We start from the raw sequence: 131,640 nt of genomic DNA on the forward strand, positions 1-131,640 counted from the left end.
GGTGTGAGCAGTCCAGATCCAATTGCCCTTCCTGTGGATTTAGTGTTGGCTGAAAAGGCCGTTTAGGCTTGACAGCAGGAGCGCTCTCCAGCGGTACATGCCTCTTGCGGGCTCTCGATAATTGTTAAGGGGTTGAGCATACCTTTCTTCTTTGTGAATTTTTTTTCATAGTTTTCTCCCTGTTTTTAAAAAATTATTATATATGTACTGTATTTTTTTCCCCTATCGTTCTTCCAAGTTATTGTGGTCATACTAATATGAGCTGCTTCTCCTTCCATTTTCTTCCTGCCCTCTTTATGGTCTCTTTAGCCCCCTTTGAAAAGAATGTTTTGTGCAAAAATAGCAAAAATAAAATCCTACTTCCTGATGGACACTCTTAAGTGTCTCCATTGTTTAGGAAAACAATGTTTAGGAAAAAGGCACCAAACTCAATCCAGTTCCATCTGCAAAAATTTCACCAAGGAAAACAGTCTGGACTCAAGGTATTTCTGTGGGAGAGGTCACTACATTAACTCAGTCTCTGAAAACACCTCTTTTGCCAATCTCCAGCTGCAAAACTCGAGCTAAATCCACTATCATGGAACCTTGTCAGCTCAGTATTGATCTACAACACTCCACAGCAGAACCACTGCCATCATATCTTCAGTCTCCCCATACCTCAGAACCAACACAATCCTGTCAACACACTGGCCTCTTTGGCATCAAAATCCACACTCCTGAGAAATCCACACCCCTGAGAAACTCAAGAAGCCTCCTGGCAAGAAGCAGCATTCCAAAAAGGTGAAGACCTCGTGTCAATGAGGAAAACAATTCTCCTCCATGGTAGCCCAACCCCTGATTCCCCAACCATCCTCCGCTCAAAAAGGTGACCTGCCGTGTTTGTGATTAGTATCAGAGAAAGTAGACCTTTCCTATTCACCTGCTCCCCAACTTGGAATCATCTCATTCATCCATCACCCTCTGAACCTACACCACACCCAGCATCTAAAAACCAAAAAAGCTGAAACACTAAAAGGCATCACTGCCCAAACATTTCTACTCACCCTTCTTCACCGCGTATCCACTCCTTTCTCTTACTGGCGCTTAGCTATGGGTGCAAGTTTTTATCCACCCCCTTACCGGACCTTTATGTTGGCCCTAAAGGACTCTGCGCATCACCCTACCACCTCCAGAAGCACATCTTCCCCATCTCTGTATGTCCACGTGGCGGGGACAACAGGGAACAGCTTAGCAAATACGGCATGGGACCTTTTGCAGAATCTGACGGAGACTGCCCTTTGTAACACACAGTCTTTCACTTCTTTCTACATCTGAGAAAAGACTCTTTCATTCCTTCATACAGGTCTACCTTTCCTGTGTCAGGGCACACCAAAAGACTAGTTCCCCAGCATCACAATTCTTCAGAAATGAGACACTTAAGACCAGCACCCAAAGGTCAAGACTTTAGCAGTGCAATGGTCTCTGCCGGTTTTGAACCAAATGAGGAAGCTGCCATTTGAGCCTCCCCAAATCTTCACTTCCTCACTTTTAAAACCATCTTCCTAGTAGCCATCCCATCAGCCAGACATGCAAGCAAGTTAGTGGCTCTGTGTTGTGACCCTCCTTTCCTCCATTTCTTCAAGGATAAAGTGGTCCTCAAGATAGATCTCTCTCCTTCCTACCAATGGTTGTATCAGATGTCCACATTAACCAACCACCAGGGTTGCGTACTTTCTTCCCCTCTCCTTGGGCTGACCTAGAGGTCCATATGTAGTACCTCAGATGTTTGTAGGGCCCTCACGTTCTATATCTCCAGGACAAAATCTTTTTGTAAAATCAATAGGTTGTTTGACCAAGGCCACTGCCAGGGCTACCACATGTCCTCTCAGAGAATTCCAAGCAGCTGGTCCAGACCATCACACTAGCCTCCCAGCTGGCAAAGAAGCCCCCAGTTGACTCCCTGAAGGGGCATTTGACCAAAGCCTTGTCTGCCTCCACTCCTTTCTTAAGAGGAGTGCAAATGACAGAAATCTGTAAAACTGCAGCATTGCCAAACATTATAGATGTCTGGGCTTCTCATGATCCCTTCTTTGATTGAGCTGTGATTTCTTGTTTGGTTTGACATCCCGTCAGCCAGGAAGACAGCTTGGCAATCAACCCTTGGTGTGAATCACAGAGACCATGAAGGACGGGTTACTTAACTGTAACAGTAGTTCTTTGAGTGATCATCTGTGAATTCAGAGTTCCAAGTTACCTGCCTCCTGTCTGCCACACCTTCATGGCCTTTAGTGGCAGACATTGGAACTGGCACATACAGTAATTGTTAAGGGGCTGTGCATGTGCTACAGTGACTGGGTTGGGCTAACAATTTTTGTTTACTCTCTGGAGGATTCCAGGTGGCATCTGTGCAGACACAGGACAACCCACTGGTGTGAATTCGGAGATGATCAAAGAATGAGTTAGGAATAAGTAACCTGTCCCTCTTCTTCAGTGGAGATTTTAAAAACTAAGAGGTTGCTGTCTGCCAAAGATGCTCTAGTTGATTATTTTCTCCATCAACAATAGGTGGGACAACATGACCCTTGAGCTGCCTTCCAACTCTATGGTTCTGAATCCATGCTGCTGCATTTGAGAGCCCTCCTGCATATTCTGCTGAATGGGGCTCAGGAACTCTGCACCAAGTCTTGGTCTAATCCAGTGGTTCTTAACCTTGGGTTACCCAGGTGTTTTTGAACTGCAACTCCCAGAAACTCCAGCCAGCACAGCTAGTGGTGAAGGCTTCTGGGAGTTGCAGTCCAAAAACACCAGAGTAACCCACGGTTAAGAATCAGTGGTCTAATCAACCACTTGATGCTCTTGCGCAATGCTCTTTCACTGAAATCAAAGAATCAAAGTTGAATCAAATTGTTGAATCAAAATTATATTGACCCAGATGGCCTCACGTAAATCCCCTGGGGACATTCCCTATTGCTGAGTTTGTTTTCCAAGATCGTATCTATTATGTTTATGACTGCTTATTATGATATGAAGAAATATCCCATGCAAACACATCATTGGCAGACTCTTTCCTGATGTTTTTATTTCAGTGTCCTAAAGTTCCCTCTGAGATGCTTCTTCCTGGTCTGGTCCAAAATTGTGCTTGTGCAACCGATAAAAGCCTAGTACATTCCTTTTCTATTATTTCAGCAAAGTAAACACTAGGAAGGTAAAGCCTGGGTGGGTTCTGTAAATAGGGTGGCAACTGAGGAGGAGGGAAGATTTGACCTGAATCAAATTAATATGTTTATCTCAGGGGAAACCTAAGCTATTGCTTCCGACAGCTGGGACATGTACAAAACCACCTTACACCAACTCAGACGACGGGCCCTTCTAACCTGGGGTAGTCAACTGTGGCTCTCCAAGGTTTCATGCAGAATTTGTTTTTCACTCTACCTGGGAATCACTGGTCTTTGGTAGTCTCCTTTCTAAGTACTAACAAGGCCTGGCCCTTGCTAGCTTCCAAACTGAGATCAGATCATGTGGTAACACACCTGTGATTACTTCATGCAGGCCAATTTGGAAGAGCAGCTAGGCCTCTCATTCTTGGAAACCACATTCATCCTATAATTAGTCTAACACATTACCCAGAGCCCTGTACACTGCTCTTGGTTTCTTCTATGTTACTGCAAATCAGGATTCCCTGGATGAGCAATGATGCTGAAGTGCCACTGAAGCTTCAACCACACTAATACAGTGCTTTTTACAAACAGGGATCTACCAGCGATGTCCCAAATTAACAGGACTGGGGAATGCAATTATGTTTCACCAAATTACAGTATCTCCTTTTTTTTTTTCCCCACTTTGTCTTTAGGACAAAAAAGGCTGGGTGTAATCAGGTTCTTCTCCAGCTGAAGGGTGGGAATAAGGGTCAGAAGTGTTTTATTTCTTGGCATTTCAACTTCAACTGTTTCAAATGGATCCAACATACTTAACTCAGGTAAGATTTTATAACTGCGGACCTTCACATCAGGAGTAAACAGGTCGCTCCTTACATCAGGGCCGGTCCAAAGCGCTCCCGATTCGTCATTGGTCTCGGGGGCGTGCTCCACACCGCGCAAACAGTGCCACAGCAGGGGTGCCTCGCCCAGTCCCCCTCGCGCGGCTGTTGATTGAAAGAGGGACTGGGGCAAATTACCCTCCTTCCCCCACGCTGGTTGCGTGGGTAGACCACCACCATCCATTCTAGTGGCTCGAGTCTTTCACCACCAGTCTTAGCAATGGGATGGTCCGGGAGTAAACCCTGCTGGTTTGCAAGTTTGGGAATTCTCCTGTCAGTTTCAGAAAGTCATCTAGCTCTACCTCACCTCCTGCTTGTACAGCTTGGTCTCTCGTCTCTCTCTGTCTCTCGCCCGTTACAACACTAAAATTTTGCGCCCTCACTCCCTATTTTATATCGTCCTCCCACACAATCAAATCTAGCTCCTCCCTTTTATCTTCTGCCAGGCAAACCTCCAACATTTCCTTTCTTCTCCCTCCTCTTTATCTCTACCAGGATCCCCTCTACGCAGCCATGGTCCTCCTCAATGACCTGCATCAGTGAGGACGACACACTGCTGGTTCCTCCTTCACACTAGGGAAAATGACGTAGAGCCTCTTTCAAATTCTCAGCATAATAATGGCTCATCTTTCCTACCTGGAAGGATGGGACTGGTGGCATGTTCCATTATTTTTTTCCAGCCATCAATACAAGAATCAACTACTGTTCTGGAAGAAAGAGGAATATTTTCTTTACTTTATTTCTTATATTGATGGAAAGCATGATCATAAAAGAAACCAAAGGCTTGATTTTTGCTGCACAAGAACCAGCACTCCAAACCAATGTGATGAAAGCTAAGATCCAAGGAATTAGTGCTAACTGCAAATGTCGAATCTGCCAAGAAAAAGATGAAACTGCATCACACTTCATCTGCAAATCTCCAAAGACTGCAGAAACAGTTTACAAAATTAGACATATGAGTGGCAAAATTAGTGCACTGGTCATTATGCAAAAATATAACTTGCCAGCCTTCAAAAACCCATGGGAACATCAGATAGAGAAGGTGTCAGAAAATGAGGAAGTCAAGATCTTTTGGGTTTTCCAGATCCAAACTGATAAGGTACCTAACACACTATACAGTACATAGTAGTAACAGAACAAAGAAATGTCTGGATCATTGACACTGTGATTCTGGGGGATTGCCATAGGTGAAAATAAAGAATTGGAAAAACTAACAAAAAACAAAGACATAGCTATCAAAACATCTTGCTTGAGGATGGAACATTTCAGTGATCCCTGTAGTCATCCGGGCTTTGGGAACAATATCAAGAAATTTCACACAGTACTATAAGCAGTTGCAATCTCAGAAATCACACCTACAAAAACAGCAATTTTAGGAACAGCACATACTCTGTCGATATTTAACAGATGCTTAGTTTTTTGGTTAAAACGTATGGAGTTGCCTGGTGGCCGAAGTTCCTTCCATGGAAAGCAGCTCCAGGTGTACTAATACTCTCCATACAATGGAGGGGAAGCTTGGTTGTGTTGTGTGAAGCAGTGTTCTCTTTCTTTTTTCCTTATCTCCTAAGATGAGAAAAAGGCCATCTCACACCATGTAAGAAGAAATAAGGGCCTAGGAATGACTCTGTCAACACAGAGACTCTGCTGTCCCCATTCACATGAGCCACAAACCAACTCTCTGCTGCTGGGAAGGGAGAAATTACACCACTTTTCTCACACTATTGACAATTTTACAAAGCTCTACCATGGCAGCCTTTTTGTTGAATGGTGTTTGCTTCTGTATACAACTACAAGAATTTTATACTTTAGATTTTTTTAAAAAAATTGTTGCATTTTCAAAAGACTGAACAGTGCTCTACTGTACCAAATAAACATTTACCGTATTTTTCGATTTATAAGATCACCCAATGTATAAGACGACACACCCCCTTTTCTAACCCCAAATTAGAAAATTTGATCCCTGCTTTTCCCTTCCTCTTGCTAAGCCACGGACCTTAGCAAAAAGAAGGGAAAAGCAGGGATCAAAGGGCTCCCTTTGACCGCCACTTTTCCTTGCCTTTTGCGAAGCCATGGGGCTTAGCAAAAAGGAAGGGAAGACTCCCTTTGAGTAAAGCAGCCATGGAAGGGCTTCAGGATCAAAGGGCTGCGATCGTGCAGCCCTTTCATCACTGCTTTACCTGAAGGGAGCCTTCCCTTCCTTTTTGCTAAGGCGCGAGGCTTTGCAAAAGGCAGGGAAAAGTGGCTGCCTTCCATATATAAAACGACCTTCATTTTTTTGTCTAATTATTTAAGGGAAAGGTGTCATTTTATACATGGAAAAATATAGTATATAGTTTTATGAGTCCCTCTGGGGGCGATTTTGGCTAAAGGATGCACAAAAATAAGCTATAACATCATGTGTTCTTTCCATTGTCTTTTCCCAAAATGAAAAGCTTCACACACTGTAGCCTTTCTTTGTAGTAAAAGTACTCCAGTCCCCTTTATTGGTTTGCATTATCAAGCAAAACTTTACTTTTGAGACCAATGCTGAGCATTTTTAATCCCAACTACAATAAATCAGGTGCTTTCTTTGCCTGATCAGTGGCTCCTTTACAGATTTCTCTCTCACACACTTAATTTTGACATATTCTCATTAAACAATAACAGACATAATCATCACTACGAAGAAAGATGTGTGGTTTTTTTTTTTTTTAAAGATTTGGCACTTTTCTCAAAAAGTGAAAATAATTTGAATCAGAAATATAATGCAAACTTTATACAAGATCTTGAACAGATGAGCAAACTTAATCTCAAGAGAACAGTTTTAGAAAAACTATCTTTTTAGCCTGACAATAATCACTTCAGCTTGGCAACAACCAGGGGCTAAAATCCGGTTGCTTAGGTAGTAAGTCACAACTACAGAAAGCCACTGAATGACTGGGGGTTTGGTGAATCAGCTTCTCTGTAAGTTCCAGGGATTTGATGGGCTTACTCTGGTTGTGATACCACATTCAGTTACAGCATTTCAGCTACTATCTTCATCAATACTGCTATTATAACTTGAAAGGCCTGGTATGAAATATAATTTCATGTCCTTCTTGTGCCTAGAATTCACGTTTTGACATTCCCTTTTAAATGGCAGAAATGGCAGCAGGAATATGTTGCATTTTCACACACTATACCAAGCTCTATAAAAGGGTGTTGGCTTGTTTCTTTCATTACCTTTGTTTTCCAAATGAGGATCTTGGTTCACATTAACAAATAAATGCCAGCTAATTTCAGCTCCAAACCTACCTCACTCATTTACCTAGAAATTAATTCAGAGCATGTCAGGATGCAATGGCCAGGCTCAACCCCATCCATGGGAAGATGGGGACAATCTCGTTGTTGTCAAATCCCCATGGGGGAACACTCTGAACGCTGGCTAGGCAACACTGGACAGCTCTGAAAAGAGGCTCTGCACAGCAGAATAACTTGGCTATTAATTTTGTTAATATCCACAGCACATCCATAAGAAGTGCCAAAGATCTGCTGATACAACATTAATAACTTCTCTTCCTTTGTCTGATGACACACTTTTGTCTGATAGGCTTGTCAACAGCCTGGCTGCCACCTCCTGGTCCAAGACAGCGAGCGAATCCTGTATCCCAACGGGGTCCACCACTACTGCTGGACATTGAAGATCTTGGTCAACAAGGAACTGTTTGATAGGGATTTCTGCTGTATCTCTGCAGCCCGGGCCAGCTGCTGCTTCAGACGTTTCTTCCCTTTGCTGGTCTGGATTTCATCCTCAGTACGACGCTGGACAAAGCCCCAGCTCTTTTCTTCCTGTTCTCCCTGATGGCTCCTCTGTGAGAAGCGCTTGCTCTTCTCCACATTCTGCAGGTAGAAATTAGTCTCACGTTTGGCCTGCGAAACTTCAGCACGCATGCGCTGCTGCCGGACTTGCCGTTCATAAGCAAGACGTTCACTCAGGTGAGTCCATTTGAAACGGTGCAAGTACTGGGGCAAAAGCAAAGAAAAAAACTTAATTCTTATTGAGATGCCATCATGGAACTCCTTATTATCTGTTATGCAGTAAGAGGTGAGCAACTTGTGTCCCTCCAGATGTGGTTGGATTGGAATGCCCAACATTTCTCACCATTTGGGGTGACTGATGGGGAACAACTGCAGGTTCACAAGCTGCCAGCTCCTAAAAGATATGAAATCAGAGGTAGCCAATTTATGGATTTTCAAAGGCCACTGTGCTTTCCACCCATTCACCCATGGGTCTGACATTCTCACAGCTGGTCAGACTACAATAAAATTTTGCAGTACGAAGAAGTGAACTCTCCACTCCTTGCAACTTACAGTGGTGCCTCGCTTAACGAGTGCACCATTTAACGAAGAATCCGCATAGCGACCCGTTTTTTGCGGTCGCTAATGCCGCCGGGTGCAGAAAATGGCCGCCCACACCCTTTTTGTGCCCTGCCCTCGCTTACCGAGGGCGCGAAAATGGCGGCACTATGGAGAAACGGTGAGTTTAAGAGCCATAGGAACACATTAAACTAAGTTTAATGCGTTTCTATGGCATTTTCCGTTCCGTATAGTGATGTTTCCCCATAGCAACGGTTAATTCGGAACGGATTAACCTCGCTATGCGGGGCACCACTGTAATTTCAAACGCCTGCTGTGAGGAAACAACGTATACCTCTAGGAAAAGCAATCTTCTCCTCTCTCAGCAACCTTTTGGATAAGAAACAGGAAGGAAGAACAAGGAGGCTTAAGCCACTGTTGGATTTAAACCTCAACACCACCACTGGCCTCTAATACAGTGGTTCCCAACCTGGTGTAACCCAGATGTTCCTGGACTGCAACTCCCAGAAGCCATCACCACTAGCTGTGCTAGCCAGGGTTTCTGGGAGTTGCAGTCCAAGATCACCTGGGTTTCCCAAGATTGGGGACCACAGGTCTAATACAATAGTTCCCAACCTTGGGTTCCCAGATGTTATTGGACTAAAACACCCAGTTGTCTTCACGACTAGTTGTGCTGGCAAGGATTTCTGGAAGTTGTAGTCTAAGAACATCTCGGGACCCAAGGTTGGGAAACATTGGTTTAATACAATGTCCATAAAGTGGGGTTATCAGCTTGGATTGTCCAGATGTTTTGGACTACAGCGTCCATAATCCATCACCATTGGCTAGCACTAAATCTAAAAGAAGATTGTACAGGGTCATAGTTCCATACACTTGTCCTAATGGAATAAGTTCTTGACAAAATTGAGATTCCTCAGCTTTTGCTCCACAGAGATGAAGCATACAGAGTTTGCCAAAATGAAGTCATCGAAACATGTGAGAAAAGACTGAGAAATTTACAGGCTTTCTCAAAAATAAGCCCAAGAGGCCAATTTGGCATCAATCTATTACTCTTCCAAAATGTACACGGTTTAATAATATGTATTATATTTAGTAATATTGCAATTTAAAAGAGATTATTTATTTTACTTGGAAGTGAAACATTGGAAATCTAGGTAAATCTAGACAGCTTGATTTGCTCATCAGAACAACCACAGGCCAAGTAGTGGCTGAAATCCTGTTGCAGAGCTCTGTGTGCACAACAATGATGTCATCAGTAGTGGCAAATCACCACTAATTAAAAATAAAATTCTACTAACTAAAAGTGATTCAGAGTGCATGCAACTTGTACACAAAGCAATAAAGTGGCATGCATCTTGAAATCACCGAAGGAAGCCTTTAATCAGTGGTGACTTGCCACTGATGCTGATGTCATCACTGTTGTGCACACGGAAGTGTCCAAAAGAATTACAGCCAGAGGTACTTTTAAGAGCTGTTCCTGACCAAGGGGCTGCCATTTGACCATCCCACTGTTCTTTGAGGGAATAGCCTCAACTGACCCACATTAGCACCACCATAGACATATACACATGTACACAGTATCAAGGGGCTGAGCAAACCCATATGGTTTACTAAATCAGTTGATCTCACATTTTATGAAGACAAAATGGAAGTAAAAGGGTGGCAGAGACCTACAGAGCTTTTTAAAAAATATTAATTTTAATAAGGTAACAATAAACAAAACACCACTAACATATCAACTTAAAAAGAAACACAAATATAACACACATTTTCAACTCTGTGCTCCCCACTGCCCTCCTGACTAATTTATGTATTTATTTTACTTTATGTTTCTCCAGAAATATAGCAATTCATATCCAGGGGTATAATCTTTCCCTTTCTCAAACACATGTACCTTCAGCCAGATGGCTGGTATAAAAAATGAAATAAATAAATAAATATGTACTAAGAATAAATTTTGTATTTCTTTAAAATTATTTATATTCAATATTAATTTTCTAAACTTGATTTCATAGATAAGTTTGCCAATTAATGGCCACATTCCATATTTCTTTATATCATTCCTCCATGTTGTTATTCTTCTTCAAATTCTTTGCAAATACCAACCTTGGCACAGTTACCATAATAATAATTCCCTTTCTTCCCCTTTTAGCTGATTAGTATTAACCATATTCAACAAAGCTATCACTGGAGACATTTGTACATCAATACCCATAACTTCCACAATCTCTTTAAAAATCATTGACGACTCCTTCCTCATTTCACAAGTCCACCATACGGTATATGTAAATATGTCCCAGAGACATAGAGAACTAAGTCAGAACTCGCCTAACCTGAGTGAGAGAATATTTGGTATCTTCAGAGGCCCAGATACAACCTTAACTCTCTATTTTTCCATGAGCCAGAAGGTGAATTTGGGGTTTAAGATACAAGAGCAATTACAGTAGTGCCCCGCTTGACGACGAAATCGCTTGACAATGAGTTTTTTGCGATCGCTACTGCGATTGCAAAATGATGGTTCCAATGGGGTTTTTTCGCATTACGTTGATTAGGAGCCTGCTTCGCAAACCATTTGTTCGCTAAACGATGATTTTTCTGGTTCAGCAAAATGACTTCCCTCCCTTTGCAAAATGGCTGCTTTCTGGACCCCTGCTTTGGAAGATAGCGATTTTAAACAGCTGATTGGCGGTTTTCTATGGGCGATCTTTGCTGGACAATGAGGTATTTCTCCACTGGAATGCATTAACCGGTTTTCAATGCATTCCAATGGTTTTTTTTTCACTTGGCAACGATTTCGCTTAACAGTGATTTTCCTGGAACGGATTACCACTGTCAAGCACGGCACCACTGTATATACACAGTGGATAACATGAAAATTGGAACGTCCTTATTTACTGGAACAGCTTCCAAAACATACACCTTACCTTCATATTCCAGAGATCATAGTGGAATTTGCTTTTCTTGCGCACACCCATGGGTGTGTTGTGCAAACTGGTAGCAACCAACTTTGCTACACGCTTATCCCGGAATTCAACCCAGCCTTCAGTGAAGTTTTTGGCATTACTTCCAGCCTTCTTCTTTTTCTTTCGTATATATCGTTCTGAGGAACACAAAAAGTGAAATGGATCATATGCTGTTCAGAACTAGGTTTCAAATATCAGCTCAGACCAATACCTATCCCTTAGGTCACTGACGTCACACTGGAACTTGGCTATTCTTCTATATGGAAAAGAGGTTTGTCAATTATTTAAAAAACATTTCTATCTGCGGCAAAATTTTAATCGGATATAATTACAGTGGTGTGAAGGAACTATATCAGGTTATGCATTTCTAGTAAAAGATCTGTACTATTATTTTGTTGTTATTATTGTTTCCATGTACATTAAATATAAATATTTTTAAAAGGGAAAAACATTAAATGGTATTAAACTTAATTTGAATTATTTAAAAGCTTCCTTTCCCCTTTTTAAGTTCTAAGGGCTCTCAGGAAGTATTTGGGAACCTCAGGATGGGGGGCGGGAGTTAATAGCCAAAAATCACTGCCAGACTGCCACCAATCAAATCATGACCACCAGAAGTGACCCAGCAGTTATATTTTATAATTAAGCCCCCCCCCAAAAAATCCCAAGCCTCCCAAATGCTTCCACAGGGCAAAATGGATCCTTGGAATCTAAAAAGGAATGGTAGAGACAGGAAGCTTTTAATTAATTGAAAATTAAATTTCATCAACAGAAGCTGATAACCTTATCCACTTCCACCACAAAAACTGACACCCATTGGGATCTTGCCCAATAAACTGTACCATAATTCAGTTGCAGCATCATGCACTAAGCAAGGCCCTGAGGTCAGTCTTCATCTAACTCACCCTAGCTTTCATCCAGCTCCCTTTACACATGACAGTTCAAAAGAGACTGCGCCCAACTCACTACAGTGGTGCATTGACTTACAAACTTAATCTGTTCTGGAAGATGGGTTGTAACTCAAAATGGTCATAAATCGAAGCACCATTTCCCATAGAAATGCATTGAAATGCAATTAATCCATTCAGGCCGAAGAAAAAAAATTCACCAAAAAACCCAACAATGCAAGACCCATTGGAAACGCAATTAATCCGTTCTGGCCAAAGGAAAACAAAAACAAAAAGCAAACAAACCATGCAAGACACATTGGAAATGAAAAAAAAAACCACAAAGCAAACAACCGCGGCAAGACCCATTGGAAATGGGGAAAAGAACAACAACAAAAAAAACCTGCAAGACCCATCACAGCATAGAAACATAACCCCAGCACCCAGCCCAACCCCATACAATCTCAGAAATCACACAATCACACCTACAAAAAACAGCAATATTAGGAACAGCATACATACTGTGTCGATATTTAACAGATACTTAGGTTTTTGGTTAAACTTGTATCTGTTGCATAACCATGGTGCCCCGCTAGACGCTTACCCCGGTAGACGATGAAATTGCTTCACGATGAGTATTTTGCGATTGCAAAATGGTGTTTAGATGGGGAAAATCCACTTGACGATGATCAGAAATTATTGTCAAGCGGGGCACCACTGTACCAGCCAATGTTTTTCTAATTTCAACTATGTCTGGTGTTTTTTAATCATCATCATAACCACAAAACCCACCCAGAACAGCCAGTTTTTAAAAAGCAGAAAACAGCCAGTTTTTAAAAAGCAGAAAGCAGCCTAGGCAGTCTGAAGCCTCCTCCAAACACACACACTCTAACCACTGGGGTGAAAGAATTACAAAGAAGCAGCCTTTTCACCATCAAGGGTTATCAATTTGCATTCCCTGTCTTTTTTCTGGTTGTACCTCAAAGCTCCGATCACAAGTAGAAGCAAATTTTGCAACCGGAGTTGGTCGTAACTTGAAATGGTCTTAAATTGGGACGGTTGTAAGTCGAGGCACCAGTGTATTTTGCTTTAAAATTTTTAACTCTGGCAACAGTTTTCCTAGCCCTACCTAATTCATGCAACACAGCTTCCCTCTCACCTTCTTACACATCCAAGCATACATGCCCAAACAGGCTCACCTTCAGGCTGCAGGAAAATACGTCCCACTTCACCATAGACACTCAGCAGGTTACGAACATGCCGGGGCCGGAAGCGGGGTGGGATGTGACCAAGGTAAATAATGCCAGGAACAACCTTTTTGCTGCCAGTTTCATGCGGTAGATCCAGCTGAGCATCACTTTCTACTTCCTTGGTTTCCAACCCAGCCTTTTCGGTGACATTGTGACCCAAATGCACCGCATCTTCCCCGTCTTTCTTCTCTGCCACAGTTCCCTCTCCTCCCTCTTGATCATCCATGACAAAATCTCCATGTGGGGGTGTCAGCTGATGCTGCTCTATACCTTTGCTAGACATCCACTCGGTTTTTTAACTACTAACATGAGATGCATGGAAGGCGAGCACAGTTGGAAGGCTATTTTCTTCCTGCAATACAAAAGACAAACTGTTAAAAAGAAGATTCAGGAAATCTAAAAGGGAAGCATTATACCCCAAACTTTTATTGCTTGCACACTAACTTCTCTAATGTGTTACTACAACCAATATTACTTGAGATTCACACTGAACCTTATTCCACAGCTGCAGGTGGCCTACTTGCACCAGTGATGTGACAAGCAATAGGAATCTGAAATATGGCTAGACAAGGCCATCTCTTGGTGGCATCCAGTCCACAGCCTACCCTCATGCTTGCTTCTCTCACACACCCCACCTCTTCTCCCACAAGTTCAATTCCTGCCATCCCTTTCTGCCTTGATTTGCCAGTCTCGGGCTTTGCTCGCTCAATGAAACGCACCGAAGGTCGCCATGATAACTATTCACAAGTGTTATGATAACACCTCCTGCAGATACATCCCACTTCCTATTTTAAGTCCATAATGAAGAAAAGGGCGCGGGGTTGCTGGACTGCAATGGACTTCCACCACCTTCCAATTGCTCCTGGACATCAGTTCTCATCCGTCTCAGTCAACAGGATCAAGGGTGGGGGGATGATGAGATTTGCAGTCCAACAGCACACAGAAACGCCCTGCAGTAACCACTGTAGGCACCCCATGGCTGAAATACCAGCCACTAATCCCTTCCACCTACCCAGCAACCCAACTCTTTCCCTTCCTTCCTTCTCTCCTCCTCTCTTTAACATTGTGTCACATGTTCTCGAAACCTGGAGAGTTTTCTAGGCTTCCCCCGATACTGTTCAGCCGGGAGTCTGAAGAAGGGGACCGGCATCGACGAAAGCCTTACACAGAAATCAGTCGGTCAGCTGCAACCTTGCCGCTGAGTCTGTTTAGATTACGCTTACCCGAAAAGGGATTTGAAACACATGGAAAGAAAGGCACTCCGTCGCGAAAACTTCGAGGAACTACAACCTCACGTACGGCTCTTGTCGCAAAAGGAGACGCGACTTCCTGCCCCCATAGAGTAAGGAAAACGGAAGAGAGGGGCGCCTGGCTGCAACTTCCGAAACGTAATTTCTAAGGCGCCGTCCGTCCATTCCCTTGCTCTATGGTGAAACCCTCCCGAGTGGAACATCGATATCCATACATGGAAATGATTACCAGATTTTTGTATACTGTACCTTGATTCAACCATCAGTCCAAATGGAGACTGCAGCCGAGAAATCAGAAGAAGACTGAGACTCGGAAGGGCAGCAATGGAAGAATTAATTAGCAAATATTGGCATCCCGTCCAGTCTTAACAAATGAATTAAGGATGATCATGTATTAACAGCTGGTAGCAGGGCATATTAATTATTCCTGCTAAATATTATGACTTGAATTTATATCAGAAGAATAGGGAAGAACAACTCAGTGGGTTAATTAGGACTGAGAAGGGTTGGGTACCCCTTAATTTTTATTCATTCATTAAAAGATTTTTACCCCACCATTCTTAAAGGACCCCAAGGGGGCTTACAACAATTAAAAGACAATATTTAAAAGCTAAAAACATTGAGTATGCAAATATTTTAAAAGTACTGTATTGAAAATGGTCAATAAAATCAATAGTAAAAACACATTTAAAAGCAACAGAGTACAACAATCCTATTTGCAACAGAGCGCAACAACCCCTCTCAGACAGCCAGTCAGTAAGGAAAAGCCTCACACCTTGCTTTTAATTCTCATCAGCCTTAGGAGGACTGGACAGCGTTAAGGGGTTGTGAGATTTGTAGTCCAAAAGATCAGAAGGCTAAAGATTCCCCATCTCTGAACTAAGGGAGGAAGCGAAATGGGTAAAACTGAACACCGCTGATCATCAGCTGCAATCTTGCATGCGAATGAGGCCCACTGAAGTTAAAGAACCACATCTATCATCCCCAATGAGGCCTCACCAGATACTTTTAACTGCTAGTGTGCCATGCAGAATTTATTCAACCATTAAAGGTGCTTTATCCAATATATGTGTATGGCTCTGGCCTGGCCTCCTGCCAGTCCTCTATAATGTCGTTGGTCTTTTGCCATGTATGATAGCAAACGATCCACTCCTAGAGGAAGCTGTCAGGTGTGTTTCTTCCTTAGCTCCTGAACCACCCCCTCCTATATAAGTAATTCTTGTGGAACCTAGGACTTAGGTTCCTTTGTAAGGATGTTAAAATTTGTGAGTCACCTTTTCATTGCATTTCTGAGGGTGTGACACCAAATTTTGTTAACCTGTCCAAGTTCTATATCCTGTTGTAAGGCATTCTCCCCTCCTCACAGAAACCAATGTTTAATTTTTGGGCATTTCTCCCCAAAGACGTATGTTCTTTTCAAGCCTTTTTACTCATATTTGTATTTTTATTTACTTCTCCTTTGACTAAAATGTGTTTCTGGGGATTGTTCAAATACACATATTTTTAGTTAAGCATTTTTTTCAAGGTATTGTGTGTGGTCAAAAGGCCATGTAATCCACAATGGCAAGAAGAGTTGCATTCTGTTGGAAGTCTTAATACCTCCTGAGATTCGCGCGGCTCCCTCGCTGGGCATTTTTAAGAAACAATTGAAAACACTGATGTATAGGCAGGCTTTCCCAACAGATAATCCCTGACGATTTTTCTTTTATATTCTTTGATTTCCATTTTTGTCTATTTGTAATGTTTTTAATAATTTTATTTTTGCTCTAATTGTAAGCCGCCTAGAGTGGTCTAGTATGACCAGATAGGCGGGATAGAAATAAAATAAATAAATAAATAAATAAAATTAATAATAACAATTGTGTGCTGTCAAGTCAATTCTGGCTTATGGTGACCCTTTCCAGGGTTTTCTAGGTACAGAATACACAGAAGTGGTTTCCCATTCCCGTCTTCTGGGGGGGGGGGTCCCTGGGACTGTGCAGCTTGTTGAAAGCCACTCAGGCTGGCTCTTTTCTCTGGAGGCATAGTGGGGAATTGAACTCTCAGACTCTGGTTCTTCAGCCAGATACCACACTGAGCTATCCAGCCTTTGGCCACTTTTATAGACTACAGCTCCTAGAATATCTCAGGCATTGGGATTCTGGAGTTTGCAATCTTGTAGCTGTAGAGCTGGAAAGAGCCCCCAAGGTTCTTTGAAATCCAACCACTGTCAAAATGGGACAGTTAAAACACCTTGACCATCCAGTCTCTGTTTAAGAAATCTCCAATGAGGAAATGTTCATCACCACCAGGTAATCTCTATGCCACTTGTCAAACAGTTTTTTCCTGTCAGTCCAAAAACTGACTTTCCTGAGCACTACCACAGGGCAGCCAACACCCAGCATGTACAGAAATCCAACATCTCCACCTCAGCATCATAATATTTGTCATCTGTCACTGCCACTTTTTACTGTGACAAAACAGGACCATTATTAAGCCTTAACTCCTTATTTCAAGTAACATTCCTGTTGTTTAATTATCAAATAGTTGAAGCTGACACACACAAGGCCCAAGCTTGGGTTCAAATCTGGTTCATTAAAGAAGAGAAGCCATGCAAATAATGGGGGCTAGAGGCCTGAAAGGAAGGTTTGAAAGCCTTGTTCTTCAATGCTAAGAGCCAGAAGATCTACAGAAAGCTTTTTTTAAAAAAAATATCTAAAAATATGAGTAAATGAGAGACAATCTTTGAAGCAGGATCATGAAACTACAGTGGTCCTCATTAACTGCAGCCCTGGTGTGATGCTTTTAGAACAGGCATGCCTATAAATAGCACCAGTCAAGGGGCTGTGTGACAGAAGTTTCAGAGTCAAATATATCTTTTACACACAGAGTGAGGTTTCTGAAGCAAAAATTTAACAACAAAACCGCTGCAGCATCAGACAATTAATTGGTTCTTGGCTAATCTCAGTGGTGTTTCTCTGTGTGCAGCACAATTAAATTTGCATTTTAATGAAATCATCCTAGTCAAAATGATTCTGCTTTGGAGATAGCCTACATCGCCCACAATAAGTGAAGTGTAACAAGTGAAAGAACTGTTGCATGCAAATGAGTCATGAGAGAGAGTCACAGCCCAATACGCATACAATACTTCCGAAGTCATCAAAACTAGCCCCTTGGCTCTTTAACGGAGAAGGAATAAGGGCAAAATTCAGTCAGAAGAAAGATGGGGAAAAAGGGTGGAAACCAAAGCAAATGGCAATATGAGATTTACAAGCCAAAGTGGAAAGGGAAATAGACCGAATGTAGTGTCTCTTATCATAAGAACATAGCAACAAGCACAAGACTAGCATTTGCCATCAGTGAAGACTTAGAGCCTGTCCACACACTGGCATATAATTATGATGTATGGTTCCCTGACAGCACTGTTTGGCATGGGGTAAAAAAGACCTCATCCGCCTGTGTTTCTACATAAAATCCTCTACCCCTTAAGAGCTGGCCTGTATCCTTCTGGTACAGGGCTTGGCCATGCAACCTTTTGGCAATGATTCATTGACACACAAAATAGCTCTTTGCTCTGCCCTTCCCGGAAAGGTACCAAGAGTTAAAATAGACTGTACTGAAGGTAAGGGCCTTTTAAGCACTGGCTGGATCGCACCAAATTTCACAGTGCAGATTGTCATGCAAAAACAGGTGGGACTGCGGTTCCTTTAATAGTTGAAGAGAGTATTTCCTCTATATTCCCTCAATGACAAATCGTAACACCTGAAACTCCCCATCCACAACTATTAAAAGCTCAGGGACTGTACAGGGTATTGCGTTTTACCTTTGTCCACCCTAAGCCATCATACACTAGGCTAGGGCAGGAACTTGAAGGAAAATTCCTGTGATTCACCTTTCTCTCACTAGGTGGTGCTAGATAACTAGATTACTTTTTAGTCCCGCCCTTTGCCATTTCTAAACACTGAAAGAAGACGGGCGGAATGTCCCCGCTGGGCTGCCTATTAATGATGCCACAGTACTTCAAAACTCAAGCAGGGACCAAAGCCACAGCAATTAAGAGGAAATTGAGGCAAAGAAATGCATAGTATGTGTGTTCTGGAACTACACATTAATGATGATTGCCTTGTTCTTGTTACGGCCTGAAAAAGGGTAGAAGAGAAGCTGCTGGGGCTGGAAATCCGTGGGGGCTCATTGTGGACAACAAACCCATTACTTTGAGGAGAGCAGGGATGATAAATTGTAGTTCAAAAGACTGGCTATGTCTGTGTAAGGTTGTTTCCCTGTGATGGCATACCTTTGCCTTTCATAGATATTTTAGACAGTAACTCTCACAATCCATTAGCACTCATGAAGGTGGATAAGGAGTTGTTGGCCAAACCATGGAGCGCCAAAGGTCCTCTTTGGAGCTGTTGCCAACCCTACCAACTAGAACTCGGGAAGCGTAAGCTACATTCTGCACAGCCAGTCAGCTGCTAAACCAGCTCCTCTTCTAAAAGAGATAAAGTGAGTGTATCTAGTTCATAAGTGGGGAGGGGGAATGCCTCCGCATGTGATGCGTTCTCTCAAGAAGTCCAGGAGTTCCTTGATTTTCTGCCATGTCCTATGCATAGGCAGAAGAAACGAATAAGGTGAGTCTGTGGGAGCCGTGATAACAAGCAAGGAGAGAGATACTGGGGATACTGGTAGCTAGTGCTGCTGGTGGGTTACACAGGTCTTACAAGCATATGTTCACCAGTGACTTAGGATTTGGTTTCCAGGGTGCATAGATCTTAGGTGGGGGGAGGGGTGTATGCCCTAGTGCCTTGTCTGTCAAAACAAAAAGACCCAAAGAGTAATGAAAGAAGCAAAAGCACACCCATCAGTCTTCCAGCTTTCAAACAGGCAAGTTCCCTCATGGCAGGGACGAGAAAGAGAGCTCAGATAAACGAGACTTTGGGGATGTATTGGCAACAAGAGACAAGGTGTAAATATAAGAGAAAAATGAGGAAGAAGGGTGGGAGTTGGCCAAGTGGAAGCCAATGTTATAACTTTTGAAAGACAGTTCAAATTTGCCGACAACAGCACAAGATGTAGAGAATGTGTGTTCTTATGAGTCTGTCAGAGACAAAATAAATTATTTTGGGGACTACAGCTCCCAGAATACACTTCTGCCATTCCCTTGCCACTGGCAGTGCTGGCTAAGACAGATGGGAATTGCGATTCAACATCATTCCCCACCCTGGCTTTATACTGCAGCATATCACTTGCAAAAAAAAAACCCGCTTGCAGAAAACAGACTGTTAAAATTCCTAAGTTGGAAAATAGTATTATTTCAGGATAGAGTCATGTCTTGTACCAACCAGAAAGGGAAAAGGCAGCAAGAGAGAAAACACGAGGACAGAACGAAACAGGTCAAAGGTATTTAACCCACATTAGTCAAAACTAACACTTGTCAGAGTCATGTATTTTGAAACAATCCAGTGTAACATTCAGTGCCATTCATACCAATTTCTGGACGTTTTGAGTGGGGATGCGATAGGTCAGCTTTCGAGTGCATTAGCATCACATCGCTTGTCATAGTAGTCATGACAATCTGAGAACAAGTATTAATACTCCGTGTTTATACAGCACTTTGCATATATTCTCCCAATAATCCTTACAATTACCTTGTAAAGTAGGTCACTGTTATTATCCCTATGGAGTCGAACAAACCACAGTGGCTTGCCAAAGGCCACCCAGTGCCTAGCTGCAGAGATATTTAAACTGGAGACACTCGCAGCTGCTATGTTACGGCAAGGTAGGGTTAAATGCGTTGCCAGCTGGGTGTAGTAAAAAATGAGTGAGGTCAAAAAGTAAGATCTAATGCTGATCCTTTCCAAAGAAGGGAGGGAAATGTTCTTTAGAAGGTGAGGAAGACGACAAAACAAAATGGCTCTGAATTTAGGCAGCCCTGGGTGAAACAGGTGAGCACCAGAACAGCTTAATATGCAATACAATTGCAGCAAGATGCCTCAGTTTCTAGATTCTTCTTGAATTTCAAGTGAAACAGATATTTATTTATTTGTTTGTTTGTTTGTTTATTTATTTGTTTGTTTATTTATTTATTTATTTATACCCCGCCTATCTGGTCATTTTGACCACTCTAGGCGGCTATCATACTGTGTTTCAGGGAACTCTGAGCTTTTTCAGTGAAATGATCTCTCCAATGGCGTACATATTCCCCTGAAATACAGCTCTCTTTTCTTCCCTACTCCTCTCCATTTTCCCCTGCAATGAGCACGTGCAGAAAAGGTCGGCTGTCTTTTTGAGAACCGTTTCAGCCCATGCGCAGCCATGGTTCATATATATTTATTTTATTTATTATTTAAATTTTCTATCCCACCTTTGTCCTTAAAAAGGACCCAAGGCGGCTTACATAATTAAAAAGACAATGTCTAAAAGCTAAAACAGTAAGTATACAAATATTTAAAAGTTTAAGAAAGAATTAAACTAGTATTATATTAAAAACACTAAGTAATGATAAAACACATTTAAAACAATAGTTTTAATAGAGCACAACAGTTTTGTCCTGTATCCTAGAATTCTCTGCAATCTAGAACATTTAAAGGCAAATATTCAGAAATATTTGTAAATGCTGAAAGTTTAGAACTTTAGTGCTAGGAGACAGATATAATTGCTTCTAACAGTGAAGGCGGGAAATTGGGATTATCTATTCCACATTTACTAGAGAACATTTGAGCGTCCAGATGTCACAGTTCTGACAGCAGACTGCCAAACTGCATTATCCAGGGAGAATGTGGATAAATCCATCAATCTTGCACTGCCTCAGTTTCCCTCTGTTTTAATAGGAAGATAATCATATTTACCAACTTCATTAATGCTTGAGTGGCTCACCCAAACATCTTTCAATGGAAGACAGGGCAGAGGATTATGATTACGCTGGAATTCTCCCTCCTACTGCTCTCTGAATAATCCCATGTGGTATCCTGGTGGGTTATGGCAGGAAATGGCCGTGTTTGTGGCCATGGGATTACATCTGGTGAACTAACAAAGACAGCCATGGTGGGAGAGATGGTGTGTCAGAGAAAATCATCTTAATGGCAGAAGCAAACCAATGGGAAAGCAGAGCACGGAAAATGCTCACTGCAAACAAGGCATCTCCACTGTCTTTGTATATATTTGAATGTACTTTGTATATATTTCTAAACGATGTGCATGGCTTTCATAACAATACTTCATATCACACGCGCCACAGTGATGCTAGCCAACAAGGGTTTTGTGCTTTCTTTCAATCTGTTCTGACATCAAGACCGTGTTGTTTCTGTGCGCCATCAAGTTGCCTATGATTTATGGTTACCCTACGAGTGCATGATCTCCAGAATATCCTGTCCTCAACAGCCTTGCTCAGCTATTGTAAACTCAAGGCTGTAGTTTCTTTTATGAAGCCAATCTATCTCATGTTTAGTCTTCCTCTTTTCCTGTTGTCTTCAACTTTTCCTGGCATTATTATTTTTCCAGTGAATCTTGCCTTCTCATGATGTACCCAAAGTATGACAGCCTCGGTTTCACCAGTGGGCAACACCTGTGAGCCCACATTTGTGCCCATCTCTGTTTCTTACTTTTGCATTCTAGTCACCTATAAGCATGTCTTGTTTTGGTGTTTGATCAATTTCCTCCTGGATGCTTGCATAACCTTGATTGATGGTTATGTTGATAGATTTTACCTAAAGTCTGACTGTTGATATTTGTTCAGACCTTGCATTGGTGTAGTTTTTTAACCACACATTTTAGCACTCCATCTCCATGTTGACTGGTAAAAGAATCTTCTAACCAATAGCTTCTAACTCTAACTGGGTAACCTTAGGCCAGTCATACTCTGTCAGCCTGGTCAACCTCTGAAGTTGTTGTGAAACTACAAAAGGAAGAAGAGCATTATGTACATCATTCTGAATTCATTAGGATATGCAGGTATATGTAGCTAATCACTCAGGAAGAGCTCCTGCAAAGGAACAGAAGTTCTACCTCTCTTATCTCTTCCTCGATCACAAAGGTACACACAGTATACTGGAGCTGAAGTCCAAATGTTCCTTTTAAACCCACCCCCCTTCTCTTCTCTTTAAGAAAACCACTTCTCTTTGGGAAATCTTTTTGGAAATTTATTTGAAGGACTGTACTTCCTTGCTGGAGCTGTTCTTCTGGGGCTTTTGAAGTTGTTGTTTGAGAACTAATTGAAAGTTTCCACCCAAGAGGCTCTCACCAGACATTAAGTTCAAATGGGAAGTACAGAAGCGCTAAACTCCACCTCCCCATAAAGGAATGCTAAAAAAATTAAACCATACATTCAGGAGAGACAAAAAGGGTTGAAAAATCACAGGAAAAATAACTGGACTAAGTGAGACAAGAGGGTTGTTGTATGGATGGTGAGGACAGGCCTGATAACGTTATTTCAGATGCCTGTGCATTAAGCAGAACAATGTTCCTTCTGAAACAACTTGAGCAGATGCAGTTGCAGAGGCTTCATCACAAGCCCAACATGCTCCAGGTCCCCAGTTAGGGATCTGCTGAGCCTTCATGTTGTGACATCCTGTGGTTGTCCGGAATCTACACAGTAAGTCCAATTTCCTAAATGCAACCCATGCCTCCCAAAGAGAGACAACTCACGGACTAAAGCCGTATTGACTGAATCAACCCAAGATGTCTCTGTAAGCTGGTGTTCATCACTTCAGTTGCTTCACATCAGCCTGACAGGCTCATCCAAGTACCCTGTAGTACGAGCTTGCCCTGATTATTCCAGATAAAGAAATGAGGTGAACTGGCCTCAGGGTGCAGATGTGATAACATTTTTTGTGGCTTCTGTAGCTGAAGGTATGTATGTTGGTTTGAAGGAGGGGAAGCAAAAAAAGGTGGGGGGAATAATAGATGCTGAAATAGGTCTATGATTGGGATGTGCTTGTATGGATCATTTCCTCTCCCCTCCTGGGCATCCTCATGAAGTCTAATTCCAGGCTCGCTCTCTCTCTCTCTCTCTCTCTCTCTCTCTCTCTCTCTCTTAATCCAAGCCCCCTGCCCTGGTATCAGTAAATGGCACAGCTGTCTTTCCCCCTGCTAATTCAGGCAAATCCCTTCCCAAACTCCCCAGTTGCTGGCAAAGACGAGCTTGCAACCCCGGTCATAGCAAATATTAATTATGTCGAACTGGGTAAACAGTTGGCCTTTTATTGTAATTAAGCAGGATGATTTAATTGGGAGTGGGGGAGAAGGTGCAGGCAGGGGAAAGAAGGACATTGAGACAAACCGGGGTGACCCAAGGTCTCTGGAGAGCCTGTCAGCAATGCAGGGGGGGGCATGCAGACTATGTTAAACATCTTGATAGTTTAAACTTTAAGTCAAAGCAGACCCTCTGAAGTCTGTGCAGCTTGACAGCTGACAAAAGCCGAAATGCAGCCCTGTTGACCAAAAGGGGAGATATGAGCTAGAACCTTCTAGAACAATAGCTTGTTCCACTCAGTTCAGTGTAGACATATCCTCTCATTCATTCATCTCATTTTTTTCATCTCTCAGTCTTACACTCTTATTTTTGGAAGAAACCAGGAGACAGCCTGTCTTTCATCTGTTTACCTGTAAAACCAATCTGTTTGGGATAAACCAAATGGTCAGAAATGGTTTTTGTGTGGGAAAAATGGAGTACTGTATCCCTGTTTAAGTCTCTTACACCACATACAGGCAATATTTAAAACACAGAGACATGCTCATGTGCACATGCACATGCATGAACAGAGAGAGGGGTGGGGGGAACAGGATTGCCGCATTAGCTTTATTCCATTGTCTAAGAATTGGGGGCCAAACCTAAGCCTGAAAGATGTGAGTGTTGGGGACAGGATTTTCTTCTCAGGTTTTGTGCTGCTACAAAAAGGGCTTGTTCACCAAGAGGATTTGTAAGTCATGGTCCTGGTGGTCCATTCCTTGCTTTGCTCTGAATGTCACAATGGGATCAGTGCTGTCACACTCACAAGGGGAGGGGCTGGGGAGAGACCTAGTGGGAACATATGCTTGGCCCCATCATGCCATTTGGAGCAACAGACACACAAACTCCTGCTGCCAGCCTGAAATGGGTGGTAGTGGGTACCCAGGCACGAAAGCCATCTTAACACACAAAAATCTACCACCACTCCTTCTCCAGCATTGCCTGCCTGGAGGATTCACCTTCCCAGGTACGTAACTCTCTCCACCAGGATTTCAGCCTCATTAGGCCAAATGGGTTTTCAACATGTATCTGAAGACCACATAGGAAATCAGAACACATCTGGTTGAGCCCAGAGAAAATAATTTTAAAAAGGATTTGCCAATCCCCTACAAGTATTCGGAGCAATCCATAAAGATTTCTGACACTTAGTCTTCACAGACTTACATAAATGGCCTTGTTTAAATGTGTCTTCTCATAACCTCAAAACTGGACCTTTGACACACAAAAGTCAAGTATCAGCAAGCTTGGTGGGAAACCAGAGTTTGAAGAAGCACAAAACAAGCTGAATGTGGGGATGGGTGGGATCTCTCAGTGTGGGGAGATCTAAAGGAATGACAACTCAGCATGGTCAGTGGGCATGGAGTGCTGCTGACTCACTGTTGGGTTGGGCGGCGTAGGGGAGAAAGGTGTTTGGAGAGCATTCAGGGGGGCAAGGCCTGAAGCATAGCCACATTTTGCAGGTGTCAAGTTTCTTGGTGTGATCAGTGGGGCTGCTGTACCATCTGCATAGACAGACATGGGGGCACATTCCATGCAGAACCAGTAAATAGACAAGTAAAGCTTACTCTGCCATGGAATTCACTGGGCAAACTTGGGCCTCTTTCAGCCTGATGACCTCACAGAGTTGTTGTAAACATAAGAGGCAGAGGAGAGCCTTGAGCTCACTCAAAGCAAGGTGGGATCAAAATGTAACTGTTGTTACGTGCAGTCAACTACTTTCCAGTCAACTACTTTCCAACATATGACAATCCTATGAATTAATAACCCCCAAAAGGTCTTTTCTCTTTGTTAGTCATGTTCAAGTCTGACAAACGCAAAACTGTGGAACTCTTTCTGTTTGATTCATCTCATGCCTGGTCTTCCTCTTTTCTTGCTGCCTTCAACTTCTCCCAGGTTTATTGTTGCTTTCTAATGAGTCTTATCTTGTGATGCATGCAAGTACAATAGTCTCAGTTTTGTAATTCTGAATATTAATTAGAGTTCAGGTTTGATTTGCTCTAGAACAGTGGTTCTTAACCTTGGGTTACTCAAGTGTTTTTGGACTGCAACTCCCAGAAGCCTTCACCACCAGCTGTGCTGGCTGGGGTTTCTGGGAGTTGCAGTTCAGAAACAACTGATTAACCCAAGGTTAAGAAGTACTGCTCTAGAACACATTTATTTGTCCTTCTTGCTGTCAGCTGTCTCTACAAAACTCCCCCCAACACTGTATTTCAAATGAATCTTTTTTCCCCTGCACCTCTCACTTCATTTTCTAAAAGTGCAGCTTCTTCACCAAAATATTGGTTGCTTTACTAAACTCCCTCAGCCATATTCTAATTTCTTAAACTATCAGTTCATGGTTTGCACCACAGTTTGCTCCTGGTCTTGTATATGTCAAAATAATAAGAGTTTCTCCATCTTTCGTTTACAATTATATAGTCTATTTGATTTCACACTGATCATTTGGTGATATCTACATATAGAGTTGTCTGTTTCATTGTTTATTTACATTAATTAATTCTTCTAACAGTCGACATTCCAATTTTATGCATTGTGTAGCTTTGGACTTTTCTTTCACATCTGTACACACCAGCAGCTGGACATACTTTTGAGGTTAGCCCTATTGTGCCATTCAAACAGTGCTGCTTGTACTGATTCTTAGCTCTTCCCCAATAGCTTATTGAGTGCCTTCTGACCTGGGGAGGCCTCATCTCCCAGCACTGTCATTTTGGAATGTCTCAACATAGGGGTTTTGAGGCATAAAGCTTTCTAAAGTGGTATACTGTTGACTCCTTCTGCACAATACTAACAAGAGTTAGCTTCAACATTCCTTCCCTCGTCTATGAAATATCCTCCGCCAGTGTCACCTTTTATTGCTGCTGCTGCCCAGTAGCTGGCTTTCAACAATTTCTCTGCCCACATCACCACTGAAATGATCAATTCTTTTCTCCTGTTGTGACAATTGCTAAAGAGGATGGATACATCTTAGTCAGATGTCTCAGCTTTGACCAGTCCTCTTGAGTCCAGACTTTTAATGAAGCCTAGACTCCTGTCAGATTCCCTGATACAGTAGCACTCCCTGTATCCACTAGAGCAGAGGTCCTCAACCCCTAGTCCACGGCCCAGTGCCGGTCCATGGCCTGGGCCAGACCGGGCCACAGAGACAGATCTCCCCCCCGCATGCACTCCTGCCCCCCGCACAGCCCCTTCGCACATGCACGAGTGCTCACATGTGCCCCCACCCCTTCACAAGTGCCCCCTGAATGCCCTTCATGCATCTGTATCTGCACAAGCACCCCCTGCTCCTTCAAGCAAACACAGGGGGGTGCCCCGCCTTCCCCAGCTGGTCCATGGAGTTTAAAAGGTTGGAGACCACTGCACTAGAGATTGGTTTTAAGCCTCTCATGGATACTGAAACCCGTGGATAATAATGCTATCTATAGCATAGTAAAAGGGGGGGAGGAACGGGGTGGGGGGGAAATCATATGCATTACCAGAACTGACCAGAGACTATGCTACTGTATGTATTCTTCATTAACAATTACAGTATTCATAACATGGCCTCTCTCCCTCTATTGGCCAGTTCTGGTTATACTTGCAAAAATTGTTTTTTCTGTATTTTTTCTTCTTCTAATATTTTGAATCAGGGTACAGTGGTGCCTCGCATAGCGAGGTTAATCCGTTCTGGATTAACCTTCGCTATAGCGAAACATCGCTGTGCGGGAATAAAAAAGCCATAGAAACGCATTGAACTTTGTTCAATGCGTTCCTGTGGCTTGAAAACTCACCGCTGTGCGAGGATCGTCCATAGCGCCGCCATTTCCGCGCCCTCGGTAAGCGAGGGCAGGGCGCGAAAATGTGGCGCGGACCTTCCGGCGGCCATTTTGGAACCGCCGATCAGCTGTTCTCCCCGGCTTCATTATGCGATATTCGCTAAGCGAATCGCTTAGTGAATATCGCAAAGCGAAAAATCGCCATAGGGGCCATCGCTGAGCAAATGCTCCAGCGATGGCCCAGAGCGCCTCGTTAAGCGATTTCATCGCTCAGCGAGGCGCTCGTTAAGCGAGGCACCACTTGTATACTGATCCCGAGGATAAGGGGATCTTACTGTGCATTCAAACTCCCTGAGGTGTACCTCCCAAGGAGGGTGGGTAGTACAGTATATACAACTGACAAAATTATAAGTAGTAACAAGTAAACTAAAACTGAGCAAATGACCAGGATTTGCCCACTATAGCATGTATATCCGCAGAAATAACAGGGCAAGGAATGAGATATAAATGGATAAATAGATAATTATAATTTTTTTAATACCAACCAAATTGTAGCTCTGGAACAGGTCCCAGACAGCTCCTGTTTTATGCAATGAATTAATGCAATTGCTTTTTTCCTCTTTCTCAGTCTCTGAATTAAACAGCATCGCAAACAGCGGGCATTTGCACCAACTAATTCACAAATTGGGAAAGTAAAGCAGTTGAGCTGGGCCAGGGGATCTCAAGAGAATCCCCCACAAGCCAAAAAATAAAAAGATAAAATCCTCACAACTAAGTTAAGAAACATTTTGGTTTTTGCTTAGAAAGTTTTTCATTTAGTGAAATGCCTCTTTCCTGTACCATGTTTTTGTAAAGCTGTTGTAAATAAACAAATCCATGCCCCCAAACAGACCCCAGCACGAGAAGATATTCCACAATTTTATTTAGCCCTCTCCCCAACAAACAGCACTTCTGTACGTAACTTTTTAGTGTTTGACCAGAAACATTTGCCCTTTATGTTGCTCACACTAAGTGCCATTCTTGTTTAACTCTGACGCTTGGTGCTTCATCCCCTTCTGTACCCAACACAAGGTCCACACTGTGTTTATGTTTAAAGCCATCCTGCCAAGGCCAACCCTACCATTAGACCGACTGAGGCAGCTACCTTGGGTAGCAGTTGTTAAGCACCATGAAAAGGCAATAACTTGTTAGTCTAAATAGGCTAAATAAAGTTGCAAGCTGCCTAGAGTGGTCGTATAGACCAGATGGGCGGGGTATAGACAGACAGACAGACAGACAGACAGACAGACAGACAGACAGACAGACAGACAGACAGATAGATAGATAGATAGATAGATAGATAGATAGATAGATAGATAGATAGATAGATACATAGATACATAGATACATAGATACATAGATACATAGATACATAGATAGATAGTCATATATCATTATTAAATTTTGCTGGCAGGAGACTGCATGGGAAGAAAAACATTTTTTAAAAACTGGCAGAAGGAAGCCTAATCAACATCAAGGCATGGGAAGAACAGCTTAATCTTCTCTTCCCCTCCCATGATTCTAAGCGAAATTTCTCCCCATTCAGCCCAGGAATAACAGTCCCATTGGCATCTAATTCAACTTTGTAAAACAGCACGTATGCTATGGAATGGAAAACTTCAGCTCTACAGATGTTTTGACCTACAATTCCCATCAGCCCCATCCAGTATGGCCAATGGTAGGAAACTGTGGAAGCAATCGTTCAAAAGAGTTCCCACTCCTGGTGTATATTGAGGACACTGTATAACTAATATTTGTTACAAATATCCTGCAAAATAGAGGTTCCTGCACCATATCGCAGCTGACACTCACCACCTTTTTCACTAGTTGGTGCTACGCCTATGCCTTTGACACCAATTAAAGGTGACAGGACGTCTCTCCGGGTCATGAAAACAAGAGTAGTAGGATAATGGTAGCTCTCATCAAACTCAATTTTGACAGGTGCCACGCCCCCTTTTGGGACCCTGGACCGGAAGGGGAGGGACTTCCGGCGCCTAGGCTGGACCCAGGCCCCTTCCGGCGGAAGGGGTGGTCCGAACGGTGACGTCAGGGGTTGTGGGGGTCCCCATGGGCCTATAGGGGTCTTTCCCTAGAGTCCGGGGTCCCCCGTGACCCTAGGGGTGCCTGAGGATTGGACCCCGAGGGGTTGTGCCACCCCACGACCCCGTAGGCCAATGGGGAGCGGTTGGAGGTCCTTGGCTAGAAAAGGGGTGGTCGTAGACCATGTCTCGGCTTGCCCCAGCCCCCTGCGTGACGTCAGGGATTTCGGGGGGGGGCCCGTGAGCCTATAGGAGCCTTTTCCTAGAGGCAGGGGTCCCCCGTGACCCTGGGGTGGCCTGAGGATTGGTCCCCGAGGTTGCGTGCCACCCCACGACCCCGTAGACCAATGGGGAGCGGTTGGAGGGCCTTGGCTGGAAAAGGGGTGGTCGTAGGACATGCCCCGGCTTGTCCCTAGGCCCTGCAAGGGTGGGAAAGCCCCGGGGAGTTTGCTGAGAGGCTATAAAAACGTGGTTCGGGGACACTTCTGCGCGCTCTGTCAGCTCTTTGCAAAGGTCCTGCGGTTTTGTAGACATGGCGGAGAAGGAGAACAAAGCTCCGGAGCCCGTCCATAAGCCTGCGGGAAAAACCAGGAGACGCCTGCAGCCCAAAGCTTATTACAACGGACCGGTGGGGTTCTCTAGCCCCTTGTGTCCATTAGGAAATCCGGCAAGCCTAAAGAATAGCCTACCCAAAGACCCAGAAAAGTTAACAAGAGAAGTCAAGCCTGCAGAAGACGTTTTTGTTTTTTCTGCAAAGGCGAACCCGAAGCAGAAAAACACAAGAAAACTGGCCTGTACCATGTTGTGGGGCGATGAGGAAGATGATGAACAAGGTATAAAAAGAGATTTACCGGTCCATGGCAATGGTCCTGAGCAGCAAGTGTTGGCACAGCCTCCTGATGAAGGTTTTGAGAGTGCTGAAGAAAATGCAAGCTTTCTGGTAAGAACAATTCTCTTTTTAAAAGATGGACATTTAAACCTCTGTTATAAGGGGGGGGGGAGGGGGGGGTTGTTTTAAAACCGGTAGTTATGGCTATGTTAGTGATGTGGCTTTAAGTTCTTTTAAAACTTACTGAAATTATGTTTCATTCCCAAACACAGGATAAGACATTTATCTTGGAAGATGGCCTTGAGTGTGATTGCTTTTATGGTCCCACGGCTCATCTGGAATCATCAGGGTTCATTGTTTCAAGAGAGAAACCATCCTAAATGAATATATAACCTTTAAAAAGCCTGTATTGTGTGTTTCTACCTTCTGTAAAAACTAAAATGCCTGTCCTATATTTTCTGTTATTTAGATGTATGCTTTTAATAAATATGCATTGTAAACCCTCATCGGGGTTAGTCAAATGATGTAACTATTGCATTCTTAGGATTTCAGGTATCAGAGAATGCAGATCTAATGCACTGTCATGTCCTTCTCTGCTTCAGGAGGGAAATTATTATTTCTCACAACATAATAACCAATAAGATATATACTGTATTGTGCTTTTCTGCAAACATTGAGATTTAGATGTATGCGTTACAATATGGACTTTACTGTATATCATAATACTCACTTTATTGTGTTCATAACATGTATTGTGTATTTATACAAGCACTGTGATTTTTAAAAAAAAAAAAAAAATGTATGCGTTACAGCATCCTTTTAATAAAGAGCATAAATCCGCCATACACTGTTCTTTTATTAATTTTCCCTTTCTGATTAGCTTTCTAATATCAAAATATCACATTTTTTGGATCTAAATACCCTCCTAAAAACTGAAATCTTTAAAAACAGGGGTCATCCTGCTGACCTGTAAAATAACAGGACCTCTGTGGCTTAGATAATCATAGTTCTGACGGCCTGCAAAATACAGACCCATCTGTTTGAGTAGATAAAAATAGTAACAATCTTAGGATGTGTAGACACTTCCCTTTGTCGTGTTCCCTTTCAAATTAGGTGCCAATGAGATAATGGGTAATCACTGTAAATCATGAAAAACAGCAGGGGTAGACTGCTGTTTCCCTCAGCTAACCACACAGAAACACAGGTCAGCTATTTACAGGCAGGGGTCACAGAATAAATTTATGCCACAAATGTAAAAATGCTTGAATTAAAAAGCAGATGATTTCATTAGAAGTATACAGAAATTCACCCTTAAATGGACTGTAAAGATCATGGATTTTCGCAAAATCTTATAACCAAGAATTAAAAGAAAAGAAAAAAATTATGATAAATGATAAACAAGTTGCCCCTTTTTAAAAATACATGTGAAACTAAATTTCAAAATACAGCATATGACTCCAAACGAACTCCCCGCCATATTAGGCGGTTGGATTGGCAAACAGACGTTATAGAACCTCAAAGTCACAGCAGCAACAGTTTATGTATTTGTATACATTTAGAATAGTATAAAACATTTTTATTTATCACAAGGAAGCAACTCAGTTTGGCTGTAAGGTGAAAAAATAAGTCATTTCTGTTTCCCAAATGAATATTTCAGACGCTTGAAGGCAGCTTTAGTAAGTAAGCTAGAAATAGTGAAGAGCAATAAGTTGAGCAGTATAAAAAACCCATGTTTTAGTAAATGTCTTTAATACCATTCAAAGTAAAAAAGTTTTCCACGTGTTTATACCCAAGGAAGATTCCTAGAATCTCTCTGTGTATGTGTGTGTGTGTGTGTGTGTGTGTGTGTGTGTGTGTGTGTGTGTGTGTGTGTGTGTGTGTGTGTGTGTGTGTGTGTGTGTGTGTGTGTGTGTTTTCAAAATTCTTTGAGATTATTATTTCTAAAAGCCCTGTGATTTAAGAATGTATGCGTTACAGCATCCTTTTAATAAAGAGCATAAATCCGCCATACACTGTTCTTTTATTAATTTACCCTTTCTGATTAGCGTTCTAATATCAAAAATATCACATTTTTTTTTTTGGATCTAAATGCCACTCCTAAACTGAACTCTGAAAGAATAGGGGTCATCCTGCTGATCTGTAAAAAATACAGGACCTCTGTGTCTTAGATAAAACATAGTCCTGACGGCCTGCAAAATACAGACCCCATCTGTTTTGAGTAGATTAACATAGTCACGTCCTCCTCAGTTAGCTGAATAGATAAGACAGCATGTGTATTCTCTTCCTTTCCTTTTCAAATGATGTGTCATTGAGATAATGGGTAATCACTGTAAATCATGAAAAACAGCAGGGGTAGACTGCTGTTTCCCTCAGCTAACCACACAGAAACACAGGTCAGCTATTTACAGGCAGGGGTCACAGAATAAATTTATGCCACAAATGTAAAAATGCTTGAATTAAAAAGCAGATGATTTCATTAGAAGTATACAGAAATTCACCCTTAAATGGACTGTAAAGATCATGGATTTTCGCAAAATTTTTATAACCAATAATTAAAAGAAAAGAAAAAAAAAAAGTTATGATAAATGATAAACAAGTTGCCCCTTTTTAAAAATACATGTGAAACTAAATTTCAAAATACAGCATTTGACTCCAAACGAACTCCCCGCCATATTAGGCGGTTGGATCGGCAAACAGACATTATAGAACCTCAAAGTCACAGCAGCAACAGTTTATGTATTTGTATACATTTTAGAATAGTATAAAACATTTTTATTTATCACAAGGAAGCAACTCAGTTTGGCTGTAAGGTGAAAAAATAAGTCATTTCTTTTTCCCAATGAAAATCTGTCAAGACATATTGAGGCTCCTAAAAATTTGTACAGCATCCTTTTAATAAAGAGCATAAATCCGCCATACACTGTTCTTTTATTAATTTACCCTTTCTGATTAGCGTTGTAATATCAAAGAATCACTTTTTTTTGGATCTAAATGCCACTCCTAAACTGAACTCTGAAAGAATAGGGGTCATCCTGCTGACCTGTAAAATAACAGGACATCTGTGGCTTAGATAAGCAAAGGCCTGGAGGCATCTGTTTGAGTAGATTAACATAGTCACATCCTTCAGCAGGTAGCTGAATAGATAAGACAGCATGTGTATTCTCTACCTTTCCTTTCAAATGGGTTGTTAATGAGGTGCCATTGTTTCACGGTAATTGTGTATCTTTCAATCCACATCATGATCGGCTGTTGTTTCCTGAAGCAGCATGAGTCGTGATCAGAAAAACTTTTGCTTCCCTTTCAAACGGTATATAAACTAGAGTTTTGAGCTGTCTTTTATCCGATCTTCTCTGTCCCTTGCCAAGACAAGCTAATAGGTGAGTAACTTTATACATCTATGAGATTTAATTCTTTTTAAAAATAGACCTGTCCTTTTTAAAATATGTATTCATTATGTGACTTTTTTTTTTTCCCTAGGCTTTCAGCATTAATAACTCAACACGCCGAGATGGGTAAGAGATTGTTCTTTTAAAAAAACTTATAGACATTGCGTAGAGTTTTAAATATATATTTTATTTACTGCATGGCAGAGAATATTTTTTTTTTGTATTGCAAGCAGCCAGCTGAATAAATAATACCATCTTGATGGCGGGGTCATAGCTTGTCTTAGAAAGGTATTTAAACTTCTTTCCTGCAGGAGACAGAAATATGAAGCATTTTATGATTTTATAGAATAGATATTTATAAGCTGTTATTAAATTTGAATTTAGGAACAATACTTACGGTTATGAATTTCAAATTCCCTTGTCGCTGAGTTACACATGTCATGATATGCCGTGATAGAAAATCCATTTCATTCTCTGCCAAAAGCCGTATCTTCTTCTGAAAAAATCTGATTATGTATGATGCAAAAGATAAAAATGTAAAAATTCTTCCATAATTAATTTTATCCTGAAAAACGTATTGTCCAGTTAAAAAAATTGCAGAATTAACATCTGACAGACTGCTTATCTGTATTTTCGCCAAAAATTCTTTTATGTCTCCTTCCAATTGTATTTGAATCAAAGAGTCTAGATTTTTTAATTGAAGACTCATTTCTGATTTAGCCTCTGTATTTTCAGATTCTCTGCAATTAATTTTGAGATAATTTAGAACCAGACAATACAGCTGTGATTCAATAGCATCCATCTTGCAGTTTTTAAAAACAGGGATGTCAAATGTTCATCAGGCATGCCCTAACATGTTTCTGTTCTCTACAGCCGGGAATTCCAAGGAAAATAGCCCAGCATCCGATGACTCCCTGGGTAAGCTCATTAACATATTGGGGGTTTAAGGAGGACTTTTTTACTTTTAAAATCCCTAATGATTTAGAAATACTGTTTCTTTTTCAGAGAAATATTTTCGCAACTCTGATGATAATGAATTTTTTACACAAAATCAAGCTGTGGTGCCATCGACTAGCTACAATATACCAAGGACAGACAGGGCCCTGTTTCATAGATATACCTTTAAGAGAAGTGCTAATCAGAGTAAGTGTAATTTTCATGGCAGACCCTTTTTTTACACAGCAGCGATTTTAACAGGGGAGGGAAGGGGAGGCAGCATGGGTGAGTTGTTAGAGAGAGAGAGAGAGACACAGAGAGAGAGAGAGCGCTGAAATGCAGCCTTTACAAGACCCATTATTTCTTTTCTAGGCCTCAATATGACGATCCCCCCCAAAAGATACAAGGAAGCTGAAAGACCGGTTCCTGGTAAATCAGCCAACATCCCAGCCTTGAAGGGGGGCAAAGCTGCCAGCGGGGGTAGGGGCAAAACCCCAGCGATCCCTCAGATGACGACAGATCCCAAGATACATGAAAGACCGGCCGGTATCAAATCCGCAAACCCACAGGTCTTGAAGGGACCCAAGCCGGTTGCTGACGGGAATGGTGGCCAAAATCCAGCGGCCCCTCAGATGGCAATGGATCCAAAGTATGGCGAAAGATCAGACGGCAGCAGACAGTGGAGTCCCCAGGCCAAGTCAACTAATGGAGATGGTAGCAAAAAGCTTGCAAATCCTCAAGCTGTGGAGGGTAGGAAAAAAGAGGGCTTGGTTGAAATTGATGGAAAGGCTTTAGCTGTATACACCTCTAAAGTTGAATGTTGGTTTAAAAATTTTATGATGATTTTCAATGTGGTTAATGCGGCCAGAGCAAGTCTAAACCAAATTATGGACGAGGTCCCTGATATAAATGCCATTTGTGATGCTATTAAAAAAATGGATCATTTTTCTTGTGCAATGTCCTTTAAAATTCAAACAGGCCTAGGCTATCCTGATGTTAAACAGACAAACAGGAAGTATACAATGAGAAGGGCTCACCCTGGCCGTCAGTCTAGGGGGAGAAAAAGAAGGAAACCAAGCACAGCTAAACTGTACTGGCACAATAGAGTTGTTAAATTGTTACAAGGGGCCAAGAAACTGCTTGCACGTAGGAAAAGGTTATCTTTGCCTTCTAGCTGCACACAGTCTCAAGAACAATCTCCAAACGCTACCCTGCAGACACCAGAGAACTCTGGGGCGATTGGGGTTAACAGCCGAGAGTCGCAGGAATACCCACCAGGGTGCTCTCTACCTTCCAGCTGGGCACTGTCTCAAGAGCCATCTCCAGACGCTGCCCTGCAGACACCAGAGAACTCTGGGGCGATTGGGGTTAACAGTCGAGAGTCGCAGGAATACCCACCAGGGTGCTCTTTACCTTCTAGCTGGGCCCTGTCTCAGGAGCAATCTCCAGACGCTGCCCTGCAGACACCTGAACATGAGGCAGAGAACCCTCCGGTGTATGCCGAAGTCACAAATAGGTGGGAGTGGGAAAATGAAAGATATAGCACCCTACACATAGCGCAAGAATTCCGGTTCGTAAATCTAGAACATGTGACCAGCTATGCACAAGCCGTTTCAGCATTACATTTAGCTGTTCAAGAGGTACTGGATCATGTTAATGAAAGCTTGGAGACGGGGGATTGTGTGCAGCTGAGATTTGAGGGCGGGAACATGCATAAGCCTCTGTTTTCAGTGAAAAAAGTTAAGGGGGCTCTAGACGCTGAAGAATTCCTCTCCAGCCTCGCCAATCTTTTGCAAAGTAATATGGATTTATGTCTTGAGGGGACTTTACGTTTGGTTGTGACCATTGCAAAGCCTCCTCGGGGGGGCGGCCGGCCTAGAGCCTTACGATCTATCCCCTATAGTGCAATTATAAATAAGAAAAGGAAACATTTATTCGATTTTACTGATGTAAACAGTAAACTGTGCTTTGGGGCAAGTTTGGTCCGTGTCATGTCTAAAAAGGTTATCCCAGACCCAGAAGCGGTAAATGGAGCTCTGCAATTGTATCAAGCTGTCCAATGGCCTGTAGACAAAGAGGTCTCTTTGTCTGACATCCCTCTTTTTGAGGATCACTTACAGGTCAATATACAGGTTGCCCACTATGGCGACAAAGGCTGGGGTTTATTTAAGCCACAAGGCCACAAATATGCAGAAACTTTTACATTACTACTTCATGGTGAGCACTTCTATGGAGTGGTCAATCCCAAAGGGCTCTTTGGAAGCAGAAATTATTGCCAATATTGCCACAAATTGTACTCTCATATACATGACTGTATTTTTTTCTGTAGACTCTGTCTAAGAAAAGAATGTGCTTCTAATGTGAACATCATAGAGAAGTGTAAATGCTGCAAAATGAAATGCAGGTCGATAGAATGCTTAAAATTACACACTAAGCTGGCTGCAGAGAAGAAGGTGCCCTGTACTTTTAGAAAATTTTGTGAGAACTGCAGACGTTATCAAAATGAACAGCATTTCACAACGGAATGTATAGGCCGGGTCTGTAATATCTGTTGGGCTCCTAGAGGAGAAGGGAAAGACCACTTCTGTTTCATGCGCCCTCTTAAAGAGCCAAAGTTCTCGACCCAATATATTTTTTATGATATAGAGGCAAGACAAGACACGGGGTTACACATCCCCAATTACTGTTATGCCCGAGCCTTTTGGGGTGAGACTGTGCGTCATTTTAAAAAAGATGCTGCTGTGAAAAGCAGTATGCCCGATTGGATAAAGGAGATCCTTGAACAGGATGCTGAGGAAGAGGGGGTGGAGGATAGTGAACAATATGATGAGGACGACGGTTCATGTAGCGAGACTGGCTCTGGGAAAACTAAGAAAAAAGCTGAGGAGAAAAAGACATGGCCTTATGGGAAATCCTGGGAGTTTAGGGGTGAGGCTTGCATAGAGGAATTCATTCGGACTTTCACAGAAGGGAGTGTTTTCGGGGGAACAACGTTCATAGCCCATAATTCAAAAGGTTATGACGGTTATTTCATTCTCAACCAGCTAGTCAAAGAAAAACTGGAGGTAGAACTTATTACTCAAGGGGGTAAACTCATAACAATATCCGTGCCGGCTCTTGATATAAAATTCCTGGACTCTCTATGCCATCTCCCCATGGCCCTGGCAAAATTACCCAAATGTCTAGGGCTCAATCAGGAGTCTAAAGGATACTTCCCTCATTACTTCAACACCCCTGAAAACGAACAGTATGAGGGCCCCTTGCCACCCCCCGAAGCTTATGGAGTGCAGCACATGATGCCTTCTGAGCAGAAGGCTTTCTTAAAATGGCATGAAGAGAATAAGACAAAAACCTTTAACCTGCAGCGTGAATTGGCTGCCTACTGCCAGCAGGATGTTAATATCCTGGAACAGGCCTGCACAAAGTATCGCCATGAAATTATGACCCTGACAAAGAAGAAGGTGAAAGTGTACGATGGGGGACATGATTGGTTTGCCATAGACCCTCTCCAATACCCCACCCTAGCGGGTGTGTGTCTTAGCATGTACAAGTTCAAATTTCTGCCGAAAAATAAAATAGCAATCCCGCACCCAGACAACTATCATAGCCAGTGCAAGCGCTTCTCATCTGCATCGATCCAGTGGTTGTCTTATATTGCACATAAAGAAAAAACCAGGGTTCAGCATGCTTTGAATGGTGGGGAATTTTGTATCGGTTCTCTTTATGTAGATGGTTATATGGTTGTTAATGGCAGGGGCATATGTTTAGAGTTCCTGGGGTGTTTTTTCCACGGCTGTGCCCTCTGTTACCATTCTGAGGATTGGAATCCTCTGTTAGGGAAAACCTATGGGGCTCTTTTCAATGCCACACAGGAAAGGACAGCCGTTTTGAGAAGCAAGGGCTTTGAAGTCAGATCAGTTTGGGAGCACGAATGGAAAGAGATGGTGAGAAACGACAACGATGTCAAAAATTACCTTGCTACAGCTGATTTTCCAGATCCCTTAGCACCTAGGGATGCTCTCTTTGGGGGTCGTACAAACGCGATCCGTTTGTACTACAGAGCTAAACCGGGAGAGCAAATTCTTTACTATGATTTTACCAGCCTTTACCCCTATGTCAACAAAACTAAAGAGTACCCTCTGGGGCACCCCAAAATCATATATGAGAATTTTGAGCCTGTGACTGCCTACTTTGGTATCGTAAAGGCAAAAATCTCACCACCTAGAGGCCTCTTTTTTCCAGTTTTGCCAGCCAGGATTGGTGGAAAACTTATGTTTGTGCTGTGTGCCGCCTGTGCAGAAAGCAGCCAGAGAACCCCTTGTGAACATACCGATGAGGAGAGAGCTTTGACGGGGACCTGGTGTACTATAGAACTGAATGTAGCCATAAATAAGGGGTACAAGGTTGTGAAAATCTTTGAGGTATGGCATTTTGAAAACAGATCGGATGAACTGTTTTCAGATTACATGAAGCTGCACCTTCGCCACAAACAGGAGGCATCAGGCTATCCCTCGTGGTGTGTCAGCGAGGCAGATAAAAACAAATATATTGCTGATTATGAACAGAAAGAGGGTATAACCCTACGTAAAGATAAAATTGCTGTAAACCCCGCAAAAAGACAGATTGCCAAGCTGTTTCTAAACTCTCTGTGGGGTAAGTTTGGTCAGAGAACGAATCTGCCTAACACTCAGGTGGTCAGAGATCCGGATGAATATTTCAACCTCTTATTTTCAGAGTCTTACAAAGTGTCCATGTTTGAATTTTTGGCGGATGATGCTGTCTGTGTGTCATGGAAACATGCGACTGACAGATTAACCACCAAGGGTAGGAAAAATGAATTCATAGCCTGCTTTACCACAGCTTATGCACGTCTTGAGCTTTACAACCTGCTTGACAAACTGCAGGATAGAGTTCTTTATCACGATACTGACTCTGTTATTTTTGTACAACGGGAGGGTGAATGGAAACCCTCCTTAGGGGACTACCTGGGGGACCTCACGAGTGAGGTTCCTGAAGGCATGCATATTACAGAATTTGTGTCCGGAGGACCAAAAACGTACGGGTATAAAATCTGTGACGGTAGTGCGTGCATGAAGGTCAAAGGGATCACACTGAATGTGACTAACTCTGAAAAAATTAATTTTGACAGTCTCAAGGATTTGGTTTTTACGTACGCTTCTGACAACCGAGATGGTTCGCTCCGTGAAATAGTGGTAGAGCAGCCAGGCATTGTCAGGGATAAGCGGCAGTGGTTGATTCATACAAAGCTTTTAAGGAAAACTCAAAAGGTGGTTTATGACAAAAGAGTGATTGTCGAAGACTTTAAAACCCTACCTTATGGCTACTGAACTAAATACGTTGTGGGTTCATCCTTTTTCAGCTATCCTAGCAGGACCCAGTGGTTGTGGAAAAACATTTTTTATTAAGAATATGCTTGACAACGCGCGCAATGTATTTTCTGACATGCCTGAAAATATTATCTGGTGTTATGGATGCTGGCAACCTGTATATAAGACTCTTCTCTGTAAATATCCCTGTATTCGTTTTGTAGAAGGCTTGCCGGAAAAGTTTGATGATGATGTTCTGTTACCCCCCACTAAAATAAACTTCTTGATTTTAGACGATTTGATGCAGTCTGCCTCTGATAATAAGGAAGTGGAAAAGTTATTTACACAATATGTGCATCACAGGAACGTAAGTGTTTTTTTAATTACTCAGAACATTTTTTCCCAGGGAAAATCTGCCCGATCCATTAGTCTGAACGCAAAGTTTTTAGTCCTCTTTAAAAACCCCAGGGATAAGCAGCAAATTGCCACACTAGCCCGTCAGATGTATCCGCGAAATGTACAGTTCTTCATGGAAGCTTTTGCAGATGCCACAACTCCTCCTCACGGTTATCTGTTGGTAGATTTAAACGCCAATACCCCTGAACCTTACAGACTGAGAACAGGCCTTTTCCCACCGGACTGGCCTGCTGTGTATACCTTGAAGAAATCTGCTACAGGCAACAAAAGACGGCTGCTTTGAAACCCTTTTCTTCATTGAAGCCGATTCAGCAGTCGGATAACATGTCTGAACGTATAAGGAGAAACCTGCCACTTTTGAAGCTCCTTATTAAGGCCCCCCTGCGGCAGAGAAAAGCCATTTTATGTGCTGCTTCGGATGATCTGGTCACTGCCATTTCAGAGATTGCTCTGAATACTTTAAAAGGAAAGATAGCTCTAACGCCTAATCAGGTACGTGTTTTAAAGAAGAAACGAACACTAATTAAAACCTTGAGTAACAAGAGGGTACCCCTACGGCGGAAAAAATACCTGGTGAAGCAGTCTGGAGGTTTCCTGGGACCCTTATTGGGTATCGCTGTCCCTCTAATAACCAGTCTTTTAACTAATAAGTAATGGATTATGCTGAAAAGATGTATCTGGTCCCCAGTGCTCAGCTACAAGAGCTGAGGGGTGTACCAGAAAACATCAGGGCCACCACGGTCAGACGCTTGGATTCTGAGATGAGAGAGATTCTCTTAAGGTCAGACTTGTCAGAGTATGAAAAAGCTAAGCTTTACAATGGCGTTCTACAGAGGTTTTTAACGCTGACCAGGCAGGAGGATATGGAAAAAACAATGCAACCGCCCCCACAGCCCGCCGCTCCTCCCCCCTCGTCACCGGTCCCTCAAGAGGCCCTACCCGAGGTTATTCAAGAGGTGTTAGACAGTCTGCCCAACCGTTACAAGAAAAATGCAGAGATTTTGCTAAGTAAATTAAGGCGACATCAAGACATCTCTTCATGGGATGACAAAGGGGCCTTCCGGTACCGGGGGGAGCTCTTACCTGGCTCTAATATTCTGGACCTGGTCAGAGGCATCACCCAGTCTACAACCCTTTCTGATAAGAGAAAACCCAAGGGGTGGGACGTTTTTCTTAAAGCTCTGGCCGAACTGAACATCCCCACATCTATCGCGGGAAATTCAGCCGTTAGAGAACAATTAGAAGCGCTGAAAACAGCACCGCCGTCTTCTTCCTCCCCGCCTGCCACATCCGCTGTTGTCCGACCCAAGAAACAGTTCAAGAGACCGGAATGGCTGCGCGTCAAGGAGCTTCCAACAACCCCTTGGAGACCCGTGGTCAAGAAGCCTGAATGGCTCACTTTATAAAATACATTAATAAAAACCATGACAGATAAAACATTTAACGTTTGTCTTTTATTTTATTTATGCACAGCTTACATTTTTTATGTTTTACACAGGGGTCCGCAGGCTTGAATATGATGAAACGGGTGGCATGCGGGGGGTGCTCTTTGAATTTTCCTGTTCTTGACAAACTCTACAACCATGCGGTCATTTTTGGTAGTATCATCCGAGTACAACTTTAAAATTTGATCAAACTTCAGGCCTTTTGTTCTGTTCTGTAAAAAGAACACACAGTGATAGCCGCAGGTCACTGCCGAAGGGTGTTGTAGCTGTCTCTTCTGGAATATTATTTCATTGCCCTGACGCCATAAAAAACCTGTAATTGTTTCAGGTATCCGCGGGTTGTCCGGGTCTATGCCGTATGAGTCAAAAAACTCTCCAGGACCATTAACTGGTAGATAGAGGGCCAGCCAGTGTTCCCCAGGCATCGTGTGGGGGTGTGTGTTCACCACTATTCCGGTAGGTCTTTTGGTAACAAGGGCCCTTGGTAAAAGGTCGCAGGGATAGACATCTAGAAAGGTCTTATCTCGTTGTAATACGCTTAATAGCTGCAGCGTGTTCATGTTCACATATAATCAAAGAGGACGTTTCTGCTATGGTTGATTTCAATCACGTTGTCAAATACCCCGTATAAGAGCATGTTAATAGTTGCCGCTAGGGGTTGGGCAAAGCGGATCTCTGCTCGAAGATTTCCAGTCTTGATCAGAGAATAATGTTCCGAGCAGCCATGATCCGGTGTCAGATCAAAGGCATATAGGGTGTATCCGTGTCCAAATTCGTTAGGGGTGATGAAAATGTCTTGGTCCTTCATGGCTTTTCCGGAGGTTTGTACCAACTGCATGTACTCTCGGACATAAAGGCCGTTTGCATAATCCGGCTGGAGGGGCTTTGCTGGAACTTGCACCCCATCAACGTACAAGGCGATAAAATTAACATTGAAATGTTGGAAATTGTAAGGGTTTTTGTCATAGGCTCCGCTGAAAGCATCATTGTCAACAAAAGTAATGACGAGCTGTTTCGGCAACTGTCCCAGAAAAAGGTTTTCTTGATTGCACACAAGGCTTCCTGCCGGTATACTGAACACTTTCATTCCCACGCGTTCAACGGGGTATTTTGCATTAGATGCAAGAAGGGCCTCTGCGTGTCCTATGCGAACCCCCGGGGACACTTTCACCCTTTTGACAAACAGAGAGGCGTTTAAAATATCCACTTTGTACCTCTCTCCATCATCACCACTCATCAGGCAGAACGTATCCTTGCTACGGGTAAGTTTGATTTTCACATCTACACCGTTCAGTAACATTTTCTCCTGAAAAAATAGCTCATTATGCAACGGCCCCATCAGATTCCATTTCTTGCTGTTCCCTGTGTGTTCTGCTCTCATTCTAAAGCCCCAGTTTCCAGTGTTGTTGGCTACGGTGGTTTGTTCCATGGCTGTATAACCATCTCTATAAAACCCGCCTGCCGCGAATTGGGTACTCATGCTGTCGGAGCCGTAATTCATAAGCAGCTCTATCATGGCCCTATAGGGGTAGCAGTTGTTACTCTGACTGATGAGCCGGTCCCCAAGGGTGACGTCCAGTTGGCTAAAGAGCGCTGCAATGGGATAATTTACAAAACCCACTTTAGCATCCGCGGCGATGTTTGTCCCATTTGCTTTTGTGATCTTACACACCACGTAGAGCAAGGTATTGTTTAAATCGAGATAATCTTCACTGTTGCCTGTTACATAAAATTCTATTTGACCGTTGGGGGTTATGGCCGCTAGAGGGGGGACTTCTATATACATACAGCTTTCCACGCTGGTTTGTGTAGGCGATAGTTGAAAAATATCCAATTCAGATTTGGCACACTCTTCGGAGGAGCTGTGAATGAAAGCCATTTTAAAAGATGTCTCCGCGGACGCGCTTCAGACCCCTAATCTTACGGCTTGCTTTCTTCTTCTTGCTCTCAAGCTTCTGACGTTTTTTGGGTGGTAATCCGCTGTTTAACCGTTTAGGAGGACCTAGGCGTAGATGACCCGCTTTTCGCTTAACTCCACCCCTTCTTTTCAGGTATGTGAGTCCTGAGCCTTCTTGGGGTCTCACTTTTTTCATAACATGACCCACGACGTCTCCGGCGATATTATGCACGGCGGTCTTAAGGTGCGGCTTAATGAACTCAAAGCCTCTCCTCAAGAGGGGAACAGCCTTTCGGAACAATCCACGAAAAATGCCGCCCAGCCCCGCCCCGTACATGTTTACAGATCCGTGAAAGCCAGGGATGCCCCGCCCTGCCTGGGCCTTATAGTACGCCCTATAAACATTGACATCTCCGTAGTCTTTCAGCACCACCATTTTAACGTTCTGCTGTTCTCTTTCTAAACACAACCCTTTCGGGGGCGAATATGCAACCGCACAACAACTTTCCCCAGAGTGAATGGCACGGGTTGGTTCTGGTCCGTCTTTATTTCAATGGTTATTGTGTTGATGTGATTCTTGCTCATCAGCACGTAATGCGGCTTGTCGTAAGTAATTGTAACACATTCGTAGGTTTCTCCCTTGACGGGGATGCAGCGTAACAGAGGTACAGAGTGGTCTCCCACGATTTGGTGCTCGATGATATCTGTATAGACGTACAAGGAGCTGAAACCGCCGTTAATGTCTGCAGCATGCGGTATTTTCCTGACAGCCACATACGGAGGGGCCCCCAAAATGTGGGCTAACTCCGTCCCCGCCGAGAATAAGTAATTTTCAGGGCCTGTGAATCTAACTTTGCCCATGACGGTGTCGTAGGTCAACCACGTTTCTTGTAGGTCTATAGCTTGTTTTATCGTATCATTCATGTTCTTCAGAAGATCAGGAATGTCCTTGTAATAGCCCCTGTGTAAATGAAAGGTCCATTTCTTTGGCCCCTCAAAAATTGAAAACGGTGTATTTTTAAGGAGTGTGTACCAACTCCGAGGATACTGTATCTCTGCTAGACCAACTTCCCAAACACCGATCAAATCTAAGGGTTTGGGCAACATTGTCGTATAACTGGCGTTTGTATTTTGAGGAAAAACCTTCTTACAGGCATTACTTGGGAGTGTGATGTAAAAACCATGATCCCCCATTTTGCTTCTCAGCGCCTAAACAACCTTAGAAATCTCTGAGGCAGACACCCAGCTGTTAAACTTGCTAGGCCAACCTAACCACTTCACTAAGTGGAGTTTTCTTCGACCACGGCCTTTTGTGTCCAAAATCTTTTCAATTCTGTACAGTCGATCTTCCCGGTCATTGATCTTCTGCAATTCTTCAGGATAGAAAGTACCGATTATGGCATCCCCATCATAATCCGTCAGATGGTATACAGGCCTCTCTTTACCTTTGACAACACGATCTACGATAAATATCTCGGTGGTGAAATTCTGCTCATACCCCTTATCAAATACGCCTTTGCTTTTAGAAACCCTCACAAGGTCCCCTTTTCTGAGTTTTGAAACTTCTTTTTTGGTTCCAACAGAGGGCTCATAGACTCTTTTCCAGACCAACAGGTCATTATGATGATTCACATCTACAGGCCTACATTTAATAGTTCTATGAATGCTATGATTGTAACTTTTAAGGATTTGCTGCAATACATCCACATACCTGTAGGTGTTTTTAGCCGTGAAATACCTCCACATTTTTGTTTTTAATGTTCTGTTAAACCTCTCAACAACCCCCGCTTTGACCTCATTATTGGTGACAAAATGCAGTATTCCATATTTCTTGAATAAACCGGTTACAGGTTTGTTTAGAAATTCACCGCCACGATCCGTCTGTATTTTGTCAGGTTTTCTCCCGTCTTGTTTGAAAACGGCTTCAAAGGCGCTGGCCACTTCTTTGCCTGTTTTACCTTTGAGCGCTTTTACCCAGCCGTACTTAGACAGAATGTCTATACAGACCAGAATATACTTGTAACCATTGTTGTGCCGGGCATATTGTTGCATATCAACCAAATCTGCCTGCCATTGAGCATCTACTTTGGAAACCACGGTCTTATTTCTTTTAAAATGAATTCTAGCAGGTCTATGCAACGTATAGGCATCCTGATCAGACAGCCATCGTGAAACATCTCCGAGCTTCAAGGTTTTGACCTGTTTTTTGGCCTCCCTAAAGAGAGGCTTGAGACCTCCAAAACTCCCCGCTGCTGAGGGTGTGTAATAGATATTGTGCAGTAATTTTTCCCGTGCATCCTGCTCAGCCATTAGCACTAATATGATCAATGTATGGTACAATAAATGCTCTTTATTAAAAACAAATCAGTATATTACAAAAATTATACATTTTTTGTTTTTGTTTTTATTCAATCACGCATGTTTGGACAACAGTAAAAATGACAATCGTATACTTGTTGTAGTGTTCGTTTAACAATGTCTAGATATTGTTCATCTGTCGACCTCAATAGTCTTTTTAAAAAGTTATATGACTCGTCAGAAGCTGTTAAGCTTTTAATAATCTTGTGTATGTAGATCAAGGTTCGATTTGTCATGCAGAGCTTCTTAGTTTGGAAAGCTGTAATGGTGATAACAAGGATAACTTTTTTATAGCAAAGTTTCGAACATATCTCGTTCAACATCTTGGAATAGTCAGCATCGTTCCAACCTATGCACGGGTGCGCTTGTTGCCCACACAGATCTTCCTGGCATCCATAGCACTTTTGAATCAGATGTTCAGACAAAGCGTCTTTTAGCATTGCGAAGAGACAGGCCCTTGTAAGGGCCTGCATGTCCTTGTGTTTTTTCAGAGAATAGCCTCCGGCTTGGAAGTACCGCATCTCCTAAAAAAAAAAAAAATTCAAAAAAGGGGTTTTTAGCACACGTAATAAACATCTATAGCGCTCCTCTATCAACACCTTACCCCAGGGGTTACCTACCTGCGTTTCAGAAGTTTTCTCATTATAACATGATGTTTTCCTAGGATGACACTGTCCGTCAGGTTCTTCAAGCCGTTTTAATGCTCCTGGAGGGCCGTTTTCACTGTCGGAATCTGAACTCATGTAACGCTTTCGGGGTTTGGAAAGGGTCATGCAGGCCGTGACCTTTTGCTCCTCTGGCTTATGGACGGGCTCCGGAGCTTTGTTCTCCTTCTCCGCCATGTCTACAAAACCGCAGGACCTTTGCAAAGAGCTGACAGAGCGCGCAGAAGTGTCCCCGAACCACGTTTTTATAGCCTCTCAGCAAACTCCCCGGGGCTTTCCCACCCTTGCAGGGCCTAGGGACAAGCCGGGGCATGTCCTACGACCACCCCTTTTCCAGCCAAGGCCCTCCAACCGCTCCCCATTGGTCTACGGGGTCGTGGGGTGGCACGCAACCTCGGGGACCAATCCTCAGGCCACCCCAGGGTCACGGGGGACCCCTGCCTCTAGGAAAAGGCTCCTATAGGCTCACGGTCCCCCCCCGAAATCCCTGACGTCACGCAGGGGGCTGGGGCAAGCCGAGACATGGTCTACGACCACCCCTTTTCTAGCCAAGGACCTCCAACCGCTCCCCATTGGCCTACGGGGTCGTGGGGTGGCACAACCCCTCGGGGTCCAATCCTCAGGCACCCCTAGGGTCACGGGGGACCCCGGACTCTAGGGAAAGACCCCTATAGGCCCATGGGGACCCCCACAACCCCTGACGTCACCGTTCGGACCACCCCTTCCGCCGGAAGGGGCCTGGGTCCAGCCTAGGCGCCGGAAGTCCCTCCCCTTCCGGTCCAGGGTCCCAAAAGGGGGCGTGGCACCTGTCAAAATTGAGTTTGATGAGAGCTACCATTATCCTACTACTAACAAGGGTTAATCTACGTGAGAGTTTAATCCCAGCCTCTGTTCATGGGGTTCAACACTAGAACAAATGATACAAGAGCAGATTCAAATGAAGAGTGCATTTCCCTTACTACTCCCAGAGAATAACAAGAGTGAGTCCACACACATCTTATAGATGGAAGGTGCGAAAGGCTTCCACATTAGAGGCAAAAGTTTCAGGCAGGCTTCATCCCCAGCATCTTTGCCACTCTCTATAAATTAAATGCTACAATGAAAATTTCTAAACAGGGAGCTGTCATTAAAGACACAAGAACAAGCCAAGTCATCTATTTTCTGAATCAGTTGACAACCCTCCTTGCAGACTCAACCAGACCAATACGGCTAATGGCCAGTGAGACTGGTGTTGCTATTTCTCCTGCTCCAGTTCATCACAGTGGATCCCTATCACCTTTTCTGTTTTTCCACCCATGAAACAGGCCAGCATGTTGGTTGGCCCCCCAACAGGCAACCTTCGTCATCTCGCAGCAGAGAGCAAAACTTAAAGGCCACAGGCAAGAGATGGCAAGGGAGGGGGGTGGGGGGGAAGAGAAAGAAAGAGAGCTAAAGAATAGGTTCTAAAGCCATCTGCCGCATCCTTCCTCAATCAGCTTCCCCTTGCCCAGGGCACCTGAAGCAAGAGCACTCAGAAAAAGAGAAAGAAAATCAGAGAAATGGATCAAAACAGTAATCACAGGGTCTAAGAAATGAGGGAGGGGAGAGGGAGTGATGGTGGAAGAGCTTCATGGTGCAGCAGTTAAACTGCTGTACTACAGCCAAAACTGTGCTTACAACCTGGGGTTCAGTCCCAGGCAGCTGGCTCAAGGTTCACTCAGCCTTCCATCCTTCTGAGGTGGGTAAAATGAATACCAGCTTTTTTAATTTTTGGAAGGTGTGAGGGCAGAAAAATACTTCCTTTCCCCTTTGTTTCAAAGCTGGAGGGGACTCTATGGACCATCAAGTCCAGTCCCTGTCAAGGAGGCACTGTGGGGAATTGAACTCCATACTTAAACTGCCTGAGCTATCCAGCAGTCCTATCCTTATCTAGCAGGATTATCTAAGGCCCAGAATCTAGTTTGGAACCTTCAGAAAGAACGAAAGTGGCAGCACTATGTCCTTGGAGAGGTGCAGGCAAACCCCCCCCCCCACGCACATACACAAATGCCTCAAAAGATGCATTGTGAAGGTTATTGGGGCTGTGCATACCATTACTGTATTTCATAGATGGCCACACAAAAACACAACTTTTACCACCTAAAGATTTGCTTACAGAGAGGAGCAAGCCCAGAGTGCCCTTGTTCTGGCGTGTCATTTATCTGTGCCTTTTGTGTGTCTTTCTTCCATAGCAAGATCTGGGCCATATCTGCATACCAGATTCAATGTCTGATATTTCCAGCTAAATGGAGCTTAAGGACAGTAAGAATCCTTGGTGTTTAGGGTAGAATAAACACCATCAGTATGCTGATGACACCCAGCTCTACATCTCCTTTTAACCAACTGCAGGTGATGCCGTTCTGTCCCTTCGTCGCTGCTTGGAGTCTGTACTGCAATGGATGCAGGAAAATGGGCTGAGGCTGAACCCGGACAAGACGGAAGTGAGATTCACAGCTTGGGGATACACCTGGACCCAGCGCTTACCATGGAAACTCAGGTGGTGTCAGTGGTCCGTTCCGCCTATTTTCATCTTTGGCAGATTGCCCAGCTGCGTCCCTATCTTGATGTTGGGGCGCTCAGCACTCTGGTCCATGCGCTTGTAGTCTCGAGATTAGACCACTGTAATGCACTCTACGTGGGGCTACCTCTGAGATTGATGCGGAAGCTCCAAATGGTGCAGAATGAGGCAGCCAGACTTCTTACTGGAGTGAGGAAATACCATCACTCCCACCCTGGCTACCTTGCATTGGTTGCCCATATGCTTCCACGTTGATTTCAAAGTTTTAATGATTACATACAAGGCCCTAAATGGTTTAGGACCTCGATACTTGGCGGAGCGCCTCCTCCCGCCTAGATCTACCCGTACCACCTGATCTAGCCAGGAGGGGCGATTGAGGAGCCTAACGCTGAGGGAGGCCCAGAAAGAAAAAACAAGACACTGGGCCTTCTTGGCAGTGGCTCCTTCTCTCTGGAACAAACTCCCCTCCGAGATTTGCTTAGCCCCCTCACTGAGTATTTTCAGAAACCAACTTAAGACTTGGTTATTCAGACAGGCCTTCCCTCTGGGCATTACTTAACTTCTCTTTCCATCCCATCTTGAACCACTGTCGTCCTATATATTGTTGGAAAACTGTTAATATATATTTTGAACTGTTTTTATATTGTATGTTGTGAGCCACCCAGAGTAGACTATGTCTAGATGGGTGGCATATAAATGCAATAAATAAATAAAATAGAAGAGTGTGGCAGCATATGACTGCTGAAGAGGAGCAACGATCTGGAAACCCATATTTAGGTTAAAAAAAAATTAAATCACCGTTCAACTATACTACGATTTATGCTGATGTTTGTGCTGGAGTTGCAGTTAAATTTTATGTGCTTCCCCCCCACCCCCAACTACACATTGTATGGCTAATCACTGTATAAACAAATAAGATAAATAATAAAATACACAATGCACAGCTAATTGTGAGTAAGCCCAGTCTTTTTTGCTTTCTGTTCTGCCCACAGTAAGGGCTAGTGGTGGTACTGCTGCTGGTGGTGCGGTTTTGTTCACGTTTTACTGTTTTTCAGGTTCTAGCGTGTACGATTGCCTATGTCAGTCAAAGAGGGCAGTTGTGGGTGTGTGCTGGGTAATAAGAGCTTTGTGGTACAGTGGTTAAACTGCTCTACTGCAGCAAAAACTCTGCTCATGACCCAGGTTCAATCCCAGGTTGCCACCTTCAAGGTTCACTCAGCCTTCCATCCTTCCAAGGTTGGTATATTGAGTACCCAGCTTGGAAGGGAGGCAATGTGTAGTTTGCATAATTAGATTGTAAATTGTCCAGAGAGTTCTTTAAGCACTGTGAGGTGGTATATAAGCAGTACACTTTGCTTTGCTGCTGATGGTGGGGCATCCTCTCTCTCTCTCTCTCTCTTTCTCTCTCTCTCTCTCTCTCTCTCTGTCTTCATAGCACTGAACTTTTGAAATATCAGCGTTTGGCTGACATAACACTAAATTGGAAATGCATTTTAAAAAGTTGTTGGAAGGAGAGACAAGAGGTGCTCACTTAAGGTGGATGTTCTCATTGCACTGGCTTACGGTGCTATCCTGAAGGGTTTGACAGTCCAGTGAGAATATCCCTCTTAAGTAAGCACCTCTTGTTCCTCCTCCAAATATTTTGGCAGGCAAGTCCATGTGCCATCTTTCTCTAACAAAAGACAAGAGCTACCCTGACTTCCAAGGAGGAGGACTGAGTTCAGCAATTTGCATGTCAATGAATGGTTCTTTACAAAAGAAAAGAGTGGAAAGGATGCCTCAATCCACTTAGACTTCTACCTCTCTCTTTGAGACAGAGCTAGTATCCTGTGAGAGTCATAGTGCTACACTTGGAACAGGGAGACCCAAGTTCAAATCCCTCCACTATAAAGACACTTTCCATAGGACTTTGTGCCAGTCATTACCTTTCACTGATACCTTGAAAATCCTGGAATTATTAAAGGGTGTGGTTCATCTCCATAGGAAAGTAAGTCCAGTTCTTCCTGCCTCTAGGATTTCTCATCACTCAAGGGACAAAATGAGGTGTGTGGGGGGGTGGGGTGGGGGAGGAAATGGAACCTGGACCTCTGAGGTTTCAGCCAGTGCTCTAGCTACTATACCGTAGCACAGAGGGACATGCGTACACATGCCCTTTGGAGCTAAGCCCTTTTGACGAGCAACTGCACTGAGGATTATAGCCCTTCCCGGTAACTTAATGCAAGGATTGTTTTTCATTTTGTTTTGAGTGTTTATGAAGTCTGCTCTGAGCAGCAAACAAACATTATCATATACCTTTCCTCCTCCTTTTAAACATTTATGCAGCTATTTTACTGTAAAGCCAAACACTGCAAATTGTTTAAGTATATGCCCTTTTAAAAGCAATTTTGGAAAACAACAGCACAAGCAAACAAAAGAGGTCGAAAAAGAAAATTTACTTCTTTTTTAAGGGCAACCCTACTGTGCTGAATAGGACTTACCAATGAGTATGTATCAGCCTGCATCCTTAAAACCCCAGAGGGGCAAGTGTCCTGGAAGCAAGAATGCCATCAGAAGGCAGGAAAAGTGTGCACCTGTTTACACCAGTAAAGATTGCTTTGGTGGGAAAGATCTCTCTTAATTTTATATATCTATCCTGCCCAACTACAAGGGGATGCTGATAAGTATTGAGCCTTTCCCTGAAAAAAAATTGAGCTAGGGAGGTGTAACTGCCATACTATTCTACATATTCCCCCAGGAAGTCAATGCACCTGCAACATCTGTCCTGCAGCTTATTAAGTCCTTGCAAATAAAATTCTTCCACCTGCTGGTGTAACCACTGATTTACAGCATTAGTTGCCTCCAGAACACTCCCAAATCGTTGTCCCTTTAGGTGTTTTTTGAGTTTGGGGAACAGATAATAGAAAGAGCCAGGTGAGGAGAATAGGGTGGATGGGGCATCACTTGAAAGCCTAAGGATGTCAGTTTTGCCATTGTTTCACCTGCAGTGTATGACGAGGCATTGTCATGCAACAGGATGATACCTTTGGAGAGCTTTCCTTGATGTTTTGCCTCAGATTCATCAATAAAGCACAGTAATATTTTGCATTGATGGTTGAACTCTGTTGGAGATAGTCCACCAGCAGAACGCTCTTCTTATCCCAAAAAACCTGTTGCCATTTGCTTCTGCACCGACCTTTGCACTCGGAACTTCTTTGGCCTGGAGAAACCACTGTGCCTCCATTCCTTAGACTGTTCCTTTTTTCTCAGGATCATAACAGTAGATCCATGTCTCATCACCAGTTACCAGTTTGCCCAGGAAATCTGACTCAATTCTTGCAAAATGTTCCAAAACAGCCACCGATGACTCCACAGGTTTCCTCTTTTGTTCGGTTGTCAAAAGTTTGGGGATCCACTTTGCTGCCAGCTTTCTCATTTCCAAGTTGTTGTGGATAATGGCACCAACTCTCTCACATGATATTCTCAGATATAGAGCAATACTTTTGGCTGATATTCAGTGGTCATCCATGGTCATGTCTTGGATGGCTTTCACATTTGCAGACACAGAGACAGAAACAGGCCTTCCACTGGGTTTCTCACTTGCAACACCAAAATGGCTAGTTTTAAAATTGGCAAGCCAACGTTTAACTGTTGCATATGAAGGGCCACTGTCACCCATAGTTTGAGACATTTCATCATGGATCTGCTTGCACCTTTCCCTTGGAGAAACAGGAACTTGGTTATGGTCCTATGCTCCTCCACATTGAACTTTTCTGGAGGTGCCGCCTTGTTTGGATCAGAAAATGAAAGTTAAGTTAAAATCATAGGTAGTTGATTTTCGCACCATTGAATATAGACAAATTGGCCAATACACCCTGCAATTTATAGCTTCCTAGCTCAATTTTTTCTGGGTAAGACTCAGTGCTTATCAGCACCCCCTCGTAGTAGCAGAGCCACTCACTCTGGGCAGCAAACAAATCATAATAACACAATAGACACAAATAACACCCACATAATGGGTAAATGTGAAACATAATAACAAAAAAACTAGTGAAAAAGAAATATAAAGTAACTAGTAAAAAGGAAATATAAAATATTTAGTACAACAATATTAGGTGGTGAAAACAGGGCAGGTACATAAACAGAAGGCGGGGGGGAGCCCCATCAATCAGCAAAATTAAAGCAATCCTTCTGTCTGTCAGGGAATCGCTTTAGCTCAGAGCAAAAAAAAAAAGTAGGCCTATTGTTGGACCCAAATGTCCAGCTATGACATAGATCTGGGTTCGGATGGAACACTATTCCCTGTATGTCATGTGATCAACTGATGGCAAACCCAAATCTGTTACTGAGTTCTCTCAGTGGCTTCATTTAGATATTAAACAGCATGGGAGAATCGAGTAGAATCTGTTGATAGTGTGTACCTCAATCTTTATGGGTCTGAAGAGAAATCTCCTAACGCCACTGTCTGGAATGGTAGGATTTCTGTCTTAGGAACCAAAATCGCCTTGCGAGAATGCATCTTTATTAGGGGCGGGGGTAGGTACTCCACCTCGGGGGGGTAAAATTTCTTGGGAATGAGATCTAAATCCAATGGCATCCTTACTGAGTCCTTACCCAGTTTCAATAAAGTAAGGATGTAATCACTGCAACACAGTCTTTTTTTTTTTATTATCCCACTCTGAAAAATTAGCTCAAGAGGAGACCAGGATCCATAGAATCAGAGAAGTCAAAGTATGTCCACCAGGCCATCCTCCTCCCACTCACCCCTCCACGGAGCAGGCCATTCATCAAGGCAGCCCAAACCATGTCAGTAGCAGACCTTGGCTGCATCCAGACTGAAATGGCACCACTGGATAATGTTCTAAAAACTAATGCAAATTTTCAAATGCTCAGAGTCTCATCCCCCCAGGTGGGAACTAGTTGTTTTTCTACACGTATTACCTGCCTGTGATTTGGAGTGGGAAGCTCTCCAAGACCATCTGAAACTGCCCAGCCATCACAAGCTTGGCAAGCCCTTGTCCCAAAAGGAGGCATCCGCAATAGGACGAGAGCTCTTGCAGTTCAGAGAGGTCCTCTTCAGGAAAGGGAGCCCCACCACCTACCTCTTTTTAAAGCTTCTGGCAGCAATGAAACATTGCTCTCTCCTCCTGGAGCCACCCGATCAAATCTTATCACAGTCCAGGTGGGCAAAAGTCAAGCTTATATGCGGTGGAACTGCCTGATTCAAGTGTTGTTTACAAAACAGTGCATGATGTTGTGAAAAGCTACAGGGAGATCTTTTCTCTCTCTCTCTCTCTTTCTAACCATACCAGGTCAGAGAGGTGGGCAGAGGTGTAACATTTGTGGAAATTTTAAAGTCATATAAAATGGCTTTGGAAAAAAATGGGGGGGACTGTTTTCTTCCCCATTTTTCCATTCCCCCCCCCCCCAGGCCTTCCTATCTCTAATGACAACATAACATGCTTGTGGCTCTGGAGGAACCATGAGGAGAGATGGGAAAGTCTGGGGGAAATGGAAAAATTGGGGTGGGAAATAGTTTTTTTTTTCACCCATTTTTTCTCAAAGCCATTTTATATAGCTTCAGAATTTCTGGATATTTTACATCTATATCCCTGGAGTAGGTGGATAAAGCACCCATATCCACTCAGTCCATAAGCCACCTCAGCTCATAACACTATAACACAGCGTCATTCAAAGGAGTTTGCCATGAAGCGAGGTTCCAGACAGAAGCATTTTTGGGGGGTCTAAGCAGCCCATATTTAAATGGTGATGTTTGCCAATGCAAGATATACTGAGGGCCATCAACATGGATGGCTTTAAAAGGGAACTAGGCATATTCATGGAGGATAAGTCTTTTGATAGCTACAACACGGTCATGCAACATCATGCAACACAGTCCCTTATTGCTCCCAGTAACAAGGGCATCGTGCCTTACTCTGGATCTATCAGTTGCTGGGAAACTTCCCCTGCTGCCCTTCTCCTTGCACTTAGCAGGATACAGTGGCTGAATGCAAAGGGTGTGGCTGAAAGCACAGGGTCTATATGATTGTTGCTCCTCTGCTTAGCCTGCTGCCCATATTAAGCCTCTGAGCAACCTGAACATCTTTAAAATGTGCTTTATTTTTCTATACTGAAAGAGACAACCTCATACAACTAAAAACTGTTCAAATAACTGCTCAATGACCTCAGGAGTCTATTTATATACCCAGAACAAGAACCTCTGGGGTACCACCTTACTTTCACCACCGTCGATTGGCCATTTGTTTGGCTTGAGAGAAAAATACGCAAGGATACTAGCCTAAATCAGATTGGAAGGCCCAAACAAAGTAGACTCATATATCAACTGCTGAACTGTAAGACAGCACATAATGTAAACCCCACTGAGCCAATGGCTCTAACTTGAGTTGTGACTAGCCACGGGATTTTGATCCCCACCAAGAACTTTCACTCCTTCAGGTGGAACACATGCCCCCTGCCCTCAGTACAGATTATTTTGCTGGTGGGAACTAGTTGCTATTTTCTCTCAATGCCTGCGGTTATTGTGCTTCCTGAGACAAAAAAAGTCCGTGTCTGCATCTCTCTCTGTGTGTGTGCGCGCCCGCGTTCACACCTGCTTCCCATCCTCTGTGCTAAGCTGAGTCTTTGCTGGGGGGGAGCAAAAGGGAAAAAGAAAAGTGGGGGAGCGATGGTGCAGAAAGAGAGAGAAAGAAATCCAGGAGGGGTGTGTGTGATGAGGAAAGGGGAGGGGAGTGGGAACTAGAAAAGGGCAGAAAGGAAAGAATCGGAATCAGCAGATCTGTCTGTTTGTTAATGGATGCTGGGGGGGGGGGTGAGCGGCGGCGGGAGGAGTTGCCTGTCCTGGGCTCTCCCTCCCCACCCCTCTCTACCCGTCCGCCCGCTCGCCTCCTGCTTGCACTCCAATCCTCTCCAAAGCCGGGTGCATTAAAGCGCGAGGATTTTCCGAGCGGATTTCCCTGCCCGCCGTTGCGCTGCCATCTCTAATTCCAGCGGGCGCCCAGCGGCTGGGCTGACGGGGCGCCAAGCCCCCTCCCCGGCCCCTCCTCCCGCTACCTTCCCCCCCACCCCTTCCCCGAGACGGGGCCAGGGACATCGGCGCGCCAGGGGTGGTGGGGGAGCCGGAGATGCCGGGCAGAGGCAGCGTCGCCGAGCCCCTGGGATCCCGAAGGAAGGCGGGAGCGACGAGGGACCCCGGCGTCAGGTAGGTCGCCCAGAAGGAGAGATTGAGAGAGAATGAATGAATGGATGAATGAATGCACGCAGGTAGGCAGGCAGGTTTGCGTGTGATGTGGAGCGGGGGGAGTCTGATGCTCCAGATAGGGGGCACCACAGGCAAGAAAGAGGAGCAGAGGGACGGACGGAGCAAGAGGACAGTGCCTCTGAGCATTTGCAGAGTGCTCCCCTAACCCATACCACCGGCATTGAATAGAAGCGCAGTCCCTGCCGAGAAGTCCTCGGAGTATTTATGGAGAGCTCCCCCACCCCACCCAACCCCGCCCCCAAACCCCAGGCAGGTAATATAACAACTAGTTCCCACCGGGGGGGGGGGGGTTTGAGGCGCTGAGCATTTGAGAAGCGCCTCTCCCGCGCCCGCCCGCCCACTCCTTCAACCCGCCGGCAGCCAGCTCGCCCTTGGTCGGCGAGGAGACAGCAGGGTCTCTGAACTTTTGCAGAGTGCTTCCTCCCCCTCCCCCCCCTCGCATCTGTCCCCGGCGCTTGTTCGCTGATCCTCTAAGGACGGCGAGGACCAGGTGCGAAGGAAGAGAAGCGGGGTTTCGTTTCCAGACAAAAAGGTGCCGGACACACGACACAGAGGGAAACGATCGCCCCTCTAGTTCGGCAACTCCGCTCAGCCCGGACCGTGGTGGAGACTCTGCCCTAATGACTGGGGGGGGGGAGCGGAAGAGGTGCTCAGGGGTCCTTCCCAGGGGCCCAGTTTGAGCAAGCTCCCATCAGGGAAAATTGGGGGCTCCGGGGCGGGTAATACAACCCCAAAGAGGTCCTGCTCCTCAAATGGTCGTGTTGGTGGGTTGGTTTGAAAGCTGATGCCACGTGAAGGAGAGAACCTTTGTCTTGAGTGGATTTCATTCTCCTGCCCAGCTGGGACAAGGTGGAGGAGCCCTGCCTTGCTTTGTCTCACCGGGAAGTGGGTCGGATAGCCTGCAGAAGGGGAAGTGGGGTGGTGAGGGAGTTACGGGTTGGTTTTAGGGGCAGAGAAAAATCTGGTCATGTAGGACCCCATCCTCTGACCTAATGGCACCTTCCAGATCTGTCCAACGGCAGTCCCCATCCTCACCAGTCAGCAGGGCCTTGGAGCCCCGGGGGGGGGGGGAAGCAGGGGGAAGCAGACACCAGATGAAGTGAGGACTGGGGGTGGAGGAGAGAGAGAGATTTCTCCGCAGGGACCCAATCCACAGTAGTAATGCTCTTGGGTGGCTCCAGCTGGAAAGCTGTCTCATGTGAAATCCACTCGCTACTAACTAGTTCACGACTGTCCACTTGGGCTGGCAGCAACCCTGTGGAATTGGACACAAGGTGTTTCCCACGCCTTACCTTGAGATCCCTGGTGCTCCCTGAAGGTTTCTCATCCACACACTAACCAGTCCTTCCCCCTCTCGAAGCTTCTACAAGCAAGGGGAGAACAGTGAATTCAGGGTGGTGGGGGTAGAACATTCTGCCGGGTCGTGCTCCAGGAATAATATTCGTATGTGATTGGAAGAGCTGTTTGGGTGATGGGTGATGTCAGATGTTGGGACTTTACAAACATGGGGCCCAGGGCCATTTTGAAACCAATTCTCACTGCACAAAGGTGAAGCTGGGCACAGGGATTCTGAGGTTGTCTACCTCTGTCACAACTACAACAAGCAAAGCGTGCTGCTTATATACCGCCCCATAGCGCTTCAAGCACTCTCTGGGAGGTTTACAAGTCAATTATGCAGGCTACACATTGCCTCCCCCCCCCGCAAGCTGAGTACTCATTTTACCGACCTCGGAAGGATAGAAGGCTGAGTCAACCTTGAGCCGGCTACCTGGGATTGAACCCCAGGTTGTGAGCACAGTTGTGGCTGCAGTGCAGTAGTTTAACCATGAGGCTCTATATGAAATGTCTCAGTCTCACAAATGGCCTCTCTCTCTCTCTCTCTCTCTCTTTTGGACTGAAATCCTGTTGCTTAGCACAGTAAACTGCACTAGAGTAGGCAGGTCAATTGAATCATCCCCACTGATTTGTTGAGTCAGCCCCTAAGTAAATTCCATTTATTCAAATGGGCCTACTCTACTGCTGAGCAACAGATTTCAGCTATTGTGTAGTGCATGCAAGTGCCAGAGATCCTTTCTCCCACTTCGCGTATAGGTAAAACTGAGGGACAATGAAAAATATTCTACCGAATTCTTCTGACTGGATAAGGCAGTGAATAAAGGGAAGACATGCCACCCGTTCTGAGAAAATGAAGTCTCAACCAAGGCAACAAGATGAGAGGGATGAGCTGATTATTGTGCATCAGAGTGAGAGGGAAGCACCGGCAAAGCACACAAGAAACCAGCCCATTCAGGCATGTTGAGTGAAAGGAGCAGTCTTTCTGTAGCTGGCTTCAAGAAGATAAGGTCAGACCACTTGCTCAAGAAAGGGAAAAGCTTGTGGTTGGAGCTGTGAGGGCACCTGTGAAGCAGGATATGCCCTAAGAGGAGAACCTCGGGGGTCTCTTGTGAAATCCCAAAGGCAGGGCCGGCTCTACCGTTAGGCAGTTTGGGGCAGCCCCCTTGGGCAGTAGATTTGTATTTAATCAAGGGGCACCAAATGGTTAATGATTTAATTGTTAAAATTACATTTTCCTACAAGGTGAGGGAGAAGTGTTCATGGGATTTTCTGCATCATGTTGAAAATAACTTTGGTTTATTACGTACTTTGCTGTAAGTGTGTGAAGAAGTCACTGTCTGTGGTTCCACCTCGGCCCCAAAATGTCCTGAGCTGGCCAAGCATAGGACATTTCTGACATGTCCTTCTGTAAACGACACCCCATGCCTTGCCACCTTCCTCTCTGCAACTTTACCAAGGATCCTTTGATGTTACCTCCATACCTCTCACATCCAGTGTGTTGCACAAACCATGTCTGGAAAGCTTTGATTCAGGACAAAGGTCTTAAGAAATCAGAGTGCTGGACTTCAGTCTGATGCAGGATGGCTCCTCTTTGGCTTTTGCAAAGATTTCGGTTGCATAGAGATGGAAGCTGCATACGCCAGGTTTGTCACTGCTGATGCCCTATGGCATGGTAGGGCACATGGGGCTCGGGGGGGCACAGTGAAATAAGATGAAGGCTAAAGGTGTGCCATTCATGGATAGATGCTGGGCATTGCTCTCCAGGTTGTCTGGATACCTGCTTGCATTCTAGCAGTCCACAGATGCACCAGCAGTAGCCAGAGAACAGGAAACACTGGCCCGAATCTTGTTGTTTAGCATAGTAAGTCCTAACTAGAGTAGGCCTTTGGAATCAATTGAATTTAGAGAGGAGTTGACTCACCAAACCCTCACAGATTCAGTGGGCCTACTCTAATGCAGCTTATTATGCTAAGCAACAGGATTTCAGCCATTTTCTGTGGCTTCAGAGGCCAATCATATTGGCTGTAATCTGAGAACCAAAGAAGACCCAGAGGATACTCTTTGCAAAACAGCAAGGCATTCACGTTTCGGTGAGTGGTGGCCTCTGTTGGCTACAAGGGACTTTATTAGCGTCTTGCCTCCTGCTGTGCTCCTTGGACCAATGGGAGACCACGAGCTCTATGCCAGTGGTCCCGGAAAAGTTGCAGAACTGTTGCAAATACCTGTACTTGGGCAGGCCTTTCGTTTCTTCTTTTCTGTTCTGTCGATGACCAAGATCAAGGCTTTTTGGACCAGGGTCAGATGATTCAACAGGTTCATAAGGTTCCAGCTGAGGCTCCATGTTTTTCAGCATAGGGTACAAATGAAATCTACAAGACTTTCATTAAAAAAGGAACTTTCTCAGTGGTCCGGCCCAGGACTCACACTTTTCATTGTAACACATGGGTTTGGGTGATGATGATGATGATGCCAGTACTGAGGAATGAACAACATGATGAAACATGCTGTGTTTGGTTAGATGGGAAGCCCATTTGTTAAATGGTCCACTGAGACCCCAGTTGTTTTCAGACAATCAGTGAGAGAAAAGAATTTGAGAGCCATTCTTCTAAAAGATTCATTTTTAACTCTAGACTGGACAGTTTTGTCTTTTCTTTCTTCTTTTAGTGGACACAAAGGCTTAATTCTCATGGTGCTGTGTCTGGACTATTCTACTTTACACTGCAGGCAGGAACTCACATAACCGAATGCCAGACATAAAACATTTTCTCCATATAGAAAATGCATATACCTATAGATCCCGCCTAGTAGGGTGTTTTTTGGAAGAACGCACAAGGACACCTCTCTCTCTCTCTCTCTCTCTTAATAAATCATTAAATGCTATGAGTTCCTCCTCTCCCTCATGCCACAGCCTGAATTATTTTCCTCCAAATATCTGTTCACCAATTCACAGGGAACAAGGCCAAAGAGGTAGGGTTTAGATGCTGAAAGTTGTTGTCTTTGGCAGCTCTTGGTCAAGTTGCTAGATCTCAGGATTTTATTTCAGAGTTTTAGCCTTCTTTATTTATTCATTAAATTTATACCCCGCCCCTCTAGACTCTTGGAGTATCTTGGCCACCTCAGGATGCAGATTCCGAGTGCCATGAAAGGGCAGCAAATATTTAGCTATTTAATTTGTTGTTGTTGTACGGTTTCTGCTGGGGGTGTGTGCAAACTGTCCTTTCTCCTTTTTTTAATCCTGTTTGGGAGGAAAGGACCCTCCATTTCATCTCCTGCCCCCAACTTGATCCCCACAGACGCTTCCCCTTCTCCCTGCCTAATGCACTGAGCTATTATCCCAGCAGCCTGGGCTTTGGCACCAATCCCCTTTCTCTGCAGAGCGAGGCACACGACTTCCAGCTTTAATCGGCTGAATTTCAGCTACTGCCAGAGTTACAGAGGGAGGTAAATAAAATCATACATACACTTGGCACTCAAAAATCACAGCATTGTGTTGGGAACCTCAAACAGAGCAGTTCTCCCCATCCTTCTGCCAGTTTCCACCAGATCCATTCATTGTCCAGGGTTGTGGGTTTTTTTTCTCAGTGTTCCCTTCTCCCAATCTATATCATTTTTCCTATCCAAATTCTCTCCCTGCTCTACTTCTCCTAGTGATCCTCTCCATTCTAAAATCCAGCTGCATTCTTCCACTTAATAATAATTACATGCCATCAGGTCAATTCTGACATATGGCAACCCTTTTTGTAGTTTTCTGGGGTAGAGAATAATCTGAAGTGGTTTCCCATTTGCCTTTTTCTTTGCTCTGGGAATGTGCATCTTGCCCAAGGCTACACAAGCTGGCTCTTCTCCTGTGAAGGAGGCACAGTGGGGGAATCAAACTCCCAACCTCTGGCTCCGCAGCTGGATGCCTCACTCACTGAGCTATCCAGCCAACACAAAAAGAGATACAAAGAGTCTACTGGTTTGAGCTCTTGCTTGTCTGAGTCTTTTATATTTATAGAAAAAGCTTATAGTCCTTACCTTTTCAGAGGAAAACACAAACTGCTGGACAGCTCAGCGGAGCCAGAGGCTGGGAGTTCGATTCCCCACTGTGCCTCTTTGACAGGGGCTGGATTCAATTTTCCATAGGGTCCCTTCCAGGTCTGCAGTTCTAAGATGATGATGATGATGATGATGATGATGATGATGATGATGATGATGATGATGATGATGATGATGATGATAAGAAACCAAATTAGCAGATCCCTAGAAGATGAGACACAGATCTGTTTCAACCTGGTAGCAGGTCTTTGGATGGTCAGATTCAGCACTGCGAAGTCTGAACAGCTCCTTGCTGCTCCATTTTTCCTTGTTCTTGCACTTTTCCTAGAAACCCTGCCCCTACACACACACACACACACACACACACACACACACACAAATCCATGGCAGTGCCTATTTCTTTTATTCCATTGCCTTCACCCATGTCATATTACGGATTTTTAGGAAACCTGGCCCTTCTGAGGAGAGGGTTTAAAATTATGTGAATCAGCCTCCTTAGTTGCATTCTATTCAGTGCACAGAAGACCACCTGAATGTGAAACTTTATTCGGAGGTAGGATAGGAGAGAAAAGATAATATGAAGGAAGAGCTGCCGAAAGCCAGTCTACAATCTACTTGTGATTTGGAAATGGATTCCTTGGTATTCCTTGGAATATTGGCTTCTCTCCATTTACATCTATCCCTCATTATCCTGAAAACAAGCAAGGTTGACTCATCCACCAGTGAGACCAGCTGCAAAGAGATGCTTAAATGTCAAACAGATGGGGTCACAGCATGTCCAAGATGGCAAAGCTCCAGAAGTGTCTTCTGCTCGCACCAGCTATAACAGCCTTCCCCCACTTACTTGGTCTCTTCCATATGTGTTGGACAGTACCATCATTCCTAGCCAGCAGGACTAAGCACTAAAAGGGGATCGCCCCGGATACAGAGAGTTGCTGGGCATGCACTTTTCTTCCAGAAGGGGCCCAGAGGGCAAGGCAGCCTGAGCAGACAATGACACAAAAAGAGGGGGGGGGGAGATTGCAAAGCTAGCAAAGTTTTCCAGCTGACCTTCAGGATGAGCTATACCATTTTTAGAGCAGTGGGGTTGTTGTAGAACAGACATGGGGCAAACATCAGGATTGAGGTTTTTTTTCCTGTGGAACCTCTGGATGAGCTACCTGGAGTCCACAGCAAAGGACATAAGCTTAGAATTAAAGAGATGTGAATCCAAGGATGTGGCATAGAAATGAAATAAATAAAAGCAGGGGTTGGACATTCTTATGGATCTAGCAAAAGTCCTTCATAGATCTACCAGCAGATCCAAATCTATCTTCACCTATTCTCACTCTAGAACAACCATCCCTGCAATCAGTTGACACAGGTCTATAATTTTTGCAGAAGAAAGGAAAAGTTAATGGCTCTAGGATACTGGAAGTAAAAACTGGTTGTACGCGGTGCTGATCGGCTGGCACCCCACAAACATCCCTTGCTTATCTCCAGCACTGTCTCTTTTTTTAAAAAAGGCCATTTCCTTTAAAAATCATCACAACAGCACAAATGAACAAATAAATATATCTGACCTGCATCTACGTATGCATCCGAAACATGGGGGGCAGGGGGGAAGGAGCGAGCCCAACAACTTAATCAGTGACATTCAATTTGTGATCATGGAATATAATATTTTAAGAGTAAATTTATGAGGAAGTTAGCATTTTACTCCCAATCAACCCCACCAGTAAAAGACACACCAATGGCTCTATTATGTGTGCTCTCTTCACTTTTATCTTACTCTTCTTTTTTTAAAAAAAAATCACAAAGGGAGCAAATGACCAAACTATCCATAGCTGAGCTCTGTCATTCTAAGCAGCATGGCTAAGTATAGTCAGAATCATGGTCAAGTTATTCACCACGTTTCTACGGATACATTTCCAAGGAGGTAGCACTGTTCTATTTCTTGCAGCAAAGAGAATAAAGACTTGTTGTTAAGTCGTTATGTGCCATAACGTTGCTTCCGGGTTCTGGGGACCCTATGAATCGGGGATTGCCAAAGATCCCAATCCCATCGTTAACAGTTCTATCCAGGTCTTGCAAACTCAAGGCTGTGGCTTCTTTCATTGAATCAATTCATCTCTTATTTGGTTTAACTATTTTCCCACTATCTTCAACTTTTTCCAGCCTTATTGTCTTTTTCACCAAGTATTGCATTCTCTGATATACCCAAAGTACTATAGTGTTAGTGCAGTCATTTTTTTCTTCTAATTTCTTCATAATTGTCATTCTGAGTCCCAGTCACCATCTGATTTCTTGGCATCAATCTCCATTTAGATTGGTGATTGGCCCAAGGTATACAAAATGTTTTAAAATCCCAGTTTCTTTATATCTGTCAAGATTCTCAGTCATCCAGGTCAGGTTATCTGGAAGTTGAGTCATGGCAACTGGATTTTTTTTCTTATTACATTTGAAACGTTTCACTACTCATCCAAGTAGCTACTTCAGTCTGAGGAGAGTTGGAAGGAGATCCCTAATATAATATCCATGTTGGTTTCACTTCCCCTTGGCCTGAATAGGCTGGTTAGAAGGAGGGTGAGCGATAATCCCCCTTCTGCAGTTCTTCTCCACCCATTGTCATGGGTCTCTCTAGTGGGTGTGGTCCTACTCCAGTTTCTTTGTTGTCAAAATTAAAGTTGTGTACTTCTTCTATGGTCATGATTTCTCCTTAAAGTTCTGAAATTGTGGTGTGTTTTTTTTTTCATTTTTTTCTTTTGTCTTTCTCAGGAGTCATTTGAAGCGGTTGCCACTTTTTGCCAGGAATATGATATCATTTGTATACCTTAATTAATGCTTATTGATTCTCCTTTTTCTGAATCTTATCCACTTTTCCATGTGATATATTCTGTAAACAGACTGAACAGATTGGGAGAGAAAATAAACCCTTGCCTGACAACTCTGCCCATATTTTGTCCTAACAGAATTTGATTCAGAGTACAGGTTATGTACAGGGATAATCAAAAGTTGAGGCATGCCCATTTCTTCTAGAATGATCCTTAGCTTAAAGGCCAACAAGTTTAATTATTTCATTTCAGATGTGTGTTGCCTTTGTCCCAAAACTAGGATCTAAACTGGCTTGCAATATGTTTGGGTTTTTGTGTGTGTAGAGAGTATCATTAAAATACATTTGCAAACAAATACTAAAATAAAGGTACAATCAGCACACTTTAAATGCTTCTTAATAAAAACAAGCAAAGAAAACCAAAGAAAACCAGAGCATTAGCTAAAACTCTGTGGTTTTGAAGGCTGTCAATTGCCAAGAAAAAGAAAAAGGCTCTTGCCTGCTGGTGGATGGACAGCAGCAAGGGCGACCAGGCTAAATTCTCTCGGCAAAGAGTGTCAGAGCCTGGAACAGGCTTTAGAAAGGACCTTTTCGAAGTCCCCATTAAACTGCTCTTTGAATGGAGAACCGCTCTCCCTAAAAGGGGACGTATGGAAACCCTACTTGAACAATCTATGGTGGAGGTGTAGTACCTGTAGCCCTCCAGAAACTGTTGGACTATGACTCTCATTATACTTCAAAATGCAAGTTAGGACTGATAGAAGTTGCAGCCTAACAACAACTGGAGGACATGCTATTTACCCTACATTAGAATCTTGTAATGGAATCCTCTATACTGTACAGCCGATCAAACATAACTTCCCTTGGGTTCAGTGGAACTTATTGCCAATTCAGTGAGCACAGGACCTGTAGTGTTGTCATTGTGATTTCTCATAAGCTTGGTTTTAATAAGGTTTTCATGCATTTTTATCTTCCCCGTTTCTGATAGGCTAGAATGTTTTCCTGTATAAGATACTATGCTGTATGCAGCCCTGGTTCATTTCAATGGGATCTGTGCAGGAAGACCTGTCAGTAGATTCCGTTCCATAGGCTAGACCTTTCTTTCTTCCTTTTTGTAGTTTTTTTTATTAATATAACAAAATAAAAAAAAACATAAAGGGCAAGTAGAATCACAACTCAGATATACAATGTAAATGTATAAAACATTTTATATATAATTTTATATATAAATTTATATTCCTGATGATGGTGGGCTACACTGTATATCTGAGTTGTGATTCTACTTGCCCTTTATGTTTTTGTTTTATTTTGTTATATTAATGTTATATATATATACCCCGTTTCCCCGAAAATAAGACCTAACCTGAGAATAAGACCTAGTATGATTTTTCAGGATGCTTGTAATATAAGCCCTACCCCAGAAATAAGCCCCAGTTAAGTGAAACCCTGCCCACCACCCTTGTGCAGCAACCAGAAGAAGATGACAGGACTGTATTTGAATAAATGTAGATTGTTGTACATTAAAAAAATAAACTTCCCCTGAAAATAAGCCCTAATGCATTTTTGAAGCAAAAATTAATATAAGACTCTGTCTTACTTTCAGGGAAACATGGTATATATTCTCATCAACATGTTTCATCTTAATTTACATCATGTGCCCCATCTCTTTCCAAAAATGTAATGATTCTTGTGTTATGTTATATTGGCTAGATCTTGCTATTTCCCACTATGCCACTCCTAGTAAGACTTATAATTGTTGCCTCATGATAGGGTTACCCTGGGCAAAAAGTGATCATAACTTGCAAAGCAGTAGCTATGTTGATCTGTTAGAGAGAAAAGGCTCTTTTTTTTTTGAAGTTGTAACTAATTTTCTTTAGCAGCAACAACTAAAAGCTAGATCCAGCTGGTGCTTAAAAGGTCCTTATCCTCAGTGCAACCTAACTTAACTCTTAGTACCTGTCCACAGATCTATTTTACCTGTCAATGAATCATCCCCAAAAGATTGCATGCCCTAGCTCTGTGCCAGAAAGATACGGATCAGCTCTTAAAGGGGAAGGATGAATCGTTTAAAGTAGAAACACAAGCAGACAAGATCTTTTTTCCCATGCCGAGAAGTGCTATGGCAGGAAGCTGCTGCTTCTTAATAAGGTGCTGGTTACATTCCTGGGCTCATGATCAAACATGCGACTAAGCATACAGCCTGGAATGCAACCAGGAACTTGTTAAGGGTGGCAATTTGCATCAAGATTTGCGCAATTTTTCTTAAATAAAGGTAAATCAGCAATAGCATTCTGGCCATCATGACCGTAACATAACAGGGATTAATGCCACTCCTTTTGTGGAGTAACTGTAATTAAGGTTTTTTTTTTTAAGAATTTGAATTAATTTTCTTTGATGCCGGGTGTTTTATGGCATCACTTCTTCAATATATTAGGTACCGTAGGCCAATGTCTCATGGCATTCGAAGGTTTTAAAACATAACTGAAAAATACCTATTGCTGGCAACTCTGAATAACAAGAAAGCAAAGATTTCAGAAGTGTCTCTTTCACATTGCAAAAATAAGAAATAAGGCAAAAAAAACAGAAACGGAAATATTGTGGAAACTTTAGAACTAACAGATTGAATTTAATCCGTTTAACTGATCTTAATTATGTGGCTTTGGTTTTTTTTAATGTTGTGTGTGTGTTCTGTGCCATCAAGTCGGAACCGACGTACAGCAATCCTAACAAGGCTTTCTGAGATACAAGTTCCACTCCCCCAACCAGTTTTCATGGCCAAGTGGGAATTTGAACCCTGTTTTCCAGAATCCTAGCCTGTCCATCTATCCACAATGCTATACAGTACTGGGAATTAAAATTATGTAGAACGATATTAAATAAATAGACCTACAGAGGCACAAGGCAGAGAAGACAAACTAATGGTGTTTTTCTAATATTGGTAGCCTTAGGTATGAAACAGGAAGCTGCCTTGTATTGAGTGAGACCATGGCTTCATAAGTCAACTCTGACTGGCAACATTGGCTGTTATGGGCTTCAGACACTATTCTTTCCTAGCCCTTCCTGGAGATTCACCTGTGATTCTGTGGTGGTATTAATCAGGCCCAAGCCTGTTTAGCTTCTGAAATTGGATGGAATTATGTATTTCCAAGGTAGTATGGAAATATAGTAGCACTCTGTTGGACTTTTGTTTGAAACCTTGCATACTGCCTGTGGTCTGAATGATTGGGAGAGATTTTCCTGGTCTGGGGTGACTGTCAATCTATCCAGCACTAACCAATCATTCCCTTCCACCTCTGGAATTCAAAGAGAGCCCCACCTCTCTGCTGAATGGTTCCTTTCTCTCTCTCTCTGTAGTCTGTTGGAAGTGGTCTATTTGTTTGTTTGCTATTGATCTGGTCATGACTATAAGTAATAAAATGTGTCAGAGTTACTTATTGAGACTTTACATGACAGTTAATGAGAAAGGGGTGGACTATCTGGGAAACTTGAAACTATTCTCCTTTGTGGTTCTCTGTACTTCTACTGCATAGCAAAAGGAATTTTACCAGAAATTCAGAATTCTGCAACACATTCAGCTGGTGGCCATCTTATGAGAGACATGTAGATGTCTTGAGCATGGTTTTGTTTTGTTGTTGTGTGTTTTATTTATTTGTTTGTTTTGGTCTGTATGGCCACAGTTAGACAAGAGGAGGGCAGGCCAGAGAAAGTGCGCACACGCGCACACACAAAGTTTTTATCAAATACAATGTTGTCTATAAAACCTTAAAATGGTGATAGAAATAGGCCTCTTTTTTCAGCTTTCTCAATCCCAATGCCATCTCTTGAGTAGTTTTGCTATAATGATGATACTTTGATACCTGATGTTTAGACAATAAAAAGAGAGTGTGTTTAATGATGTTACACCCACCCAAGAGTGGATCTTCCTGCCCTTGCAACTCACAGTGATACTTTTTGGCAGGCCTTGGAAAAATTATTAAGGATTACAATTTCCAGAGATTCTCCAGTCTGGGCGTAGCTGCTCAGGAATTCTGATCTAATAAAAGAACTTTTCCAAACTTTTTGGAGAATTGGGAAGCTGAGCTTCTTTTCCCATGACCTCTGGATCACAGAATTAAGTCTGGAATCCAAGGGGGAATCAGCACAGCATTGGGTGGCACATCTTCTGATTCTCCAGGGCAGGGGCATTTTTGTTACCCACCCGTTATTAGAATAGGATGTGCTGTAAACTTAAACGAATATACAGCAAAATTAAGGCAGGGCCAGCCCTATCACTGAGTAGAATGAGGCAGCTGCCCCATTTAGACTCAATGGAGTGTGACTGGGTGGGTGGGGTGGGTGCAGGACAATACATCCAACCCGGGTCAAATCCCAAAGCCCATTTAGATTGTAATGATTTCAGATGTAGTGAAAAGGCCTCATTCTCAGTTATAGTTCATGCAGTTCAGCAAACTAACCGAGGGTTGGTGGCCATGTTGGCTAAGCGATGTAAGGCTTTTGGTTCCATAAAGTTTTGCTCTGCTGTGCCCCAGCCCTCTACCTAATTCTCTCTTTGTCTGATTCTAGGCCTTAACCACCACCTGCGCCATGGACCCAGATGGCCTCCTGCTCCTCTCCTTCTGGACACTGTGGGCTTTGTGCTTTGGCCCAGGGTGGGTATGTTGTCCTGCACCCACCCAGCCACACTCCATCAAGATCGAGGGGGACATCACTCTAGGAGGGCTGTTCCCTGTGCATGCTCGTGGCCCTGCCGGAGTGCCCTGTGGGGAAGTGAAGAAGGAGAAGGGGATCCACCGGATGGAGGCCATGCTGTACGCTCTGGATCAGATCAACAGTGATCCGTACTTGCTTCCAAACATGACTCTTGGGGCCCGCATCCTGGACACCTGCTCGCGCGACACTTATGCCTTGGAGCAGTCGCTCACATTTGTCCAGGCGCTGATCCAAAAGGACACATCTGATGTGCGCTGCTCCAACGGAGAGCCCCCCATCATCGCCAAGCCCGAGAGGGTCGTGGCTGTCATTGGGGCCTCGGCCAGCTCTGTCTCCATCATGGTGGCCAATGTGCTTCGCCTCTTTGCTGTAAGTAGCAAGACAGACCTTTAAAACAGCACTTCCCAGGGAAGGAGGATAAATATTTTAGAAATGATCCCAAGACAGACATATCTTGAAGGTCTCAGGCTCCTCCAGGAAAAGCCTTAGGAGTCAGCTTCCATTCGATTCAACTTTTTAATTTTAATTTTTAATTTTAGCTTTTAATTCTAGGCCAGCTCTGGATTATCTGTTGGTTAGGACACATAATATGACTATGTGGTGGTGGGGATTAAGTAGCAGATTAAAAGCACATTTTGTGAAAAAATTAAATATGAAACTGAAAATTGGGTGTATGCTTGACCACCGCACAGGACTGTTGTAAGGATAATGTGGGGATAAGAAGAGTCAAATATGTCAGCTTGGGCTCACTGGAGGAGGGACAGAAGGGATACAGATGTGACAAGATCCATAGGGTCCCTTCCAGTTCTAAGATGATGATGATGATTGACAGAATCCAGAATCAAGGTTTTACTCAATGAAATTAATCAGCTTTAGTAGGACTGGTGATTCTCCTGAAATAGGATGGAAGAGGGGAGATTGTCAGGTGAAACATAAGAACACCACCTTTTTTCACCAGTGAAGCTCCTAGGCCTTTAGCCACTGGAGCAGAAAATCAACGACCAAATGCATCCTGACAACAGATGTGTTCAATGTGGCGAGTCTGGACTTGCTGAACTTCAACCTGTGAAACAGTAGTTAATGGCACAAGCAAGAGCAGGAAAAAAGGAAGCCATTCTGACGATGCACTTGATTTGCTTGGTGCAGAGCACCAAGTTGTATGCTTCTTTGTATGCTTCTTGACCGTCAAATAGCTGTTAACATTTCTCTACCATGCCTTGTGTTGTCCGTTACCTGGCTTGTGCTTAGTAAGGGCCAGAAAAATAGAGGACATGTCCTTGTTCCCTCTAGTGGCTAATTCTGATATTGTACCTGTAATCTGCTGCCAGTGGTGCCACCTCTATGAATTAACAATCATGGGAAGGTAATTTGTGTCTAGGAATTATTTATAAAACCACAAAAAAATGACAAAGAATATTTTTCCTTGCCATTTTGGCCTGACTGAAAAAGGATACGAAATCTGAAAAATTATTTCCATATACCTTTAAAATATGAATTTAAATACCCTTAAAAATAACTTGAAAGTAACCAACTGTTGTTCATTATACCTAAGTAGCAAGTGTTATTCATTATAACTGTAAAGCAGCATTAGGGCTGCTAGTTTTAGTTATTCATTCCCCAAAAATAACTAGATGCACATCACTATGTTACTCAAAACTAGTTACAGTGGTGCCTCGCTTAACGAGCGCACCGTACAACGACGAAATCGCATAGCGATCCCTTTTTTGGGATCGCTAATGCGATTGCTCAACGTTTTTTAGATAGGGCAAAATTTGCTTTGCGAAGATCGATAAGCATTTCGCTTACCGATCTTCGCAAAACGAAGCCCGACAATCAGCTGTTCAGCGGCCAAAATGGCTGCCAGAAGCCCGGAAATGGCCCAAAATGGCTGCGCGCAGCATTTTCGCGCCCTCGTTAAGCGAGGGGAGGGCACGAAAATGGCTGCTGGCCATTAAGAAGCATCGCTGAACGGTGAGTATTCGGCCCATTTGGAACGCATTAAACCATGTTTAATGCGTTCCAATGGAATTCCCTGCCCTGTTCAACGATGCTTCAGCATAGCAAAGGTTAATCTGGAACGGATTAACCTCGCTGTGCGAGGCACCACTTGTATTTCCAAGACCTGGTCCAGAATGACCAATCTGTCATCCAGGAAGCATAAAAACTTTGGATACCATTATCTTTGGAAGAGTAACAGATTGCATGCAAAGTGTACACCAGAAAAAAATAGGAGGGTTTAGTTCTTGGCTTTGTGCTTTTTGATTTCTTTCTCATTTTTATTAAAAATATAATCTTTCAGTAAAACATCACATCAAAATCCAACACACGTAAGCTAAAACAATAGTTTCTTAGGCATGAGAAATGTATAAGAACCCCATATTTTAATGACTCACAACAGCACGATTATCAAATTACATTTTATTAAAACTCAGTTTGAGTACACTATTCAGCTGACAACAGGGTTGGTGAACTTCAGCATGGTGAGAAAGCTTTCCCCACAATATTAGAGGATATTTATACTCTCTTCTACAATATTACTGCATTGTTCATAATTATCTACTGTCCCAAATACTTGGGCCTATGATACTGACACCTCAAAAATTCTTATGAGATTATAATGTACAATAGAAGCATATATTTTTCAGGCTAGATAAGATTAATCCTGAATCATGTATTTAAACAACTCAAAATGTATTACTTAAATCTACTGTACTTAAAATTTCCTCAATCCCTATATTTCAGGTCTTTAGCTTTGCCTTATGCTGCATTTATGGCCCATTCAGTAATTATTACAAACTTCAAGTACACTTCTGGTTTTAAGTAATGAAACAATAAAGTTTTACCATGTAATGTTCTGAGATTAAACTCTGTCAGCAGCCATTAGGTTTTGCTATTTTCATCCCCCCAAAAAGATTTGACATTGAATGATGAGTTTTATTTCAGCACTCCCTCTTTAGACACTGACCTAGACTACCTTATCAACCAGTTTGGGGTGTTAATTTCTAACAGTGACTTCTAGTGACCCTAATAGGGCTTTTGAGGTAAGTGACACATTTAAGGAGTGGTTATACCACTTCCGCTGCCCTGCCCATGAAATTCCATGGCTGAGCAGGGATTTGAACCCAGGACTCCTGAGTCTTGGTCCACTGCTCTATCCACTACATCACACTAGGTATGCTTCTGTTTTTTAAAAAGTCACCATCCAGATGTTGTTGGGCTACAACTTCCACCATTCTTCACCACTGCCTATGTTGACTAGCGGGGTTGATGGGACATCTGGTTCACCACCTCTTACTTTAATATAATCTATATTTTAAATTATTTGCACACCCCAAGCTCTTAACCACGCATCATCTAGATTTTTTTTGTTGTTGCTCTTTCCACTGTGTGACGAGACATCCAATGTTGCTTTCAAATGGACGAATTTGCTTTAATCAGAGTATTCCCAGTAGTGACAGCTGAGAGTCGAGACCCCACCTCTGTTTTCTTCCTGCTAAACTCCAGTTCTGGAGAACTTGAAAACCTGAATCTTTATTTGCTAACCTTTTACTTGTCCTTATTACATGCATTGTCCTTCTGCAACTCCCCCAACCTGTTGCCCGCCCTCCAAACCTGTTGGCCGTTTTTGCTGGAGGTGATAAGAGATGCAAAGGGACTGAATGTACAGGGTTTTGAGTGCTGGATTGGGACCCAGGAGATATGCATTGAGATTCCCATTTAGTCTCACAATTTTCGGAACAACCTCTGAAGTCCTATGTTCTCAGGCTGACCTACGTCACAGGATTGTTGAGAAAGTAAAAGTGGAAAGGAGGAGTGCTATGTTCACAGCCTTGAGTCACTGGAGGCAAAGTGTGATGTAACTAATAACTTGCAAATAAATAGTCTACCACATCTGGAAGAGCCCAGGTTGCAAGGAAATGGCCGGTTATGAATGTCGGGCAAAGAGGCTCACAACCAAAGACGACTTAATTACATAAAGGCAATATACGTGCATGGTTTTAAAAAAAATTAAAATAGCCATCTTCACCTCCTCAGCAATTTCACAGTTGCATGTCTCAGGAATGGAGAAGGGAATACACATGTGGAATTTTGCCCACCCGCTGCCTGCAGTTGCTATTCACACATTTAATTTGACAAGTAATGCCAAATTTTAAAAGAACAGCAGGGACACAAAGAAGGATGAGCAGAGATGTATGATGAAAAAATTTAAAAGTTTAAGAAACAATGAACTAGGAGGGACAATCCTCCTCCCCCCTGCAAAGAATATATCTGTTGAAATGTTAAGTGGGAAATGCCTATTTAACAATCTGTTTTAACCATCAGCATCCACCAGTTGCCGTGCTTTTATACATAAACACATAAAATAGACCACGAACAGAACAGGGTGAGTAGAAATTGTCAAGAGGTAACCAGTCTGTGTTAAGGATGCTCGAGTTGCCCCCAATAGCAGGCAGGGAGGATATGAGCCTCGTGGCACAGTGGTTAAACTGTTGTACTGCAGCTAAAACTGTGCTTATGACCTGCGGTTCAATCCCAGGTAGCGGGCTCAAGGTTGACTCAACCTTCTAGCCTTCTAAGGTCATAAAAGAAGATCTGGGGGTGGGGGAGGAACGACAATGTGTAGCCTGCATAATTAACTTATAAACCGTCTAGAGAGTGCTTGAAGTGTTATGGGGTGGTATATAAGCAACACATTTTGCTTTTGCTTTTTATATCGCCCCCTTGGGAAAATCAATGTGCTTTCCCTGTTTTCTTGTTGCCTGTGAGTTCATTGAGATGTTTAGAATTCATAGATGCAAGGAAATGCTGAAGGGAATGTAGTCAAGAACAACAGACAAACATAGGGAGCAGAGCCATAGATGTGAACCTGCCCACCTTGGATGCATTCGGCTGCACAGCGCCAGCTCAGCTGCCACTTACACATGCATGCATGGTGCCGAGTAGCCCTGCCCTGCCTGGCAGGCTCCCCCGCCCTACTCCCAGCTCTCCAGCCTCAGCTGCTCCTGATGGGAGCTGCTGCTCATTTTGCTAAAACCCCCTAATCCCCATCACTAATCGCTTTAATGGGGCTTCTCACAGACCCAGCCAGGGCAAGCAGGGAAAAAGAGAGCGCAGCTGTGGAAAGGGAAATGGGGTGGCTTGGTGCCTCCTACAGATCTTTGGGGGGCTTTACTGTCTATGGGGGGGGGGTTCCAGGATTGTGTCTGGGATGTGAATCCATGAGTCTTGGCTCTCTCTCAAACTCAGGAAAAGGATCAGAGAGGTAAGATGTGCACAGGGTTGGGAAAGACTCAGGGACAGGCAGTTCAATCCTGTTGCATGTCCTTTAGCCTCAGCTTCCAGTGTCTCCCCATTTGTCAGTGTGAATTCCTTAGGCTGCCCTTCAAGAAATTGCCCAAATTACAGGCGTAACTTAAAGCAACACCCCAGTCCCTGTCTTCTGTTTCCTGTTCTGCACCACTGTAGTTATTATGTTCAGCATACAAATACCACAAGCTGTGCTGCAGGCCAGAGATGAGAGAGAGTGACTTACCATTGCAGAGAAGGCTTTTGGCATCCATCTGTATCCTTCATCTAAACTGGACACTCCATCCATTTCTACCATAGTGACCCCAACATTCATTGTATAGTTGGCCTTCCTTAAGGCCAAAGTGTTTCCATAACACATGCCCTGTTTATACGTGAGAGAATTACAGTTTCTCAACATGTTGTAATTCTCTATATGCCCACTCCCTTTTCACTGCCACTTCTCACATGCATTCACTGACAAGTCTAAGGAAAGGTTTCTTTTCATATGGACATGCCTCATGTGAAAAACAGCATTAGTTACTTTTTTCTTTCAAGAACCCTTTGCTCATTAATGAATACACACAGAAAGTGACAAGAGGTGTCTTGGTGTTCCCATCTAAGTATGTAAACAATCCAGACTTCTCTAAGCTACTGCCATTGGTTCTGTGAACATCTGTTCCCTGAAATGTTAATTAATTGCTTCCTGTCGTAAGGTTCTGCTGGCTTTAGTATTTCCTGTTCAATGCAGATACAGGCTTCCATGTACATTGCCCTTCAATCACTTTCTTTTTTTAATTGAAGTTAGGGAGGAACTTAAACTACTTGCTTACTTTCACTATTCTTTCCTTTTTCTCTCTTTTATAGCAAAAAAAATTATTTAAAAGAATAAGTGGTGGAAAGAAACAAAAACAGTAGGACCCCTGTATCAACAGGATCAGTATCTGCTGTTTCACTTATCCACAGTCTGAAAATATTAAAAATATTAAAAGAAAAAAATCCAGAACTATTTTCACGTGTATTACTAGAACAGGCTACTAGAGGGAGCCAGAGACTGTGCTGTGAATGCTTGTTAGTGAAGAATACTGTACATAGCATGGTCTCTGCTTCTGGTAATGCATGTGAAAATAGTTTTTCAGGATTTTCCCCCTTTTACCATGGTACAGAAAACTACGGATAATAGTGAACACTGGAACCAATCCCCAGTGGATGTGGGGGTCCTACTGTATTTAATCCTTAGACAGAACACAGAATCTGACTGATTAAGTTGCTCTTAAAGAGTAGCTCCTCTTTGTCTCTCTAACAGAACTGAACTAAATGTTTGGGCGTTTTTCTCAATTCACCTGGGTTCATTTTGGCAATATTTATTAGCATGGACTGCATTTAGTTTTCCCTGTCTAGTAGTCTATCCAATTAGGTTCTGTGCCTATAAACACACAAAGGACCGGGCTCCCCATGCGCATGTCAATACTGGACCAGAAATGACTTGCTTTTACCATGTCACATTTAGGCATTTTGATACATGTACATTTTCTCCTTAGCTATATAGTGTCTAGGATTGGATTCTGGAGTTAGGAGAAATGAAAACGACAACAACAACAAATCATTTATTTCTCTCTTCTTCCATCGTTTTTAGGAAGAGACCCTTGGAAATGAATGGGCCATTCTGGCAAATGAGAGGGACATGGGTCATTTGTGTTCCCCTCGTTCATTGTCTTCATTCAATCCCCTGTGTGTAAAATCACCTCACACAGATATTCCAGCAGCTCGCCTGCCTTGCGCTGCTCTCTCCCGCTCCCTCTCCTCTCCTCGCCTCGCTGCAGCTGCTGCCTTGTACCACCTTGCCCAGCTAGCATTTTCCAAATGGGGAGAAGCAAACCGAAGGGATCTAAAAGAAACACACACACACGCACACCTTTTTTGTGTGTGTGGCCAACAGAAATGGGCATGAACCACTGGTTCATAGGTTTGGCCTGGTTTATTTACCGCCACACGTTTGGCGTTTCAGTGCCCTGCCCCCTCCAGCAGGCACCCCCTCAGAAGCAGCATCCCGGCTTCCTTGCCTCACGTCCTCTGGGCACCTGCTTCTGAATGGGTGCCTGCTGGAGGGGGAGGGGTGCCGAACTGCCAAACACCTGTTGTGGCAGTATGTAAACTGGGACCAACTGCCAAACCGGCGGTTCGTGTCCATCTCGTGTGGACAATCAAAGAGAGGTGCATCAGAGAGCCAAAAATTGAAGAGAAACAAAACAAAATGAACATCCCTGCCATGCACATCTCTAAGAGGGATATCACACCTAACGGGAGGCATGTGGTTTAGGTAGTCCTTGGTTAGCACCGGTGTCCTCTTTCAATAACTACATGGTATTTTCTGGCAAAGCTTTTCTCACACTGTCATCTTCCACATGAGTTATACAACAAGGCCCATCAAACCTACCCAGCATACTCCATGGCTGTTCCAGATGTGGATGATGGGAGTTGTGACCCAGCCTGTGTGAAAGCACCAGGCAAATGGATGGCCTAACACAAGATAGCCAGTGAAATACTGGAATGCAAGCCAGTAACACATAAGGGTCCGGATGTATTCCCTACTATTATATTGTTTTCCCTCCAAACACATAGTTCCTTCAACCCTCTGTACCTCAGCAATCAGGCTTGCTAATGAATCCCATATGACCAATCAAACTAATCATCAACATACACAGAGAGGCAAGCCCATGCTGAAATAAACATATATTTTTGAAAAAATCTCCACTTCTAATGTATTAACTGCTTGACCCTAATAATCTCTTCACATATAACATTTTGTATTGAAGAACCAATTCCTAAATGCCAGCTACAACTCATATATTCATGGCAGCTATGGCTGTTTCTTACTTCATTTGTATCGCATGAAGATTTAGTGGGCAAAAGTACCCCTTCAATTGCCAAAAATAGCTCTTTATATGTAGAAGGCACACATGTCATGAAGAGGTACTGTATTCAGCTTAGTCTTTTCCCTTATATGTTTTTCCCCTTCCTGAAGGGAGGTTTTCCCTCCCTCTGCCAGGGAAGAGCATTCAACATGCAAATCTACTAAACCAGGACAAAACTACCGCTTTACTCTGTGCTGAATGTCTAAATTGCAAATCACCCAGTTTGCCAGAAAAAGGCACAGCAGAGTTGGCAAAAAGAAGGTTCCCCACCTGTTTGTATTCCGCACAGCTAGGGCTGTCATTAGGGGAATGGGACAAAGTATCGTCTATCAGTGGGTCTGCCGGGGGTTCCTGAAGAACGTACCTCGGTGTGGGTTGGCAGTGCTCCAACCCAGCTTGGGCTGGCTGGATCTAGCCCAGACCTGGGCAAAGTGCGGCCCGAGGGCCACATACGGCCCGCAAGCCACTCCTGTCCGGACTGCGGACAGTTTTGAACATCAAAACCATTTATAGCTTTTTGTCTAAAGTTGATCAGTTGCTTATCTTTAACATGCCGCAAAAAACCTCTTTAGTATTTGTGAAGATTAACAAGTTTAAAATAAAAACAATCGTAACATCACTGCTTCATTTTATTTTTAAGTAAAGTAGGTTCGGCCCCAGAACACAGTTCAGATTTTTCATGTGCCCCCCCCCCCAATATAAATTAATTGCCCACCCCTGGTCTAGCCACTCCTTATTTTTCCACAAAAGCCTAGATAGAGCCATACTATGCCAGAGGCATTACAGGAAACAAAAAACATACACAAATGCATTTGGCAAATTGTCTTCTGTACATGTGTTCTGAATTCAGGAATCAGTTCCTCAGCACAAAATGTCATCTATCAAGTGTCTTAATAATGTTACCTAATTCAGGGCAGGCAACAGTGGCTCTTGAGAGGTTGTTCAAGATTTCAGAATCTGTCACCACTAGCTATGACAGCTAAGATGGGGGGGGGAAGAGTCTTTGAATGAAAAAAAAATCCAGGAGGCCATAGTTCTTCAACTCTGATCTAAGGAGATAAACCATATGGTGGATGAAATCCTGTTCACACAGCTATATTGCATAAGGGTGGTGACATCATCAGCTGGAGCACTATTTCTGAAATTTTTTTAAAAAATCTAATTTCCCCCACCCAGAAGGTCCCAAGGCTCCTGTAGAATCACTTTTGTTGTGGGGAAACCATTGAGGACAGTGGAGAGATTTGAGTTTTCAGAATCACCACTGCTGGACATCTTCCTGCATCCCACAAAAGCTTCCTCAAAACAAAACAAAACAAAAAAAGGATTCTGCAAGACTTTTAAGACCCACAGTAGGGAAGGGAAGATTGGAAATTTTTCATTTCCAAAAAAACATAAGGCTGATAGCATAGTTGCATCAACAAGATTTCAGGTGGACAGATGGACAGTTGGATCTACAGACCTAGTAACTAGGTAGAGAAGAAGAGACCGATGCACTTTTTGTGCCCCAGAAGACTCATAGAGAAGATGTGCTAACTGGAAGTTTGGGCCAGCGAGAACGTCATGAGCTTACATTTTATATGTGCATGTTCTAATGAAAAGAGACAGCCATTGAGTCAACAGAAGCTTTATTGTGTAGATAGTTGATGGATCATGATAATATAGAACAAAAGGAAGCGGACACCTTCATACACTGGAGAGCTTCTGAATTTAAGTGGTCCTGTTGCGTCAAGGCCTCATGCCACACAGGTGGTGAACCCTCCTTTGCTTAGTAGAGGGGCTACAATGACTCAGGACGCTCAAAGAGTTTTTATGGCTTACTATCCCCATGTTGAAACTGGCAAGGAGGAATAGAACACAATACCTGTCCAGGGAAGGAACACTGTTAATGTTTTAAATAGACGAGCACGTTATCGCCTTGAGAAGATAAGCTACTCTTAAGCTACTCTTAGAACAAAAGGTTTCTGAGGGTGCAAATCAGATGGACATTTAGCCCACTGTTTGGTCTGCTGTGGAGAAAGGCTAATTTGCTCTTTTTTCCAGTGATCACGTGGCATAATCACTGGTGCAAACCAGCCCATCTCCACAGTGTTCTTACCATCACTTTTCTGGGCCCTTATCAAGGGCTTCTTTTTTGGTGTGGGTAAGACTGCTCCATTTTGGCTGGTTTCCAGTGCATGCTATCGGTGGATTTGGCTGCAGCAGATTCTTGGCTCAAACTTTAAGATAAGTCTCAAAGAAATTAAAAAAAAGGGGGGGGACGATCCTTCCGTCTGTCTCCTCCCACTTCTGGCAGGAAGTTTTCTCATTTTCTATTTCTTTTTTTAAATAAGTAATGCAGTGCATCAACACTGCGCTAATACAGAGGTTCTTAACCTTTTTGAAAGAAACGCCTCCTTGAGCCATTGAGGAAGTTATCATCGCCCCCCCTCCCCACGGTGATATATCTTATTTATTTATTTATTTATTTATTTAAGACACTTAAATCCAATGACCCCTGAAAACAAAATTCAATTCCAAGAAAATGAAATGCCCCCCAAAAGTAACATTTAATGATTTAGTTGCAAGCGAATTTTAAGACGCAAAAAAGAAATATAAAAAGGGCATAAAAACAAACCACAATGCAGGAACTAAAAATTTCAGGACAAAAACTCTGAAACTAAATTAAGATTGGAGGAAAATATATATTCATGCACACTGTAAAAAACCTGCAGCCATCTTCACAGGTTTGGCTTGCTCCAGCGCCCCCCTTCTGCTCCAGCGCCCCCATGCCGCCCCTTTTCATTCTACTGCCCCCCTGAAAAATGAAATCGCCCCCTGGGGGGCATTATCGCCCACGTTAAGAACCACTGCACTAATACAATCTTATAAAAAAATCACTTGTTCTGTTCCTCTGCAGAGCATAGGAAGTGTTTAATTTCCCAATATCCTGAATTGGCTGCCCTAAGCTGTTTCACAATATGGGAAACTCCCAATGGGAGGAAGCTGATTAATAGGTTCATTTGAGGTTCATATGCCTTTTGGATGCAAAGATCACACCAAATGGTGTACCAGACCTCTGTCCAACCCCAGGCAAACCATATTTTCGTTTCGTTTAGTCATTTAGTCGTGTCCGACTCTTCGTGACCCCATGGACCAGAGCACGCCAGGCCCTCCTATCTTCCACTGCCTCCCGGAGTTGTGTCAGATTCATGTTGGTTGCTTCGGTGACACTGTCCAACCATCTCATCCTCTGTCGTCCCCTTCTCCTCTTGCCTTCACACTTTCCCAACATTAATGTCTTTTCCAGGGAGTCCTCTCTTCTCATGAGATGGCCAAAGTATTGGAGCCTCAGCTTCAGGATCTGTCCTTCCAGTGAGCACTCAGGGTTGATTTCCTTTAGAATTGATAGGTTTGTTCTCCTTGCAGTCCAGGGGACTCTCAAGAGTGTCCTCCAGCACCACAATTCAAAGGCATCAATTCTTCGGCGGTCAGCTTTCTTTATGGTCCAGCTCTCACTTCCATACATCACTACAGGAAAAACCATAGCTTTGACTATTCGGACTTTTGTTGGCAAGGTGATGTCTCTGCTTTTTAAGATGCTGTCAAGGTTTGTCATCGCTTTCCTCCCAAGAAGCAGGCGTCTTTTAATTTCGTGGCTGCTGTCTCCATCTGCAGTGATTATGGAGCCCAAGAAGGTAAAATCTGTCACTATATTTAGCCTGCTCCAAAAGATCCCCTGTAGACAAGCCCTAAGATTCTATGTGAAGTTTCTTTCTATGCTCACACCTGCACTAAGCGGGTGACATGACATTCATGACATAGGATATAACTATATTTTATACAACAAATTTCCCCTCCAGTACAGAAGGAATGAAAATTCTAGGTCTAGAGTGGTTGGAGATCTGCAATACACACTGGCACCTGACACCATTTTTTCCACCAACCCAACAGATCCCCCAGATCAGCTATGCCTCCACGGCACCCGAGCTCAGCGACAGCAACCGCTACGATTACTTCTCCCGTGTGGTGCCTCCTGACTCTTACCAGGCCCAGACCATGGTGGACATTGTAAAAGCCCTAGGCTGGAACTATGTCTCCACGCTGGCCTCCGAGGGCAACTATGGTGAAAGCGGTGTTGATGCCTTTGTCCAGATCTCCCGTGAGGCTGGTAAGTAAGGTTGCCAAGACTCAGGGGACTGTTTGAAGTCACGGGGAATTGTTCTGCTTCTTCTGGAGTCCAGGTAGAGACCAGTCTCAGGGCAACCCGTGCTGGGAGAAATCAGTTTGATTTTTGTTTGTGAAGTGGCTTAAAAGCTGGTGCTCAGTATGAAGGACGTTGTGTGTGCATATTGTTCCAAATGGCACAACTGCCCAAATGCCTTGCACCCACAGTATGCTTTTTGACACACAGATGTTGACGGCCCATTCTGCCATTCAGAGAAAGGCAAGGAGTGGATTGCCAGCCTCCTAACTCCCAATCTTTCTTGTTGCACAAACCCTTGTAAGCAATGGCACAACAACTGGGGAAGGAGTCTCTCCTCCCAGCTCTTGCCCTCCCCCCTTCACTGTGGCACAAGAGGGACACACTCCTTGGTCTCAGGATTTGTTCCTGGATTCTCAAGGAATGAGGGATGCTGAAGCCACAACTCTGCTGGTAGGAGAAGGGTCACCTGACCACGGGGCGGTGGTTGAGGATGTCAGCAGCAGCCCTGTGATCTCACAGAGGTGGTGCAACCTGCAAGTGCAGTGAAAAACAGAAGCAGGTAGGGCACAGCTGGGGTTTCAAAGGCAAACCTCTTACAGGTGCAATTACACATGTCATGTTGAAGTCCTTGTGCACTGAAGGGTCACAGGAGCAGTGGGGGGGGGGGAATTGTTCAGAAGAAACCATGCCTTGAAAACAGAACTTGTTGGAGCCGCAGTTGTTGTCCAAAGCCAACAAACAAAAAGTACCATGCCTAAATTCTAGAATAAACATCATGGAAGAGCATAGAGTGGACAACCCATAACCTAGTGGCTGTGTGGAGCCTCCCACCCATGAGTTTTTATTTTGTTTGCAGCCACTGGGCCTCTCCCAGACCCTCAACTCACTGGAAAATATTTTCTTTGGCCAGATAAGGAGAGTTGCTCTCTCTATATATCCCAAAGACCAGTGATTCTCTTATAAAATGAGGTGTAAGGGTATCCACATCTTGTTTGCCCCACCCTCAAGCTCCAGAAAGGGGTTGCAAAAGTGGAATAGACTTCCAACCATTTCTATTTATTTTCCTTTTCACAACTTTTTTTTGAGAGAGAGGTGCAGCCCACAGCAGGTGTCGCAGAGCAGAAAATTGTCCTCTGGATCTGTGGAGCATGGTCACCTAGAGAATATAGGGTTAAGGTAGCCATAGGCTGGCTCCTGGTGCAGATGCATAAGAACCAGACCTCTTGTCTGCTCCTTGGCCTGTCGAAAAGACCACTGTTTATCCAGCAGTTGGTCTTGTCTGGCATTTTAGGAGGGGCCATCATTGTGTTTTTATTCCCCAGCGTTCAATTCTCTTGCTCGGTGTCATGATCCTCATCTTCAGCACCAGCTAGGACTCGGAATCAAAGGAGGAGAGGCCAGTCAGACTCAAATCTCCAGTATTTTGAGCAGACATGCAGGATCCCACACAGAACCCAGATCTGGCAGGCAAGAGCCTTGGAATCTGGGCAGTGATACTTGATTCCAAGCCTGAGGATGGCTCCTTTAAGGACTTCCATTCTCATCAAAGAGGCGAAGCCTAAGGGTTCCTGCTGGGTCAGGGGCTTCATGAAAGTTCAAGTAACCTTGCAATAGTGGGGAATCCGAAAAGTGAGGTCCCTGGAATTGGTCACATACCAGTGTTTTATTCTTCCATCTTCATCTTGTGGAGCTTGGAGTGCCCCCAGCTTCTGCCTGCAAACACACACATCTGTAGACACTCTGTGCACAATATTAGTAGTTTCTGAGAAACCTCTTCCTCCCCCTCTACCTTCCTACAGCTCCTCAGATTCCCTTCTACGCAGCAGTTTCCTGAGCTTTATGGACCTTCATCTCTTACAGTCTCCAGTCACTGAATGGGAGAATCAAGTTGCTCATTGGCCAAGTGGGAAACCCCTTCATGCGGCATCAGACCTATAGGCCAGATGTTTCCTTGCCCAGGTTTAGAGAACAATTTCCAGCTTGATTTGTCTTCCATAAAATTCACATGAGTATTACATAGGATTCAGCAATTTTCTGAGTCTCACCCAGACAAGACTTTGTGCCAAGGCTTCTCCCACCCCACATACAGCCTGTTATACATTCTTGTGATTTTCATCTTCCTTTTTATTTATTTATCAGCCCACCCTTTTTTTTGCCTGTTCTGCACAGTAAACTGTCAAAGCTTAATGCCCTTCCTATTCAACTCTGTTCAGGGAAGATTCCATTCTGTGCAAGAATTGTAGCAAATGTGTGTAGCTTAATATTGTTCAGTGATTTCAGAAAAAACCCTTGCAGGAAAGATGCCATCCTGCATAGTAATTGCAACTATTCTGTGCAGTTTGGTGTTTCGTCTGCTCTTTCCAGGTGATTCCCCTGCATGAATTAGAACAATCTAACCTGACATTTCTTCCAGAAAAAAAAAGCAACCCGAAATATGTGAAAAAATTGTGAGATTTCCCACCAGATTTCATGGAGGAAGGGGAGTCCCACAGAGAGAAATTTCACTGCAAAGAAAAAAGAGTGACTTTTTTTCTTTGTTTCTGAGTGAGTGTGGAACTGTGAAATTCACATCCTTATATTTCACAGGCATGCTCTAAGGCAGTTTTCCAACTTCCAGTAAGCCAGGTATTCTTGGACTGCGACTCCCGGAATCCCGAGCCAGCAGAGCTGATGGTGAAGACTTCTGGGAATTGCAGTCCAATCCAAGATTGGGAACTACTGTTCCAGTGTGTGTATAGGTCATACAAAATGCTGGACAAGCATTTGGGGCCCTCTGTGGTCTCCCATGAACACAGAGCAGCACACATCCATCTAGGACAACATTTGCACTCTGAACGTCATAGGCTCACCAGGATATCAGAGAAAAGGGCGGGGATCTATCCTGTCACTGGCTAGTTGATCCTTGGGGGTTCAATGTTATGGTTTCTATAGGCAAAGGATGGGTTCTCCTGGTCACTTCCAACAGTCCTCTTGCATTTCTTAGGTGGAGTATGTATTGCCCAGTCCATCAAGATCCCACGAGAACCTAAACCGGGAGAGTTTGACAAACTGATCAAGAGGCTGATGGAGACCCCCAATGCCCGGGGCATCATCATCTTCGCCAATGAGGATGACATTAAGTAAGTGTGCCATTGGCTGCAATCCCATACAAAACATTCTGTTGTCTAGACTCATGGGAAGGGTTGCGGGAGAGAGATCCTAATGCTTATGACACCCCTATGCTCTCTACAGGCGAGTGTTGGAAGCTGCACGCATTGCCAATCTGACGGGGCAGTTCTTATGGGTTGGTTCTGACAGCTGGGGCTCCAAGATCACGCCGATCCTGAGGAATGAGGAGGTGGCTGAAGGAGCTGTTACAATCTTACCCAAACGAGCCTCCATTGAAGGTAAGAAGGGCACCGAGCCCTCAGACCAGCCATAGTGATGGGGACGGGGGAAGGGAAAAGGTGCCATGTATTCTTCCCTGGGCAAGAAATTTTGGGGAAATGGAACCTCAAATGAACCACAGTTATTCCTGTTTGTTTATTTGCACTCACAGAGCCTTCCTAATAAGCTTAATTTGTAAAGAGACTATCCACTCTTAAACACTGCTCCTTAATTACTCTGGTTGTAAATATGAAAGGCTATTACAGGGTATTACTGTGGTATCTAATCCATTTTAAGGAGAGCCTGAGTCCATGATTTAATACACTTAGAGCCACATTTCATGTGGCAGAAGAAATGGCAGGCTCTTCCTTACATTTTTCTTTCTGCAATAGAGAGACATTTTTAAATGCCTACAGGTCAAGCTCCAGGTAAATTACTGGCACAGAGGCTAGTGACAAGATGGGCAACTTCCTAGGAGTGGGCCAGAAAAACCCTTGGACTCCTCCACGCTCTCTCACCTATCTTCTTTCCCTTCTGCCATGAAGGTTTCGACCAATATTTCACCACACGCTCCTTGGAGAACAATCGGCGCAACCTTTGGTTTGCTGAGTACTGGGAAGAAGACTTCAAATGTAAACTGACCCGTCCCGGGATGCAGCCTGAAGAGGGGATACGGAAATGCACCGGTATGGACACTCCAGATATGAGGTGCCGCCAGGGGTGGCAGGAGGGTTGGAGGCTGGAAATGAGGGAATTTAGGAAGCAGCCTTATCCTGGGGTCAGACCCCTGATCCATCCAGTCCTGTGTCATCAGCTCTGACTGGCAGAAACAGCTGCCCAGTTTTCAGGTAGCATCCTTTTCTAGCTCTACCTGGGGAATCTCTGGTGGTCTCCCATCTGAATAATATCCAGGCATGACCATGCTTAGGTTCTGAAACTGATATGAGATTGCTGTGTTTAGGGTGCTATGATGATGCTGCGTCTACCATCCCAGTCTAGTTTATCATGACTAGTTCCTTCCATTCTGGCAGAGCCAGTTGCAGCATTAGACTGATGGAGGCAGCAGATGCAGAGCTTAAAAAGTTACTTGTAAAAGATAGTTTCTTCCTATTACCACTTACAGTGCCTATCAAGGAAACAATAATCATTGCTCCTTCCAGGGTCTGAAAAATTACTTGCTCCATGGCTTATTCATTTTTCTGTTGTTGTTTTTGCTACTTTAAAAAAAACACAATTTATAAATGACAAAAAACTTGAAAAAATTCTGACTAGTCATCTCTAAAAAATGCCCTTTAACATCATTTGTTTAAAAATAACTACAGTATTGCAAAACATTGCCTACTACACTCTGTTTATTGTGGCACTTTTGAAATGTGGTCCCAAGCTCTGGAGTGATGTTCTGGGGTATGGAATAAGTTAAGAGTTGTATGTGTCCAGGACATGCTGTGCACCCACTAAAATGCACTGCCGCTCTCTGGTTCTGTGTTACCAGTGTTGAAATAAGCTTCGACGGCCAGTCAATAGTCTGGCTGGCTTTTGTATGTAGAATTTGGGGGTAAGGGCAGAATGGCAGAGGGGACAGAATGCCATGTAACTCTGTGCCTCAGGCAACAAAATATTTTGGGCCAACTCTGCGTCCTGGTTGTCTTCTAATCCCTCATTTTGGGAGAAGGCAGGAAAAAATGTTATCAGGGAGCTGCAGGGGACTGGGTTCATTTCACAGCTCTGCAGGGAACAGAGATTAGGCTTTCAAAGTCTCTCCTTGTAAAAAGACAGACAGAAAAGCATCACTTGCACCCCTCTAAGCAACACTTTCCTCAGAACAAACAAACAAACACACACACACACACACACAAACACACACAAACACAAACACACACACACACACAAACCAAATTCACCCTCCTCCTTGCTGCTGTTGTGTCACTTAAACACTCTTGACTGACCCAGGAATAATCCAGATTCGAATCCAGGCGTCCTGTTCCATCTCTCAAGGCCTCCGCGTCCCATTTCTTCCCACCTTCTCGTCAGTGGTTTTGAGTTGCCTGCTGCACATTGCCGGACGCACTGAAAATGAGTGTCATTCACTCTAAATTCTAACTGTAGCTGAGATTGATCAGCCTAATGGATTCTCTACCCAAATTATGCATCTTTATTTTAAAGAAGGGATTATGTTAATACATTAAGGCAACCTGGCTAAAAAAAAATATCCAACAGGAATTGGTAACCAGCCAAAAACTTTACTAGTCCTCGTACCCACTTACAACTGTAGGTGCAACTACACTGGAAAGGTGATTTGATTTGCAGCTTTGTTAGCTGTTTGTGGCCTTAAAGGGATGGAGTGGAGTTTTCCTATCTGTCATCCAGGAGGCAGTTTGTACTCAAAACAGAAAACTAAAAGGTGGAAGAACCAGATGTTTTGAATGACAAATCCCATAATTCCCTATCTCTGAGCATGTTGCCAGGGGCTGAAATCTAAAACATCTCAAGTATCGAAAGACTTTCTTCCTCTATTTTCCTGTATGAATTAAGCATATGGCTGTAGAAAGAGTGAGGAACCTCAGGCCCTGATGCCACATCCAGTCCTCTAGGCTTCCCCGGATGGCTACACCCTCTTCCCATGACACCGTAATTATCCAGCTTTTGAATGGGGTTTTCTCCCACACTAAAAGTTTCCGAAGTTTTATTTACTGCTGATGACTTGAATTAAAATATGCAGAGGTGGGGGAGGTTCTCCCATTATTTCGCCTTCAGATCTACCCACCAATGGCCCATGGCCCGCAAGAACACCTCGGAAACTGAAGCTATATTCTTTGGTCTTAAGGCAGTTCCCTCCCTTGGTCTATAGGTACAGACCAGGACCACCAAAGTTGCATTTCTCACTCAACCACCTCTTGGAACACACACCGCCTTGGCCATGAGAGGATGGGATTCAGGGTTTAAAAAATCGGCAAAAATACAGTACTGTATATAGAAAAAAGATTCAACTATAACGGTATAGATTGATTCACAAACCAAAGTATATTGTAGATAACTTGTAAATAAAATAAAGTACAATAAAAGCAGCAGCATCTTGGAACTGCAAGAGGCCCTACGGATCGGCAAGTTCAGCCCCTTGCAGGGAAGCACAGTGGAGAAGTGAACTCCCAATCGCTGGTTCTGTAGCAAGATGCCTAAATCAGCAGTTCTATATAGTAAGTTACCACGTCAGGGCTAAATTACCTCTTATCTCAGTCAGTTTTATTTTGCAGCATGGTAGCAGATGCAGCTTGGGCTTCTGCACAGCTAGTTTTCTGCAAAATAAAACTGGCACAGTTAAGATAACAAGTAATTTGCTGCTGTTGTGGTAACTTATTTTATTTAAAAGTTAAATACACCACCCTTTGGTTTATAAATCTCCCTATACATTTATAACTGAATCTATTTGCTAGGGTTTTGTTCTCTTTTATGATGTTTATAAGCTGCTTTAATCCCTATTGCATTTTGGAAAAGCAGGGCAGGAAGATAATAATTTTTTAAAAAATCAAAATTTTCAAAATAGCACAAATTAAATCAACATTAAAGCAACAAATAATAAAACTCTAATGGACAGCAATGTTCAACACTGAAGCATCCAGCAAAGGTAAAACAAGAGATTAACCCTCCTCAGTTCTTAAAGTTGTCCAGGAATGACCTTCTCTTGGTCTTGATACCTTTACAAGTACATTTGACAGGGCTGTATGAGCGGGCCTTCTCAGTGGTTGTTCTCAGGATATAAATTTCATCCCTGTTAAGGCTGGGTTGGCCTTCTCTCTCCTCTTCTTTCGGTGACAAAGGAAAACATATTTATCCCAACAGGATTGTGATAATATCTGATTTTAACATAACTAATTGCCCTACATTTATTGCTAACATTTCCTTTTAACATGTTTTTAAATGTATTTGATATTTTCAATCTTTTTATATGGTGATTTTAACAATTCGTTTTAATAATTTCTAAATTGCTATTTGTATGTTGCTTTCAATTCTTGTTCTTCTGATGAATTGTGAGCTGCCTTGAGTCCAACTGTCGGCATAAAGACAGCAAGCATATCCATGCAATAAATAAATTAAATGGTTTGAAAGGACCTCGTAAAAACAAACACAAATCTTTAGCTGGCACTTAGTAAGCCGGTGTCTGTGCCAGTGAGTCTCAGCACAGAAAGAATTCCACAAGACAGATGTTGCCGCTAATAAACATGGCAAGGAGGGGGTAGTAATGGGCAGGGACCATTCAGAACTGTGAGGGACACTCTCATCTTCAGTTATTTTGTTTTCTGTTTCTTCGGCAACCACTTCCACTCCTCCTGCTAATATACCAGGAGAGGAGCGGATTGGGCGAGATTCAACCTATGAACAGGAAGGAAAGGTGCAGTTTGTCATCGATGCCGTCTACGCCATGGCCCATGCCTTGCACAACATGCACATGGACCTCTGTCCAGGCCACACTGGAGTGTGTGACAAGATGGACCCCATTCACGGACGTACCCTGCTGAACTACATCCTTGCCGTCAATTTCAACGGTAAGACTGGCAACCCGACTGGGGAAGCCTTGGGTTGCTTTGCTTGGCATTTCATGGAACATTTCATTTTTTATGGTGCACAGTTGTGAATGAAACAAATTACAGTTACAGGGCTGCCTAGAGCTGCAGCTAAGGTGGAGTGACAGTGGGGACAGTTTGTGAACTGAGCAATGGGGATACCTCACCCCAAATTTGCAAGGGGATTCTCTGCTTCAGCCATGGGGTGGCTATGAAGACAGGTGACCAATCGTAACTCATTCACTCTCTTTCTGTGTCATGTTAGGGACCCAGAGCAGTAGTAAAGACTATCCTGGCCGCATAACTTGTGGCCTTCCAGGTGTTGGCCTGCAACTCCCATTAGCCCTTATCATTGGCTGTGCTGGAGAGTAATGGTGGGAACCACAAGTTGCCCACTGCTGTTTTACATCTTTCCTTAAAGAAGCAGTGCTGGCTCTGTGTTCAAATGCAAGATCCCAGTCCTTGACTATAGGGAGCTGACATCACCCATAGCCTGAAGATATCACTATGGCAAGCTTGTTTTGTTTGTAAAGAGAGGATTTATGGCCAGGAAACATTCTGATGTGGAATTTCCCCAGCCCACCAACAGCTTAAAATGGTATAATAAGAAACCCCTGCTGGATTAGGCTGAAGACCTGTCTAGGCCAGACTCCTGGTGATCAACCAGAGGCCTCTAGAAAGCCCCCAAAGTAGGTAGTCGGCCTTTCCTGCTGTTGTTCCTCAGCAGCTGGTGTCAAAAGACGCACTGCCTGTGATCCTGGAGGCTGCATATAGCCATTGTGACTCAGGTGGGAGCAACCCTTCTCCTCCACAAATCTGCCTAATCTCCTTTGGCAACTATAATGAGTCCGGAGATGTGCCACCATGCCGTTTGTCACTCTTCTTCTCCTCTTACAGGCAGTGCTGGAACCCCCGTGATGTTCAATGAGAATGGGGATGCACCCGGCCGCTATGACATTTTCCAGTATCAGCTGACAAACACCTCAGCACCAGGGTATAGGGCCATTGGGCAGTGGACAGAATACCTGCGCCTCAACGTGAGTATCCAGCACCAGTGGTTGCCACAGTGACCAGAAATGGGGTGGGGGTGGGGGTGGGAAATTGCTGGGAAGCCTGCATCCTCTGCAACCAAGCTCTTGCTTGTAGGGTTTCAGCCTGCCAAGCCTCTGGAATGCCAATTTGAGTTTGGGCCTGAGCACCCACCACAGCTGTTACATGCAAGGATGTGTTAGAACATATCCCTCCATAAATGGAGATAGCCTCACTACCAAGCATCCTAGGGTACCTGGCCAGGGCTCAAGTACCCAAGCCAGGCCCACCAATGATGGGCCCACCGCACTTTGGCTGGCCTGCCATTTTAAATTTACCCAGTGCCTTAGAATGATTTATCTTACATTGGCAATTTGGGAACATTGTGGGAAATTTAAAATTATGTCTCTTCAGGCAGGCTTTTCCTCAATAACTGGCTAAGAGAAGGTTCTCAAAAATGAGGCTATTTTTTGTTTGGTTAGGTTTTTTTTAAAATAGGTTTTAATGTTGTTTGTTTTAAAATTGTAAGCTGCCTTGAGTTCTTGGGGAGGAAGGCAAAGTATACATATTTTATATAATAAATATAATAAGTAGGAGGCGTCTCACCATAGATACTGGTACTCTGTGTAGAAGTCTGTCATCATTGAATGCAACATAGGTCGTCCTACAATTAAAGTAAAAGTTGGAATCCAACACATGAAGAGCATGCAGTTATCAGGGCCATTATTTTTGGTCTTAGGCCACTCCTTTTCTGGACAAAAAGGCGTGGGGAGGGGAGCCAAACCCCCAGAGGCCCCAGCGGCATGAGTCTCATCTAAAACAAGTGTTCTTGTTTTAGACAAACAAATGTTTTATATATTTTGAGGAAACGAGCTGATGCACTCCACAGCAAATCAGGAAGCTGACAGTAGAAAAAAAATTCCCCATACTGCCCAGAGTTGTCTGCTTTTCAACCACAGTCATGGCCAAAAATATTGGCACCCTTGCAATTCTGTCAGAAAATGCAACCCTTCTCTCATAAAATGGTTGCAGTTGCAAATGTTTTGGTACTCACATGTTCATTTCTTTGGTTTGTATTGAAACAACACAAAAAACAGAGAAGAAAAGTTAAATCTAATAACAATCCCACACAGAAACCCAAAAATGCACCGGCCAAAATTATTGGCACCCTTTACTTAATATTTGGTAGCACTCCCTTTGGAGAAAATAACTGAAATCAATCGCTTGCTGTAACCATGAATGAGTTTCTTACACCTCCCTACTGGAATTTTGGACCACTCTTCCTTTGCAGACTGCTCCAGGGCCTTCAGATTTGAATGGATGCCTTCCCCAAACTGCTGTTTTGAGATCTCTCCACAGGTATTCTATGGGATTCAGATCTGGACTCATTGTTGGCCATTTCAGAACTCTCCAGCGCTTTGTTTGTAACCATTTCTGGATGCTTTTGATAGTGTGTTTTGGGTCATTGTCCTGCTGGAAGACCAATGACCTCTGGTGGAGAAGCAACTTTCTGACACTGGCCACTACATTGCGCCCCAAAAGTCTTTGGTAATCAGAAGATTTCATGACACCGTTCAGTCAAGGCATCCAGTGCCAGAAGCCGCAAAGCAACCACAAAACATATTTCACCATCCACCATGTTTGACTGTAGGGACTATGTTCTTTTCTTTAAAAGCTCATTTCTTTTTCTGTAAACAGTGCCATGATGTCTTTTACCAAAAAGCTCTACTTTGTCTCATCTGTCCACAATACGTTCTCCCAGAATAATTTTTTTTTTGTCAGATAAGTTTTGGCATACTCCTGTCTTGCTTTTTTATGCCTTTGTGTCAGCAGTGGTGTCCTCCTGGGTCTCCTACCATAGCGTCCCTTTTCATTCAGTCATGGTGACAGATAGTGCAAGCTGACACTGTTGTACCCTGTGTCTGCAGTTCAGCTTGAATTTGTTTGGAAGTTAACCTGGGTTCTGTATCCACCATTTCGAACAATCCTTTATTGTAATTTTTCAGTAATTTTGCTCTTCTGTCCACTTCCAGGGAGGTCAACTACAAACCTCTTGATGATGTTGTGCACAGTGGACACAGGAATGTTAAGATCTATCAAGATGGACTTGTACCTTGAGATTGTCAATGTTTTTCCACAATTTGTTCTCTCAAATCCACAGACAACTCTTTACACTTCATTCTTTTCTCCATGCTCAGTGTCACACACATCACAAAGGTTGTGTCACCTTTTCTCCATCTTAACTGGTTGCAAGTGTGATTACTATATTGCCCACACCTCTTACTTGTGACAGGTGTGTCTAAATACAAATTAAAGGAGCATCCCATGCTTGAAAAGCAATTATTTCTTAAAATTTAGACAGGGTGCTAATAACTTTGGCCCACGCATTTTTGGGTTTCTGTGTGGGATTGTATCAGATTTGACTTTTCTTCTCTGTTTTTTGTTGTTGTTGTTGTTGTTCCAACGCAAACCAAAGAAATGAGCATGCGAGTACTGAAACATTTGCAGCTGCAACAGTTTTCTGAGAGAAGGGTTGCATTTTCTGACAGAATTGCAAGGGTGCCAATATTTTTGGCCATGACTGTAAAAGCCCTGTTGTCTCCATAGTGTACCATCGTGCATGGGAGGCTGATTTAGCCATTGCAAAACAAACTCTGGAACTGAGGGTGTGAGCACACAAAAAAATAGATCACAATCTGGACTGCTTGTGGAGGTGTCTAGTACAATCTGTTTCCCAGCAATCACACGACGCACAGGGAAATGCATTCCAGCCCGACTCCAATCTGTGCCAAAGCCGGACTTTTTTTTGGTCCAGGTGTACTTTTGGGCAGGGGAGCGGCTGGAGATATTCCCCAGCAAACGAAAGGGTCATTTTAAGGGAGATCACATTAAAGCAATCCCTTAGGTGTGATCAGGCACATGGCTTCCCAGCCATCTGATCGCACCCGAAGACTCCCCTTGCCCACAGTGTCAAAGCCCACAAACAGCAAACATTTATCCATTGGATAATGTATTAATTCTTCCCATGCATTTCCACAATGGAGCTGATATGTCGGTTGTGGATGCTCTCCCTTGATTACCATCCAAAGGGATTACCATCCCAAAGTATTCTGACCTCACAGCCACACAGCAACAGCCTGTGTATTTCAATAAAGCACTAGAATGTTTTTTGTAATTTTTTTTGGGCTGCATTTAAATCATTAAAAGGCGGATCAAATAAGATAAAAAGAGGCTGTCAACAGCAGCTGTACTGAGTAAATAGTCCACATCAGATTTTGAAAAAAACAATCAAGGGACATGTTATGTTTAAAAAAATAATAATAAGAAAAACAAAATACCACCAAAATAGAGGATCCTGTACCCCCTGGACTCTGTGGTAGCATAACTGCGGCTGGGATACCTACACTGGGCACACCCCCAATAGAGGTCAGCATAGGCGCAGATTATGTAACATATTGATAGTTATTAACATTAATTATGTAAGATTCTTTTGCTCAGAGGCTTAGTGTGGAAAGCAGGCAGCGAGGCTGGATGGCATAGTTGCTACTTCTGTTTGACTCTACGCATAGCTAACGCTCATTTTTAAATTGTCATTTTACTTGTTGCTAAAAAAAAATTAATTTTTTTTTCAAACACCTTTCAAAGGCCAGGATCCCCTTCCCTAAGCTCAGAGTAGAAGGGAAAGTGTGTCGTTATGTTCTCCCCTCCAGCAGTCTTCCAATAGCTTGATTTGTTTCTCAACCCATCTTGCAACCAGTGCACAAAAAGGCATGCACCAAGGAGCTTTTCAGAGCAGGGGCAGGGGGATCTTTCATGAGGGCCCTTCTGCTCCACATTTAGGAAGGAGGATCCTGGCTCAAGTGCTGTACGTTGATATTTAAAGACATCTCTGCAGAATAGTGTTGCACATTGGTTGCAGAGGACTTTAATATATAAAGATAAGCCAGGTTGTGATTTGTTGATTTTTCGCTTGTTGCTGTGTGCAACCCTACCCCTTGTTAACAAACTGCAAGGGGCCAGTTGCAAAGCACAATTCATTTCCATGGTTTGCTGTTGGCTTATAAATTCTGGCTTGTTTAAACCATGGTTTGACATTATGTCTGAATGAAGAAACATGGCTTATCTCTGATTTGTTTGTACTGTTTTCTGCCATGAAACAATAACTTAAGAAAAGAAGGGAGGAAGCTAATTAGAAATTGAGAAAACATATTTGTCATTTGTTTGGCTGTCTAGGGATCAGCTATTTGTTCAGCACCCCCACCCCCCAAACTCTGAAAAGCTTTTTGGTGCATGCTAAAGCAACAAGATGTGACTAACATAAACCACAGCTTACTGTGCTATGCAGGTGCAACCATTTTTGGTGGGGAAAACTGATGCTACTCCCCCCAAAGAAAAAATGATGGATGCATTTATTTTGATTGTGAATTCTGTCAGAAATATGTGTCTTAGGCACCTCCAGAATTATGTCTCTGACATCACCTATTCTTGAGGGACATCTACAGAGAAGGGCCATGAAATGTGAGCCCAGTTGTGATGGGCAAGAGAACGTACATGCTTCTGAGGTACCAGAGTTGATGTGGTATAGTCAATTATTTACTGCATTTTTACAGGGCTGTTAACTTTTAAATCAGCTACGAGAGTTACTAAGTGATTTTTGGACAGTTGCTGTCTTAACATTAGAGGAACATTGTAAGGACACAGTGCATTGGTATCCAAGAACACATCCCTGTATTCACTACAAAGGATCAGAGGACACTAATGTGATAAATGAAAACAGGAGTTATGGAAAGAAACATACCATTTCTACAACTTTGCTCTGGAAATTTCTAAAGACATAATTTTTCAAATGCCAAAACCCTGTTGCTTCACATAGTAAATGAACTAGAGTAGACCCATTGAATCAGTGGGAATCTGGTAAATCAATTCCTCCATATGTTCTGTGACCTACTTTAACATAGGAAGTCATAGTTAAAGTAGGCCCCTGTGAATCAATGGAACTTAGGGAGAAGTTGGCTCACGAAATCCCCATTGATTCATTGGCCCTACTCTAATTTGATTTGCTGTGCTCAAAGTAACAGGATTTTGGCCAGAGTCTTGTGGCAGATTTAAAACACTAAACATTTTATTTGGTGTTAGCTTTTATGGGAGACAACCCACTTTTTCAGAGGCATAGAATACAATATTTAAGCAACAGGCTTATATGTATACTGGGATGTGACAGAATGACACACGGTATGGAAAATGACAATTTTATTGTTAAGTCTTGTCATAAATCTTCAATGGACTGGTTAACATAAACATCTAGGTCAGTAGTTCCCAACCTTGGGTAATCCAGGTGTTCTTGGACTGCAGCTCCCAGAAATCTCAGCCAGCACAGCTGCTGGTGAAGGCTTCTGCAGTCCAATAACAATTGGGTTACCCAAGGTTGTGAACCACTGTTGTAGGTAATCCAGGATTCCACAGGTCATTTAGGGCTAATGCAATGTTATTGGCTTGGCAGGGAGTGTTTATTAAGGCACAGTTCATGTGTTTTGTTTCACAGTCCTGTTTGAAAAATGATTTATGCTATATATATACAGAAAAACCTGGACTCACATTTCAGGAAGACTTTTAAGATACAATGCTGCACATCTTATCTGCCATGGATTCTCCTTCCCTGGGTATTATAAAGGATTTTGGAGCACATTCTAAGATGCCTTCTGTTCATGTGAGTCACTAGCCAAGGAGGTCAGTTCCACAGCTTGGGAAAATAGCTATTTTGGACTACTATTCCCAAAATCTGTCATGACGCTTGGGGGATTCCAGGAGTTGTAGTTCCAAAAAGTAATTCTAAGCCCTGCTTAGTATGTCTCCTCCTCAGCCTCGTGTGAACTGAAAGCCTGCACTAGACGTTGCCTAAGGCTCCCCCTGAGGCTATGTCCTGCAGGGGAAGCTGAGTCTCCCTGGAAGCAAGCTGTCTCTTAGGGAACCATTTCCTTCAAGACCAGTCTTCTCACTGAGGATCCCCTGGCCAGTTCTGAGGGAGTTCTTAAGCTCTGAAATGTTTATAAACCCTCTCCTCAATGTCTTTATTTGTGTCTCCCTTAGATTGAGGACATGCAGTGGTCCGGCGGCCAGAAGGAGATCCCCACATCTGTCTGCAGCCTCCCCTGCAATTCGGGCGAGAGGAAGAAAATGGTTAAGGGGGTGCCTTGCTGCTGGCACTGTGAGCTGTGCGATGGCTACCAGTTCCAACTAGATGAATTCAACTGCGAAATGTGCCCCTTTGACATGCGGCCCAACCCCAACCGCACAGCCTGCCGGCCCACACCCATCGTCAAGCTCGAGTGGAGCTCTCCCTGGGCAGTGCTTCCCATCTTCTTGGCCATCCTGGGCATCCTCGGCACCACCTTCATCGTCATCACCTTCATCCGATTCAATGACACGCCCATTGTCCGCGCGTCTGGCCGCGAGCTGAGCTATGTCCTACTCACCGGGATCTTCCTCATCTACTCCATCACATTCTTGATGATCGCTGAGCCTGGCATTGGCGTCTGTGCACTCCGACGCCTCTTCTTGGGCTTGGGCATGGCCATCAGCTATTCTGCCTTGTTAACGAAGACCAATCGCATCTACCGCATCTTCGAGCAAGGCAAGAAGTCTGTGACTCCGCCCAAATTCATCAGCCCCACCTCGCAGTTGGTCATCACCTTCAGCCTCATCTCAGTGCAGATTGTGGCCGTAATCATCTGGCTGGGGGTCCAGCCCCCGCACAGCATCATTGACTTCGAAGAGCAGCGCACGCCCAACCCCGAGTTTGCTCAGGGAGTGTTGAAGTGTGACATGTCTGACCTGTCCATCATCTCTTGCCTCAGCTACAGCATCATCTTGATGGTCACTTGCACGGTCTATGCCATCAAGGCCCGAGGCGTCCCCGAGAACTTCAATGAGGCCAAGCCCATTGGTTTCACCATGTACACCACCTGCATCGTCTGGCTGGCCTTTGTGCCCATCTTCTTTGGCACATCGCAGTCAGCAGAGAAGGTGGGAGCAACTGGGTCAAGGAACCTCTAGTAGGGAGAGCAGTGGTGGGTGGAATAGAAAATAAGGGACAAACTAGATGACTTACAGAGAAGGTCTGTGTGACTTTCTAAATGACTAGGAAGCAGTTACAGAAACCTGCCTGGTTCCTCAAGAGAGAGAAGGCTCCTTAAGCCTTTTCTCTTTTGCTGTTTGTCCAATCGAAATGGTCCTACCTAAGCTGCTTTCTTCTCCTCAGAGAAAGGCACAGGAACCACGTATCCTTCCCCCAGTGCTATTAAAGCAGTTTGGGTACATAGGAGACTGAACTGCCTGAACTGAAGCTTTGTAAAGGCCTTGCTGAAAAATTGCCATCCTCAGTTCTTCTGAGGCAATCCTATGTCTCAACACATATGCCTTTCCTTGGTCTTGTGAGGGCCATAATCCTCAACCCGTGCAGTTTTCCCTTCCAGCTGCAGTTCTCCATCCTTGCTGACAACAGTGCCCAAAGTCCCTTCCAGGGTGGCCACATGTCCTCTTTCAGGAAAGGCAGTCCTCCATTTGAAAGGCTGTGTACTCCAAGTCTGATTTAAAAATTAAAAGACTCATAGGAGGGATGGACTGTGAAGCTCCCCATCCATAGTCAGTGCCATCTGGATAGCAGCGTCAGAAGGCATACAGGAAACCTGGCCCTAGTGTTCTCCACATGCATGAGATATACTGTAATTCTGATTTTGTATCTATACATATAAATCAATATATGCAATTTTGTGCAAATCTCCGTTAATGTTTATACTCCCACAAATCCAGCACAGATGATTATATTTTGTAAGGTTTGAGATGTCCCCTTCATGTTTTCCAAAGAGCAATGGTGAAAGACAGATCGTTTCTGAAAAATGGAATGAAGCTCCACCAAAAAAAGAGATCAGATCAAACATTTTTTACATTAGTGCTAAACTTGCTCACACACACACACACACACACACACACACACACAATCCTGTACAGAGAATTGTTTCTGAAATATTTCTTCAAGCTTTTTGAAATATTTTTGCCCCATTATCTCTTAAAGAGAAGTGGGGTTTAGGAATAAGTCATGAAATCCAGATTCATGTGGCGCTAAGTGGCACTAAGTGGCAACAAGCGGCACGAGGGAAAAGGAGCAAATGCTCCATCTGAAGGAGCCTGACAGCAGCCTTCCTATGCTTTGCACCATCTTAATGCGCTGAGGCACAACTCCAAGCATCTCCTACAACAAAGATGATGGTGTGGGAGATGTTCTCACGAGTAAATGTTTTCATTGCACTTTTTAAAAAATTCTTACGATTTTTAGGCAAATAACTAAAAATCAAGAAACCATAAAATGCTAAAACACTTGGCCACATAATGAGAAACAAAACATACAGATTGTTACAGCGAATCAATTTAAGGTAAATTATATGGGAACGGAAATGCATGAAGGAAAAAATGTATTAGCTAAGGAGCCTTTGGTTTGAGTGCATTTTGATGATCCCTCATGATTGCACGGCCATGTCACCATTGGACAGATGGGGTGCAGTTCCTTTGCTCCTGGCTTGCTGCACATTTCAAAAGCATTCAGGGGGAAAGGTTGAGCTGCCATCTCGCCTGCTTATTTTGGGCACATCAAAGGAGGCTGGTAAGCTGCCACTCACAGCTTATCATGAATTGCTCTAAGGGGAGCATTTAAATGGCAAACAGCAACCGGGTTGCAGAAAGCCAGCCCTGTGTCTCTAGGGAGACATGCCTGGTTGCCAGCTATGCTGGGTGTTTGGAAGAAGGACTTGCCACAGTCACATCAGATTCCCCTTTGTGTGTGTATGTGCTTGTGTGAAGAGTACTGTATGAGAGATCTGAGCTACAGCTGGTCTTTTTTACTGTACCTCTTGTGGTTGATGGCTGTTGTGACATTGATGAATAATCAATGACATTGGCATCATTTTTCTTTCCCCCCCTTACTTTGTGCTTCAAAGTAAGGATAGCAATTTAGCAGATATAAAACATAATTATGTTTATACACTTTATGCAACACCAGGTAATACTAAGGAGATGCAAAACGAAATTCACAGAGTTTAGCTCTTCTAAGAGATAGTTCTGCTGCAAAAGAGAGGAACTGGAATATTTGAATAGTGTCTGAGGAATAGGCATCTCCACTGCTAGAGAGAGTGTTTCATTTGTACTAAGAGTGCTGAGTTCAAATTTTCACTCATCTAGGAGATTCGGAGACAAATCAGAATATATGCATGCAAATAATGAAGCACCAGTTGTGAGAGAAAAAGTTTTTTGATGACATAGAAGTTCTGAGGCTTCTATGAAAATAGAACAGTGGCTTGTTGTGGTGGAAGAAAGAGGAAGAAAGCATACTATTGAAGAATTTGGTTAATTCATTTTATCATCAGAATATCATATACAAACAGCTGTATAGAGAAAGCATGAGAGAATAGCTTAAATCTCAGTAGCCCATCTATTTTCACAATGACTAGCACTTATATATGTTAAAAATCACTCTGGAAACATTTTAAGTGAAAAAGGGGCATCTTTACTTACAGTTGCTATCTATAGTTATTGTCAGGAGAACACTTGGAAAAACTGAGTCTCCACACATAGGAGAGACCTCTCCATGGTTCCTACATGCTTGGAGGTCAGGAAAGGAGAGGGTGGGAGAGTAACAAAGAAAGAAAGCAAAGCAAACAAATATGAAGACAAGTAGGGCAAGCTAGAGGCGGGAAAAAGAACTTTACTACTGTAATAGGTTACTGGCAGAAGAGAATCAGCTTAGGTTGTGAATAGCCCCCTCCCACTGATACCTTGTATTAGTGTATGCAAGATTGTTATTATCTCAACAGATATTCCCTTTGTCTGTTGCCTCTTCTCAAAGCTGTCCATCCTCACCAGTATCTTTCTCCCCTTCACTAGTGATCAAGTGAGTAACCAGGAAAACAGAGCAGAGAATCACAGGATCACACAGAGAGGAGTCAAGGAAGTGACACATGGGTTGTACATCATGGGTTGCCAATATGTACTGTACTTTGATTCTAGGTGTGTTGTAAATAGCCATCTTGCATCCATGGGTACAGGATAGAAGGAAGGGGGAGTGGCTTGCTTGAGATAAGAATTTTCAGGAGGGGAAACAGTATGAAACAGAGCGATGCACTTCCTTCATTCCTCAACTCAAAATGGCAGCCTCCAAACTCAGCTGCTTTTCATTTTAAGGAACTTTCAAGGCTTTGATACATGTGGACATTGTTTCTAAATTTTCCCCTTCCTACTTGCCCAAGCTGCATGTGGTTGCTTAGCCTAACTTACCTGTCAGGATCATTGTGAAGGAAGAAGCTGGAGAATAATATACTGTTGTAGCTACCCTGCAGGGTTAAAGCTGGCTGATAATATTTGAACTCTCATGACTCGAATATAATGAATGCTGCAATGTATGTTTTGGCTAAGGAACTGGAATTCTGTGCAGTAGTTTAAGGAAGTGCATTAGCGCTCTTTAGCAGAGAATTCTAGGAGCCTCACCAAAACTAAAAATCCCAGGATTCTATATGATCAAGCCATGAATGTTACAAGTGATATCAAGCTGCTATAACTGTCTAGTGCAGATATACTCTTTGAGACCGGAGCTTAGACAGATGATCTACTTAGGGTTCCTTCCAGCTCTGCTGCTGTTATTTAAATATCATAACATTTCTTTGATCTATCAAACTGATTCCCGGTGGGTGTGTTGTGAGAAAGCTGCTGGAATGGCGTTGTTCATTTAAATTCATTAGATAATAAGAGTGCCCAGATTTTTCATCTTCCAAAGTGAAACTTCTCTGTGTGTTACACTGAAGCAGGTCTTTATATCAAATTCAAGGGGCAGGATAAGTTGGCTTCGAGTATCAGAAAAGGTGGGAGGACTGAACGAAGTAGATCAAAGGTGGGAATTTTCCCCCTGCCTCAAGTGTGTTGACGTACTGTTCTCGCCAACCCTGCTACTGGCCACGGCCAATGGTAAGGAATCATGGAAGTTACTGAAAGTCTTTCGAGGTCATCCATTTGGAGGGTCAAGTGGGGTATCCCCTCCTCAGCACACTTCATGTGCTTTAGACACTCTGTAGGTGAAGGACACACTTGGATGGGTACAGTTCTGCCATGTCTCTTGGTCCCGTTGGGCTGTAACCAGCTAATCATTTTACTGGACATGTCTCCGCTCAGGCTCACCGCACCATTTCCTTTGGAAATTCATTGAGTGTTGCCAGTTAAACATATACATTTTCCAAAGCAAAGGTGAAGGATCACTGACCTGCCATATGTTTTAGTCTTGAGACTTCCATCAGGTTCATCCAGCATGGACAATGGTAAGGGGTCGTAGGGGCTGAATTCCCAACATCTGGAGGGACAAGGGTTCCTTACCCTGGCTGCAGATTCATGAAAGGATCCTACACATGTGGGCTACCAGCTCCACTGCTGAATTCAAGTGTGCTGAAAAGTCCACTGAACCCAACAACGTTAGATAGACCACAGGCCACAGAGTGCAGGTGTTTCCTGCAAAATGAATAGTCCATCAGGAAAGAAAACCTAGCTGAATCTTTTCTGAAATACTGGCTTTTTAGGTACAGAGCTTTTTAATGGATAGTACTGGGAAGAATTCAAAATATGCTATCTCCCACTTCATGCCTGAAAAGATACAGGCCAAAATAAGGTTGACCACCACCCCCGCATAGACAGCAGCCCCAGCCCAGGGACTTTTAAAAGATCGAGCCCTCCTACTCTTGTGACAAGTGTTCCATTTTCTTCTCTTTCACCACCCCCACCCCCAGATCTACATTCAGACAACAACACTGACCGTCTCCATGAGTCTGAGCGCTTCCGTTTCCCTTGGGATGCTCTACGTGCCCAAGGTCTACGTCATCATCTTCCATCCAGAGCAGAACGTGCAGAAACGCAAGCGCAGCTTCAAGGCGGCAGCCACAGCCGTCAATGCGTCCACGAGGCTCTCGCAGAAGGGCGCCCAGAATGGCGAGAGCAAGGATGAGAAGCCGGACAGTAAGTAGCCAAAAAGTAGGTGTCGCTGTCTTATTTACTCTTTGATGACCCCCCCGCCTGACGTGCCTCCGACTGACCTTCACCTGCCCTGTAAGTACCATTTCCTCCCAACCTTCTGTTGCACCCACAAATATTCCACAGCTTTTCCTTCCTGATGCCACTGTGCCTTTAGGGCTGTTTAGATAGGAGGGCTTATAATAGGAGTGCAAGCATCTCAATTATTCAACCATAGACCTTTTAACCCATCAAGTGGTTTCATTTAATATGCACATTCCTGTAACTGGAAGATCAATAGAAGATGCTTTACAGTGTGGCAAAGAGGAGCTGGTTCGCACTGGTGGAAGGAAAGGTCATTTTTATTGGGGATTGGGATATAGATATAGATATTGCTGACTGGATAGGTCAATGAGTTAGGTATCTGGCTGCAAAGCCAGAGGTTGGGAGTTCAATTCCACACTGTGCCTTCCTTCCAGTGTGCTTTCTGAACAGTCAGCCTTGTGTGGCCTTGGGAAAGTTGCACAGTCCCAAGATGCCCTCAGAAGAAAGGAATGGGAAACCACTTCTGAGTGTTCACTTCTCTATCTGGAAAACTCTGAAAAGGGTCACCATAAGTCAGAATTGACAGCACATGATTAAGCTGGCTGGAGAGCTCTTTGTTTTGGGTATCTGGCTACAAAGCCAGAGATTGGGCATTCAATTCTCCACTGTGCCTCCTGTGAGTAGAGCCAGCCTGTGTGGCCTTGGTCAAGCTGCACATTCCCAGGTGGCCTCAGGAGAAGGGAACAATTAGACAGCACACCATCAATCAATAGATAGAGACACAGATACAAATACAGAAGGAATTTGGTTATTTCTATTGTTTGCAGAGCAAAAGGCAGAAAAACAAAAGCATGGGCTCACCAGTTCTCCCTTAGGTACATAGATCTTGTAGTAAAAAAAATTTGTTCTAAGATGTGAAGATTACTTACGCTGATCAGTTGTAGTTACAATCAGAAGAAAAAGGACTACAGTTGGGTTTCTGATATGGAGGAAACCTCCCTCATTGCTTCTTGAAAGGTGTTTAAAGAATAGACAAACAACCACAAAGAAACTGGAAAACATATGAGTCTGTCCGTACTCTAAGATCAGGCCAGGAGGCCCTTCTGAAGGTGCCATCCCTGAAAGAGGTGAGGGGAATGGCATGTCAAAATAGGGCCTTCTCAGCGGTTGCCCCCCAACTTTGGAACACCCTCCCTATAGAGATCCGCCTGGCTCCAACACTTTTGGCTTTTCGGCACCAAGAAAGACCTTTCTGTTTAGCCAACATTTTAATTAAATAGTATCCTTTAGCTGCTGTAAAAGCAGCAGGATTTATTAATGATAAATTGACTGTTTTAATATAGAGTATTATTATAATATTGCCTTTTTAAAATGGTTTTAATGTTTTCTAAAGTTTTAATATTGTTGTACGCCATTGGTAATGGCGTGGCTAAAAAAATCTGATAGATAGATAGATAGATAGATAGATAGATAGATAGATAGATAGATAGATAGATAGATAGATAGATAGATAGATAGATAGATAGACAGACAGACAGACAGACAGACAGACAGACAGACAGACAGACAGACAGATAGATAGATAGATAGATAGATAGATAGATAGATAGATAGATAGATAGATAGATAGATAGATAGATAGATAGATAGATAGATAGATAGATAGATAGATAGATAGATAGATAGATAGATAGATAGATAGATAGATAGATAGATAGATAGATAGATAGATAGATAGATAGATAGATAGATAGATAGATAGATACTCCAAAGAGTACAAGGGGCTAGATATGGCCCAGCAGTTAAATGAGCCACTAGTAGTATAAAGAAACTGATAGACAGCAAGAAAATATAGGGGCAATCAGTGTCGGGAACAAAACGTGAAGCAGAATGAGGGAGGGTACATAAAGGACTGAAGGCACCCTCTTTCGAAGGACTTGCATTACCATGTCTCATACGATGGACTGAAGCGATCTCACACATTCTTTGGAGTCGCAGTAAGCCTGATTAAACTGAGAAGCAGACTACGTAATCCTATACCCACTTACCAAGGAGTAAGCCTTGTTGAGTATTGATTGCAGCTTTACTTAATGGCTACAATCTTATTTGCCCAGCTCTCTCTGTGTATAAGCTGATGATGTCACCAACCATGGACTTTAAAAATTTCCTACCTCTTGACATGGGGAAGGCTTTGGAAACTGGGCACGGGGTGGTTTAATGTCCAAAAACACCCACCAGCCGTCCTGATTGTGGTGGTGGGACCAACAACAGCAATTTTGGGACCTTCCAGAGTCCCCATGCCCTTCTGAACCCCAAAGGTCAAAAGGAGTTTCTAGGGAGCCTTGGAATAGAAGGAAGGGATAGGAAACTTCTAATTAAGAAAGTGGAGGGGGAAAGCAGGAATCAAAGCGCTTTGATGATTCCTGCTTTCTCCATCCATTTTCTTTTCCCCTCCACTTTCTTCAACTTTCCTCGTAAGAAAGTGGAGGGGAAAAGCAGGAATCATCAAAGTGCTTTGATTCCTGCTCTTTCCCCTCCAATTTTTTGCAAAGAAAGTGGAGGGGGAAAGCAGGGATCAAAGCGCTTTGATCCCTCCTCCTCCTTACTTCCATGTATAAGACGACCCTCAATTTTTAATCTAAATATTTTAGACAAAAATATCTTTCTTTAACAGGGAAGTTTCAAATGCTTTAGCCTTTCCTTATACATAAAGTACTCCAGCTTCTTCATCAGTGTGGCTGTTATTTTACAGCACTTTGTATTTTGTATCTAAACTGGGTTGTGTGTTGCTTGCTGTAAGCTGCCTAGAGTGGCATACACATATTGAACATAAGTGGGAAAAAAATCTTATTTCAAGAACAACAGAAATGCAACAAACAAAGGAGGAAAAAGGGAAATCAATCCTAGCCTTGAATCTTAAAACCTATATCCAATCTTTAGTCTCAAATAGGCCTACTGAGTCAATTGCAAATGATAAATCAACACTTTCACAAATCTTATTTCTTCAAGACTAGCAGTTGGAGTTCAGATAGCAAATCTGCATTTAACCCGCTAACAATGAAGAGGGTGACAGAGGGATGAGCCAATTATTTCACCTTGGCCATTGAATGGATTGGGTCTCTGCTCTTCAGGCTCTTTAAGAGTTCCTGCTCATTGTAGTGATATTTGCTATATTCATATATCCAGTGGCTCCTTTCACAACTGCATTTAGAAGTGGTAGCACTGGCCTTTAACTATAACTCTCAGGGTTCTCCAGAAAGCACAGGCACTTGCTGGCACAATTTCAGGAAGTGACTCTCAATTTCTTGGGTTGTCTGTCTACCTATGTATCTATCTATCTATCCCTACTTAGGACATGTATATTCTGTCCTGTATTCTGAAATCTGGGGGTAGAATACAAGGGGGGAAAACAATTTTCAAAAAAATTAAATACTTTTAAACTATTAAAAACTACATCCATTAAAGCAACAACAGTAGAGGAGCATCTTCAGCCTTAATCACCCAAGGCTTTGGTGGATAACCATGTTTTAGCTCGATGCCAACATGAGGTCAACGTTGGTGCCAGTTGAGCCTCTAAGGGGAGAGCATTTCCTAACAGAAGTGCTACAGCCAAGCAGCAGGGCACAGCACTGTGAGCACAAGAGCTCAGGCAAGTTGTTCTTTTGAACCACAGTTCCCAGAATCCCCTCAAACAGCACAGTTGGTGGGATGCTGGGAGTTGTTGTCCAAACCGAGTAACTTTCCCAAGCTCTCTTGTTCAGAGCAGCAGGAGTCCTCATCGGACAGCAGTGCTTTTTGGGTGAATTGGTGTCTCTCCACAAGGACAGTACATGCACCCTGTGTGATTTATATGCTCACCGTGCAAAATAAGAGTGGCAGCAACATAGGACTTCCATGTCCTGGTGTGAATTCTGTGTTGCCCCAATTGGGCTACAAACCTGTTGGTGGCTGCATGTGAGAGCAGGACTAGGCAAAGATGGGATGACCGGGGGATGAGTCAGGCTGATGGTAGAAGTCTTCCTTTCTGGGTCCCAGCGTGACCCCTCCTGTCATCATACATCTCTTCTGCTTCCTGATGCCTCTTCCATTTTGTCTTCTTTACAGGCGTCCCTAAGGTGATGTACATCAGCTACACAGAACTGACAATGGTGCCCACATAACTGGAGAGGAAGCTAGCACAACTCTTTAGGGATGGGCGGGTATGAGGAGCTTTTTGGAAGGGTGAAGCCCATACCAAGGGGCTAAGGTGGACATATATTGGGGAATAAACCTGTATTTTTACAAGACCGGTCTGCTTTTTTTCCCCCAGCCTGGCTTTGGTTATAAATGCCCTGGAAAGGGATGAGGAAGTGGTCCCCTTCCCAATGTTGTTGGGCTCCACCTCACATCATTCTTCATCATTTGCCTTGCAGGCTGAATTGAATGGGAGTTCCAGCGACATCTGGAGGGCTATGGGGTCCCCTGAAATGGTGTAGCACAGTGCTCCCCAACCTTGGGTCCTCAGATGTTCTTAGACTACAACAACCACAAACCCTGGCCAACACAGCTACTGGTGAAGGCTTCTGGGAGTTTTAGTCGAAGAACATTCAGGGACCCAAGGTTGGGATCCATTGGCTGAATCTGTCTGGGGCTTTCATCATACCAAGTGGAGCTTCCAGCCCTGAAATGAGCAACATAGGGTGGATTTGTTCCTTCATTCTCAAAACAATGGTAATTTATTCCACTAGTCTTCCTCTCTATATTAGGTGTAGATATACCAAAGTGAACAGAGGGAATTCAAAGGAGGAGTATTTGAACACCGGAATAAAACCAATGCTGTTTGCAGGGAATATGGGATAGGTAAGGTGAATGTGCCTATGAACCCTGGAAAAGTGGATGTCTTGGTCAAAACCCTCAGGGTCTTTGCTGTAGGAAGGAACTACTGGAAAACCAGCTCCAGTTTCAGGGACATTGCCTTTGACAAGGTGGGGTTCTTCCTTATAAACCCTCAAGTTGCAAAAATGGGAGTCTGTGCGACAGCAGCTGGCCCACTCTATTAGCAGCTAAAGTTGGCCACTGGGGGTTTATTTATAACAGATGACCATTAAAAAAAAATACAACAGGATCAGACAACTTCCTCCTACACTTGTCATTTCTGTGCCCAGAGGGGTGCATGGATTTAACTCCATGCTCAGAGCATTCCCTGAACCTCACGGAGTTGACTGACAAAGGAATGAATCTGACCAGAACTGTCTCGTGGCAATCTTCTAAACCAAGCTGTTCCTCCACTCCTTTCCCTTCCATTATTGCTGGGCCAAGGCTTTTTGTTGTCTGGTGAGAACCCAGAGCAGACCATTCCCTACCAGGACCCGGACTTGAATGTGTTTTGTGGCATCATTCAGACCAATCCATACAGCTGCACAGCTGGGCAAATCCCCAATCCACCTCACACACGTCTAACCCTTGTTTAGATGAAAGGCTAGGTCGGCTCCTGGCATGGCGGTGTGTATCTTCTGTACACTGGCAGTGTTGTCTTTAATTAGATTTCCTATTGTTTCTGCTTTCTTGCTTGCTTGTATTTTAAAGAGATTTCTATTCTTTATGATTACAAGTTAAAAGCTTGGAACCTTAAGGCAAAATTGCGTTGGATTGTCTCAAGAACCAGAAGTGAGAGACAGAAAGCCCAGTGGCCACAAGAAGAAAATGTCAGAACCCCTTGCTTATAACTCCCTTGCAGGTGTCTAGACCCTGCTTGTACAGCCTGCCCACCCCTTAAATCTGGTAACCTACCCCGATCTTCCCAGACCCTGCCCCCCCAATTCTAAAAACAACACAAATGTGTGTCTCGGAAGTAGAATATGTTTTGCAAAACAAACATATCTTTGGGGCGAAAAAACCCCACCATATCTTCAAGTGCTTTTCACTCCACCATTTGGCCAGTAAGCAAAATAAAAGAAGCCATGAACCTTGTTTGCACAATGGCCAAAAATGATACGACCTGCAAGACACAAAGTCCTAACTGACCCTGTGGAGTTATCACATTGAAAATGAACATTAGACTTCAGATAATATATTCCGCTAGGGCAATTCCTTTCCACATATCTTGCAAATATTTTAAGACAGCAGTACCTTGTTAATTTCATTCTTTCGGTGGCATGTGGAGACTTTACCCTATTACTGACCCTCTACCATTCTCCACTTCTGCTGTGCCACCAATGGGCAAGGACCAGTCATGGCATTAGGGGTGTCGGCCAGAGTTTAGCAGCAGCTCTTTGTTTATGGTAATATGTTCTGCACAGGTATACCTTAAAACAGTGGTCCTCAACCTTGGGCCTCCAGATGTTCTTGGACTACAACTCCCAGAAGCCTTCACTGCTGGCTAGGATTTCTGGGAGTTGAAGTCCAAGAACATCTGGAGGCCCAAGGTTGAGGACCACTGCCTTAAAACCATGTTTCTTACTTGTCCCGAACCAAGGGTGGGGTAACAAATCTGCAGTGCAGAAGGACTCCGTTTCTCTTCCTCTTGGTTAGTTCCTTAGCACCTCTTAAATCCTGTCCTTCCTCAGTCTAGGGAGTTGTAGGTAGTGAATATGATTCCCTTCGTCCTCCTGTGTTTTGGTGTCAAGGCTGGCTAGGCTGAGAGTCAGGGGCTGAAGGCCATCCGGTGAGTTTCATGGCTGAGGGAGGGGGTGGACCCATTTCTCCCCAAACTTTAACCTGCTCTGATCACAGTGGTTTCCATGTAGGCTGTTTCTTCCAAGAGGTAACTGCTGACTTCCACTCTCAGTAAAAGCAGGAACATCTATTAATAATAGGTAAGTAGTTCAGAAAGAACACCAACGAGGAGTATGCGAGCAGTCTATGCCTAGAATAATGTGGGGTAAAAATGAGAGGAATATTAAACTACAACTGGGAAAATGTGTAGTGAAAAAAAGATTTGGTGAGGGGGAATACAGATTCTCTTTAGTAAGGGATTTTGGGGGGGGGCTTGAGCAGTATAGCATAGAGATGCCTTTGTTCATTCACTGCTTTTTTTGTCCTCTTTTTAAATCTTTCCCTTCCCATTACACCTTCCCCGTTGGGCCATTCTTAACCTTACTGATGTATTATGGATGTTTCCACAACCTCAATCCTACATTGCTTCATAAACCAAAGAGCTCCCTCAGGAGGGAACGAAGATGTAGCCGAGGGCTGAGGAAAGGGATAGCGAAATGGTGGTTCTTGTTGTGGGGGTTCTGGAAACCGAAGTTCAAAACGCAAACCTTTCCCATTTCTGGTGTTAACAGCCTCCTATCTGCAAAAGTTGAGCAGGGCTGTTAAGGACAGGACATTTTGGAAGTCACTCATTCAGAGGATTGCCATAGGTTGGAGGTGATTTCATGGCACCTCACAACAATGACAGTTGTAAGAGGAAGACAAGAACTGCCACAGTGCTGCAGATGCTACTAAACCTCTCTCATGAGCTCTCGTTAGAATAATGAATGGTGAGGGATAAGGGAAGTTCCGTCTCATCATCCTGAGATTCTCCATTCCTGATGATGCTTTATAAGCATGTATAGCAAGTGCCTCATTAGCCCTTTATATCCTGGTCTGCCAGCTTCCAACCATTATCACAGCACAGTGGGAAGGAACCCTGGAGAAGCAAACCCCCCCCCACAAAAAAAAAACATACCTGTAAAAAGAAATATTTACACTCCATTTAACCCCAGAGGTTTCTTAGTCAACAGTCTGTCCTGCCACCACACACACACTATGAACATGAAAGCCAGTTTGGCTTTTTTGAAGGCCCTCTCTAATTAATTCCAGAAAGAGGTTAGGGCCAGCAACCAATTCCAGTTCGCTTTTTTCATTGGTCATCCCTCCTTTGTTTGATTATTCAATTCACTTTTTTAAAGGTTGCCTGTGATGAAAACCTTGTTACTGGTGCCTTTTTGCGATAACTCCATGAAATGTGATGTTATTCCTGATTTACAAATACCATTTACTGTTAGAAGGAAAATGTGAGCCTTCTCATTCCTTGTGGTTATAAAGGGGGGGGGGGGAAGCTGCCTATAGATGTTACCCATAGAAAACTAAGCAAATACGAGGGTGCAGGTACACATCAAAATATACTTGGGTTTGTTTCAAGTTTAGCAGGACTGAAAAAATATATAACAATATCTGTTCACATGACATACAGCTGAGCACTTTTTTTAGGCCGGGAAGTGTTTTTTTAAAACAAAAAACAAAAAACCACCCGCTAGGAGATTGTTTAACTTGACTACGAACATGATTTAATTTGAAGCATTTTTGTATGTGTGCTCGCCTGAATCAGATTAAATTGTGTCTGTAGAGTTAACCTCAAGCTGGCTCCCTGAATCCATCAGAATGAGCAGAGGCTTGGCTGCAGTGCTGCAGTTTAACCCCCATGCCACACACCATTGCAGTGCAATAAAACAAACCAATTCAGGGCTTGGGAGAAGCAGGTGCCCCCTTTTCTGTCACCCACCTACAGCATCCTTCACACACACACACACACACACCCCTCTCCACCTCATTTCTACTCTGTACGGGATAATCCCTGCCACCTCCAAGCAGTCCCTGTCTCTCTCCATAAGGACTCTGGACAGTTGGGTGTTCAGCTCTTCTACCTGCAGATTGCTTTCAGGGCTCAGACTGACATTTGGGTGGGAGGGGAACATTTAGCTTTCCGTTTGTTTCGACCTATAGCTCCTTTCAGTCCTGATGTGAGAAACATGTGGGTGTGGTAGCACAAAACATCAGGAGAGAACTCAAAATCCCTCCCCCGCCCCTGGACTAAAAGGTCTGTCTAAACATGGGCTCAGCTTCTAACAATAACCAGGCAGATGCCTCTGAGCACTAGAAAAGCAGGTTGGGAAAGTACGTACACACCTTCTGCAGGAAATATATACCCCCGTACCCATATTGTTCAGACTCCAACTCCCATGAGTCCCAGACAACATAGCCCGTGGTCAGGGATGACGGTACTCCCTGGGAAGCCTAGCTCCACTGCATGCATTGCCTGTCGCCAAAGATTCCCTGGAGTACCGGAGGTTTCTTTCTCTTGTGGGCCATAGGGTAGACTGCTTCCAGAGGTGGAGGTTTCATCTAGCTGGATTACAGGTGAGAACCATCACATGTATTATTTTAACAACTACATAAAATACTAATGTCCAGAAAGAACAGGCTTTTCATGTCCAGGAAGGTGACTGGCAGGCAGGCAGATGCTTTTTCGGGTGTAGGTTTTGCTTGATTTCCAAAATAGTTCATATGCATTGCATGTGACAGAAGCAAAACCAGAAATGTAAGCTTCATTGCGTCTTAGAGAAGATCCAGTATACAAAAGTACAAGACACTACCCCCCCCCCCGCTTCCCTTAAATGCTAAAATTAGCTTTAGAACAGGCGAGAGTGTGTTCCCAGGGAAAGCCTGGCCATTGTGAGCAAGTACAAAAGGCTGTTTTGAAGAACAGAATGTAGAAACCTCAAGGACATGAAAGCAGCCCCTCCAGAGGACGCACTCAAGTTGTTGCTAGAGAAAAGACTCAGAATTAATGTCTTGGGCATATTCTGGAAGGCATCTAACAGAAAACTTAAAAGTAAAGAGTTGGTCTATACAGTAGAGGCTTCATGCCAGCCTCCGGTGGGCTGACAGAAAAGTATGGAGGGAGGGCAGGAGGGAGGGAGGGAGGGAGAAATCTAATAAAATGCAGGATAATTCTGGCCCCCAAACCCCTACAAAAACCCAATAAGCAGAACAGGAATGATACTAGAATACATATGCTCCACTAAAGCCAATGACGTGGCTGACTGTCGCCAACATGAAAAAAAACATCTACTGTATGAGTTTGGAAAGCATGGAGTGGGCAGCTGTGTGAGCCCTGGCTGCTAAGCAATCACAGCTAACAGTCATCCATTCGATGGGGAGTGACCCTAAAATCCAAAATATGGACAATACCTTTATGAAGATTAATTCCACTGGAGCATGGAAGCTGTTCTGTTCTCAAGAATTCTTTGCCAGGCTAGGTGGGTAACAGGCAGTAAGAGTTCTGGAGAACACAAGCATATGTGTACACACTTGTGGAAATCCAGTCAGATCCTAGTAAGCTTACTGTCTACCTGCAGATTTTACACTGTGTTCTGTTCTTGCGAGGGTTTTTTTAAATATATGCTGTACAAAAGAATCATCTGGATCAAGTGGGGAATAGTAACCTGACAGAGTGAAGCACTCGTGACTTCTCAAGCAATATTTGGGGTGGGGGAGGGGAGGGGGGTGGAGAAACCAACCAGAACACTCTGCTGACGAGTTCCGTTCCCTGGGTGCCCAAGTGTAGATTTTCTTGAACGAAGGCAGCCTCTCCCTTAAGTGTTCGTCAATATTTCATCAAGACAAGCCCAGGCAGAAAATGCTCACTTAAGGCCGTTCCCCGAGTTCCCAACTCCAGGCTCATAAATATTGCAAGGGCGGCAGCCTCGCTGACGTGCCGCCAGTTTTTGATCCGAGGGAAGCCTGACAAGGTGTGAAAGGAAGAGGGCTTTGGAGCGGCCAAGGGAACAGGTACAGCCGCTTGAAGGGGCAAGCAGGCCAAACCATAGCAGGCATTCCCATCCCCCCCCCCCAAAAAAAAGCAGGTCAGAAGAGAACACACTGAAGATGGATTCTGGGAGATGTCAAGGAGTCCTGTAGCGGTTTCCAGCTTCTCCCTCCCAATCTGCAACCTAAGGAGAGCTCGCCACAAACCCATAGCTTGGTCATCTCATCTTCCATGGGTGTGGGAGAAGTAACTACAGGTTTACCAAAAGGAAGGAGGGAGGCCTGCCCCCCCACGTCCCAAAAAAGGTTCACACTCTCTAGTACAAGAGTGAGGAATACCTGGGACTCTCCAGGTGAATGGCTGTTCTCATCAGCCATCGTCCACCTTGGGCCAGGCTAGCTGGAGCTGATGGCAACTGAAATCTACCTGAGGTTTGGCTTCTCATTTCTTGCCCCTGCTCTAGTTGAGCTCCCTCTTGTTCTTCCCATGCCTCCCCCCCCCTCTATTTGCGTCACACATCCTTCCATCGTGCCTTGATCCCTCTCTCATTAAGTGTCAGAGAGGCACATTTATCTTTCATGCTCCCGGCAGGCACACACACCCTCCCTAGAAACCCAGACCTTCTTAACTTAAGTCAGGCTGATCCACCGTGGCCTATCCCCTACCCCACCCCTCTATCTATGTCAGCAGCAAGACTCATTAGGTGCGTGGAGGGAGGCGGGTGTGTATTATTGAAGAGCTACAACAGGGAGGAGGCTGTGACTGAAGGCAGAGGGTGCCTTCCTGAAGCCGTCTCTCTCTTCCCACCGCCCAGAGAAGCTGCAAAACGCAGGGCATGGAAGTGCCCTTGGGATTTAGTGAGAGAGCACTGCCAAATATCTAGAACCCACGGGAAAGGAGCTGATCACCCAAAGAGGCCCGCTTTGTGGTCCTTGGCTGTTTGCAACTCCCTGCTCCGAAAGCTGGCTGGCGATCAACTTGATTAGCTTGGGCTGAGCCCCCAAATTTATCCAGTGGGTTTGAAACCTCAGGAGAGAGGGGAGAGAAAGAGGCCTCTCTTTAGGAGCCCTGCAGGTCTTGCTTCCAGAATTTTTTTCTTCCAGTTGCTAGTAGCATGGGGTGGGGAGAGCACGCATGCACCCCTCTCAAGCAACATCATCAAACGTAGTCCTCAGGCCTGAAAAGGTTGCACACCTCTATGGTCACCATTCGGCTGTTACCCAGTACGCCCTTTCAAATTCAGCACTTGGGATAGAAATGGATTTAAGTGCTGCAGGAGAGAAACCTTGCACGCGAGTTGGATTGATCGATGGAAGAGATCCCTTAGCAAGGTACATCATTGCCTGAAATGCAATGTGAGGAATGCTTAATTTTGCTACAAGCACATTGCTCCAATTATTAGATAAGGACAGGAAAAACATTCTGGGCAAAAATAAAATAAGAGAGTCCTGCAGTTGCCCTCTAGAGCTGCCTCCCTGGCCTAACAAAAGGACAGATCTGAAAAAAATGCATGGAACAACAGCACCGTCATGTGGCCAGATGTCAAACTTTTCTTATCAACAGCAGCTTACCATGAAGTATCATTTGTGTTTGCAGCACTGATCCACCTGGATGTAAATAAGCCTGCCCACAGAAGGTCTTGGGAACATCCAGAATCTCCTGACCAGTACGCACTAGAAGGTTCTGAGGGTTTCAGTCAAAACACAGTAACATTTCTAAAAATTACTATACTTAAAGGAAATTTATTAGTTAAATATCAAATTTTGCAGACTTGAAAACTTGACAACTATTGACAATCCCAAAAAAATCTTGCCACTGCCCAGAAATAACAGCATTCCTGCTTCTTATAATACACCTGGGACTGATAACTTGTCCACAACTCATTTGTGTATTGTGGAGTTTCTGGGCTTCTTTTCATTTGTCCCACATTTGTAACACTTAAAAATAAAATAAGGACATCTATAATAAGGCAGCTTGTGTAGAGTCCCAAGACGCATCTTCTTGGATTCTCAACTGGGTGCAAAAGGCAAACCTGTGATCTCCTGGACATGGAGGCAGAGGGAGCTGGAGGGCCTTGAAACAAAACCTTCTGTACAATCCAATCAGAGGCCCCAAATATTTCAAAATAAATGCCAAATAGAATTTTATTAAATAGAAAACTCATCAGTTTTGGAAAGCTTTGAAGCCAAATACTGGACTTGCAGTCATAATGAAAAACACGAAACTACCGCTGAAATTCAGTAAAAGCAGTAAGAAAGGGGAAAGGACAGTTGTTCCAAATAAATCTCATTCGCTCCCATCCACCCTTGCAATGCAGAGATGTGAGATGCCATGGGACTTGGGTCTTCAACTCTGCTGCACAGACACGGGTACCACCAGATGTTCAGGAAAGGAAAGGAGCGCTGAAATCCACAGTGCTGAGATATACCAGCCAGTTCTGCAGGGAAGGTCTCTCGTGTGGAGGCTGCAGAAGAGACAAGACGTTGAGGACAGCTGCATCATGCCCAAAGGTAAAGGGGGGGACAACAAGGACTAAGGCCTCTTGGAATCTGGAGGCCGATCTGTAGGATCCTGAACACCCCTGTTGAGTCGTGCAGGGGGGGCTACCAAGATTGACACCATTTCATAAAAGGGTTTTTTTTTAAAGGGTTTTGCCTCTTGGGAATCTTACGTATCCGCTGGGACCCCACCATCTCCTTCAGCACCATTTTGCTCATACAGGATAGAGCGGTACACCCAAAGAAACTGAGGCAGAGGGAACTGACAGACCCTCAGCAAGTGTCAACCCTCTCAAACTCCTGCTTTCACTAGTAATTACACTGCCTGAAAGAGTCCTCTGTTCCTTGATGACATCCTCAGCTATTATACTAATTCCCACCTCCATTTAAAGAATCTCTCGGCAGCAGCAAGGGAAAGACTGCCAGGATTTAACAGAACAGGAAACCAAAAGATCAGAAATGAGTGTGGGCACACAAAGGGAAGCAGTGACGGCAGTGCCCGCTTTTCTTTACGTTTGAAACAGATTATCTCCATTTGGTGGGCCTTTCTCTCTGCCATCTATTACTCCCTACCCTGCTTTTGTTGGCCAGGTGAAAGTAGGATTAAAAGAAGAAGAAAACACATCCTAACCCGGTAAGAAGTTACATCAACAGCACCATGTTGACTCTTTACTGAGACAAGGGAGATCCTCCCACTGGCAGGATATCCTGGCTCCACGTGGAGGCTGCAGGTTGATGATGGCTTCAAGTAACTCAGTATCCGCTTTTCCTGCTTCCAGTCAATGGCAAAACTGTGAAGAAAGGAGGAGTACAGAGACGGTGCATCAACAGTGACAAGCCTAAAGAATCAGGTAGAAGGAGTGCTCCCTTTCAAAACAGAGGTCCTTTACACAGCACTGTGCTTTCAAACAGAAATCCATTTGCAATTCTCCAACTGCAGGACAGGTTAGTGGCTAAGCCATGGAATTCCAGGCCTCTTTGAACTCCTGGGCACATCTGGAAATCTAAGAAACAGTAACAGTCACTCCTACACAGTGGCAGCAAATGGGGCAGGGAAGGAGGAGGAGGCAGTGCCTAGTCACAAAATAAAATACTGTACCAATTTTCTCAGAAAGAAAGAAAGAATGAATAAATATAACGTAAGTGCTTGGGTCCAAACCCCAAAAGCCAGCCCACAAATAACCCAGAAGGATGCCTCCTGATGCTCAGAGAAATATATTCTCTTCCAAACACACACAACGCATACACACAGAGAAATGAAACACATGCACATAAAAAAAGCAGGAAATAAAGGAGGGAGGGATATTCCTAACCCTAGCCTGAGGACATTGACACTAGGGCTGATATCCAGGGGCCTTAAACCAAATATCCACAGCAGAAGTAAGAAGCTCACCAGTTCTGCAGTGACTCAATCTCAGCCACAAGCTGTGCTTCCTGCAAGTAATGTCGCTGCAGCTCCAGGACGATGCTTTTGATGCTGCTGTAGGTGCCCATGGGAAGCACAACAGAGGGATCAAAAAAGGGACTGTCACCCTAGGTCAAGGAGAGAAAGCGAGCTCAAGACACTGGTCCAGGCCAGGCCACTATGGACCAGCGTCTTGCTCTTTCTTACCTGCAGTGTGACGCTACCATCCTCCTCCCAGTGTAAGCGTAACTTCAGGTGATGGGGTGCAGAAGAGGCAGCCTGGGAAGGAGAGAACATCTCAATCTCCAGGTCAGTCTCTGAGACGGAGATCAATTTTATACCCTTCAAAGTCTCCAAGAGGCAGCGGAAGTTGGAGGTGCTGGAATAAAGGAAGAAGAGAAATAGGGATGGGGTGGGAGAAAAAGGAAAGCCTCTTAGGCCACCTTTCCCATATCACTCATTGTGAAGAAAACACGATGGGGATAAAGCAGCAAAGAGGATGAATCCTACCCACCCATTTTTAAGGGAGGCTGAAGGACAACGGTTTTAATCCAAGGTAGCAAATATGAGGCAGAACCACAAACATCACACACAGACACAAAACCTGAACTATAGACCAGAAAACACATATTTTGCCATAATGGAAATGTCTATAATCTTTTACTGTGCATAATGGATGAGATTGCTGCTAGCCACACTGTCCAGGGTACCAAGCCAAACCTTCTTTAATAGTTGGTTGAGCTTCTGAGATAACACCAGGAAATGTCCGTGCATGTTCAAGAACTTGGGAAAGCTACCATTTCAGTCAACTGCAGCAAAACTGATGAAGATGACAGCAGTGCATCCGTGATATGGCATAAACTTTTGTGTATTGCAGCTCAGTTCTTCAGATGTAATCTAAGAGGTGAGCTACAGCCCAGAAAAACGTAGGTGCCGTGGTTGAACACCTCCATGGTTTAGCTATATGGCTGCAGAGACGGGGGGGAGGGAGTTCAATTCCACACTATGCTTCCGGAGAGTAGAGCCAGCTTGTTGCCTTAAAGCAATATCCTTGGGGATATTGGGGAGCACAGATCCGGGGTGCCCCCAGAAGAAGGGAATGGTAAACCAGTTCTGAGTATTCTCTACCTAAGAAACCCTGAAAAGAGTCACCCTAAGTCAGAACGGACGGCACACCATTATTATGGTTAGGATACAGCGTGCACCCTGCAGTTACAGATTGAAGAAATGCCCTGGGAAAGGACACTTCAGGAAAGCTTCTCAGAGGTGTATAAGGTTGAAGCACATTGCACATGGCTTCAACTTTGGTTTAAAGACTTAAGAAAAAAATTAAGAACCAACAACAAAACACAACACACATGCATAGTCGGCGGTGAAGTTGTAGCCCCTAATGGGCTGGGTGGGGGGACTCTTTGCAACTTTGAAAAGGGGGTATGTGAAAAGGATAAATAGTGTAAGATAATGGCCAGTATCTTGTACTGTAAGTCTGCCAGTGCGATGGGACTGACATCACACCCAGTGGCCAGAAACCCATTAATTAGTGGCATATTTGCCACTGGCTGTGACCTCAATCCCCCTGCACCTGTACAGCTGTGGAACAGGACTGAAGGCCAGTGACAAGCCGTCTGGGTGAACAAGTTAACAGCACACATTACTTTTTCCAAAGTAATGTTCAAAGCTCTGCTGCAGCCAAACACGAGGTCTCACCTCTGCGCCTTCTCCCGCCAGATGCTGGCCTGGGCCTCTTGCTCCTCTAGCTCCTGTTGCAGGAGCTGCAGCTCGTCCTGATGCCTCTGCAGCTGGTTCTGCAGCTCTGAAACACGCCTTTCCAGCTGCTGGTGTTGCTCTCGCAAGAGCTCCTGCTGGGGAAAGATCAAACTACAGGAGATCAAGGGACTCGACCGCCGGCTTTCCTCACTCTTGAATTAAGCAAAATGTCATCAGAATCAAGAAAAGTGAGGATTTGGGACTATAGGATACCCAAACCAGCTCAGCTGGCGACCCAGACCCCACCTGTTCCTTCTGACGCCTAACGTGGGCAATCTTGGCTTTCTCCTCCATCTCCTGTTTCTGCAAAAGAAATCCAAAATGGAAGTAAGGACCCCGGTAGCAACACAGCTAAACAAAAAACCAGCAGCTTGCCATATCCATTAACTGGACTTCTAAAACTACCAACATGTGTTACAGCATCTGTGGGGGATCAGTTCCAAGCCCTCCCCATTGGATGCTGAAAAATATATATACAGTGGTGCCTCGCTTTACGATCGCTTCGTTTAACAATGAAACCGCATTATGATGAACTTTTTGTGATCACTTTACGATGTTTCCTATGGGGGAATTTCGGTTTGCGATGATTGGTTCCATGCTTCACGAACCGATTCTTCGCAAAACAATGATTTTAGAACAGCTGATCGGCGGTTTCAAAATGGCCACCGGGTAAACAAAATGGCGCCTCGCTGTTTTCTGGGACGGATTCCTCGCTGCACAGGCAGCGAAAATGGCCGCCCTATAGAGGAGCTTCGCTGGATGGTGAGTTTCCAGCCCATCGGAATGCATTAAACGGGTTTTAATGCGTTTCTATGGGCTTTTTAATTTCGCTTTACGACATTTTCGTTCTACAGCGATTTCGCTGGAACGAATTAACATCGTAATGCGAGGCACCACTGTACTGTACAGTATACAGAACATAATGTGAATGCTATAGAAAGCATGGTCTTTATCTCCGTCTAGTGGCCAGCACTGGTAACATCATGATTAAAAATATATTGGGGGGATTATTCTTTCAATGTTTTTAGTATTTTCAGACTGTGGATAAGTGAATCAGTGGATACTGATCCTGAGGATATGGGGTCCTACTGTACTTCTCATGGCATAGATAAAAGAAATGGAAGGCATTTGTTTCCCTCCACTTAGTATTTTGATCTTAGACTTTTGAACATACAATCACAACAACAATTTGTGATTTTTTTTCTCCCACTAGTGAGTCTTGAGGGGGGTTTCTACTTCAGCCACCATATTTCAGTAGTGATAGCAGGAGTGTGGCTTGTGGGGGGAGGGGTTACAGGGGACAAAGTTGGCCCTTGGACACACTGTGACTGCCCAGCCTTAATGTCGTGACACCGATCCTAGGTGACAACACTCATGGGTCACAAGTTGTCCACCGTTACTCTATAAATCCCCCTAAACAGAAGAATGGGGCAGAAGTGACAACTATGCAATGCTCAAGCATTAAAACATGTTTGGCAGCTTGTTTGACTAATCAGACATCTCAACCTCAATTCTTGGCGGGCAAAAGGGCAAGACATCAATAAAGTCTGCCATCTGCACTGCCTCAAATAAGGACACACCACCTTGGCTTGGTAGCGCTGCAGGGCGTTCTCCAAGAGCTGAGCCCGGTTCCTTCCCTCTTCCAATTTGGCCAGGACCTGAGGTACGGCCCCCTTGATAGACTCCACCTGATGCTGGTACTCAGCTTTGAGGGCCTTCCATTGCTGTTTGGCCTCGGCCATTTCCTTTCCTGCCAAAGAAATGACATTGAAAAGCAAGAGACCACCATTCACATCACAGCCAGAAACAGTCCAAGCTTAGAAAATGATCAGAAATGTTGTCTGTCTGTCATCCATTTATTTATTTACTGGACTACAGTTCCCAGAATACTGCAGCCAGCAGGGCTGTGAACCACAATGGCTTAGGGGCTCTTCTGTCCAAAAAAGTAACATTTGCAATCTTCGGAAGTGGTCCACAGAACCCTTCACTCTAGCCCTGAACAGAATCTCCCAAATCTTCGAAAGAGATTTAGGAGTTTCTCATAAATGCTGCAGCAACCTCCTGATAGAAGCAACTTTCCAGCTAGCTAGGCTGATGCTTGTTCACTCAAAACTCCATACTTGTACATCCTTTGGCTGATGCTCAAAGGAACAGCCCCACAACAAACTCTGACCCAGTCAGAAGACAGAGTGATTGCCAAGAACCTTAATCGCCCAATGTCAGTTATAAAAGTGACATAGAAAGGTTGTGCAGAAGAGATGAAGAACTTATAGCAGACATGCACACACAAAAAACATATTGTACACACACAATGTTGCTAGACTGCAGTTCCTACCATGCCCTACAATAGGCTACACAGGCCAGTGGTTGACAGGAGCTGCAGGCTAACAACATATGGAGTTCCACAATCCCTTAATTCTGTTGTAGAGAAGAGTTTCTGTAACTTTTCCAAGGGAACAAGTCTCACTGAATTCCACAGGGCTTCCTTCTGAGTGCAGATGGGGCTGCCAGAGGCCCCTAACAAAGGTTCAAGTCACCCATCCAAACTACCTACGCACTGAAAATGCTAGCTGTGTGTCCCTAACCAGTGTACCCCCGGTACCATCCTGGATGTGCCGCAACCTGTGACCCTCACCCATCCAGCACAGGTACTTACGGACAGCAGCATCTGAAGTATCCTGGATGCAAGGGGCAGACTCAAGGAAATCTAGAAGGAACTTCACCACTTGCAGCTGAGTGTACATCAGCTTGTGGGTCTTCCTGGTGTTCTGGGGAAGCAAACACCAAATGGAGGGAGTTGGTAGTAATCCGCTCCCCCAAAGCCCAAGGGATCTCCAGCACGGCCTCGGAGAGAGCCAGGACGAAACCCAACAAAGGGAAAGGAAATGGCCACTTACCACGGCATGCTCAGCCAACACCTGGGCTGGGAGTTCGGCCTCTACGCCATCTTTGGCTTGGCCCTCAAAGGTGAGTGCATCTTTCCACTGAGCCATGATCCTGAGGGGAGCGGGGAAGAACATCAAGAACCTAGAAAAGTCGCCTCAAAACCTCCATGCTCCCCGGGAGCTGTTTCCGCACACATTCGTCTGCCTCAGACACTCTCCACAGGGGTCGGGAACTCCTGATCGCTTTCCAGGCAGGAGTGCCTCAACGGCGCCCTTCAATCCATTTCGGGCGCAGCCCTTTCAGCAGAGGGATTCAAATCTATTTCCCCTAAGCCTCGGCAGACTGGAGGGAGGAATACCAACCTCTCCTGTCTTCCTGCCACTCGTGGCTTCCATCATCACCCAGCAGCCCTAACACTTCGGAGGGAGGCTTAACCCCTCCTGTCCCCAGCCTCGGCAAAGAGCGATGTGCCCACACATTGATGCAGCCACAGGCTGACAAGAGATGCAGCTTCGAGTTGTGCACATCTCTCCTAGGCCATGCAGATAGTTAATTAGTACAGTTAGTTCAGCTGGGACAATCCCTTGCTCCAGGCTAATTGTTCAAGGGAATTCCAGAGGCTTGGGAGTTCCTCAGAGGCTCATCTGGGATCTCTGAACCACCCTTCAGATGTCTTGGACTACAGCTCCTATAATCCCTAGTCATCATAGCCAATGGTCAGAGACGACAGGAGTCACCAATGCAAACAAGTGAAGGGTGCCAACTTGCCAACGCCATCCTTCAGAGATGGGGATCAGGGCACAAGCTGTTTGGCTCAAAGAAACAGGCCTGCCATCACTGACTTCCCTGTTGCAGAATCCCAGATAAACTTCTGAGGAGCAACTGAGGTTCCAAAGGAGCAGCTGTGTTACACAAGCACACAAATGTAGTGGCACCTTAAAGACCAAACTACTATATTGCATTTTTGAAGAGGTAGCTGTGTAAGTCTGTTAGCATGTCTGGCAAGAACAAAACAAAGAAGAAAAGGAAGACAAAAACATTGTAGCACCTTAAAGATATTAAAACATAGCAGTTAGTCTTTGACAATGGTTTTTATCTTTTTTATTTTTTTTTTATTTTGTTGTTGCCTGCCATACTATATTTCAATGTGATCCATGGATCAAGTCCACTTGCTCAAGGTTCCCTGGAGCAATTGTTTTGACCACTGGTTTAGAATCTTTTCCAAAACTGCAGAGGCAGGTTTACATGTGTTATGTTAACAGCTATCAACCTGGAACAGACTTACAGTGACCCTAACCCAGTTTTCAGGTGAGATATTTAAAGAGTGGTTTTATTAATTCCACGCCCCTAGTGAGCTTCTACAACTGAGCGGGGAATTTGAACTCAGGCCTCCTGAGTCCTAGTCTGTCCTATCCGCTACACACCACACGGGGTATCCCATATTAATTTTGCATGAAATAGGAAAAATGCTGAACAAGAAAGGGTTTTTTTTTCCTAAATGCAATATAAATGCTGAAAATGGGTCCAGATTTAAGATCAATACTGCACTGTAAATTAAGGACAACAACCAGAAGTGACAGGATCTAAAGGTATTTTTTTTAAATAAAGATAGTTAAATGAGCAAATGATTTCAACGACTAACACAGCACAAAACAAAGGCAGATACAATGAGTTTGCAATGGCTGAGCCGGGCTGTTGGCAACAGGAGGCTCTGGAGACGGCTCATTCATAGGGTCGCCAGGGGTCGGCGGCGACTTGATTGCACGCAACAATGAATGCTAAAAAGCATGCCGACTAACCAATAAAATACTAGAGTACTAATTTAATGGAAAACAGCAGAACAGCGGGCAAAGCTGCCATCTCCTCCTCCTCCTCTCCCCCCCAAACAGAAACAACACGCACTTTCCAGCCTCCGCTACCGCCGCCATGTTCCGTCCCGCCTCGGCATCCATTGCTCCGCGCCTTCTCCCGCCCTTCCATTCAACTCGCCCTTTTCCCCGCCCCCTTCGCCGAGCACACCACTCAGCGCTCGAGAAGTCAAACAAGCCCCGCCCCAGAGCTTAGACGGGCAGAGCGACCGTAATCGTAGCAGGAGGTGGGACAACACCAGGCCAAGGGGGGCGAAAGGGGGGGGTAGCCGAGGCCAGTGTTTCTGGGCCGGAATCTTGCCACTTGAAACGCTGCTTTCCAGAGTTGTTGGTCCCTCGCTGCCAACAGCCACTTCTTGACCGTAAAGCCGGAGCTGAAGATCAGTCCCGGTGGCTTTTTCCTCCAGAGGCAGAGCTCAACGGTGGCTGCATAGAGTGTGCCTGAGCATGTGCAGAGTGCATCTCCCGCTCCTCAAGGATTGGTGGAAGGGCTGTCAGGAGCATGAAATGGCGTTTCCCACGAATTCTCAGGCTTTCTCCTCCACCACCCCCAACACAGCCACACACCATCCCACACCCTCCACACTCCCATTTCTCAGAGTGGCACTTTGTTGGCTGTTGGTTTTTTTAAAAAATATTTGTATATTTATTGTTCTCAGCTTTAGTAGTAGGCATCCTTCAGTCTCGAGAGACTATAGTAACATGCTCTGAATTCTTAGCTTTAATATTGCCTTTTAATGAGTTAAGATGCCTCTTTATGCTTATTGTTCTTAGTGTTAAATATTGTCTTTTAATGATTTTAACCACCATTGTATACTCACTGTTTTCTACTTTAAATATTATCTTCCAATGTTGTAAGCCACCTCGGGCCCCTTTCAAGGAGAAAGGCAGGGTAAAAATATTATAAATAAATAATTTTAAAAGGGGTCTTCTCATCCCTCTCTCCTTTCTCCACCGACCACCCCTTGCTACTTCTCAGGGACTTCTGTAACCAAATACTTTCTGTGACCAAATACTTGCCTTTCATATACTGTATCTCAAAACTGTAGAGGAATGTCTGTGATTGTTCTACTCCTGTGGTGACAAAAATTCATTTTGCACTTCCTGAAAGCGAGGGTAAGTGCTAACCCAGTGTGGTGTAGTAGACAGGGTGACACACTACCCTGTTTTCCCAAAAATAAGACCTAGCCTGAAAATAAGCCCTAGTACTGTATGATTTTTCAGGATATCCGTAATATAAGCCCTACCCTAAAAATTAGCCCCAATGAAATGAAATCCCACCCTCCGCCACGGTGCAGCAACCAGAAGAAGACATGACTGTATTTGAATAAATGTAGATGGTTGTACATGAAAAAAATAAAACATCCCCTGAAAATAAGCCCTAATGAGTTTTTGGAGAAAAAATTAATACAAGGCCCTGTCTTATTTTTGGGGAAACACAGTAGGTCTTCACCAGGCTGGCTACCACAGAGGTAGATGGTGCAGAAAAATAAAGTTCCAATACTCATGGTCAGTTGTGCATGCCAGACTCTTGTTAAGTTTCAAAATGGAAGCTGTTTAATAATCTAACAAAGGTATCACCCACCCTTGCCTTTGGATTGTATACATGGGCCACACCACCTTTGGGGGGGCACTTGCTGAAAGAAAGAAACCGTTAAAACTTTACATGACAATAGCAAGCCCTACAATGGGGAGCAAGAAACCCCAGGATTGTGAACAACACAATTGTTTATATGTTTGCTGGAAATAAATTCTACTGAGCCCAGCAGGTCTTACTACCAGCTAATGGAGAATTGCATCCTAAATTGCATCATTACAATAATTACTATTGTTATTACTATTACCATCACTACAGACATCATCCGTGCCATTTCACTCTGAGATTACACAATGCATCAGATGTCCCGAGAAGAACTACGATCTGAAACAGGAGATTCAAAAGATGCTGATCACAGCATGGTTAGATTAAGATATACTAGTAGTATAATCACTGTCTTCACATTAAGGACTTATAACCTGGAGATGGTGGGTTTCAACTTTTTTTCCAAAATACAAGAATAGGAGTCTGAACTGTATGAATAAAAATTTGTATGAATAAAAATTTGGTAGTAGTGTGGTTACATATTTATTTTCAAGAGATAAGCTATGATATTGATAACCACATACAGTGGGGTCTTGACTTGAGAACTTAATCCATATTGGAAGACGGTTCTCAAGTCAAAAAGTTCTCAGGTCAAATCTGCATTTCCCATAGGAATGCATTGAAAACCATTTGATCCGTATCTGCTCTTTTCCGTCCATAGAAACTAATGGGAAGCTGCTATTCCGCCTTCGACGACTAGAGGGGGATATTTTGTATCTTTTTTTCTTAGGTCAAGAAAGCTTCAGGGAAGGCAGGGAAAATACAGTCCAGGCAGTACAGTACCAGGCAGTCCGAAGACTGTCTCCCAATCCACTCTCTAAACGCTGGGAGGAGTGAGGAAGCAGACAGGCACCCTTTTCACTGGCCAACAGTTAACTGAAAGTTCACATTTTGCACTTTCCCTGCCTCACACGTGGGTTTTTTTCAGTTCGTAACTCAAATCTAAGTACTTAAGTCAATATTTTCCTATGAGAGTGGTTCTTAAGTCAAAATGTTCTTAACTCGGGCTGTTCTTAAGTCAAGACCCCACTGTACAGTTAAATGTTAGGTCTAAGGAATAAGTTGTGTTGAGGTTATTAGAATAAAATATGTAGGATATGTTCTCAATCTAATTGAAAGTATTTGAGAAGAGATTGCATTATAGACACATGATAATTACATGTTCTCAGTGGAATCTGTACATGAAATTAAAAGGGATTGTTTGAATCAGTTATTGGGAAATGAATGAGTTGTTAGTACATGATGGTTTTATGTAAGTTAGTGAGGAATCAACCCTGCCATAATCTCGTAATGTTATTTGTCTTTACAGATATTATTCCAAGCTAATGTGCCTGTACTACAAGTTGTAGTGTATTTTTTACAGCATTGTGTACTGTGAGTACTTTCTGAGAATATCTTGTATTAGTTTTGTCCCTCTGTCTGTTGGAGATTACACAATATAGCAGGCAGGGGATCTTTTTTCCTCCAGATATTTTGCTGTAAAATTTCCATCTGTCCCAGCAACCATGGACAACAGCAAGAAATTGTGAAGCTTGTAATCCAAAAACAAGGACAAAAATTATCCACCTATGCTTTGAATAATGCTGTTATTAGTGTTATGTGCCACTGAGTCAGAACTGACTTATAGTGACCCTAATAAGGCTTTCAAGTAAGTGAGATATTTGAGGAGTAGTTTTACCACTTCCATGCCCCAGTGAGCACTGAGGACTGAATGGGAATTCTACCCAGGCCTCCTGAATCCTAGTCCTTCACACTATCCGTTACACCCTACTGGGTATTGCTGAATAACATTTGTTGTTGTTTAGTCATTAAGTCATGTCCGACTCTTCATGACCCCATGGACCAGAGCATGCCAGGCCCTCCTGTCTTCCACTGCCTCCTGGAGTTGGGTCAAATTCATGTTGGTAGCTTCAATGATACTGCCCAAACATCTCGTCCTCTGTCATCCCCTTCTCTTGCCCTTACACTTTTCCAACATCAGGGTCTTTTCCAGGGAGTCTTCTCTTCTCATGAGATGGTCAAAGTACAGTATTAGCAAAACACAAAACCCCGGTCTGATGTTCCATATGTAGATGTTGTGGGAGTGGAAAAGAGACTAATACAAGGGAGACTCAAAAGACAGCAAAGGGCAGATATATGTAAATGTAGTTATATGGATTTAAGCTACATGGCTATGTGGGATCCTGAGAGGAAAAAGCTGAAATTCACAGTTGGACAATACCTTAATAAAGACCAACCAACATACCTCAGACATGCGCAATCTTTTGATTTCTCTAGAACTCTTTATCAGTCTAGAGGCTACGAAATTTAAGGGACAAGGAGACAAAAAATCATACCGTTTCCCTGGAAATAAGACCTAACCTGAAAATAAGCTGGTATGATTTTTCAGGATGCTCGTAGTATAACCTCTACTCCAAAATAAGCCCTAGTTAAGTGGAACCCTGCCCTCCACCATTGTGCAGCAACCAGAAGAAGACATGACTGTATTTGAATAAATGTAGATGGTTGTACATGAAAAAAATAAAACATCCCCTGAAAATAAGCCCTAATGTGTTTTTTGGAGAAAAAATTAATATAAGACCTTGTCTTATTTTCGGGGAAACACGGTAATATTTGCTATGTTGTAGATACAAATTCTATAATTACATTTAGTAGCAGTTACTGAAGACTGAATGATTCACTGATTACTTTTAAGATTTAAACTGTAAACCTAAAATCAGAGTAAAGCCATCTCTTGACTAGTGAGGAGCAGCAGGCCCTACCCAGATGAGCAGACGCAGCAGTTGGACAGAAGGAGAGTGAAGGTCGACATAGAATAGGCAGTGGTAGGTATGTTTCCTGACACAGGGTGGAGAAGGACTGAGACTTTGAGGAAGTGAAAGCTGCAAAAACACAAATCCTGTAGTAATAAAATGGTCTCACACCTGTGAATCTTTGCCATTTACATTTCTTCACAATGTTGACATTAGCAATATCATCGAAATAGAAAAGGAGAGTGTATAAAACCCTTACTTTTTGAATACCTGATACATGCAAGCTAACAGGAGCAGAATAGGAGGGGGGCAAATTTCTATCATGTCTCCACATCATTATAGCTTTATTGAGACATCACTGTACAGTAAAATGCGATATTTGTCCCTCTGAAGTAAAAGTAAGCTGTTTATTTTTTTAAGTATAAGAAGCAGCTCAACAGTTACACGAGGCAGGGGGTTCTCCTTGGAGAGTGTAGTGTTCATCCTTTGTTAGGTATAAGTCATGTATTATTCATGTTCTATGCAAATATGGTGGAGAGGCGGAGCCTAAGAGAAAGGTTAAGAAGCGGAGCCTAAGAGGAAGAGTTAGTCAAGAGTGAGTTGGTGGGAGAGAGTTAGAGTTAGAAGAAACAGATACTAATAGAGACTGGTTAAGATAAATAGATAGAGAAGGTGGAAATTATATGGCAGGAGAATAGTATGTACATGTGAAGAAAACATGACTGGAGCCTTTGGGAAGGCACAAAAGTAGGTGCTTCAAGGAGGTGTCCAGCGATGGGATCCCAAAGAATCCAGTCAAGCCAGAGTTAAAAGTGAATTTTCTTTGAGTCAAGGGTACCTTTTAGTCAGAGGCCTGTGGTAAAGAAGTGGATTACAGTCGTGCCTCACTGGACGATTACCCCGCTCTATGACAAATCCGCTTTACGTTGACATTTTTGTGACTGCAAAACGATGTTTTAAATGGGGTTTTTCCGCTGTGCGATGATCGGTTCCCTGCTTCAGGAACCGACTTTCGCTTTACGACGATCAGCAAACAGCTGATCGTCGGGTTTCAAAATGGCCGCCAGCTGAAAAAATGGCCCCTGCTGTTTTCTAGGACGGATTCCTCACTTTACAAGCAACGGAAATGGCCGCCGTATGGAGGATCTTCGCTGGACGAGCAGGTATTCAGCCCATTGGAATGCACTGAATGGTTTTCAATGCGTTTCAATGGTTTTTTAAAATTTCATTTGACGACGTTTTCACTCTACAGCGATTTCGCTGGAACGAATTAACGTTGTCAAGCGAGGCACCACTGTACAGTACCTGCTAGAGCTTTAGTGGTAAGGCAGGGCTTCTGATCCCAGATCTAGGGAGACTAAGATAGGGAACGACTCTGAAGGGAAAATTCCTTTTGAGGTTATCTCAGGATTTGAAAAGACCCAGTGGGCTAGCTTAAAATCCAAGGCTCTGAGTGTTAAGGGGGCGCTTGTGGATAAAAAGTAGAAACCAGGGTCAGAACAGGTCTGAGGTGAAAGGACCATAAAAAGCAGAGGCTCGAGAACAACTTGTTTTGTGTCTGGAGGCAAGAATGTCGTCTCAGACGAAGAAACATTGTGGCTGGAGTAGTGCCAGAAAAAGTGTAGCCATCTTTAGCTGCCAAGTGAGAACTACATAGTACCCCAGAAAAACACTGGGAAAAGAAAACAGTAAAAAGGTGTTTTTAAAGAGAGGCCTGACTAACTCTGTAATCGAATCCAGCTCTTATCAAAGAAGTACACATACTTATACCAACCAAAAGAATTAGAAAGCTAAGAATGGAGGTAATTGATCCTCAAGAGCCACAAAGTTTACCTCAAGAAGCGGAGGAATGTGGAGACCCTCTAGCTGTGGAACAGGAGGAGACTCATGAGGTGCCTCAGGGAAAGAAGGTGATCTAAGCTCCCAAGGTTTTGAAAAATGGAAGCTGAAACAGGAATTCAAGTTAAAAGCAAAGGAATTAGAAATTAGAGAAAAAGCCACAGCTGAGGAGAGAGCTAAGAAGCTAGAACTCAGGGAACTAGAAATCAGAGAAAAGGAGAGGGCTGAGGCCAGACAAATGGAATTAAAACAAATGGAATTTCAATTATAGATGAAACAATTAGAATTGTCTGCTCAAAGCAATAATAGTAATATCAATAACTACTCTAGTGAGGAAAATCTCTCAAAAATCGACTTAAAAGAAATTTCCCCAATATAGAAAAGGAAACTGCCCTGAATCTTTCCTCATATCATTTGACAGGGCATGCTGGGACTTTAATATTAACGATGATGAAAGGATGATGGTTTTGAGATCCCAAATAAATAGAGATTTAGCTGAGTTGTATTCTCAAATGCCTATGGAGCAGGCTAGAGATTTTGATGCATATAGAAAAATGGTATTTTCTAGATTTGGTATCAATGCAGAACACCTGAGGCGAAATTTTAATTCCCTGACCAAAAAGCCTGAGGAATCTTATTCCCAGATAGGGGCTAAACTTCAGTGTTTGGACAAATGGATGGAACATGAGAATGTCATTTCTCCAGAGCAGATGAAAAATGTTACTGGGTTAGAACAATTTAATTCTATTTTGCCTGGGGAATTGCGTTATTTAGTTAAGGACAAAAATCTTAAAAATCTACTAGAAGCAGGTGAAACAGCTGATTACATTGAGGAGATTAGAGACTACAAGTTCTCTGAGGTAAAATTTAACAAGCAGGACAATAATAAGAAACCCTTTAATAAAAATTACCTTAGCAAAGCATCAGGGAAAGAAGGCCAGGGTAGTACTTCACCTAAATTAGCACAGCCTAGTTCTCAGACCCAAATGAGGAAAAGTTAAACAGATCTCCTCAGAGTGAGCGAAGACAGTGCTATAACTGCGAGTTCAGTCATTTACAATTCAATTGTATGAAAACTAAACTTAGGAATGAGAAGGATGATAAATAGGCCCAAGAAGGTTTACTGTTTAAAACAGGGATGTCCAACCTTTCACCTTCCCTGGGCCACATTAGAAGATGAAAATTTGGTTTGGGCCGCACATACATTTGGTTTGGGCCGCATGGGGGAGCAGCCCTAGCTGTCCTCCGCAGCCCGCTCTAAGCGTGCTTACCGGCAGCTGCAATCTCAGACAGCAGAGGCTGCCAGCTTGACTCCGGCGGCTTTATGGGGGCCGGGAGGGGGTCCACCTTTTGACGGGGATGGCGCAATGCAGTC

At 43.8% G+C, this 131,640-nt stretch overlaps 3 protein-coding genes and 1 long non-coding RNA gene across 11 annotated transcripts; 2 read left to right on the forward strand and 2 right to left on the reverse strand.

Annotated features, from left to right (window-relative positions):
* Nucleotides 1-6,464: 6,464 nt before the first annotated feature.
* Nucleotides 6,465-15,645, reverse strand: ABT1 (activator of basal transcription 1). 5 transcript variants are annotated; one of them, XM_020797714.3, is made up of 4 exons: nt 14,671-15,645; nt 13,397-13,799; nt 11,275-11,450; nt 6,465-7,996 (listed from the first exon to the last, which is right to left on the reverse strand). In XM_020797714.3, exons 2-4 carry the CDS (start codon nt 13,728-13,730, stop codon nt 7,658-7,660), a joined length of 849 nt encoding a protein of 282 aa, XP_020653373.3. In that variant the 5' UTR covers nt 13,731-13,799; nt 14,671-15,645; the 3' UTR covers nt 6,465-7,657. The 5 variants fall into 5 exon arrangements, with proteins under 5 accessions (XP_020653373.3, XP_020653374.3, XP_020653375.3 ...); XM_020797715.3 differs by having other exon boundaries at nt 14,613-15,645; XM_020797716.3 differs by having other exon boundaries at nt 14,533-15,645.
* An 18,292-nt stretch (nt 15,646-33,937) lies between these two features.
* On the forward strand, nt 33,938-35,825 carry LOC144587095 (uncharacterized). Of its 2 annotated transcripts, XR_013542267.1 has the most exons (3): nt 33,938-34,070; nt 34,818-34,862; nt 34,950-35,825. It is a non-coding gene; the product is annotated as an uncharacterized LOC144587095 (long non-coding RNA). The 2 variants fall into 2 exon arrangements; XR_013542266.1 differs by having other exon boundaries at nt 34,818-35,825.
* Nucleotides 35,826-56,250: 20,425 nt separating this feature from the next.
* On the forward strand, nt 56,251-107,378 carry LOC110081176 (metabotropic glutamate receptor 6). Of its 2 annotated transcripts, none has more exons than XM_020797677.3 (11): nt 56,251-56,720; nt 69,529-70,044; nt 81,807-82,023; nt 85,043-85,178; nt 85,291-85,445; nt 85,971-86,111; nt 89,766-89,966; nt 90,882-91,021; nt 97,101-98,036; nt 102,830-103,070; nt 107,199-107,378. In XM_020797677.3, exons 2-10 carry the CDS (start codon nt 69,550-69,552, stop codon nt 103,061-103,063), a joined length of 2,655 nt encoding a protein of 884 aa, XP_020653336.3. In that variant the 5' UTR covers nt 56,251-56,720; nt 69,529-69,549; the 3' UTR covers nt 103,064-103,070; nt 107,199-107,378. The 2 variants fall into 2 exon arrangements, with proteins under 2 accessions (XP_020653336.3, XP_020653335.3); XM_020797676.3 differs by having other exon boundaries at nt 56,253-56,720; nt 102,830-103,055.
* Nucleotides 107,379-115,733: 8,355 nt separating this feature from the next.
* ZWINT (ZW10 interacting kinetochore protein) lies at nt 115,734-124,184 on the reverse strand. Of its 2 annotated transcripts, none has more exons than XM_020797678.3 (10): nt 124,066-124,184; nt 122,175-122,274; nt 121,934-122,045; nt 120,861-121,027; nt 119,524-119,580; nt 119,218-119,369; nt 117,718-117,889; nt 117,499-117,638; nt 116,737-116,896; nt 115,734-116,071 (listed from the first exon to the last, which is right to left on the reverse strand). In XM_020797678.3, exons 1-10 carry the CDS (start codon nt 124,113-124,115, stop codon nt 115,991-115,993), a joined length of 1,191 nt encoding a protein of 396 aa, XP_020653337.3. In that variant the 5' UTR covers nt 124,116-124,184; the 3' UTR covers nt 115,734-115,990. The 2 variants fall into 2 exon arrangements, with proteins under 2 accessions (XP_020653337.3, XP_072847428.2); XM_072991327.2 differs by having other exon boundaries at nt 119,218-119,372.
* Nucleotides 124,185-131,640: the final 7,456 nt, after the last annotated feature.

This window comes from Pogona vitticeps, chromosome 2 (genome assembly GCF_051106095.1).
Source record: "Pogona vitticeps strain Pit_001003342236 chromosome 2, PviZW2.1, whole genome shotgun sequence".
In the NCBI taxonomy this organism is placed as follows: domain Eukaryota; kingdom Metazoa; phylum Chordata; class Lepidosauria; order Squamata; family Agamidae; genus Pogona; species Pogona vitticeps.

Bases quoted from the DNA above. Each gene is read 5' to 3' on its own strand.
- LOC110081176 (XM_020797676.3), top strand. From the start codon at position 69,550: ATGGACCCAGATGGCCTCCTGCTCCTCTCCTTCTGGACACTGTGGGCT. The intron at 85,179-85,290 runs GTAAGTGTGCCA...TGCTCTCTACAG, and splicing joins GCCAATGAGGATGACATTAA to GCGAGTGTTGGAAGCTGCAC. The intron at 85,446-85,970 runs GTAAGAAGGGCA...TCTGCCATGAAG, and splicing joins CAAACGAGCCTCCATTGAAG to GTTTCGACCAATATTTCACC.
- ZWINT (XM_072991327.2), bottom strand. From the start codon at position 124,115: ATGGATGCCGAGGCGGGACGGAACATGGCGGCGGTAGCGGAGGCTGGA. The intron at 117,639-117,717 runs GTAAGAAAGAGC...TCCTTGACCTAG, and splicing joins ATGGTAGCGTCACACTGCAG to GGTGACAGTCCCTTTTTTGA. The intron at 116,072-116,736 runs GTTAGGATGTGT...TCTCTTCTGCAG, and splicing joins TTGATGTAACTTCTTACCGG to CCTCCACACGAGAGACCTTC.
- ABT1 (XM_020797714.3), bottom strand. From the start codon at position 13,730: ATGTCTAGCAAAGGTATAGAGCAGCATCAGCTGACACCCCCACATGGA. The intron at 11,451-13,396 runs GTGAGCCTGTTT...TGTGTTCCTCAG, and splicing joins TATTTTCCTGCAGCCTGAAG to AACGATATATACGAAAGAAA. The intron at 7,997-11,274 runs GTAAGGTGTATG...CTTTTGCCCCAG, and splicing joins ATGATCTCTGGAATATGAAG to TACTTGCACCGTTTCAAATG.